The sequence below is a fragment of the Leptidea sinapis genome, chromosome 11 (genome assembly GCF_905404315.1).
Source record: "Leptidea sinapis chromosome 11, ilLepSina1.1, whole genome shotgun sequence".
Lineage (NCBI taxonomy): Eukaryota > Metazoa > Arthropoda > Insecta > Lepidoptera > Pieridae > Leptidea > Leptidea sinapis.
In genome coordinates this window covers 4,826,533-4,970,711 of record NC_066275.1, presented here as the reverse complement: position 1 = coordinate 4,970,711, position 144,179 = coordinate 4,826,533, and the positions used below count along the sequence as shown (strand labels likewise).

General features: G+C 33.6%; 9 long non-coding RNA genes and 1 pseudogene across 9 annotated transcripts; 4 read left to right on the top strand and 6 right to left on the bottom strand.

The window, feature by feature from the left end:
- Positions 1 to 27,061: 27,061 nt before the first annotated feature.
- On the top strand, positions 27,062 to 30,423 carry LOC126966780 (uncharacterized). The gene is made up of 3 exons (XR_007729801.1): positions 27,062 to 27,313; positions 28,084 to 29,367; positions 30,256 to 30,423. It is a non-coding gene; the product is annotated as an uncharacterized LOC126966780 (long non-coding RNA).
- A 2,740-nt stretch (positions 30,424 to 33,163) lies between these two features.
- On the top strand, positions 33,164 to 35,543 carry LOC126966800 (uncharacterized). Its single transcript, XR_007729820.1, has 2 exons — positions 33,164 to 33,210; positions 35,307 to 35,543. It is a non-coding gene; the product is annotated as an uncharacterized LOC126966800 (long non-coding RNA).
- Positions 35,544 to 46,383: 10,840 nt separating this feature from the next.
- LOC126966793 (uncharacterized) lies at positions 46,384 to 53,164 on the top strand. Its single transcript, XR_007729813.1, has 2 exons — positions 46,384 to 46,770; positions 51,643 to 53,164. It is a non-coding gene; the product is annotated as an uncharacterized LOC126966793 (long non-coding RNA).
- Positions 50,907 to 58,350, bottom strand: LOC126966776 (uncharacterized). Its single transcript, XR_007729797.1, has 4 exons — positions 58,205 to 58,350; positions 57,336 to 57,540; positions 53,549 to 53,743; positions 50,907 to 51,431 (listed from the first exon to the last, which is right to left on the bottom strand). It is a non-coding gene; the product is annotated as an uncharacterized LOC126966776 (long non-coding RNA).
- A 12,174-nt stretch (positions 58,351 to 70,524) lies between these two features.
- Positions 70,525 to 73,467, bottom strand: LOC126966782 (uncharacterized). The gene is made up of 3 exons (XR_007729803.1): positions 73,331 to 73,467; positions 71,426 to 71,549; positions 70,525 to 71,340 (listed from the first exon to the last, which is right to left on the bottom strand). It is a non-coding gene; the product is annotated as an uncharacterized LOC126966782 (long non-coding RNA).
- Positions 73,468 to 73,690: 223 nt separating this feature from the next.
- LOC126966797 (uncharacterized) lies at positions 73,691 to 77,011 on the bottom strand. Its single transcript, XR_007729817.1, has 2 exons — positions 76,829 to 77,011; positions 73,691 to 75,280 (listed from the first exon to the last, which is right to left on the bottom strand). It is a non-coding gene; the product is annotated as an uncharacterized LOC126966797 (long non-coding RNA).
- A 4,248-nt stretch (positions 77,012 to 81,259) lies between these two features.
- On the bottom strand, positions 81,260 to 143,220 carry LOC126966779 (uncharacterized). Its single transcript, XR_007729800.1, has 2 exons — positions 142,918 to 143,220; positions 81,260 to 82,003 (listed from the first exon to the last, which is right to left on the bottom strand). It is a non-coding gene; the product is annotated as an uncharacterized LOC126966779 (long non-coding RNA).
- On the top strand, positions 95,894 to 95,971 carry LOC126966988 (small nucleolar RNA U3; annotated as a pseudogene).
- Positions 106,479 to 118,100, bottom strand: LOC126966777 (uncharacterized). The gene is made up of 3 exons (XR_007729798.1): positions 117,060 to 118,100; positions 116,792 to 116,927; positions 106,479 to 107,517 (listed from the first exon to the last, which is right to left on the bottom strand). It is a non-coding gene; the product is annotated as an uncharacterized LOC126966777 (long non-coding RNA).
- Positions 137,309 to 142,290, bottom strand: LOC126966791 (uncharacterized). The gene is made up of 2 exons (XR_007729812.1): positions 141,308 to 142,290; positions 137,309 to 140,134 (listed from the first exon to the last, which is right to left on the bottom strand). It is a non-coding gene; the product is annotated as an uncharacterized LOC126966791 (long non-coding RNA).
- Positions 143,221 to 144,179: the final 959 nt, after the last annotated feature.

Below are 144,179 nucleotides of genomic sequence, written 5' to 3'. Positions count from 1 at the left end.
GAGTTCCCGGTAACAGGATCATCCAGCCACCACATGACGCATGGACCAGCCATCGTCTCACTCGATTATTGATACACTTCAAAGATTATTAAAGATAAAATTTATTTTCAGATGATCCAAGAATAGAGACAAGAGGTAATGGAAGTCAGGTGCTAATTTTAGATGGGAGAACGTTCACTGTGCACTTGAAAAAGAATGTGGGGGGAGTTAACAAACTAAGATGGTTCTGTTCGAAACATAACAGCGGGTGTAAGGCGTGTGTGTACACGATCGACGACGAGTTGGTAATGAAGCGCCCTGTAGTTCATAATCATTAGGATATGGATTGTGACAGCTAGTTAATATACATACGTGTAGATGTAGCCATTTTTGGGAAAGATCCACCCGCTGAGAAAGATGATATTGCACGACTAATACTTGGTAAAAATGGGTTCCTATTGTAATTAAAACATATGACCACAGCAGAAAAAAATAGACGAAAATTGTAACATAATGGCAACCAAGAGATGTAAAGAGGACACAGGGCAGACAAGTAATGAGATGGGAAGATGGTATAAAGAAAATAAGTGTTATTTGGACTAGAACAGCAAACGACAGGAAAATATGGAAGAAACTTGAAATTTGATTGTAAATAGCAGCAATAAAGGCTTAATAAATTATTGTAATTTCACAGATATAACATACTTTCGAACTAATTGTTTTAACAGAATAATTTAATCTTTGTTACTTTGTTAGCTATAATTGATACCACGATAGAGTCTCAAATAGAATATTTTACAATGGCTGTAATATACATAACAAATTAGTTTATAAGGTGCTGCATTCTAAATTATCACAAGAAATGACAGCGGTGGAATCGTAAACGAGATCTCAGTAAAAATAAATTTGTTCAATAAAAATAGCAATCAGCAGAAATTACCTTATTAATAATTCTGTTGTGCAGAGTTCAAAATATATCAGTAATTGTTATCCACAAATAGTTTGCAGTGACACTCAATTTAAACACAAAACAAAATCTGTAATGAAACTCCCGTGTAACGATACAGTTAGCAGAATAGTGATAGTACGTATCTGTAAATTAAAAAAAAAAAATATCTAAATTGATATTTTTATCAATTATTAAATTGATTTCAATGGCTTCGGCTCAACTGCTGCCTGCTTCTCATGGCAAAATTTTAAGCAATGACTCACTTGATTACTCTTTTTCTATATCAATTAATACGAACAATGGGTGTGAACCACTCAATATTGATTCAGGAGCTACAATCAACATATTGAGGAGACAATTTAGTGAGCTTATTGATTTAAAGTTGGATAGTATCAGATCTACACTCTCCCTTGAAATTTAGGAAAAGTAAAATCTGAAGTGAAAGCTGTAGTGGAAACAATTAAACGAGAGTTTACTGAAACTACAGACTCAAACTCGATCAGGCAATTAAGAGAATTACTGAACTCGAAGCACAGAAAGCCAATTTTCAATATGATATGGCTAAGTTGGAGTATCGTTTTTGTCAAACCCAAAAAACTTCATGGAGCTAGGTAACATAGAGGTTCAATGTATTCCAGAGCGCCGTAATGAGAATTTAACCATGTTGTTTAAGAAGACCCTGAAATATACTCGTAACATTTCCATCTGAGCGTCACCGTGATGCAATTATATCAGGCATCAAGAGATACAACAAAGGTGGATTACATTAATTCAGTTCACATCGGAATTAGTGGCGATAAAATACCTATATTAGTGAGTGAAAACCTTTCAAAGCAATATAAGGACTTGAAAGCAGCCGCACGACGCGAACGTATGGCTAAAGATAAGGGACTAGACATTTCGAACTTGAAAGCTCATTAGAGGATATATATCCGGTTCTCTCGTACTGTTATCCATATGGATAACAGTACGAGAGAACCGAGGACCTCGTGGAATTAACTTAAATATATACCTTGCATACTTACCTCCCGTTATCAATGTCACTGAATGTCGAACTTTTTATGATAATTGTTCGCTCTTAAATCTACATAATTTTAAAACTATTATTCTCGGTGATTTTAATTTGCCTGGTATTTCATGGTCGTGCGATAACATTTCCCTTACTCGTCTGTGCCCTAGTCGCTACTTATTGATCTGCTGGAGGTAGCCTGTCGCAATATAATTATGTTCGCAAATCTAAATAATCGTACTCTTGACCTTTTTATGACAGATCTGAAAGCCGTAACTTTATGTGAGAGTTCCCCATTATGTGTGCTCGACCGTCACTACCCAGCTATTGAGACCGATGTGTCTATTGAACAAAATATTAAAATTATACAAAACTAATCTATTATGGTGCCTAACTTTCGTAAATGTGACACAAATAATTGTATACTACATGCACCAAATGCACCATAATAAGAAACACAAAATATAAGCGAATTGGTCGGTTGAACAATCCTGTCCGCTTGTCAGAAAAAAAAAACAAAAAATCCGAGGGATCGACGGGTTTCAGTTATTACGCTCTAGGTCCAAGGTTCTGATTAAGGCTTGTTACAACTTAACTATAACCTTTCAAGTGTTGCAGAGTTGCTTAATAATTCAACCAAACTATCCTTTTCTTGTATTAAAAGTAATAGATTTTGACCGTCAATTCCCGAGACTATCAAATTTGGTGACAAATTTGCAAGTGGTACTGAAGCAGGTATTGTAAGAAGGTATTGGTGTAGTGCTAAGAGTCTACTTCGCGTATTGATGATTAGGTTTGGTCTTAAAAGGGAGCTGACTACAGGAAAGGCTATCTTACTTCAAGTTACTGAGCCTTGAGAGTCGAGCGTTAAGAAATGTATGATATGTTATTTAAAATAATTAAAACAGAGTTTGCTTCTATATTTACTTCTAAGACAGTCAAATCAGGTGGTCTCTTGTCATTTAATGATTGGGCAACAGCTGGCATTCATATGGCGAAGTAGATGGCAGGCGTCCCAGATGATGCAGTCCCACGAGATGGTCGGACCAAATTCGATCTTCTCTGCACATCAATATCAATAAACAATACAATAATTCAATATCAGCAGGAAGTTGCTACTGCTTTTGAGATTTTTTTTATCTGAGATTCCAGTTTCTATTACAAACATTCTTGTCTCCTCCACCAGTGTTGCTGAGTCACTTCTTCTGGAAAATGTTAGAGAATGTCAACAAAGTTTCAATTTTAGTTTCATTAGCCCTGGGGAAATAATTAAAACTTTTAAATCTCTAGACATGAAAAAAACTGCTGATATGTGGGGCATTTCTGTTAAAATAATAAGTTCAATAATTGATGTCATAGCACCATATATTGCAATAGTCTTTAATATTTATTAATTATGGTATATTGTTATGGGGCAGTGCTGCAGAAGAGGACTATTCGCGCGATTTATAACCTAGGTCCTAAAAAATCATTAAGAGAAAAATTTAAAGAAATAAACATTTTGACTGTTGCTTCTCAATACATTTTTGATAATGTTCTGTATGTTCATAAGCACATTGAGGAATTTTCTAGAAACTGTTACATTCATAATGTTAACACGAGGAACAAACATAAACTTGTTACGCCTACTACTCGGTTGGGTCGAGTTAGTAAGTCTTTTGTTGGGCGATGTATATACTTCTACAATATGATCCCAGAAAATGTACAAAACAAATGTGTTACGAAATTTAAAAGAATTGTTAAATAACGTTTGTGTGGGAAAGGTTACCACAGCATAAACGATTTTCTTATTGACACCAGGGACTGGGAATAAAGCGAATCATTGTAATCCATATTTTATATTTAAAAAAAAGCCCGCTAAGTTTCTTGCACCCATTCTTCTCAGGCCTGATGCAGACTCTTTTAAATGGGCGGTAGTTTTTGACGTTCAATAAGTGATTTTAAATCCTATTTTGAATAAAAATATTTGAATTTGAATAATTATTGTATTAATCATGGCGTGTTTCCTGACCTTCTGAAACATAGTAAAATTACATCAATATTTAAGTCGGGATGCTCTTCTGACCCGAATAGCTATCGTCCTGTGTCGGTTTTTTAAATAATTTTAAAAAATAATTTTAAATCAAATGCTTACTTACTTTAACTCTCACAAGTTACTTCATTTGAAACAATTTGGCTTATCTAGGGGATGTTCAACAACAGATGCAGGTGTTGAGCTTATCAAGACATTTTTGATGCCTGGGAGGAATCTCAGAATGCACTTGGCATCTTCTGTGATTTATTTATGGCTTTTGATTGTGTTTAACATTCAACTCTGGTCAGTAAGCTTGTCACTATGGCGTAATAGAAACCTCACTAGATCTTCTGATTTCATATTTAAACAATAGAATTCAGAAGTTCGACGTGAATGGCACTCGGACCGTTTCTCTTCCTTATCTATAAAAATGATCTTTCTTATCGAAAAAACATAAGGCAGTATTGTTTGCGGGCGACTAATTTTCAAAGTGAAAAGAAACCAAGCTATGTATGACGAATTGAACGATATTCTATCTGACATTGAGAACCTACTGGTTAAGCGCTTATAACCTATTCTGAAATAGCAAGAAACCTAAATATATAAAATTTACCGTACCAAATGTCAAATATGTTGATGCAAGTGTTTTGTTAAACAGAGAGGTTATAAAACCGGTGGAATCTGCTATATTTCTTGGCTGGATTACAAATTACAATGGGGCCCCAAAGATTGGCGAACAGACTTAGTTCTGCAGCATACGCAGTTAACTGACATAGATACGGCGCGACTTGTGCACTTTAGTTATTTCCATAGTATTATGTCCTATGGTATATTGCTATAGGGCAACACTGCCGATATAAATACAATATTTGTGCTGCAGAAGAGGGCTATTCGCGTTATTTATAACCTAGGTCCTCAAGAATCATTGAGAGCAAAATTCAAAGAAATTAACATCTTGACTGTTGCTTCCCAATATATTCTTGATAATGTAATGTATGTTCATAGGCACATAAGTGAATTTGCTAGAAACTGTCATAACCATAATGTTAACATCAGGAACAGACATAAGCTTATAATGCCTACTACTCGGCTAAGTCTAGTTAGTAAGCCTTTTGTGGGGCGATGTACATGCTTTTACAACAAGATCCCAGAAAATGTTTAAAACAAAAGTATTACGTTATTCAAAAGAATTGTTAAAAAACGTTTGTGTGATAAAGGTTACTATAACATAAATGACTTTCTTAATGATACCATAGATTGGGAATGGAGCGACCGCCCTCAGGCTATTAAATGATAAGTTTAATTTTACAATATTACTTAGTAAACATATTTTTTATAAAAAAAAATGTCCGCTGAGTTTGTTGCTTCTTCTTCAATTCTTCTCAAACCTGAGGCATTCATTTTGGAATGGGTGGTAGTTTGTTTGACTTTCAATGAGTGAGTTCACATCCATTTTTTGAATAAAAATATTTGAATTTAAATTTGATATTATTTAGTTTGAAATTTCACTTTTTCAATTTAAAGTTTCTAATTAAATAATTATTTTTGCGATTACTTATATTTTTATTTATTTCATAGATATTCATTCCATACTGTATATTAGTAAATGTATTAGTAGCAATTGTGCTTATGAATTATGTAAGTATTATTAGTCAAATATATTTATAAACCTAGAGCTAACTGTATCTAGTGTTTCTGGAAGGAACAGTCAGCTCTGGCAGCAATCATCTTTAGGATGCTGTTACTGCTTACATGTAGACGCTGCAACATGGAGACCGCGATGGCATGGAAACCATCCACAGATGCATCAGCAAACATTCCAGAAGCACTACAACGCCATGGTAGTCCCCAACAGCCTCCTAAACGCATTATCATATGTATCACGTAGAACGCTATAAGCCCCGCGCGAATACCACACCCACAAGCCGCTCCAGTAAAAAGACTGGCAGAATGCTTTGAATAATAACACTTTAACATTATTTGTGCTTCGTGCAAACCTGCGGGCGAGCATATTACTCCTCACTGACAGCGCTCTACGCTCTATGTCATAGTCGTCTCTTAAGTCATTCGAAATGATGTGACCTAAATATTTGAACTTATCAACAATCTTAAGCTTTTTATTTGCGAGAAATAGACGAGGATAATTTCGTAGGTACTGTTTTGGAGTTCGAAATATCATTACTTCACTCTTTGATGAGTTATATTTTAATCCGTGAGCCGCTGCATATGTCTCGCAAATGAAAATAAGCTTCCTAAGTCCTCCGATTGAGGGACTAAGTAGTACCATATCAGGCAGTACAATATTAAGGTTAGTACAACTGGTAACATCTATGTGGCATCCTACATGTGTGCTAGTAATAAATACTACACAACAAAAACAGCGCAAATAGTATGGGGGGAGAGTTTCTGCGCTGTTTCTTTTCATTCTGAATATAATTTCTGTCCTAAGCAGTTGTAATGTACTTTTTAACATCAAAAAGTAATTTGAAGGAAAATCATAGACATACGGTCGCTCATACACAAGAAATGTATCCATTTGAAAATATAATATTATCTTTGTCACCTGAAAATGTCATTATTTTCAGAACCGATGATTGTTTTTCAAAATGGCGCACGTGTGTTGACTCTGGGCGGATATTACTACACGGTACACTTTCAAAAATGTATCGCCGATGGACTTGTGAAGACACGATGGTTTTGTAGAGGACGAAAAAGAGGGTGTAAAGCATACATATACACTATCAATAATGAATTGATTCGTAGAAATGTTGTGCATAATCATTAAACGAATGTTAAATGATTTGATTATTTTAATGATTGAACTAATGTAGGTACTCATAAAATTTCCAAGCGGTGATGTCATCATGCGATACTGGCTGAAAGCGAGCAAATCGTGGTAATAATCGGGATAAGTTCGAGGTTCCTAGAATCAATAACTACTACGGAGATAGGACTTTGACAAAACGCCTACCTTATCTATTAAACAGCTTGCCTGAGGACATCCGACTAGAACCCAGTAAAAGAAAATTTAAAACTAAACTTAAGAAATATTTATTGTCAACACTGCCTTAAAATTAAAATTAGATTTTTTTATTATATTTTTTATCAATTAGTATCAAGTTAATTACACTTGTATAAAATCAATGTTCTAATAAGCATTAATGTATTAGAAAAGACTTGATCCTGCAGACAAACTGTCCAAACAGTTTTGCGGGACTATGTTAGCTTTTAAGATTCTTTCTGTAAATGATTAATAGTATATATAAATAAATAATAAATAAACAGAACGTCATAATACGAGATAGTACGTTTAAATGGGGATAGAAGGGCCTCGTAATGCAATCGCTCGTGGAGGTAGCGTCTAAGGGTGGCAGGATCTATGCGATGTGAAGGAATCACCTGGTTCGTGTCGCCTTAGTTCATTTTGTCATGTGCCACGAACATACTTGGACACTCATACACAAAGTAAAATAAAAAATAAAAACATTTTTTTTGTGCATGATGGCCGGCTGGCCCGTCTCACTCCCGGGTAGGTATCGAAATTGTAAGTACCCGCGGTTGCCACGATCGTGGGGCTATCCAGAAGGGACTCGCGAGCGAGCACGATAACGACTATATACCTCTTTATATAAAAGCATAAACTGAAATATTTTTATTAGATGACCTTATACTAGATATGTACAGTTTTAGGAAACGAAGATAACCCTAACGTCGTATGAAGAGGAAAGAGTTACGGGATATAAAGAGAGGCAACTTCTAGGTGAATAAAAATGAAAAGTCCCTATTTCTTTAATTGATTTTGCGAAGTGAGACTTCTGAACTTAATGATAACCCTGGCTACAAAAAAATAAGTATTATGTTCTGTATGTGTATGTTCTGATATGAAATTAAATGTTGGTATTTATTTCAAGTTGAGTTCGTCGCATCAAGGAGAGGCAAGAGGTTATTGAAATTTAAAGGCTACACGTACTACGCTAAACATATAGGCATCAAGACTCTATGGAGATGTTCAACACATCACTCTTACGGATGTAAAGCATTTGTATCAACATTAGGTGATGAAGTCTTGCAATTTTCAGAATTTCATCATCATGATTTGAAATATAGTATACTGCAATATCAAAAGTATAATAAATAAGATTAGGAAAATTGTAAGAAAAAAATACTTATGTAATGTTTGAAATAAAAATATGATATGTCTTGTTAACGATTTGTTTATTTTTAATTGTGTAATAAAACAAAAATATTTTACTTTTGTAGAAAAAACAATATACCAATGAAAATATTATTATACCGCATAATTTTGTTAAATAACGTTTTTATAAAACGCCAGATAAACTATTTTTTTATTTTAAAACTTGTATATAAATTAACAAGAAACTCATTGCCTCTCTTTTAAATCAAGATTTACATTTTTATCGTTTAACAAATCATTTCAACTACAATATAATAGGTATGTAAAGTGATGCAACAAACATACTCAAACGTCAAATAGTTAATGCCTTACACGAGTAAGTCAAAAAAGTAAATGAAAATTAATACAAAAGTTATTGAGTACAGTAGCTGCAATAACTAAAGGTATTCTGTGGAATTTTATAAGGGATTATATCTGTGGCCTGGTGCTAAAAGGGGCAAAGTACGTTTTTGTATGAAACGAGATTGTAATGCCAGTTTATTGTAAAAGTATGATATTTTTTTGTGCTAAAAGGGCGTTAGTGTATTAACAATCTTTCAAAAGTTACTATGTAAAAAAGGCCAATGTAGTGTACGCTTTCATACAGAAAAGAAAAAAAAATGATAAAAGGGCTGCAGTATACTTAAGCCGAAGCACCAATATAATCATTAACAATCTCGCGGCCAATATGACCAAACCTTTCCCGACAAAGGCGTAATGCAACTGGGATTCAAAATATTGTGAATGAAAGGCAATTACGAAGCCTGCCGCACACACTCATTCTCATGAAAATTCAATCAGACCAAATAGATGATATCATATGTGCCGAGATTCCCAATCACGAAGCCGATCCAGACCTAAATGATGTTGTGATTACAAATATGATACATGGACCATGTGGCGCTATCAATTCCCAATCACCTTACATGGTCGACTCCAAGTATTTCAAACGCTCCACGGAAATTAACTACGGAGACCGCCACGAGCCATGTATCGTCGTTTATCAAAAGGTGCTTCACTGAAGAGTGCAAAGAAATACATGGCCAATAAAGAATCATTCAAATACCTGGTTTTTTTTACCTACCTATATTTATTATCCTTATACAAATTTGAAATTAATAAATTCCAAAATCTGCTCATTTATTGCCTCTAAGGTGGAGCAAAGTTCGCCGGGTCAGCTAGTTATAAATATTACTCTATTTAATTAAGGGTAATTAAAGCTCAAATCTTTCAGTTCATACCCAAGCCTTCTTATCATCTAAATAATCCTTTAAATTGTAATACAATTTTTCTATAAGTTTATGTTTAATATAGGCTTTGAACTTGTTGAGGGACATCTCCGTTATGTTCTGAGGAAGCTTATTATAAATTCTAACGCAATTACCGATAAATGACTTTTCGAATTTACTTAGCTTAGAAGTGGGTATTAACAGTTTATTTTTGTTTCTAGTATAAATATTATGTTTCTCATATACCTTTTGAAATTTATTGCCATTTTTATGAACATATACAAAATTTTCATATTTATATTGGTTAGAAACAGTCATAATTTTAAAACTTCAAATTTAGATCTAAGCGACTCTCTTGACATACCATAAATTGCCCGAACAGCTCTTTTCTGCAGCACAAAAATAAAATAAATTTCAGCAGCATTACCCCATAATAATATACCATATGACATAATGCTGTGAAAGTAACTAAAATAAACCAATCTTTCAGTTTCAATGTCTGTTAAAGAACAAATCTTCACTACCGCGTATACAGCAGAAATAAGTCTACTCGATAAGTTTTCTATGTGAGGGCCCCATTGGAGTTTGGCATCTAGCGTTATTCCAAGAAAAACAGCGGTATCAACTATCAACTATATCTAATTTCTCGTTTTTAAGCTGTATATCGGTTGACACTTGTTTAACATAAGGTAAAGTAAATTTAATGAGCTTTTAGTGCTATATACAGTGAAGGGAGTTCCCCGGGTGTTGTGCTACATAGTAAAGATTAGTTGTTTCACTTGGGACCAAACGTGGAACATTTCAACAGAATTGGAACAGTTTTACAATAAGATTCATGGGAAGACGTTTATCTACACACTAAGCAATTTTGAGGTAAAAAATAAAACCAGCGCCTACCTTAAGCAACTATCAAATTCAGAAACGGAAAGTTTACTGTAACTAATGTAGTTAACTAATATTGTTTTCGTTAGTCGATGTCATTTGTCGAGGAATAACTGACCCCGAAGGTACAGTTTTAACTAGTTTCGGGGTCAGTCCACCCCTTTTAATATCACTGCAAAAATAGTTTTTGAATTTTAGTACAATTAACAATAAAACCATGTAAATAATAAACTAGTATTTTATAAACGACATAGTATATTTTGTAATTTAAGTTATTTGCAGTGATTGTAAAGAAATGAAAATAACGTATCATTATTATTATTAACATCAAGCCTTTCATACATACTTATTGTAGATACTTGATACTCTTGTCTTTAATACGCCTTGTTTCACCATTTTACAATTCATTCCAAGTAATATCAAAAGTAATATGGTACGAAAATATTAGTTATTAAATTGTGTGATATAAAACAGCTTGTGGAAATAAATATTTTAGTAATTAATTCCCTGTTATTTTTTCAGATGTGCCTCATCTCCAAATCAAAAATGGAGTCAGCTTCCTAGTGTTAAACGGGTACTACTTTACTGCTCATTACAAGAGGTGTGTCGGTGACGGGTTGGTCAAGACTCGCTGGTACTGCAGACATCATAGATACGGCTGTAAGGCGAGTCTGTACACGCTCAATGACAAAGTACTGAAGGAAAAACCTGTGACTCACAATCACTGTCATAATTGGAAATCAAAAGCGTTACTTTATTCCAGAAATGATATATAAGCTGTTTTTGACCACCCGTATAGCCCAGTGGTTAGTGATCCTGCCTACAAAGCTAGAGGTCCCGGGGTCGAATTCAGGTAGGCGCAAACATTTATATGACGAATATGAATGTTTGTTTCCGCGTCATGGATGTTTTATATTATATTTTTATGTATGTTTAAGTAGGTATATTGAATTAAATATATCATTGTCTTGTACCCATAGTACAGGCTATGTCTATGCAAGATAATTTGTGTAAAAGTGTGTCGATATCATATTACATTATTTCAGTTAAATAAAAGCCACGGTATTCTTAACGTTAAAGTTCGTGAAAATTAAAGCGTTTTTCCATTTCTCTCTTTGTGACGATTCTGAGATTTGGGTTCCATCAAGAATCCTGATCCACACTATATTATTATGGGTAGGGTTATGTCTTACTATTAGCAGAACGCATTGCTCATTTTGTCACTTTTTGCCAGAAAAAAAACTATGAAAATGTTTAATTTAAATGAGTACCAGCCAATTTATCGCCATTTAAAACTTTTCGTGATATCGCTAGACATGTCCAGCTTAATTAATTTGATATAAATGTATCATTCAAATTATAATTTTCTAGGTTAATTGCCGAATAATAAATATGTTCTTAGTGGTCGTAGTATGTTTAAGCTTTTTTCTTTAATTTACCTTTATTGATGAATATTTACTTTATTGTTAAAATAAATTGTTTTAATGCTTTGTAAAATGAATGGCATGTATTTATATAATTATATTGTGTTAAAATTCTTATAAATTAAATGTTTGAGTTTGAATTTATATTCTTGTAAATACTTCACAAATTGGATTTGGCTCATAGCAACACACAGACCAGAAAGCCATAGTAACTTTTAATTCACTGTTCTGTGTCAACAAACGCAGGGTGGGGAGGGGGGTGAATATTTTTTTGAAGTTCATTTCAGAATTTATTCTTATCGAGCGTTGTATGGATGTGACTATGTTAACGATACACGGTAAGTCTTACGTGGAAATGCCAACTGTAAGTCTTCTATTCCCAGTTTATCTCTCAGTTTTTAAATGGAAATCTCCTGCGTAAGATTATTGAAGAGTTATAAAATGAAATGTCTACGTATTTAGCCACATAACCTAAATTTTTTGATTCATAGATATAAATATCAACACTCTTACAGATATCAAGCCTCAAATTATTAGTGTCAATGGTGTTCGATATATATTTATTAGTGGATACTACTACACAGCTCATCTCAAAAGGCAACTGGGCGAAGACTTGGTCAAGACGCGGTGGTACTGCCGGGCTCGCAGGAAGGGCTGCAGGGCAGTCCTTTACACCCTCAACGATGAAGTAGTGTCATACAACAATGTAGACCACAATCACTAGATTAATATTACTGTAAAAAACATATCTTGGGCAATTCTAAATTGTTTTTTTATTACTAGAACTCTTATTACTACTTTAATAATCCTCCGTTGAAAATAATACTACCGTAAGAACTGAACTAGTAAGCTATCGCACGACAGGCCTATAAAATTCAAATATATTTATTCAAAGTAGGATTTAAAATCACTTATTGCACGTCTAAAACTACCACCTAGTCGAAATAGTATGCCTCTTACCTGAGAAGAACCGGCGCAAGAACCTGCTGAGTTTCTTGCGCTCGTTCTTCATGTTTTTTTTCATAAAAATATAGTAACAATGATTAAATCGTATCGTACATTAAATATTTATAATTATACAGTCTGTGGGTGTTCGCTCCATTCCCAGTCTGTGGTATCGTTAAGAAAAATATTTATGTTATAATAACCTTTTCCACACAAACGTTCTTTAACAATTCCTTTAAACATCGTAACATATTTGTTTTCTAAATTTTCTGGGATCATATTATTGTGAAAGCATATACATCGCATATGTAGGCATAACAAGTTTATGTTTGTTTCGTGTTAACATAATGATGGTCCCAGTTTCTAGCAAATTCCTCAATGTGCTTATGAACATATGAACATTATCAAGAATATATTTAGATGCAAAAGGCAAAAGGTTTATTTCTTTAAATTTTTCTCTTAATGATTCCTCAATCAAGTTATAAATAGCGCATATTCCAATACAATTTATGATGTGGAGTTTTGTAAATGTTGGCTCGTTGAGATATGTGAATTTATAGAACTGTAAAAAAATCTGTTTATCAGTAGCTATCATAATCACAAACCCATTCTCTAAAGAAAGGCACGGTTTATTAATTATAATTAGTGATTCAAATATTTCTGTTCCAGTGGAATTCGTACAATCGAGACGAGGGAATGTGTTGATGAAGCTAAAAGGGTACACATACTTTCGTAAACAAATAGGCTTCAGAACGAGATGGAAGTGTTCCACTCACCACTCGTATGGATGTAAGGCGTATGTTACAACTGTCGGTGGTGAAGTTGTAGATACATTCCATTATCATTGTCATAACTTGAAACAAATGAAATATTAATAAGTAAGGTAACATTAGGATGTTAGTAATGTTCCCTGTGTGATTGGACCTAAGAGGTCCCGTGTCAGGCTAAACTGTATGATTCGTTCTTGTTCATGTTTACAACGCTGTTATCTGATTATTATTATTGTACCTTGGTAGTTGAATGAAGTCCAGGCCACGGTACTTTCCGCTAACTGTGATTGGCTACTTGTCACTATTGGTTTTATAAATTCTTAACAAAGATATTCTGATGAGTTATCAGATGCATTACACAATACAAACGCTGTGTTAAACGTTATTGTGAAAAAAAAATTACGATGTCCATCGCCTTTACAAACTAATCAAGTTTAAAAACTAGTTGAAAAGACATAAAGCTCTTTAAAGTATGTAAGTAAAGCGATAACTCAATCGGAATAAATTGGGACTCGATACAAAAATCTAATATAAATATAATCTGTGCTTATAATTTTCCCAGAACCAAATTTCTAGACCGCATTACGAATTGAACGAATCTGTGTCAGATAAACTTATTTTTAACTTGTTGGCAAGGCTATATGACATGTTTAAATTTTAACCATAAAATAAAAAGTAGTCATAAAATCAACAACTGGATAAAAATAATTAAAATACGGGATATTTGTAAAAAATATATTTTGGCTATTTTTGTTGACCATGGCAGCACTTTCAATTGTATTCTTAATATGCCCTCCCAAATGGGCAAAACCAGTGAACGCATATAGCAACATGGAAGCAGTCTTGTCATACTTTCTACCGTTGATTATTTGCGCCAAAAATTCACAGAAAACTATCAATGCATAATAAAAAGAGTGTTTAATTGGTATTTAATTTAGGTCGATATTATTTATATTTTGTTGTTATCTTGTTTATTTTTTGCAAGATATAAACATACAAACCCTTGAAGAAATGATGCTGCGTGTTTTTCTAAGAAATTTAGTATGTCATTCAGCAAAATCGTATTGCCATCCAGCCAAATAAATAAAAATTGGTACAGCGCTTTTAGAAAGCATCGGTAATTTCTTATTGGATAAATAGAAATCTTCATTTTTAAACTGGAGTGATCACATTTGAGATATCTTGTTAGGTATCATTAGTTACCATTTCCATGTCTCTAATTGCACAACTTTTATCCATAATCTTAACCACTCCTGTCTTGTAGGAATCTTAATTTAAAATTACATGAAATAAAAAAGGTACTAGCACGTACACATTTTTTACTCTATCTATATAGAGTAGAAAGAGGCCAAAAAAAAGTGAACATTACCGAAAAACAAGAAAACACATCGGATTACGATACCACAAAAAGGAAATATTAAAACCAAATCTGTTACTAAATAAATATTTTAGTTCTGTAATAAAAAGTTTGTAAAATGTGCTACTACCTACAGAATGCATAATCCCTCAAATAAAATACATTTTATTGTATTTTTAAATAATTTAATTAATAATACTTACACGTAAAAAGTGATTCAATTCCCCTTGAGACGACGATCGGTATAAGTTCTGCACCACTTTATATAACATGAATGTATTTTAAATGTTTGTTTCATCTGTTTTGAAATCCCGTCCGTCCAGGATCCAATACAATATATATATATAATATATACTCACTCGCCTTACCGAACTGGTCCGGGGCCGGTACAGTTTGTAATAGTTTTAGTTGCGCCATTTTAAAACGTCAGAAATGCTTCCATGTTTTATATGCGTTCACTATGTCAAAACCTTTTTATTGATTTTTTTTATTCCGGATATGTATGTAAATATATTTTCGAAAAATTTAATGACTTGTCCATCCTCATGCTAGATTGCGGCCCTACTCGAATACTTTAACTCCAACCATCTTTTATCGAGAGGAGGAATATACATTTTCGTATCTAGACATTTTCGTCCAAGCTCATATAGCATAGCTCCAATCATCCTTGTTTGGAACGAATACTGTCATTTTAACTCAAGAAGTACGACGCACGACGAGCTCACCTCATAGTAGGCCTTAGTCAACTTTGATTAGAGGTAATTTATGAAGCCTCAGAAGTGCAGAAAATCATTTGAATTAAAAACGCAACCTCTCCTTCCAAAAACCGGTAAACATGAAACAATTAATAACAAACACTATTTCTTTATTCCAATTAGTGATACAAATATTTTTGTTTCAGTGCAATTTGTAAGATCAAGACGAGGAAATGTGTTATTGAAACTAGGAGGTTATACATACTTTCCTAAACGCAGAGGCTTAAAAACTCGATGGCAGTGTTCTACTCATCACTCACTGAGATGTAAAGCATACGTAATGACTGTCGGAGATGACGTTATAGATGCATGCCATGTTCATGATCATAGTTTAAGTAAAAATAAATAAAAAATAATTGCAGTATTGTAAATTTGAATTCGGATTGATATCTAAAATACTCTCGTTAGGCTGAACTGCTAATTTTCATTTCGGATAGTCGCTGTCCTGAATCTCACACAAGATACAACTTTTTCTTGTTCTGATATTATCAAGAAGTAGGCTATTGCAAAGACAAGCTCCTCCATAGTAACCCCACCGTCTATGCAAGTTTTTATAATATTGATATACTTCTACACAAATAATCTTGCCCCAAACTAGATGGAGCCTGTGCTATGGGTTTGCAAGACAACGATATATTTAATTCGGTATCCTTTTGCGGTTGACTTTAAGAAGGACCCAGTTATTCTTGACTCTGTTAAGGTTGCTAATTTTAACAGCGTTCCAAAAACTTCTATTTCAGAATGTATTGTAGATCCAGAAATAAAGAAAATGAATATTCATAAAGGTGCAGAGCCTGACAATGTGCCACCAAAACGTTGCAAATCCGTTATAGTAGTTCCACTAACGCTAATCTTTAACTGTTTAACTTTAATCATTTGCAATGGTAAGAGCAGTGCCCATATATAAGAAAGATGTTATTTCAGAAGTAAACAACTATCGACCAATCTCAATTTTGTCACGCCTGTCAACATTATTCGAGTAACTAGTGTATCCACATGTATATATAATCACGTCTACAAAAAGTTATCCGTACAGCAACATGGTTTTGGGAAGAGAATGTCAACCAATTTGTGACAACCAGTGAGACCAGATGGAGGGCGACAAGGTACAATTTACACCGATCTCAGTAATGCCATTGATAGAGTAAGCCATTTATTATTGCTAACGAAAGTCTTTGCAAACAAGGCTGCCTGATATTCGGAAAAATTATCATTGTATTGGCAGTGTTGTCAGCGGTATATTCATTTTGCATTTTTCTTGTAACTTGTAATTCTAGTAAGGCTTCATAAGATACGTAATAGCTTTAAGGGTAAATGTATATACTTTTATAATATAGTCCTAGCCACTGTTCAGGCATTATCTATAAATAAATTTAAATGTTTTATTAAAAAATGGCTGTTTCGTAAATCCTACTACTCTACAGCTAGAGCTAGCTATATAGGTATCGGGCAGCCTGGGCCTATATTGCGGTTATAGCGATAGAAATGACTGTACAATATTGTATATTTTTATTGAAAAGAGCGCAAAAAAAAAGAATGCTGGGAGAGTTTCTTGCGCCGCTTCTTCTCTCTCAGAGCGCTATTTGTTTCCGAAGCGGTAGTAGTATTTAGTATATTAGAATAGACATTAAAAAGAATTCTAAAGGAATTTGAGAAAATAAATTATTTTTATATATTTTATTAATTTTATGCCGATATATTGATCCAAGTCGCGGCGGGATTGTAGACCTGGAGTACTCGTTATAATAATTATTACAATGTTAAAGTTCCGCGATGATAGAAGTTTAAAAACATTTTTTGCATATTCTTGGTTTATTCTCAGGTATAACTTTACACACAACAACAAACAACACACACGGCCTTACAAATAAAAATGGCATAAAGTTATAACTAAGCAAAAACCAAGAATATGTAAAATGTTTACAAATAGACATTTTGCTTACGAATGGTTTGTTCGGACGTAAAACGTTTCTCGCGTTTATTTGCAAGGCAGCTTGTCATTCGGAAAACTTCAGAATTATCATTGGATTGACAGTGTTGTCAACGATATTGTAAACATTTTGCATTTTCTTTGTTTATTATCAGTTATAACTTTATACCAAGCTAATTTGTAAGGCTCACAGAGTGTAATGTATTTAATATTATTGTAGTATAACTGTGATTTTAAAAATATACTTTAACATACGAAAAAAAAATTTTTCCGAACATTACATCCCCATTTGTTTTGGAAAAACAATTCAACAAGAACAAATAGTCTTTGTAAAAAAGTTGTTCACACTGCGGTTTTAAAATTTCAGTTGCAGTTGAGTTCGTCACATCACGACGAGGAAACAAGTTACTGAAGATCAACGACTATACGTACTTCGCCAGCAATGTCGGCCATCGAGTCAGATGGAAGTGTTCGACGCATCATTCGCTGGGATGTAAAGCCTTTGTGACGACGGTCGGAGATAATATAGTGCACGCCTACGATATGCACAGCCATCCGATACGTTCCCGAAAAATTCATATAATTATAGGCAAATAAACAAATACCCAAACCGTCATAAACATATTATATTTGCCCTGTGGTTCCACAGGGCGTAGAAAGAATAGGGGAGTCCCAGGACTGGGCCAAGGAGTCGTAAGTGGCGACTAAGGGCTTCTAGACTTGGAAGAGTTTCGAGCGGAGTGCGATTATACTGTAACCCTAGACAACAGATGTATACAGGCCAGGTTTGGTAATTTAGTGTGCATGACATTCTACGTCTTACACTTTGTGTTAGAGTGCGTGCGTTGCTTACAATATAGGTTAACCATCAACCTCACGACGCACGTTTCGACGTTCTCACAGCTGTCACAGTGTATCTAAACTTATAAATAATGTAAGGCTACTTTCTGCCACATACAACAAAACTATAGAATGTGCTCGCGATGTTTCCAGAGTTCCGTCAAAAAAAACCATGTCAACAGGTGATCACTTAACATCATCCGGTGATTCTTTTTTCCCTCCTCTTTTATAAAAAAAATTGTGCAGTCAATAGATTTCAGTGACCCATGTAGTATTATTGATTTTCTGGCTGTAACCGAGAATGTTTTCTGATATTATTAAGTACCATTGGTGTTGATTGGTATAGATGTGCATTTATATATAATAAAACAATAAACGTATCAAACCAATGTATTATTTTAATAAGTGATTTATTTTTTTGATTCAATGTTATTCAATGTTATTATTTAAGAAATAAATAAATAATAATAATAATAAAGCCTTTTTTATTTCATATATTTTTATATTTTTCTTATTATCTAGATGTTAGTACGTGTTACTTATTTGTATGGGTTATTTATTTATTTTGATATGAACTCCTCTTCGATTGTTAGCCTCCTCCAACTTATTCCACGCGTCCTCTGCCTTTACCGATTATTTGCCAGTCGTTCCCGGCTATTTTCATTACTTCATCAGCCCACCTTCTTTTCGGTCTGCCTACTCATCGTTTTCCTTTAGGTCCCTTCCACTGCGTGATTCTGAGCGTCCACCTGCTGTCTTTATAGCGAGTTACGTGACCAGCCCATTGCCATTTCAATTTAAGGACTTTGCATTTAAAAAATGCTCATAATAAACTGCAGTTCCCGGCAAACACTTTTTTACGTATTTACCAACTATGATTCATTGTACCTTACCTAGGGCAACGGGTGTGAACATCTCTATAAAAGACATGCATATAAAAAATGATAGAGGTTTTCATTTGGGCGTGCATCACGAAAACACTCCTGAATAGATTTCAATTAAGTCTTTTAAGTTTTATTCCTTAGAAACTGGGCTCTCGCCTTAAACAATAATTGCAATATCTTCTTGGTTATAAAGTTTTGAGAAACAACGATTTTTAATAGCACTACGTGCTCAGTCATGTGTGTACAAGGACGATTCTTTTGTGATGTAAAAATTAACATTTTATTATTATATCATTCAATTCATTTAACTCTAATGATACCAGCGCAGTCGATGCGAACGTATTGGCTGCCTTGAACCAATAAGCGCGCATCTATGACTGTACACAGCCAATAGCAGCCGCGCTATGGATAACCGTCAATACCATAGATAGGGCCGTGACAGGAAAACATTTTTTCGCCAAGCCCGTATCGTGCGATAAGGAACTTCGTTCCAAATATATTCAATACCTGTTGTTATTGCAACACGTGTCTGTTGTTGACCAGTGGGAGACTCCTTTGCACGTGATGCCGGCTAGATTTTTACCACAACGGCGCCTTTTTCTGCCGTGAAACAGTAATGTATAAGCATAAATGTGTTTTCGCACTGTAAGGGCAGGGCGTATCAATTACCATTAGCTGAAGGTCGTTCTGATCATCTCGTCCCTTATTGTCGTAAAAAACCACATATTGCATCCTGACTAAGATTTCTCAACAAATCTTTTGAATATTTTTCTGTATCGAATTCAGTATAGTTTGATTTAAATATTTATACTTACATTATTGGTTTTTCTTCAGGAATCTCATACAAAGCAATACCAACACGGTCGGGGAAATATCTGCTTATGATCGATGGCTTCACCTTCTCGCAGATGAGGAACACTCTCAACTATTACTGTTCTAAAAAAGACTCAGGTTGTAAAGCAAGAGTAAAATTGACTTCTGACGGCAAAATATCACTCAATCAAATGTCGTGTCTGAGTACACACACTCATCCACCGCCCAAATACTATGTTAGCTCTAATGGGTCCTATCATAAACTGAAAAGCTAAGGATGAATTTGAAAAAATATGTAAAAAGCTTGTATACCAAAACATATTCTTTGTGCTCCGTGTAGGACAGATAGAGCGTATTTTTGTTAGCACATTCAATATAACGATAGATTTAACATATTGACACTTTCATTTTTATACTTTTTTTTAATCTACTTACGGCCTTACAAATAAAATTGGCATAAAGTTATAACTAAGCATAAACCAAGAATATGTAAAATGTTTACAAATAGACATTTTGCTTACGAATGGTTTGTTCGGACGTAAAACGTTTCTCGCGTTTATTTGCAAGGCAGCTTGTTATTCGGAAAACTTCAGAATTATCATTGTATTGACAGTGTTGTCAACGATATTGTAAACATTTTACATTTTCTTTGTTTATCATCAGTTATAACTTTATACCAAGTTTATTTGTAAGGACGTAAAAGTATATCTGATGTTAAGGTCTCGCGTCACTATGTACACTGTGTATGTAACATACATCCGTCATACCTCGAAAATACTATATACATTTCACCTCTCTGCTTCTTTTTAACTCAAATAATTAACATTCGAATCTTATCCTTGTTTTAAAATGTATTTAAATATGCTTGAAATTGTTTTTTTATGCTTCTTACTTACACATAAATGTTTAATGTAGGTTCGTAGCTGTGTATTTGATTGTCAGTAGCCTGTCATTATATTATTTTTGTCTCTATGAATCTGTAGTTAATGCCAAAAAGGCTAGATTTTAAATTATTCAGCCGTTTTCCATGCATATTTTAACTCAAACCATTTTTGTAAATGAATTTACTGTATTGTAGATATTTTCAAATATCGCTTTAAGTCTGCAGTTTCGATTGCGCTTTCGCAAACGAAAAGGTAAGAGGTAAAGAAATAGGTTAATATTAAAAAAATAATCATGACAACAATTAATTATCTTAATAATTATTATATTAATAATTATAAAATTAGTACTGCTATATATAAATGTAGTATTGCTGAATGTGCATCTATTATGATAACTATAGCATTAAATGTTTTTTGTGATATTTCGATTGTTGTTATTGTTTAAAACTGGTACAAAGTTATATTTTGTGCACAATTAACCATTCAAAATAATATTGTGATCAATAAGTTCATCAGTTGGTCAAATAAAATAATTTACTTAAAAGAGGATGCATTTAGGGAACGATAATATTATTTGAATTGGCAATCATAACTTATTAGTAATTTACTTCCAGGTCCCGTGTTCACGCGGTCGCAGCGTGGTGCTCTTATGATTGTTCTCCAAGGGTACAAGTTCTTGCGACAGTGCGGCACAGGGCAGAAGACAAGATGGTGGTGTGGAACCCACAACAACAGGGGATGTAGAGCAGTCATACACACGATAGGATCTGCTGTCGTCAAGTGCAAAAATACCCACAACCACCCCCCAACCGCCTCGTATTGACAAAAAGTTCCTTTCCTCGCGGAATTTTAAAAACATAGCATAAAAATAGATCTATTTGAGGATTCTCACCTTTTGTTGGGAACTCCCCAGTATGGTGATGGTTTGTAAAGTGGCTATGATCCAGTTCAGTGCAGCCCTGTTTCACTACGACCAATTTGATGTATTGTGATAGGCCACTGTTAACTATAGCACACTGATAAGATTCTCTTCATGAATCTTATTATTTCCTGTGCAGTGATATCTCAAGTGATTGAAAAATTAGACTTCCCAAAGAGATAGCATCTGTCTTGTTTACACATTAAAGGACCACATTCAGAGAGGATGTGTAACGGGGTTTCATCTACACTATTACAGAACCTACACGCTCTGCAATCTCTGAGGCCTAGGATGGAGAGGTGTTTGTTAAACCTGCAGTGCTCCCTTACTGTCCTGTTGGAATACGTAACTTTTCACTACTTCCCCAGTATAAGATTCTTCGAATCATCGACGATTGGTTCATCTTTGGTCGGCTTGATTCTTGTTGCGTTGTGGGGAGGAGTTGTGCAGATTTGGTTTGTGCAGAAACATTTCTTGACGTCTGGTATTGGGGATGTCCTTGTGGCTGGTTTCTTTTATTTTCCATATTGTAATCCACCACATCGTATAATATAATATAGTGAGCAAACCTTAACGAAGAGAAATAATTCTTTTTATTTGGAAGAGGACTTTGATCTCTTCATTGACATAAGCTGTAGAGATTGTGTGATATCACACAGTATTCAGATCGTATTACTAGGAATCTATTACTTGCTATAAATAGTATTGAAATATCTCTGAAAAATCAAATTAACAGCTTTTTACTATAGAAGTACGTGCCTAGGGTACCGTACATACTATTTTTATTTATTATGACCGTCCGCCGTTTGTTCCGGCCTATCTGCCAGTCATTTAGCTCATGTTAACGTAACTTATTCTGCTTTTTTTTTAATGAAAAAGGGGGAAAGTTATTGAAACTTCCTGTTTTCTGCCATTGAATGCTTCTGCGTTGATCCTTAATGTAGTCTTCCTCCACGGTGCGGTTTGCGGAAAGAGCTTCCTGCGCGATTCGTACACATTTAAGGCCGGCCACGCTCCTGTTATCCCTCTGGTGTCTGCCACACCACACACATCGGTATTGGGGGCGACAATCCTTTAACATCATGCATCCCATAACAAGAAAAAAATCTAATTCAATAGGTAGACTGCCACGTAAACTAAATCTTCGAGCTAAATTTAAGTAAGTTCATTAAATATTTCTGTAAGTGCATCAATATTATACTAAAATAGTTTACGTCACCAGTTTATATTCGTCTATTGTTGTCATGTTGCTGACCCGGCGAACGTTGTTTGTTATATAAATTACTTAAATGCCCGCTCATTGTATGAATTGTCATATGTCATATGAAATGTTATTAACTGAATTACTTATATTGGGAATATATCAGTATTTGGCATTCAAATAAATACAGGTTCCGCATGAGTAATCACCAACATATGACATACAAATACCTTCTCCGAAACGCGATGCATCTCATGGTATAAGTATTATTCCGATCGGTTCAGTAGTTTTCGCAGTATTACCGAAGGACAAAACCGGCTCTTCATTAATTAATATAGATAAACCACAATAAAAAGTACTCAGATGCCTAAAGTTATTACTTAAACATATTGTGTGTATGAAGAAAATAGAAAAATATCTACTGTAGATACGTATTAGATCTCTTAATAATATTATAGTATTTTAGTTATATTTTATGGAGAATAGTAGATTATTGAAAGGTAGTTTAAGAATAACAAAAAATTTGTCGTACTGTTTGATGAAGGTCTTCGCTTTACCAAATTACAAATAGTGGTATTATTGTATTAGATAAGGTCATGTAATTTCATAAAATACTAATAAAATGACATTTACTTTTAAAAACCGGTATTTTATTACAACAAATTTCGAAAATATTTTAATTCCTCAACTCTATTTGATCAGCAAAGGTATTATACTGAATACATATTTTAAATTATCGGAACGACATTAGTTGGGATAGATGATCTTAGAATAGTGGTGCGTTATTTCACCCAGAATGAGCTTAAAAAATTTTGATGTGAGGCTTTCACGGATTTTTAATAACACGTTAGTCATGCATAATATGCATGCACATATGCTGCATGCATTTTTAAGTAAGTTACGCAGCATGTTGGTGACCGGTGCGCTTCGCTTCAACGAAACAAATGCGTTTTATATTGTATACAAAATTCACATCAAAATTATAAATCTTTTTTGCTAGTTATGTTTGTAGAAGTTTAATCATTACAGCTATTACTTCGTTTTTGTTTGTTCTTGTAATGTAATAATATCACATTATATCTATCAAACCGTGCCTCAAAAATATATCTTAAAGTTACATTATCCATACAGAAATAAAATTCAATGTGGAAAATTTAATTAAATAACGTGACACGAAATTTTTAATGCAAAGATTGTACTAATTGTTAAGTATCATTAATTATAGAAAATGTAACTTAAATGTATGAAGTATAATAATTAAATGTATCTGCAATCTTTTGACGGTGGCAAACGCCTTTACCAAACAGATTTAAAAAAAATATAGAAGAGGCAGAGAGAGACATATTAGTAGATCAATGAACAGGCGTTATAGAATGAGAAGGATGCAAGAAATTTACTGCACCAACAAGAGCTATGGTTTATATATTGGATTTATTGGTATAGGATTTAACTTTGACACTTTATATTGACACACTTTTACACAAATCATCTTGCCCCAAAGTAGGCATAGCCTATATGGGTACAACACAGTGATATATTTAATACGATATACTTACTTAACCATGCATGAATACATATAAACATCCATGACTGGGAAACAAACATCCATATTCATCATATAAACGATTCGAACCCGGGACCCCTAGTTTAGTAGTCAGGGTCACTAACCATTCGGCTATTATGGGTCGTCAAACTAAAAGTTTAAACTGTGATATTATTTATTAGACTATGGATTTTGGGTCGTCAACAAGTTGTCGACAATCTCGAGTATAACGTAACTGTTACATTAACAACCTGTTTACTTGATTATTGTCTCGTGTTGATTATTTATTATTCACTACATTATTTGAAATCATTTGAGAATAATCCTTACGAGTATATGCATTTAGTACCTGAACGTTCCTGGAGAACATTCGAGTGATTAAACTGCACGTGTGTTTATTTTGGTAGTCTGTACTATTTGGGTTATGAATAATTGGTAAAAAGTTGTTGGAAACGTATAATAAATCATTTGCGAAATTATTATGGTGTTTTCCGACTCCTCCTTCCTAAGACGTAACAATACTATAATAGATCTGTTACAGCTTTGCATCTAATTATCAATCGATGTGTGTATCCTTAAAAAAACAATAATTTATAATAATTATATTGTTTAAAATATACCTATATGGTTATAAGATATCCCGTAGTTAGCATGCGTAAACTATATAAATTCATTTAAAAATTGTTTCCCTCAAGAACATGTCTCTATTTTTATATTTGGTATATAAATGGAAATTCAACGTAATTTGTACTATTGTAATCTTAACTTTAAAAGATTATATAACTCCCAAATATACAAAAATAAGTTTGTATTATAAAGGTAAATAATTGATAAAGTAAGTATTAATATCTCTGGCAACTAGTTAGCTGCTATCAAGACATTATATGGATTCAGATAACTAAGATTTCTGTAACCAGTTGTATTTTACAATTATATAGGATCTTGTTGGTATTATGGAAGTTGGTGTTAAGGAAAAAATCTATCAATCGACTAATGATATGACCGCATACTAATTATTTTTCAATTTTCAGAAGCGACCTTCATAATGTCCGGACACTGCCAGAGCAAAATAGTTCTAGAAGGATACACGTTCAGCATCCACTGCAGAAGAAGTGCTCAAAGAGTCCGTTGGCGCTGCTCCACGCATCAACATATCAACTGTAAAGCAGCTATATACACTGATAATAATAAAATCGTGAAATGCAATAATGCACATTGTCATCCACCCCCTCTCGTATACCATAAAGGAGATTGGCGAAAATATAAAGGCTATTATAGAGACAGTCTATGATTAAGTTAAAGTAAACACTACACAAGCAGAGAACAGTTTAAAAATCTCTTTTACCTGTTCTGTGATCACAAAAAAACCCAGTCTACACAATCTTAAATCTACTCTTTGGTCTATGTAGATGTTTGGTTTAGTTTTATGTCTATATTAACTTTAGTTTCACAGTCAAGGTTAAGAGAAATGACGATGTCTTCTTTCAAATTTTTATCAATCTAATTCGATTCAGTTTCGAGTCACTCACAATACCTTTAGTTTGTACCTGTGTTTTGTAATATGTCTTGAAGAGAGCGAGCGATTGTATAACACTACTAGCATCAAAGTGTTGACGCGTCCAGAAGATACCAGTTAACTTTATCAGGATCTATTGGAGGGCAAAGTTTTCATCATCAAGTTTAAGTTTTGAGTGATAGTTAGTAAGTAGTAAGTAAGAAACCTCTTAAGAATAGATTTATTAAATCGCAGTATTAGATCGCAGTACGCGATAACTATGACTGCTTAAAGCTATATTATGTATAACTAGCTGACCCGTCAAACATTTTTTTGCCATATAAATTGTATTGATCTTTTTCTTTCTAATTGATAAGAGATGGCGCTAGTTGTATTCTTTAGTAACAATCACACTTCTTTTAAATTTTGTATAATTCACACTATAGTTTTATAAATTATAGTCTATGTGTTATTCTGGTGTGTAAGCTATATTATTGTAAAGTTTCATCAAAATCTATTCAGTAGATTTTGCGTTAAAGAGGTTCAAACATACATCCAGACATACAAACTTTCACATTTATAATATTAGTAGGATTAGTAGGATAATGTTAATTGAGGTCTTTACAACGGGACTCTTAATACCACACTTCGTTTGTAGAATAGTGCCATTTTATGTTAACTAGCTAAAATATTGAATATGTATATTATACAGTGATCAGTGATGTTCAGAAAGTTGTTATATTTCAGTTTAGATTACTAAAATATTTATTGTAGTACACTTCATGATGTCTACTTTAATTTTAATCATAGAAAAGGTTTATATATAAATTTTAATGATAATTACTAATTATGTGTTAACTTAGATAATAATTAAGTATTACTTCATCTTTATTTAGTAAAATATTTGAATAGTAATTGCACTATGGTCGTAGGAAATAGATGTCATGATTTTTAACTCACTGTGTTTCCTTTATTTTCAGGTATTAGCTGGAAAACTGGAAATGGACTGAAACGATGTCCTTATTCAAAAAATTAAATTAAAAAGTAAAATACAGAGAGCTGTGTCTCACGAACTTTTTAAGTTTACACCAAAAAATATTATTAAATTTTTATCTTATAATAGAATCTGGAAAAAAGTTATTTACTATATGATGTATATTTTTTTAACATTAAAACTTGTCTGAGACGTTATAAACTTAAAAATTAAATAGCTCTCTCTCTCAGCGCGAGACTAGATCGCAAACTCATCCCATAATCCCACTTAGGGTAAGATGAAAGGACCGATCTGAAGCTAGCCGGAATCCCCACAACACTAACGTGAGCTTAGCCACTTTAATTATTAACTTGTTGTTATTAATTTATTTTACTTAACATTTTTAGGAAAACTCACATATTGGTTTTATTTTGACAATACATACAAAGTTAAAGATGGCTTTTACAATTGAGCTTTAAAAATAGAAATGAAAATGCCTTTGATCATTCATACGTCTTGATAGACTATGGCTGTGAAATTAATTAAAAATAAGTTATTTACTAAAGGAAAACCTACAGCTAATTATACATAATATGTTTTCCAGAATATAAAACAAACAGCTTATTAACGGCTATCACATAATAATATATAAACAGAGAGAAAAAGTAAAATACAGTAAATCACAGATACAAACACACAGATACAAACTATGAATTGAACACATTAACAAAACAAAGAGAAGAAGTAGTATATAAACCAAGTGAAATAATTTTATTTTAACATGAAAAATTCCTGGCTAAGCAATTGCTGAGCTATACGCACAGACATATTAAAAATATCAAATGACGAGTATTGAGCTCTTACAGTTGAAGTTGTTACTCGCTCGCCATATAAAGAACTTGCCTCAAGGGACTGTAGACTATTTTAGCGATTGCTTTCTTAAATTTTTAATAAAATTAAAAATAAAATAATTAAAATTTTTAACTTAAATTGAAAATAAATTTTAATATTATTAAAAATTTAAGAAAGCAATCGCTAAAATGGTCTACAGTCCCGTGAGGCAAGTGAGCGGTTATCTTAATGTATTATAACGTACCTTTGTAATATATTTCAGAACCAGCATTCATGAAATCCTCGTACGGGGGTCGTTTGTTGGTTGCGTCAGGATATAAATACAGTTTTCACAAGCGTTCCGGTGTGAAAATAAGGTGGCGCTGTGCGACACATCATCGGAGACAATGCAAAGCATATGCCCACTCGTCGTTGATAGGAGATGAGATACTAAAAGTGAGCAACACTCATGTGCATCCACCAAATATGTATTATACTGATGGATCGTGGACTGAGAGAAGAAAGAGAAGACCTTCGAAGTTGAAAGGAACTGCCTAGATAGAATTAAATACAGATGATTGAAGGCAAGAGTCACGGGTTTCAATATGTTCAACATCAATATAGCCAAGCATTTTAAATACCAGTCGAAGCCACGTAAACAACATGCCAAAAAACAAAGCTGATTCATACACTCGCATGTCTAAAAATGATGAACTTCATAACGTCATAATATATTTTATCTTCATTGGAAAAGTTTAGTTACTGTTTAGGCCAGCTTTGCTCCGCGACCCAAAATTACCCAAATACAGTAAATGATTTGAAGGCAGGAGCGTGGCTACTTTGGAAAGCACGTTTTCCTGGAGATGAGACGGTAGATGACGAAATCGGGACTTCGTCAAAAATACCTTAATAGCAATAAAGTACATGAAATATATATAAATAAAAGCATTGCTCTTTTCATAGTGGTTTCAATACTAATTGATGATTCAACAAAAAACAGACTATTTAAAAAATCAATAGAGTTTAAGATCTTTAACACACTACAAACATATTAATACAAAATTAAATTTCAAAAAATGTTAACCGCTCCTAGCATTTCAAGGAATAGTTTGGTCATCTAAAGACAATCGATGAAAGATTGGAAGATGGAGAAGGACAAAATATGAAAGGCCGAAAATGTACAATGAGATGAGACCTCGTAAGATACGCAAAGATCGCTGTAACTTGTGGGTAATCGCAATCCACTATAAGATATTAACTACCTGCAATAATTTAATATAGTGATCAAAAATGACATCACCATCATCATCAGCCGGAAGACGTCTGCTGGACAAAGGCCTCCCCCAAAGATTTTCACGACCATCGGTCCTGCGGTGCCGTATTTATCCAACGTATTTCGGCGACCTTGACCAGATCGTCAGTACTAGATGGTGTGGGGGGCCTACCAACACTGCGGCTTCCGGTACGTGGTTGCCCCTACGGGCATCTGTCCGCCAAACTATGTGCCCTGCCCACTGCCACTTCAGAATGACATGCAATCGTAATAATTTTGAACCATATCTTTGAGGTAAATAAAGCTATTTACTGTGAAATTGTGTTCCATTCTTAATTATTTTTTAACGCCACGCCACTCTCCTATTATTACTATTATTCATATCGATAAGAATATCAAGGGCATAATATATTTCGGCAGCAATGTGTGGCTTACACACTTATAATACTTATTTTTAATTGCTCTAAAATATTTTTCTTTTTTACCAATCTGTTGGTTCTACTTAATTGCAGCGACCACTACAAAGCTTCTACATAATCAAGTTAACTAATGACATTATTCATAAACGAGCTAATGATCTGCGTGTATTTCAAAATTGAGCTCATCAAATTAATTAGTAGGGCTTTTATAAATTTAAAAACTATAAAAATTGTGTCCCGGTCAGTCTGTCATAAAACTCATATTTTTCACAAACTGTCAGAAAACCTGCAGATTGCTTTGAAATAAGTTTTAAATTATTTTTTTTTATGAGAAGAAGGGACGATAATAGCAATACTGATTCATCTGATTGTAAGTGATACAACCTCAATCCGGTGCTTCTTACGAACCGTTAATTATCATCAGCTTGAGAGTTAAGCTATAAATTTATCGGATAATTTATAATTTGATCGGAATTAGTAGGGCGGAACCATCGGACGCGGCGAGATAGCAGACCATATGCGACGGTATGTCACATGGTCCATCCCACAAAATTCCGACGGCGGACCAATTAGTCTGATGGTCCAGTCCTACCAAATCCAATCATGTGTTAAGGCTATTCAGAAATGATCAATAACCCAATTATTTTACGAGCTACGGCGCTCCGTATGTCAATGATGCAGGCTCAAGCTCTTATGAAAAACTTTGTACAGTTTCTCCAAATTTAAATTCTTGTGTCTTTACGTTTATATGTTTTTCAAACAGAACCTGTTTTTATGAAGAGCCTCCGTGGTGCTGATATGATAGCCTACAAGGGATACAGTTTCTTGAAGCACAGAACGAGCGGCGCGAAGGTGAGGTGGTGGTGTCGGAGAGTTCAAGGTGGCTGCAAGGCGTGTATCTACACCTTCGACACCATCATTGTGAGGATTAATGATGACCACAATCATCAGCCTGAAGCGAAGTAATCATCAAGTGGCTTAAGGATTTTGTTGAAAAAAAAATATATATTATTAGAAACGTGTGTTCTTTACATATATGTAAACAATTTATCAGCATAAATATAGATATGATAGCAGTACCTACTTAACTATTGAAAATAGTTTTTTGTGGAAGCAAATATTATTTTCAATATAATTCCGTAACTTGGCATTTTTTAGTATTCGATACTTAAGAACTATAAAGCTACAAACGAAGTAAATTTACCCAAAATGGTATATTCAAACATTATACTCAAGAATTAACAAACTATAATAATAATATTAATGACACACTGTCACAACTAATGTTGCACCATTAGGGTGCAAGACAACCATATGTTTAATAAACATTTATTAACTTTCAAATCAACTATCAAGATGAGGAAAGTCGCATATTTGGGGCCCGTCCTTAGGCACGAGAGGTACAAACTCCTACAACTCATCATGATGGGAAAAGTTGCCGGAAGAAGAGACGTAGGTCGCAGAAAAGAGTCTTGGCTGCGCAACATCCGAGAGTGGACTGGCATCGCGAGTGCGGCAGAACTATTTCGCCTCGCGAAGGACAAACAATTGAAACTATAAATCTGACCGCCAACCTTCGCTAGTCGGAGAGGCACGCGAAGAAGAAACTTTCAAATTCGCGATATGAATGTTTGCACCTACTACTGAGATTCAAATCTAGGACCTCTAGCTCAGTAGTCAGGATAACACACCGCTATATGGGCTATATGACTCGTAGAATATAGACCAGTTTATTTCTAAACTGAAATGTATTAAAGCTCTTATGTATAGGGTCAACTATATTTTACTAATTAAATAATCTACATTCATTCTATAATGTTTATATTTAAATGTCTTCTGGTGAATAATTTATTGTATTAAAATATTTTGTATAAACTATATGTTCAGCATCCCAAAATAGTTATTTATAGTTTTTTGTCTTCAATGTTTATAAGAGTGGAGGCACAATCAAAAGCCTATAAGGCTTTTGATTGTGCCTCACCTTTTCATCACACGCATTATCTGAATTATAATTTTAAAAATATTAAGTTTACTAATAGATTCGTATGTAATTCAACACATTATTAACTTCTATACGTTTTCAGATCGGCCAACGTTTTTCACGTCGAAGATCGGCGCTCGGGTGATGAAACTGCGCGGCTATTGGTACACCAGACATTCCGTGTGCTCCTCCCGTGTGAAGTGGCTTTGTGCCGAGAGCCGTCACAGACAGTGCCACGCTATCGTCGTAACCATCGGCTGCATGACCGTGGGAAGACACAACAAACACACACACCCGCCCGACGCCACAGCTGACCTACAACTGATAGATAGTAACCGATAATTAACTATAACCTGTGACCATTTTAACGGATTTATTGTTATTTTGATTTTATATTTGTTTTTACAATGATATGGTTTTAGTTCCTTCAGTAGTTTGCTGAATTTGCCATTATATAAAAAATAAGAATCGACCGAAATGTAACGTTTATAGAAAGTTAAGACTACGTTAGTCGTTAACACAAGGGTGTCGTAAGAGGCGACTGAGGGCGACCAGTGGGAGGCTCCTTTGTACAGGATGCCGTCCAGATTATGGGTACCACAACGGCGCCTTTTTCTGCCGCGGAGCAGTAATGTGTAAGCATTATTGTGTCTCGGTCTGAAAGGCGTCTCAAGGTGACGAGCGCGATTGTGGAGCCGATCAGAATTTTTGGGTTTTTCAAGAATGCTGAGCGGCAGTGCATTGTACTATGGGCAGGGCGTATAGCTAAAGGTCCTGCTCGCCTCGTCGCTTATTGTCATACATATTATAATTATAATAATTGTCACGTACCTTGCGACGTGTCCTCTTTATAGTCATGTCATACCAGCCCGGAAACATTGTCGAACAATTTTAACATTTGGTGCTACATGGGTTAGTAACAAAGAACTGAACTATATTTCTGAAATATAAAATAACTGTGTTCTTAAATGTACAATAAATACTTAAGTATGTATTGTATAGGCTTTTCACAAGTCAAGCAAAGCCCGACGCCTGCGTGCTTGACGTCACAGATTTAAGTGTTCATATAACTTTTATGTATCTTAGATAATTGAAAATTGAACGTGTGAGTAATGTTATGTGTTTAATAAAAAAACATTCTGTCATGTAACAAGTAATAAAATAATATGCCCTTAAAATATAATGTGGATCAATCCGTTAGAAAGTTATAAGTTGTAACAACTCTGTAAATATATGACAAGATGTCAGGTTAACGTTAATAAATGTTTTCAATGTTATGTTAGTTTAATGTTATGTCCATATTATGTGTTGACGAATGCAGTTGGCACGTATATTACTACGTGTCAATACATTTCTCGTGTCTTGCTTATTCTTAAGTGCTAGTAGTGAGCATGTTTGTCCATCATTTATTATATTAAGACGAACTTCGGCTCACACAAACAAATTAGATCGCTCGGCTACTGTTCTATTAGTTGCAAGATATGACAATCACATACAAACTAACACGGGAAGTTAAACACTCCTTATGCCTTATATTATTATTATATTCGCAATGAAAATAAGTCTTGCTATTCATTTGATGAGGTCAGTTAATGATTACAACATAAAGTTGACAAAACGTTAAGATCGATTGTTATATATGTGGGTGAACACACATTTATAAAGGTGTATTATATTTTCAGAGTTCGTCATCAAAACAGTGAGGGGAAGGCCAGTGCTGCTGTACAACAACTATAGGTACGGGATGTTAAAACGCTCCAACGAGACCACGTGGTGGCGCTGCGTGCGACATTCTCTCGGGTGCCGGTCTAAAGTTATGATGTTTGACAATGACGCTGTGGTTACACATGAGCATAACCACCAAAGTTACTCTAAACAATATTACTAGTTCACTTACGGCCTTACAAACTTGCTGTAAAGATATTTCTGAGAATAAACCAAGGATGTGCAAAATGTTGACTATATCGCTGACAACACTATCAATAAAATTATAATTCCGAAATTTCCGCATGTCAAGCAGCCTTGCAAATAAAAGCGGGAAACGTTTTACGTCCGAATAAGCAAAAATGTCTATTTGTAAACATTTTGCATATTCTTGGTTTATTATGACGTATAACTTTATACCAAGTCTAAGTAAGATAGGAAGCAACCATCCCACATCTGTTTAATAGATGATAAGTTATTTTAATATCAAATTTAATAAATATAATTAAATCTAGTGAGTGGGTTACACACGGGTTATACACCACATAACATAACCTAATCATGTGAGCATACTTACTATTCGGGACCTCTTCGTGGGCGATCGAGTGGCATATTTAATGGCGTAGTAATACGACAAAATCTTGCCAATACGAAACCATTGTAGCTCTACAGTTATCAGACTAATATAATATACTTTAAAGGTATGCCAACTTAACTTAAAAAACCGAGTTGTGAAGCCCGTTAGATGCAAACAAGTGTTAAAAAGATTTGGACAGACCGTCCGCAGTCCGCACCACTTTTAAAAACTCGCCGACTCAATGTTTACAATGTAGTAGGTATATGTAACAACTTAAGGTTCTATTCTATTCTTTATATTGTGGCTTTTGTTCATTCATTACATATTTTTACCAAGTGCCTAGATAATATATGTCAAATTAAATTTAAATAGGAATATAATATTACAATATCTGTAGAATACTATATTTTAATGTATACATAAGTATGTTGAATATTATGTAATATATAAATATAATATATATTTAGGATTATAAATAAATAGAAGAGTTATTGTTATTGGACATAACTATTAAAATATGCAATTCTTGTTTATATTATTATTTTTTGTCTTTTGGTAATTAATTGTATTGGCCTTTTAGAGATATTTCAGTATCTATAATCCATCTCAAGTAAATATTTAGTTAATTACATAATGAAGATCCTTACTTTTAGAAGTACCTACTCCTTGAAATAAAACCTTTTTAATATTTCTAAACACGTTCAGTTACAAGATCTTATTTAGAACGACAGCGTAATAAACAGATAAATTTGAAGTGTCAACTTTTGGAAATCTATAATATTTTTTTTTAAATATCTAACTATAATGTATTTACTTTTGTATTTACACAATAGAGCCATTGTTAAAAAAGACTGAAGATTGAAAAAAGTGGCCGTTGAGTCTCTTGTATGTTCTACTTTTGATGATAGATTAAGTAATTTAGTAAAAATATTTATAGTGATGATTCAAAAGTGCTTTGTTTAAGCTTAATTGAATAAAGTTTATTTGATGTTGACAATAACAGTTAGTTGAACAGCAAGTCATGGTTTTTAATTTAATTAATTCACATTTCGACGAATCATGAAGTTCGGATTTTAATCTGAACAAGTCCTCCATACTCTCCCGCCACATGTGACGTAGAAGATCCAGTGACACCACTCTCACAACTCTACGGAACGTCAAACGCTTCATGTCGATTTTAGCAATTTATTTGTGGAATAATTGGAACAAGTTAACTATATATTACTGTAATTTATCATTTAAGCTGGTCTTATTTCGACCTATAGAGGTCTTGAGGTCTTTAAGTAGTGGATAAGCTTCTTAAAGAAAACTTTCAGATATGCTGTACACATTTTCTCTTAGTGAGTTCATGTTATCATTCCTTTTAGATCTTCTCTTGTATTTAATATATTAGTACTAAACAATGTATTGCGTTCATTGTTATCAAGTTTTTACTTCTGTGAGTGTGTGTAAATTATTGTAGAAATAAAAAAAAACTCGTGTCACATTGTACCTGTGAAAAGTAAGAAAAATGACATATTATATATCAGCTAATTGTTAATTTATTTCACAGATGCTGAAATTTATATGACTCGTCGAGGATATTGGGTTCTTATGTTAGGTGGCTACAAGTATACGATGAATAATTCGTTTGGCCAGAAGAGGACATGGCGATGCTCGAAGAATAGTTACAGAGGATGCAAGGCAACCGCTGTCACGTTCAGTAACGATGTGATAGCACAGAAAAATGAACACAACCACCCCCCGGGGGACCATCATTGTAAAGATTAATATAATATTTAATAATAAACTCCGTTGTTATTTCAAATGTTATAAACGACGCTCCTTAATGTTAACTCCGCTAAGTTTCACTAAATTAGTACGTCACGTGATCGAACGACTCTACAGGAGATTTTTGCAACTTTGATTCCTCTGGTGGTGCAAGAAAATGTAGGCGGCGGTGATCACTTAACACCATGTAACCCTCCGGTCGCGTCTTCTCCTTTTCCTTTTCCATAAAAAATAAATAAAATACTTTTACAGTATGAATGGAGCATAACTTAAAGAAAACGTATCGGAAATTTTAGTGATATCATCGTTATTGTTTCATCAAGGAAGTTTAATTGTCAATATCGTTATCAATGATAATTAATTTGTGGACGTTCATGACTGTGTAAAACAAGCGCTGCGGTGAGTGACCGCTGTGACGTCACTACACAACACTCACCCACAGGACGCGCAATATAATTATAATCCAAATCGAGCCGTCTGAAATATTTCAATAATACGGAAACGACAATGATCGTAACTTCAGATCTACTTGCTTTACACTGAGCTATGATGTGACAGGATCAGTGATATGCTCCGTTCCCACGTAAAACAGATTTAATTAAAATTGACAGGGATCTCTTCCATAAATGTTTAGTACGAAGCTGGGTGTTTGGCAAAATTGTATTACTTGTGTTTTTGTCCACTTTAATCAACGCTTTTGTTTGATCTCTCTTATTCTTGATAATAAGACCCTTTTCAGTTAAAACCCGGTCTTATTATATAGATTAGATGAAACTGGATTCTTTCTCTAGAAAGACGTAGACGTGACCAACGTTTTGTTGATACCTTAACTGAGCAGCAATGAGTCGTGAAGAACTACTTACAGATACTCAAAACTGTTGTTACTGCAACTGTTATTGTGGGAGGCTCCTTTGTACAGGATGACGGCTAGATTATGGATACTACAACGGCGCCTATTTCTGCCGTGAAGCAGTAATGTGTAAGCATTATTGTGTTTCTAGTAAAATTACTGAGCAATTGAGACTTAACATCTTATGTCTCAAGGTGACTAGTGATGTGCAATTGTGATGCCGCTCAGAATTTTTTGTTGTTTCAAGAATCCTGCATTGGCACTGCATTGTAATGGGCAAGCTGTCTCGATTACTGAACGTATTGCTTGTCTCTTCCCTTATTTTCATAAAATAAATAAGATCTAAAGATGCATATCTAACAGCAGTTTTAAATATAAAATCTCTACCTGTTTAAGATTATTTTGAATACAGATTTAAGGCCATCAGTGAGTCATTTCTAAATCCGTATAGTTTAGGGAACGTTTATCAACATTCATACAAATTAAAAAGTCATCAAAAAATTGATCGAGAAATAAATTCCAAAAATGTTAGATCTGTTATTGAAATAAGGAAGTGAATTATGATTGAAATATATTCGAAAGTTCAGTTGAGATTCCGTTCACAATATTCAAATAACATACTCGTATTAGACAGAAGATCATCAATAAAAAATTAAGCATGTGAAATTTGTGAGAAATTACTTATAGAGCTGTTTTATTGTGATTTAGAAATAGACTTTAGTTGTGAATAAAGATAAGGTTTATGTTGTATTGAATTAAATATGATTATAACCATTTTAATTACCAATTACAGCTATTTCTATTCGTCAGTAATTCACATAATATTGAGTTCTTTTAGCTCTTGTTCTTCTCCTTTTGATTTAAAACTCACCCTTTTCTTTCAGATCCAATAGAGATACACTACACAAATAGAGGCATAAAGTATATAGAAATTAATGATTATACATACAGTTACCATAGACAAAACTCTGCAGAAATAATTCGATGGAGGTGTCCTAAGCAGAAAAGGGGATGTACTGCAGCTGTTGTAACACTATATGATAAAGTAATTAAAATAAAGAACACACATAACCACCCTCCGTGTTGAGATCCGACGATCAATTAGCTTGGGAAGATAACAGTTTTCATTAGTTTCGATGGTTTTGTTTGAATATCGTGAGACCCTTATTTGTATTGTAATAATATCTTCATCATTGATGATGATCAAATATACAATAGAATAATAACCACCACACAAACGTATAGCCCCAAATATAATTTTGCGCTAGGATGCGCGAATATCTTGGATTTTAAAAATAATCCCAAATTCCTTCTCTGCACTCTTGAGAACCTCGAATATGATATCCATATTATTGAAATCATAGTTTTGCGTGGTCGCCATCTTGCATTTCCAAAATGATCCCAAATTCGTTCTCTGCACCCTCGAGAACCTCGGATATGATATCCATATTGTTGAAATCATAATTTTGAGCAGCGGGCATGTTGGATTTAAAAAATGATTCCAAATTGTTTCTCTGCACCCTCGAGAACCTCGGATACGATATCCATATTGTTGGAATCATAGTTTTGCGTGGTCGCCATCTTGGATTTCAAAAATGATTCCAAATTCGTTCTCTGCACCCTCGAGAGCCTCGGATACGATATCCATATTGTTGAAATCATAGTTTGCCGCGGCGGCCAAAATAATAGTTTTATAAATAATAGCTGGCAACGGCGCCTCTATCGTCCCGTTTTTTCGTTTCATCGAGTTTCCTATGACAACGATTCTAAAGAGGGTTCACTTCAAAATTGTTGTTTATTTATTAATAATATCCTAGTGATGCTTTTTTTGCACACCGTTAAGCGACGATGTGACGTCATCGACGCGGACGTCAGGTCCAGTGATAATATAACAGGGTACTAATGAATTGTGCGTTGATTCTTGACTGTGACGTCATGTGGTGCTATTTAACTATATTAGTGCACTAAACATAGTTTCAAGCTATGATCAATTAAATAGTGGTCGTTACCACAAACAATTGATATTCCATAGGAATAATGTAGTTAATCTTTACTTTAACTGTGTTACTAATAAACGCGAAGTTTAAAGTTATTTCAAATTTAAAACTATATGTTATCTTGCCTTTGTCATTACAGAATTACATAATAGGGAGTATAATTTTAAACTTGGAGTAACTTTTCATTGCGTTTATTATAAGACAGTAAGTGTTCAATACGCACTGCGTGATGAAGTATTTGTTAAGTACTATAGCTGTGGGGATCTTTCTTCCATTTATCACCAAATTTTGCAACAAAATCTAATATCCTACCATGGACACAATTTTTGCCTGCGAACACTAGACTAGACTAGACTATGCTACTAGACTTGAGTAACACGCTTGTGATTTCTCTGGTGTTGAAAGACAGCTTGGAAACGGTGATAGAGTTTTTATGGAAAAGGACAAGAGAAGATAAGCATTTACGTGCTTTTAGGTCAGTGTAGGCTTTTTTGGAGGTTCCTCTCATATCAATATAAATAATATATAAAAACATTCTTAACTTGTTTTTGTATAAGTTAATGTTTGCACATTCGAATTTACCTAAAAAGTTATGGAAGAATTAAAGATCTACAAACAATCACAATGAATATGGATTCTGCAAGAAATGCTTACTATTACTCTTGCCGGTAACTTAAGTCCAAATTTGTGAACTTGATGGTGGCCTGACACATAAATTATGGTCTTTTTTGTAAAGGCTTGTTGCATAGATTCTTGTTTGTATAGATAAATACATTCTAGAAGGATTTAAAGCCTATTCTGTTGAATTATAAATAAATCGTAGCAATTTATTATTTCTGAAAGGGATGATATCTTTCAATAGGTTGTTTTTGTGATGATTTGTAACAATATTATAAAAAATATAATAGAATAATAGAAAGATAATATATAATAAAAGATAGCCAGTTTTTTTTTAAATATGCTACAATTCATATTTTTTTGCCCTTGAATTTATTATGGTTGTACCTCGGAGTTTGTGTAAGTATATTTGATTTTAATTTAAGAACTATAAATATATTTTTTTTAACAGATGCTCGACAGAATTTGCCGAGTTTTAGAATCTCCAAGGCTAATGGCGTAGAGAAGATCGAAGTTAACAATTATAAATACAGTTTTCACAAGATGACTCCTAGTGGTAGGAAAAGGTGGAGATGTCCAAAACAGAGTAATGGATGCACTGCTTCCGTGATAACTTTCGAAGACATGGTATTGCATGGGAAGTACCAACACAATCATCCTATATAAAATATATTTTAATATGTCTGTTTGTGTTTGAATCTCGTTTAGAAGTCCACCCGAACAAACTTACTCATGAGCTTGAACTTGCCCCAAACCAGCAAAACGGCTTAAAAGTTCGCTCTCTTTGAGCTGGACAAATACGTCAAAGAATCCTAAATGTGAGAGTCCTTCTCGTTGAAAAAGGGCCTCTGCATATCTTATGGTAAAAGCTATAAGTCACATTATAACAAAAAATATTATTTAGTACCAGATGTCAAAACTGATCCATCACTTGCCGTTACGCACAGTCATTGTTCTGATGTGCATTTATCACAGGGAGCGTTCGAAAGAGCAGTTTGGACCTGATTCGCGCGAACCAATTTCAACTTAGCTCCACACGTTACAATCTCAATTATATTCCTCACAATCTGGATGGCTAGCGTTTCTCCGTAGTGCGACGTTCAGCTGGTGGTAATTGATACGCCCTGTCCATTACAATGCAGTGTCGCTCAGGATTCTTGTATAACCCAAAAATTCTCAGCGGCACTAAAATTGTACTCATCACCTTGAGATATAAGATATTAAGTCTCATTTGCCCAGTATTTCACTCCCTACGGCGCCCGTCAGACCAAAACACAATAATGCTTGCATATTACTGCTTCACAGCCGAAAAAGCCGCCGCTGTGGTACCCTTTTTACCAGAACAACCACAGTATTTTAAATTAACTTTCTTCTCGTGCTTGCCTTCTTTTCATTTGTACTCAGGTGATAGCTCATTGGAGTCATCCAACCGTCGACCTGTACTGTCTTGTTCGATGACTACTCGTCGATAGGTTACGAATGCACGCCGAGCTGTCACCATTGAACGTCACGCGGAACTCGACACCCGTGCATTGGCAATGCAAAACAACATGCGAACAGCTCGCGCCATGAGAAGGGATTCTCGCCTCCTCACGTCGCACGTACGACAGAAGCACATCTCACCTATAACTATGAATGTATTTACAAACCTACCTTGGCTGACACCGACTCCAAAAATAACAATAATTGTATAAACATTATATTGTCGTTATAATTTGATTGACTTTTAGATAGTCCAATATTTTTCATTTCATTTTACGTCGGAGAACTCTAAAAATAATTTGATTACTATGTTGTAGAAGAATACGCAATTATATTTTTTCTTTTTATTGCATATTTTACGTTTTGGAATAGTTTTTTAAAGAGAGACTGTTTTTTTGTTATTTGAAGTCGGTTAAAAATAGGGATGTCTTCAACGTGCGTTCTTTTAGGTCTTCTTTTGATTTATAACTTACCTTTTCCTTACAGATGTAATAGAGATATACTACACAAATAGAGGTGTAAAATATATAGAAATTCATGATTATAACTACAGTTATCATACACAAAACTCTTCAGGAATAATTCGATGGAGGTGTCCTAAACAGAAAAAGGGATGTACTGCAGCTGTTGTAACACTATATGATAAAGTAATTAAAATAAAGAACACACATAACCACCCTCCGTGTTGAGATCCGACGATAAATTAGCTTGGGAAGATAACAGTTTTCATTATTTTCGGTGGTTTTGTATGAATATCGTGAGACCCTTATTTGTATTGTAATAATATCTTCATCATTGATGATGATCTAGAAGACATAAAGCACGAATCAGCTGTCTACTTGACATAGACTTATATATAGACTTTATGCCTGGGTTTAACGTTGACAGTAACGCTGACTCTAACATAGGCTGCGGAATGCGTTAAAACATCGCATATCACATATTTAAAGTTAAAAAGTGAAATATCAGGTCAATATCGAATATTTATTTGAAACTTTTAACAAGTCGCTATTTAACATTAACAATAGTTTTAACCGGCGAAAATGGGACGGTTACGGTTAACACTTAAAGTAATGACGTCATCTAAGAATTGTAAAATGCAACACATTAACATGTTTGTTATTACTAAATTTAGTTTATGCAGCCCCGTCTTAATTTTGAATACTTTTTGACATCTAGCAAGGAAATTGTTAATTAATGAATAATTTCAAATTAATTAAAGTGGCGAACTTAAGTGACGTAATGTTCACCTGTTTCACTGAATCTAATGAAGTGTGTGTTGCTTGTTGACTGTGACGTCATGTGGTCCTATTTAATTGTATAGCGCACTAAAAATGGTCGTAAACTGCTCTCACTGTAACCAATTAAGTAATGGTCGTTACCACGAACAATTGACATATCACAGGTATAATGTTCTCTCATCTGAATAATGAAGTATTTGTTAAGTACTACGAACTGTGTTGTTGTGGGGATCTTTATTCCATGTATCACCAAATTGTAACACAGCGGCACAGTCTTGCGGAGAGAGAGAGAGAACTTTTAAAATCATAAAAAAATCATCGCTCTTAAATCTTTTCGACTTAATTCCATTTTCGTTGCGTCCGTAGAACTGTGATGTGTGATAAAAAACAATTGACAAATGATTTCCCGCCAATTGTTTTTATTATTACTAAAAAATATAACATTCGAAATTCAAATAGTACATTCTAGACATGGGTAATATTATTGTGATTTCTCTGGTGAGAGAAGATAAGCATTTATGGCCTTATAGGTCAGAATAGGCTTTTTTGAAGGTACCACTCGTATTGATATCAATACAATTTTCAAAATTTTATAATTAAATATAATATTCGTAGTAATAGTTTTAACCTCATGTAATCATATTAAGTATTGTTAATATAGTTAAGTAAAGGCATTGTCATGTTGTGAATAAAAGGTTAGATAATTTTATATATTTCATTCCAAATTTTAATATTATATAACTATATTCCCTTAGAATAAGAAGTAGTAAATTAGCAAACTATACATGTTTTGTCTTTCATGGAGTAATTCGAAATATATTAATTAAAATTTAAACATCAAGAAAGGCTATCAGATAAATAAAACACAAAATAATTTCATAAATTTATTCAGTGAACCAAAATTTATAATAATGATTATTTCTCAGAAAACAGCAGTGGCATGTTACATTTAACATTTAATTAATATTTACGAGATAACTTTATTATAAGATAAATAGTAGTATAGTTTTAGAATAAAGTTTTATAAATATATAATTGTTATAATCAATGAATGCTTATATTGATTACCATATTATTGTAAATAACTGTTTAATGCCTTAATTTATTCATCTTTGTACCAAACGACGCATATTAACAGAGAAGTAAGTACATAAAACGTGAATATTTTTAAAGTGTGTCTTTCCATTTGCCAAACCGTAAAATAAACATTGAACGTAAACATAAAAGCCTGACAAACATAAGATCAAGTCATATATATTGCTAAAAAACGAACAATTGATTCAACATTCGCAAACCGAGAAAGGACCAGTGCGATGTTTGTTGTGGAGGAGGCGAGGAGTAACATCCAACGAATTTATAATCTGTTAAATTGATTACCTTAAAACCACAAGGAGAACTTATAAAAACATCACGTGATGGATGTATTTGTCACAACAGAAATAAGGTATCAGCGAGTAGTACATTGAGCGACATTGCTTATTTTTTTAAATTAGAAGTTGAACAATTCATTTTAGAAAAGGGACTCACTATCACGGACGTTAGTAGTGTCCACTATACAGTAAAACATTATATTATATACTAACAGTAAATGATATCAGATCATTTAAATGCCATCTGGCGTTGTTTGATGAATGATGGTCCCCTGGAAATAACTAAATCCAAGTTTAATTAACTTCAAGAGTTAAAACTATTTATAGATTGTGACTACCATCAATTTTATGATTGTCTTAAATTTAATTATAATTAATACGGTAATTTTATACATAAACAATAATAATTACGTAATTTCAATATTCTTTTACATTATAACCTGTTATGTGCCCTTGACTTGACCTCTTAAAATCTGTTACGTGATTATTTTTCACTTTAATTGAAATATTGTTTTTTATTGAAATTTGGATTTCATCCCCACCATCTGGATGTGTGGCGGTCCTCCACAGTGCGGTTTTCAAGGAGCTTTCTCCCTCGTACTACAAAGCTATGGAATGAGCTTCCTTGTGCGGTGTTTCCGGGACAATACGATATGGGTACCTTCAAAAAAAGCGCGTACACCTTCCTTAAAGGCCGGCAACGCTCTTGTGATTCCTCTGGTGTTGCAAAAGAATGTGGGCGGTGGTGATCACTTAACACCAGGTGACCCGTACGCTCGTTTGACCTCCTATTCAATAATAAAAAAATAATAATAATAATATTTAAACTTTTATATTAACATGCTTAAAAGACAAATAAGTTTACGTATAGCAGCGATAGCTTTGAAAGAAAACACTTTAAAACATAAACCTTCATTTAATGTTTTTCAGGAAAACTTGTTTGTGAATATCTTTTAAGTTTACTTCTAAAACATTGCAGATTTTGGTTTGACAACCACAAAATAACATAAATATGTGTCAGATCTGTTATGACTTATAAAGCTATGAAATGCTCATTGGTTGACATTGTCTTTCGTTACACAAAAATGCGAATACAGGAATACTCCTGTAAATTATAAAAATAAATGAAAACAGTATGACTAAACTATATTAAAATACTGAATTACTATTTTAAAGAACAACTATTTATTTTTGATACAGACTGTAAGCCTTAAGCCACATTACAGCTATACTGCCGTGCTTTTTATCCATGAGATTTTGTGGGAAGCGCATACAAGCCAAAGCTGGTTCGTAAATTTAAACAAAATGGCTCGCTGAAAAAAATATCGCGCGACATTCGGAATACAACTGCGTGGGTATCGAGCGATTTGACGGTATTTTAGGGTTTCAGCAATATAATATACTGGAGCGTGGCTTAAGTCTTAAGCGAATATACTACATACTGCAGTAGTTCTAATAGGTTCTATATAAATTAGTAAGAAAGAAAGAAAAATAATTTAATCACTAAGGTCAAAATAACTGTAATATAAAATAATATTTTACAACCACTTGGGAAAAGTTGAGCTTTAATAAGCAGAAGTGGGAAGAAACCCGATGCTATTTTTTTCTTTTTAATCTATAAAAGGCATTTATTTTCTCAAAATTGATTCCTATAGAATTCATTTTGATGTCATTTCTAACGTTTTGACATACTTAGTCTAGTTAAAAAAAAAGAAAAAGAATGATTTATGCCAAAAAAGTCTCAAAAGAGAACGAGTGCAGTAGATGTATCAATTTGTATAATAAATAGTCGGTACAAATCATAACAGGTTTTGTAAATTATAAATTTCTGAATTATAACATTCGTACCTACATAATACTTATTTAGATTAGCCATTGATGTACAACTAACACTACACTCATAATCGCCTGTTAAAAGGTCGTCAAAACATTTCCGAGCGGCGTTGTATATATGTATACATTAACTTATAGTTTCAATATATACTTTTTAGTTCCAGTTTTATTTCATTTCTGATGATACATTACAATATAAAACTTAATATTGAAGATAATCTAACTTATTATCATAAATCTTAATGGTAATGGAATGTACATAAAAATACAAGATGTTACATATACATATTTTACTTTTGCTTTTCAAGCTAATAATCTTAGAACTGTATATACAAAAAAGTAAAAGTAAAACTAGTTCAAAGTTTTCACCAGAACAACCAACACCACGAAGTTGGTCTAAATTATGTTACATCGTTATTGTATAGGGCTTTAACAATTCAAAAAATTCTTGACTTAGATATTTATTTGTTAACAGTTTGTTATATTTAAGTGATCTAACCCTCACTCACCTCTGGGATCTTAATCCCTTACCCCTTTATTCATAATGGTCTGCTAACTTTAAACAGCCGCTTAGGAGTGTTTTTTCTCATTCTGACTTAGGTCAATAGAAGAAGACAGAGTGAGAATTAGCAATGCTTTAAGTTAGCAGACTATTATGAATAAGGGGCTTAATATTGATATCGTCAATCATGTACAAATTTAATTACAAAGCGGAGCCAAGCCCGAGAGTTGAACATTAACGGATCACGCGGCATGCGGATGTTTTAGTTGCTAAGAGTGTTAGGACGTGACGAATACCGCACCGTCCATCATTTTGATACAAATTAAAATCGTATATTAATTTCTTGTTAAATATTCATTATTTGTATTAAATTCTTGTTTAAAAGCTTTTTTTTCCAATAACAACCTAACTAAAATACTAACAATTAAAATATTATATTATTATGATGTCGCTTGAAAATACATTTACATTACGTGCACCGTTTAATTCATGAACATATGAATGTATATTGTCCTAAAAGCCAACTTTACTAAACTTATTTACTATCTTAATTTCATTATAATTATTATACAGTCCACAATAAACACACATATATATATACTGATAATGCAGTAATCATTTCATCAAATACAATTGAAGTATTCAATATTGTCTGATATATATAAATATATAACAATCAAGAAGCCATTATAAACTATTAACTCCATTACAAGTTTGGATTCCGATTCCGCAATTTATAGAAAAACTTATACATTAAATAGTACCTATAGATACATAGATACTATCTTTTTGGTTTCTAGTTTTTTAACAAAAATTGAGAACACGTGAGGACATATTTATATCATCAGCTTTCACACAAACTCAAACTTTTATTGTTATTATTATGTAAATAAACCATTAAATAAAATTTTAGTTTGGAGTCTCTTATATATACCTTATTATATCAAAATGAGTAATAATTTTTTTTCATTAAACCACAGTAATATTATTTATAGGGACAAAACTACTTATTTTATATTCTTAATGTATTACAATATATTTATTACAACTATTATTATCTATTTTTAGAATCCATTTTCGAATGCTACCTTACAAATGTGGAACGCATGAAATATGAATATCAACAAACATTAAGACAGAATTCTTCGAATTTGGTGAAATGGAAGCGGAAAAGAATATCTGAACTAACAGAAGATGAGCAAAAAGTGCGACGGGAGCAGTGGCGGAAAGAGAAACGTAATCAAAGAAAAAGGAAGGATAAAAAAACAAAAGTTTCTTTCCGTCGTCAAAAAGAAGAATTGAATTCTAACAAAAGAAAAGAGAAACTTCAGAAAATTAAAGCAGAAAATTAGCGTAATTAACTAACTAACTAACTAACTAATCAAACATTGCAATAGTGTAACTTATATTTAAAATTTATTAAAAATAGAATGTATAATAATTGTTCAGTAAATAAAATTAAGTAAGCCTCTAGGTTTCGATTACAATATTTTAACTGCCTGTAACGCACTTATGGTATTCCAGAAATACGTAGTCGATGGTGATCTAATCTGAATTTGATTCACTGTTCGTTTACGACGTAAAAGTTGGAAGCTGGGATACCCTTTTACTTTTTTTTTAAAAGCCAAGTTACTAAAGTTCAAACTTGTTTTCTTAACTTACCAAAAAATAACTAAAGTCATGTTTTTCTACTATACATATTATGTCCGTCGATTTATATTTACCTAACGCCTTCCTCCCAAATCGCACGCCATAAAATCAATACTGTTCTTAATCTATATGTGTGTAATATTCATTCTCAACATAAGACACTGACACGCGCTATGTCTCTAGAGACTGACCTAGGTTAGTTAACTTTGAGGGTAGGCAAAATTTCTGTTATTGGTATTTCAAGAGAGCGTGGCTCACGGAATAAAAACGCGAATATGGCGAAATATTTAATAAATACGAATTAAAAAGTAACAACGTCAATTTCTTCACAATTAGTTCGTCATATCTATGTTTATCTTTACGAGAGTTTCCTTGTACGTTCCTTCTTACCATCATCTCCCTTTCCTAACACCATCATGTTTATGAATATTGTTTATTTTGATAATAGCATCGTTCATAGTTGTGAGCTTAGCCTTACAGCCCTTGTCACATTTGTTACACACCCAATGGACTTCTTTCTTCTGGTTTATATGTCTCGATCGTTTCTTGAATCTGTACTCGCCCAGGATTATTATAGCGTTTCCTTGCCGAGACCAAGCATACCGCGGCACCGGAACACCTTTCAACAAAAATAATTGAATGAATATTGCAAATCAATTTAAAATGTTGTAAGAAGATGCAATAATCTTTTTATTTACAAGAATAACCAGCATAACTTGGTGTTACAAAGCAGTGCTGACTAAATATAACAAGGCACTTAAACATTGTCGTTTAGAAACTTTTTAAAAGTGTACATTCAAGATGTATAATAAAAACAATAATTAATTAAAGATTTATTGATTATTCAAGGACGACGATTATGTAAAGGTTTAGTATAAAACAGTATTCCTGCATTCGTATGGATTACAGCTTGACTTCTTTAACGACATTTCCAACTTAGTGTCTCTTTATCAACGAAGTGCAACGAAAACTTGTATTTACCGTCAACCATACTTGTAACACATACAAGATTTTTATTAGACATCGCATCTAACACTCTAAATATATCAGTTTCAAACTAGCGTTAATTTTTACATAAGAAGCCAACTGTTTCAATAGACTTATAGGCCAGTGCTGAAGCCTTTGAAAATGATAAAAAGTGAAAAAAATAATAGTAGGATGAAACCCTTTGAAAATGGAAGAGGTTATAACAAAAATTAAAGGAAAAATAAATTACGGGCTATCTGAGGTCTGAGGGAAATGAAAAAAAGGGGGGGGGGGGGGGTGTTTTATGAAAAAAAAAACGGCCATTTATTATTTATTTATCTCGATTTCCGGCAAAGCTGTAAGTCCTATGGAAAAGAATCAATTACATTTTTTTACACTACCGGAAAGTAGAGATTTTGGCGAACAGAAGACACCATTTTTTCGATTGAAAATAAGGGTTCTTTTCGATATGTGTGTCAAAATAAGGTGAAAAAATAAATATTTCAATTCTAATAAATTACAGTGTATTTGGGACATAAAAAGGTAAATTTTCACAAAATCACGTGAAAAAAATATTCATTTTGAAAAAGATAAAAATAAAAAACCAAAAAGTTGGTATTTTGAATTTTTCACATAAAGTTTGAGGTTATGGCAAAAAATTGTAAACATAAAAGTTCTTTTTATTACCTACAACTTTGACATTTGACTTTTTCCCATAGGACTTAGTTTTTTACGGAAATCGAGATAAACCGTTTTTGACCTTAAAACACCCCCCCCCCCCCCCTTTTCCACTTCCCGATCTCTGATTGCCCGTAATTTATTTTTCCTTTCAGTTTTGTTATATTCTCTTCCATTTCCAATGGGTTTCATTTACTGTATTTTTTTTTGGGTTCAAAAATTATCGACACTGGTCTATTAGTAGACTTTAACATTTGAATGCCGACAAAAATGTGATAATCAAATATCAAAAAGATACTAGTTAATATATTAACATATACAATGGAAATCTTTTAAAATAGTGAGGAGTGACGATTTAAGTTATTATTATATTTAAGTATATTAGAAATATTTAACTAGGTACCTACATAATTTGAATTAATTGCAGATAGAACAGCTACATAAAATCACGTTAAATGAAATTATTAATCAATTACAATAAAAAGAAGAAGAAAGTTTCCCTTTTTTTATTATTTTAGATCCAGAAAAACAGCTAAGCATAGCTTTTTTAGTATGATTTTTATTGGCGATTTATTCTACCAAATAATGCCACACGTAACTACTTATATTTTAATCTCTTCTCTACAACAGCTTATCTAAATTATAAAGTTGTATCGTTTATTTCTCGACAATGTAGAAGAGTCGTGGTTATGTACTCCAGACAGAGCAACAATGTTGTGACCGTTTGTCTTGGCGATAGCTCGGCAACCCTTGTGAAGATGCGTTGAACAAACCCAGCGGACGAATTCTTTACATACAGTTTGTTTACAGTACGAATAATTTCCAAAGAGTAGCAGTGGTTTTCCTTTTTGAGATTTCGTGAAGAACGCTTCTAAAAACAAATTTAAATATTAAAAATATGTAGCCGCGAATAACAACACCTAACTTTTTATTTTCTTAATAAAAACTCAAATTAATTTATTATTGACTGTACGCAGTAAGTTAAGCAAGAGCTCAAATGAGATATCTCCATCACTAGGAAAAAGCAAGCGATGGGAGGACAGCTGTAGAGGTATTCCACGCGGATATCAAATTAATGCGATTGGGACGGATATATTAATGTAATTAAAAGAAAACGCAAATAGAAATTATCTTTATTTGAAAACTTACTCGAAGTTACTTACAACAATAAGAGAGCACAAGAATACAGATCATTTAATACTGCCATGATACACTATTTAACTATATTTGTACTTACAATACGAAAAGGCAAGTAAACGGAGATCAATATCTTATATATCACAATGTAAGCACCAATGTTAGTAACTATACAATAAATGGTAATTCTGAAGTAATTCTAAACATTATGCGTAAAAACTTAAAGAATTATTAAAATATAAAGGTACAATGGTTTCTTTATCGTAAAAACACACATAAAAATGTAGACTTAGCCGAAAGAATTCAGTGAAGTACAAAATTGTGCTACAGAGACCCAGTTGATCATTAAATTAATTAACTTGTAAACGACAATGTATTAACTAACCTGGTTATGGCCAGTGTTACAATGTTTGACAGTTTTAAGTTTCTGCACTTATAATACAAAAAACTGAATAAATATGATCATAATAAAATCCTATGTCTGGTGGTAAACAATGTTTGAACCCAACTCTCTCAAAGTTCTATTAGTCCCGCAAAATTTTACTGAAACTAGAATAATTCTTATCTTTTAAACTCAAAACAAAAATAAGATTATACAAAAAACTCTGTCGGCGGGTGATTGTGATGGTTCTTGGCAAATATCAATTTATCTTGTTCAGTATAAATAGTTGCTTGGCAACCATGCTTATTGTGCGTGTAACAGGACCAAAAGCATCTGTCACCAGCGTTAATCCTTTTTGTAAACGTAAAGTCTCCTAATTTTATCAGACTCTCGCCATTCTGGGAAAACATGAACTTCACTGAAAAAGAGAACAGTATAAGTTTTCTGAGGATTTAAACTTTAAAAGCAATTGTTTAGATTTTTCATATTCTTCGTTCATGAGTTATTGCAGGGAAATTAAGTTTAGATGTTTTTATACATTTGAAAGTAACCGTCAAGATATATATAATAGACTCATTCTCTAAAATAATGCGTCTTGTTGTCTTAAAATTAAATGTAAAGAAAATAGAATTAGTAAAAAATTGTGACGACAGTTCTTGAAATAAAACAAGTAATGTGAAACCCAAACATATTGTTTATTTTAATTTAATATTCATATAAATTATTAAGCATTGCAGATAAATTTGTAAGCTTTACAGGCCCTTGCTACACTTATAACAACACGATAAATACAATTTAATAGCATCTTTGGAGATATTGCAGTACTTTGATTTTATTTCCACGTCCATAGTATCTCTATTCGCGTGCTCAAACAATATATGAATGGTGTGCAAGACTCCAAATAATTCATCTATTTTCACATAAAATTTCATCACTTCACTATCATTTTTTGGTTTTACAAGTCTTTCTCTTCCGTTAATTTCCAGAACTTCATAGTTTGCTAAATATTTGTAATCTTCGTATGTTTTAAGACGTCTATTTTTCACTTCTTTTATATCATTAATGAAATCCTCGTAACGTGCTTCATTAATGTAATATATACTATTGCTTTTCTTTCGTCCTATCAGTTTTGATAATTTTTCATTAAATTCTGTCTTCATCGGCTGAAGGTATTTCTTTGAGAACTCTAAATATTTGTTTCCTAAAAATATAAGCTAAATTAAATTATTTGTTACGAGTATTTACTTTACGTTCTTGAATTTTTTTTTGAAGAACAGAGCATATTATCTAATTAAATGACATGGTCCTTACTGTATTAATTACTAGTTAATTACGTCACTATTTAAGAATATTTTTGCTGTTGCTTCCTTGTTCTTAAATAAAACCGTGCACTAACCAGTACCTCATTTCAGATTTTAACTACTGGATTCAAACAAAAATGACGCGTGAGCAAATTTTGGCAAGAAAAAGATATAACGACAAAGTGAGGAGAGAAAGGATGAGGAACGACCCTGAACGATACGCTGAATACAAAGAACGAGAGAAAGCAAGATATCAGAGAAGAAAGGAAAACAAGAAAATACGTCCGATAAGTGAAATGAGTCCAACAGAACAGTCGAACCAAAGAAAGAGATGGCGACAAAATATGAAGCGCTTCCGAGAGAGACACACTAACTATCCTCAAGATGAATCATAAATTATAGCTTGGCTCATTTGATACATGTTAAAAGCGCGGATTTTTGCGTCATCTGGGGTGTTCTTATTATTCTTTGATCTGGTTAAAATAGAACTAAATAAGGTTGACGACCCACACATCACCGAGGTAACATCAGATTAATTCAAGTCACTGTTAGTATAAATTGTTATTCAGATTACTCATTATTTTAATATAAATATTAGTTACCGTATAAACTTTCCATATTTATCCTTATAAAATTATTTCCTTGATTCAAACGTATCTTGTTATATTGTATCAGTTGAGTGTGCATCGCGTCATTACATGTTCAAATAAGGAAATGTCAAGTTATTATGTTTTTGTCATCACGGTAAAAACGCATCAAATTCTACCCTTCGTTTCTCTGTGCATCAAATTTTCATTTTGAAACACACAAGGGCAGTGTCTGGACTGTGTGTCAGCCTATATTGTTTTTCGTCTTAATTAGACTGTGTTATTGCTATTGTTATACTTGATTCAACTGTGTATTGTAGATACAAATCTTTATTACAATATATAAGTATAAATATTATATATCTCTCATTTCTACTTAATATATTGGTAACAAAATATATATTAGTTATAAATATAAATAGCGTTACTAACCAATTGGCATAGAGACATGAAGTCCTCATTTGCATGGATTATAAACAATCACGTAATAATTATATGGTCCCTAGATCATTTATCTAAAGCAGGGGTGCTCAAACGGTCGATCGGGATCGACAGGTCGATTGCGAGTGCTTTTTGAGTCGATCTCGAGAAAAAAAACCGGTATTATAAACTAAAATCGATAATTACGTACCATCTTATGAAAAGTATGCTCAGGACATGAGTGTCGCGCTACGCGTTTGTTCTGTAAGAACCAATAAACTCGCAATTTGAATAATAATTATGAGTTTTTTCATTGACATTTAAGAGCAGACCTACACTTACCTTGACTAAAAAAATGTATATTTTGCGCAAAACTAATATCTTTGTCATCGTGACACTCTACCTAGACGACAATACTTCATCACACATACTTGAAGCCTCTCAGAGCCGATCGAACGTAGTCTACAAATTTAGAGGTAGATCGCCAGCAGTTCAAGCTTGAGCACCCCTGCTCTAAAGGATTACTTCAGTTGTTTCGTAATTGTAAGGTGCCATTATAGCTAATATACAAATGAAGCTGTGTCTTTTTTACTAGAACTATAAAAGGTAATAAGTAAGAACTTGAACTGAGCTGTTTAATTATTATCAATCCAATGGTAAGTGACTATATGTGCCAATACTAAAAGAACAAACGAGTAATTCATTAAGAACTACTTCTTTTAAAGCAAAAATGAAATAACAATATTTAGGGTTATATTTTTCAAACTACAAAGGAACCATATTTTTTAACTTATATTTTTTTTAAATGTTGTCAATAACTGGAATATGATCCATACTGTAGTTACAATTTTTACGACAAAGGTATTAGGCGACTAGCCCGAGTAATAATAATAATAAAACATTCATTTCGGATCAGATCCATATCTCTGTTAGTAAAGTTTTAATTAAAAAACAATGTTAGTAGGTACCTAATTCAAAATAATTTAATATTGGTGTGAAGCCACATTCACCTTTGTAAAAGAGGGGACTCCCTGGGTGTTGGTGCTGCCACGGACTCGAGCAAGCAGAGATGTGCTTCTTCACTTCCAGTATCTCAATCGTATGCGACGTATCTATAAACGTTGGACTTTACATTGCCCGTAAGAGAATGGTTTCAGGGTGTGATGTCACAGATCTAGGCGGCCAACTTACTTATCTGAAATTAACTAGGTCACCAAATTGTTGTTACAATATAACCATGGCTTCATGTGCTATCTTATAAGATATTATAATCAGCTGATTATAACCATCTGGTCGAATTCGTATTTGATAATTACATCTGTTGGATCTTTTCTTGTCGCTCTTCAGACTGAATACATAAATTTTTCAGTTTATAAATACGTGTAAGAGTTATATAACATCCTAAATGACAAAAAATTTGCAATAGGGATAATGTTGGACAAGTCAAAGGCATACGCATTTATACGACAAAGTTCAATATGACATATTACTAAATAAACTACGTCATAGGTGTACGAGTCACACCACACAAATGGTTTAAATCGTATTTAGAAAACCGCGAACAATACGTAGACGTTGAAAATTGTGAGCAAAAAAAGAACTAGTAAGCTACATCAGATCGAACAAATGCCATTAATGATTTTCTTAACGACTCAAATAAAAATAAATAAAAATATCGGTCTCCCTTCTACGACCTGCTGTTCAGACCAAATTGCCATCAGACCAATTGGTATCCATAATACTACTTTGTACTATCATATACTCCAAATGGAATATATCAAATATATATAAGCAATGTACAAAATAAAAAATACAAAATCATTTATTTCGCACTTTTCATGTACATATTAACATTTTATATATATAAGCAATGTATTTATGGTATTGCAATAGTAGAAAATTATATATGTCATATCTATAAAAGATAGCATGAATGCATCACATCGTTATTTTTAAAAGCAAATACTTTTGTTGTTTTGTTTTATTTTTGATCAGAACTGAAATGAGAAAGTATTTTGTAATCAGTAGGTACTTTTCTAAAGCAACGTTCCCTCCGAACGAAATAAATTTGAGAGCAATATAACGTTGAAATATTGAACATCGATTTGGATAGGAAAGGTCGGTAGCAAAGAGTGCGTATTTTATAATGTAACTAGCTGACCCGGCAAACGTTGTTTTGCCATATAAAGTATAATTCACGCGATAGTTTTATAAGTAATAAAATATTGCCTTTATTATAGCCTGTACATCATTTTGTTCTATTGTCAATAGTTTTTGCAGCGCACGCAAAAATAGGTTTTCGATTTTACACCTTGTGTTACAAAATAGCAATTTTATTACGGATCCCTAATTTTGAAAAAAAAAACATAGCCTATAGCCTTCCTCGATAAATGGACTACCCAACACTGAAAGAATCATTCAAATCGGACCAGTAGTACCAGAGATTAGCGCGTTCAAACAAACAAACAAACACTGCAGCTTTATAATATTAGTATAGATGATTTTCTTGAGCAACAGACTTTATGAACCTATTATGCTGATGAGGACTTGTATCTGTAGACTCATTTTAAAACCAACATACGTAAGAATGAGTTATAAATATTATAAAACTAAAAGCTTATATTCAAATATAAAATATTCCAGCCGTTGAACTCTTGTTGTGGAACAAATATTAAAAACTTCATTTATAATATTTTTAGTAACAGGTTTACTAAATTACACTTGATATAAACAGTGTTAGTACATTCAGCAGTTTATTTCGTTATCGTTCTATTATCCAGTGCAATAATAATGTCTATAATTTATGTTGACTTTCATTTCATCCCGTCTGTTTACTTACTCCACTGTGGGTATATATAATGGTTTCTCAACCGTATCATTATCGGGCAACACAAACATACTTACTAAATATTCGTAATAACAAATCAATAAATTGCTTTTTCTAGTTCTTGCCATTGTTCAACAGATATACAAAATATTTAAATAAAACACTTTTTAAAGGATAAAATTTTCGTGAACTTTTCAGGGGACTGCGGGTGACAGGAGGCGAGATATATTTGTCATAGTCTGTGGCAAAACTTAATAATGACAACATTATTAAGTTTTGCCACAGTAGACATATGTATCAGTACAGAAACTAAGCCTTGTTGATAAAATACTTACCTACATGTGCGTACACTCCATTGAAGCAATAGGGTTGTCAGGTTATTTTTCTAACCGACTTTAAAAAAGAAGTTTTGGAACGAAGTTCCTTATGGGGCGTTGCAGAGCGTAAAAAAGTAAAAAGCGTAAGATTTTTATGTATAGTGTATGTATGATAGCTATACAGTGTATAATGCAATATTAAAGTCTATTCAATTTTAAAACAACATTTTAATGAATGTTTTTCTTGGAAATATTTTTTTTAGAATGTTTTTTTTTTAATTTTCGTTGAAATATTTTTTTTGAAATATTGACGGGAAACTTTGAAATATGTGTTTTTAAACTTTTTCCGTTGAAGTTTCACTTCTACCACAGTCTTAAGAAATCCTGTCCTGCTGTCATCCCACGAACACGTCTAGTCAATAACGAATATGACATCTATTTTGAGATCCGAGATGGCGGGTGTGACTTTTACAATAAGATCAAACTGGGTATCATTTTTGAGATTTTCAGGAGTGTCGAGATTTTCGGGAGTGAACACCCAATTTTATTTCAGTCTTCGTTTCTTTTAAAGCCAGCATTATCGGGTTCAACATCCTCGAGAATCATGAATAAAACACCCATGATAAAAAAGTTGATTATTTCATGGAACTTGGATTTACATTTTGACAGCACTATTTATTTTAGCACCCTCGAAAACCATGAAAACGACACGCGTGACGATAAACTTGAAAATTTTGTGCAGTCAGCCATCTTGAATTTTCATTTTGGCAGCACTAGCTCGTATTGCTTTCAACACTCACGAAAACCATGACAAAACATATGTAGGTAAGTATTTTTGTCTAAAATAAATAATTATAAAAAATATCCTAGAAAACCATTAAACCACACTCATAAAAATGATAATAAATATTGCAGCCGCCATCTTAGTGTAAATAGTGAATCATGTTGACGAATTTATTATAATCGATCTCAAGGACTTATTATTCGATTACCTACTAATTATAATATAACAATAAATCATTCTTATATACTATACTACTTTATAGTTTAAAAAACGAATACTGGAGTTTTGATGGAGCCGAGTTCAAATAGCCGTATACCACGCAATACGCTGGCATTTTTAAAAAGATCGCGGAAACAAATAACAACGTGACACTCGACTCGTATTGACCGCGAAAACTGCTTAGGGGCCTCGTCGATGCGCATGTTTGTGTGTGCCATTTCGAACGTCTGTAGGGAGTTTCCGTACTGGTACATATGTCTACTGTGGTTTAGCCATTTATTGCATCGGAGGTGCTATTTGCTGTAGACAGATGGTTTTTGGCAAAACTTACTTAAATCTAATGTACAAACACAGTTACAATTACACGCTTTGTAATCCTTTGAAATGTGTAAGCTCTTGATAATCTAATAAAATACTTGATTTACAAATAGTTTTTTACAAAAGAAAGCCAAGTTCATTGACACTTTTTATTGCAACATCTGCATCATAATTTTTGAATTTGTAAACAACAACAATTAATATTTATCAATTACTTATTTAAGTATTAATGTAAACTTAAAAAAAAAATGTTTTTAAATTATAAATATAAATGCACTTAAACCACTAATATCTAACAGTTTTTTCTAGCTTACACACTTGTATATACTTACCGAACTTTAGGTTTCCCATGAGAGTGATTCACATTGACCTTCATTATGAAACCATCAGCATTCATATTGATCCTGGCCTTGCATCCGCTATGTTGCTTGGAGCAATACCAATTCCCGGAAGAGCGGTTTTGCGAGAAAGTATAACCTTGGAATACTAAAATATTTTTAGTACTTCTTGACGACGGGATCAATTCATAATGGAAATCTGGAACGATATTTTGTTCTTATTTCGTAGCAGTGATTTACTAAATCTGATGTAACAATCACTTAACGCACGGCAGAATGGGTCGGACATGCTCATTCCTGGGACGAAATGAATCGTAATATGAATGTAAAGACATGAGAGAAAAAGAGGAAGTTCAAAGTAAAGAGACATTCTAGTAGGAATTTGTTTTTAATGTGACCATCATTTGCGAGTATGTTTAAAATGTTATACCTATGTACCTATGGTATCTAAATTTTATCAGTGGGAAGCTCTTTTGCACAGGATGTCGTCTAGATTATGGGTACCACAACGGCGCCTTTTTCAGCCGTGAAGCAGTAATTTGTAAGCGTTATTGTGTTTCAGTCTGAAGGGCGTCGTAGTCAGTGAAATAACTGGGCAAATAATTCTTAACATCTTATGTCTCAGGTGACGATCGCAATTGAATTGCCGCTCATAATTTTTGGGTTTTCAAGAATCCTGAGCGGCACAGCATTGTTGTAATGAGAAGGGCGAATCAATTACCATCATCTGAAAGATCTTAGTTTTCCACATCACAAAAGAAACCACATTTTTTTAATTTCGGCATCTGTTTATTTTATATTGTTCGTTCTTGTCTCTCAGCGGGAGTGCAATGTTAAGACTTAAGACAATTTGATATATTCACCAGTTGAGATCTTCATATATTTCGGTGGTGGGTGATTATGTACTGTCGAACTTAGATGAGGATTCAGAAAGGACACTCTGGCTTTGCAACCCCTGGATTTACTGGAGCAGTACCACGACAATTTGTTAACTTTTGAATAAGTAAAACTGTCAATCATTAAAAGTACCGATCCATTGTGCAAAGTAATGTACGTGTACCCTGTAACAATAATAACGGTGATCCACATTAGAAGTCGACAATAATTATAAGAAGAACTTAACCACTTGCATATTGTATAATCTTATTATAATAGGTCAGTTGAATTATTATATGTAAAAGTGTACACCGTTTTGTAGGTTATACGGGACTAGTATTTCTTTAAATGTAAAATAATGACAAGTTTCATACGATGATTGATATTTAGGATGATTAGTATTATTTATATAAATGCAACATAAAAGTTTGGTCGCCCCTGATGCTGTCCGGAGGTCACTGCCCCTTTAAATACCCTTTAAGCCTTTTAGACCAGTGCAGAAGCCTTTAAAAATGATAAAAAGTGAAAAAAATAATAGTAGGATGAAACTTATTGGAAAGTGAAGAGATTATAACTAAAATGAAAGTAAGAATAAATTATGAGGTAGGGAGTTTTGAGGTTTTAGGGAAAAAAACGGTTTATCTCGATTTCCGGCAAAACTACAAGTCCTATGGCAAAAAGTTAAGTTGTAGGCAATAAAAAGATCTACAACTTTTGTTTTCACACTTTTTTCACAAACCTCAAAGTTTATGTGAAAAATTCCCGTCCTTTTCCAATGGGTTTCATCCTACTATTATTATTTTTTTGGTTTAAAAAATTATCGACCCTGGTCTATTTACGTTTAAGCCACTAACTAGTAGGTCTGTTGCAGGAAAACTCATGGTAGAGGTACAAACTTTTTAATAATAATATAATATTTACAATATTCAGTATATGTGCTAATAACAATATTTTTTCTGTAAACCAGCAACTTAGGCACCCTCTGTTCCGGGATCCTACAAGAATTACTTCTACTACAGCAACCCGCTTAAATAATATTTTTACAAACGTTATTATTACTAAAAAATTAATAATTAATAATCTTCTGTCCAACTATATGAAAGTAAATAAAATATTGGACAATGTCAGACCAAAAAAGGTGACGATTACACCAGTTACTGGTAGCCGTCTTGAAAGGTTTAGAAATAATTTGTTAAATACCATCCATTTATACACTGTGGTGAAAGTACAAATTTTCACTATAACTTACTCTTCAAATCCTTCTTTAAGGAATTTGACAGGGTTTATACTAACATAACGGTTACAGTAAACAACAAACTTTGTTTTAATGATTGGTCAACAATGGGTATCCACAAAAGTCGTAAACAGTTATATGACCTATAGAGAAACATTACAATAATAGTGAAGAATTCAGTAAAATAATACTCCAAGCTATTTAAGGTAGTCAAAAAGCGAAGACACGTTTCATTGCGAATAAAATTTTAAACAGTAATAATAAAGTAAAAGCAACATGGAATATAATTAATAATGAAACTGGTAGGTCAAGTTGCCGTAACATGCGTTTAAATTTTAATAATTACGTTTTAAATTCGGAAATGAATGTAAATGAATTTGCGACCAAACACTACTCTAACTCTTCACCAAAAGCAGCACAGGATATGCTTAAATTACACGTACCTTTCATTGATTTGAAATTTAAGTACCTTAAAGCGATATATAAAAATCTTCAAATCAAATAACCTACAAAATATAAAAACCTATGGGGCCATTAAACTAATATTGTAGAAAAAACATACTTGACATTATAGCACCTGAATTAGCAATAATATTTAACGAATGCATAGATGAAGGTGTGTTCCCTGATCTGATGAAATATAGCAAAGTTATACCTTCGTTTAAATCGGGCATTTCTTTTAACACTGCTATTTTAAGGATTACTTCAGTGCTGCCTGTTTTTAGTAAAATTTTTGAAAAACTTTTGCTTCAGCAGCTACAAATGTATCTTCGTGAATTATTGAACAATAATCAATTTAGTTTCACTAGGGGCTTATCAACAATTAATGCGGATCATTTACCACATCTTTGACACCTGGAAAGAGTTACAGTTACATGGGCATTTTTTTTATCCAAAGTATTTTACTGCGTCCACCATGAAACTTAACTCCTAAAATTAAAGCAATATGGAGTAAAAAATACAGCACTTAATTTGTTAAAATATTTAAGCAAAGAGTACAAATAGTCGACGTACGCGGCAAATGGTCATCGGGTAAACCTGTAGGAATAGGTGTTACGCAGGGTTCTATTTTCGGTCGTTTCTTGTTATTTATATACTGGGTGGCCGAGAATTTGACGTCCAAAGCTAAAATTTGAATTTGGCCTATGATCTGGGAAGATTTTAAAAATAGAAGCCATAGGCTCCCCATTTTGTTTTTTTTTTGATACCTTGAGCATTTTCATGAATTTAGCTGGAGCAACATCTTGAACTTATGACTCAATTCTAAACTAGTTCCGCATTGTCTAAACTATTCATAGTTTGTTATGTGGTTATTACAACTGTAGTTAATAAATATCAACAACAAAATTAACTAAAAGTGATCCAAAAAATTAGAAAAAAGTCCTAAACCACAATTAGGTGAAAAAAGCGGATAAAAGGGAAAAAATTATTATATCTTAAACTACGCAAAATCGTAGAACATACTTAGGGGTGATTCGGATACTCATCACCATGAGGCTTTCAAATTTTAGCTTTGGACGTCAACTTCTCGGCCGGCCTGTATATTAACGATTTCCCTTTTGAGGTAGATCACAGCAATGAGATAGGTTTGTTTGCTGATGATACTTCACTTATTTTTAAGGTGAAGCACGTGCAGATATTGATGACATGGTAAATAATACACTATCGAAGATAAGATGCGCGTTAGTTTGAGACGAATAATCTGCACTTAAATAGTAAAAAAACAAAGTGATTACGGTTCATTACACCACACAGCGCAAGTACAAACCAACGTACTTATGAATTACCAGAGATTGGAACTTGTTTACACTACGGTCTCCTTGGGTATCACGGTACATAATAAGTTAACACACACATACGCCGTTAGAAAGATTAGAGACTACACGAATGTTGCTACCGCCAGATGTTCACAGGATCATGACGTACGGTATTTTACTGTGATTTACTGTAATTGATATAGTGTTTGCTCTGCAAAAGAGATCTGTTCGTGCTATATATCAGCTTGGTTATAGACAGTCACTATGTATGAAAATTACAATATTTATGAAAATTTTATATACGTTCATAAAATTCGTCACCTTTTTGCTGTAAATAGTGATTTTCGTTAATATAACACTAGAAATAAGGGGTTGCATGCAACTCATTCTAGTAGGCTTCATAAGATTCATAATAGCTTTAAGGGTAAATGTATGCACTTTATAAATAAAGTGTTTAGATATTATCTATGGCTTTGTCGTAAATCCTACTACAGCTGAATATCTAAGTGATCGGACAGCCTTGGTCAGTGCCAGCCATAATCTAGTGATTATGATTATTTTATAGCAATAACAATGACTCTATAACAATGTATATTTTATTTAAAAGAGCGCAAAAAGAATGCTGAGAGAGTTTATACCGCCATTTCGTCTCTCTCAGAGCGCCATTTGAGTCCGAAACGGTTCTAGTATTAGAAATGACAAGCAATCAATTTTGAGAAAATAGATGCCTTTTATGCCTTTTGTTATTTTGACATTATTACATTGTGTGTACGATTCAATAATGCTGGAGTGGTAGCTTTATAAATTCACCAGTTGAAGTCTGCACATACTTCGGTGGTGGGTGGTTGTGCGTCGTCAGGCTTAGAGCGGCATTCTGCAGATGGACCTTCGCTTTGCAACCTCTTGACTTGCTCGAACAATACCACGACAACTTAGTTACTCTTGAATACGTGAAACTGTCCAACATTAGGAGAACCGATCCATTCCTCACAGTTATATATTTGTATTCTGTAAGAATATTTCCTAATTTTACTTTTACTGTTATGTGTTCTTATTGTGTTATGTGTTGGCATTGTGTGACTCCAAGTAGTATCTATAATTTGCGACTCTTTCTGACTGTTTGTAATGGTTTATTTTTTTAGAAGAGGTGGCAAACAGGCAAGAGGCTCACGTCATGGGGAGTGATGAGGTCGTCCATGGATTTCCGCAAAACTAGAGGTAAAGAGAGATGCTTTGCCGACCTTTAAGTTGGGAGTAAGCTCTTTTCTTGAAGATCCCTAACCTAAGTATCATTTTTTAATTTCATTTTTGTGGTGTACACATTTTTGCTTCTTTTGTAGAAGAATATTAAATATCTTTATAATAAAATCATTGATTTAGATTTATTACAATACATTTATTATAAACTGATAATAGTTGTTATATTTAATCTACCAAACTAAGTTTTTAGAATTACATATTATTCAAACGATCAAATTCTTAATACATTCGAGAAGATTTTAAGATATTATTATAAAAAGATTATTAAATTGGATATTTTTATAAAAAATGAACAAAACGAATCGCAAACAACTGATTCACAAATATTTAAATAAAGTGTGATTGTGTATTTGTAACTCTCAAAGCTCTAAGGCCTGTTAACATTTCTCCATAATATATTAATTCAGAGCTTTAACTATTAAATTAAAAGCGCATTTTCCGTCAAACAGAAATATATTTTAAACGATACACAAAGTAAAAATAAAAAATGAAATTCACACTATAAAAATTTACAAAAACAGTATGTGCGTGTAATATTTACGCGCGAATCAAGTAAAACTTTACTGACGTTTACGACACTTATATTTCGTAACGCTCTCGTCAAAGCCAAGCGTGCGTGAAGAAGTTTTGTTTCAAAAGAGATCCATTAATGTACATGTATGTATAAATCAGTCGACAATAGGTCGTCAAGCTTTAATATACGTTCCGTTCTTCAGTTGCATCAATATAGGCGGCTCATGGTTATGTGACAATTCGTAATCAGTTATCGTGTCGTTCTTTATCCTGACCTTCGCTTTACATTTCATCGACAGTTTCCTGGAACATATCCAGTAGTAGCCCATCTTGGCGAAAGTGTACCCATTGATTCGTAGAAGAGGGCCGCCTCTTTGCAATTGGATGAAATCGAAAGCCACTGCAAAATAGAACATATAATACTAATAGTGTATGTGTGTCAGAATTATGGAAAAATTCAGGTCCGTAACACCTGCCATCAACTTTGGCAGACCGGCGTGATTGCCTGATTATATTTAAAACTTCCTAAAACAATTAAAGACATTTTACCCCAAGAGGGTACCGGCTCTATGTAAGTCCTGAGCATTTTCGCTCGGGCCGCCCGTCGTATTCTGGGGAGGGCACAAAACCGCACATGTCCGAGGACAAACGAGGCAGTACCACCACGAAACCCCGGGGGAATCCACTCCAATTTATATGATATACTAAAATAAAACAACAAGTAGGGATAGCATAAACATATTATATTGACAATCAAAAAAAATATTGGGATAGAAAAATAATAATCTGTAACCTAAATAAAATATTGAATTAATATTAATCTATAACTTCACTTAATGTAAATAGAACTTGTTATTATTTAATATAGCAATATATTATTGTTCCAACGTAAGCTATACCTTACCTTCATCGTGCTGTTTACTGGATGAAACATATTTTTTATAAAATTTAATATGTCAATATTCAAATATATTGCATATGGGTTGCCTAGAAAATTTAAGTCCAGGATACGATTAATTATTATTTTTTTTTTAAATATTTCACCGGTTTGTTTAATGGACAAATTCTATACCAATCGAAATAATGCAGTCCATAGTATATGCAAAAATACCAAAGGAATCACAGGAGGGTTACCGGGCTTTTAAAAAGGTGTACGGGCTATCTTTTAAAGATATCCATGTCAAGGAAGAAAGTTCTTTGAAAACGGCAAGTTAAAGGAACGCCAGGCATCCTGAAGGTGGAGATGATATCTTTATTTGTGGCGAGTCGTGCGAAAGTGGAATTCGACGGCAGGAATCAGGTCAAGCAGCTCTTCGCAACACTCCCAGCAACGCCAAGTGATGTAGCCGTTCACAGAGCACTGGATCCCAGACAAATCGAGCAGCTATGCGTTGTACGCGGTCAATAGGTTCGAGCTGATACTGTGGTGCGTCAGACCAGAGACCAGATAACACTACAAGGAGTATGTGGTGTTCCTGTGCTTTTAGCTAGCGGTACCTACATGGTCGGTAGAGTCGTACTGTCGTCCTATGACGACATCTCCCACATCAAAAAACCCTTGTAATGCACTCTTTATTAATAAATCTTAGTACATTAACTTAAATATTTATTTTGTTCGAAAACTAAATTTTTCAAATAAACATTTTCAATTAAATAATTAATTATGCGATACTTCTGTGGACTAGTATTACTACACAAGTAAACTACGTACTTACTGGAACGAACAATGCATTTTATACCTTAAAAAATTAACAACATGCTATGCGGTACATTAGAAAGCAACATAGACCTGCCCTACGCACTTGCAGAATTATGTAAATTAAAATATGTTCCAATCACAATCATCATCATTCAGCCAATACAAAGCTTTATTTCGTCCGGACAGAGAGTTTTAATTTTGAAAATTTAAGGAAATATGTCATTTACTGCAATTCAAATGTGAACGAAACTGAATCCGAGTAATGTTGAATTTTTTTGCAATAAACAGTATTTTTCTCTACAATACTGTAGTATTTTATTAAACATATATTTTTTAATATTTTATTTATAATTGTTTTGTAATCCCATGTAAGTATTTTAAAATTTGTAACACATATTATTATATATCCCATATCACAACTGTAGGGAGTTGTGATATTATATAGTGATAAAAACTTACGACTTAAATCACATACCATACTTCAAGTCCACGCCTGTTCAACTACTGGCCTGAAAACATAAGACTGTCTCAATTGTCAAATAAAGAAACTTCATACAATGACGTTCTATACACGTTGACTTTGACTACAAATGACGTTCGATAGCTTAACGGCAAAATTGTAATTTAAGTCACTGTCCGAATTCAATATGTTATACATTGCTGCTTATTGACCAAGAATATTTTAAATAACTGGAGGGAATGCGGCAATGTATAAGTATGGCAGTCGAAGCTTAAGATGGTGTAATATAAACATGTCGTTATTTGTTTATATGTATAAAACGTCATTGGCTTCATGCAATATTTTTTATACTCTTAAGCAATTAGTATAGTAATAATATTAATAATAATAAAATTGATTTTTTTTTCTTTTAGGAGGAATTATCTAACGTTTGCAATGTTATGTATGTGTACCTATCAACTCTATTTTGTTAGAAATATATATAAATATTATAAAGTAATGAATAGCGTAATGACACTCAAATTAATTAAAACAAATACCCAATTTTAAATAAGAGGATTATTTTTCTCACAACAATTTTCCATTATCATTCAAATATCCCGTGATATAACTGGACTCTAATAAGTTTGGGACCTTTTTAAGTAATTGAATGATGTTTTATATTCGGGGACTGGTTTCATTGCTTGATATTGTTGACAAATGGCGTTTTGTTGGATATTTGTATATGCGCGGACGCTTATAACGGAGTATAACCAGCCACTATGCTTGGAATTCGTGGACTATGAGAAAGCAATTGATTCGATCGCGATCTGGGCTGTGCAGTCTCTTCAGAGGTGCCACATTGATTATCGATATATTGAACCGTTGGAGTGTTTGTATGGGAACGCCACCATGTCAGTCCGTCTCCAGGATCAGTTCTCGAAGCCTTTCCGACTGCAGCAGGGAGTCAGATAAGGGGATGTCATATCGGCAATGCTACTCACACTGTATTGGAAGATTATTTTAAGCTTCTTATTAATATTATGTAAGAGTAATAGAACATCAATATATTGTTATCAGTGTTCCCACGCTCTTTTTATTAATACTTCTGGACTGGAACGGACTGGGCATCAATATCAAGGGCGAATACATCACTCACCTTCGATTCGCAGACAATATACTAATCATGGCAGATACCATAGAAGACTTAAGCCATATTATTCTCGATGGCCTCAATACAGCTTCCCAAGGTGTAGGTCTCAAAATTAACATGGACAAGACGAAGATCATGTCAAATGTCCATGTCGCACCTACTCTCGTAACAATTGGGAACTGTACACTCGAAATTGTTGACGAGTTCGTCTACCTTGCACTCAAATCCAGTTAGGTAGGTCCAATTTCGAGAAAGAGGTCGTCGAATCCAACTCGGATGGGCAGCGTTCGGGAAGCTTCGTAAAATTTTCTGTTTCAAAATACCACAGTGAACAAACGGGTTTTGAACCAGTTCGTGTTGCCAGTGATGACATACGGAAGGCAGACGTTGTCCCTAACTATAGGCCTTATGAGGAAGCTAATTTTCGCTCAGAAGACAATGGAGAGGGCTATGCTCGATCGCTCCTGTGAGGTCGAATCAGAAATGAGAAGATCCATAGAGGAACCACAGTCACCGACATAGCCCAGCTGGTTGCGAAACTGAAGTGGCAATGGACAGGGCACATAGCTCGATGGACAGATGGCCGTTGGGGCAGTTAAGTCTTGGAGCGGCGACCACCTACCGGAAGACTTAGTCTTGGAAGGCCCCCGACAAGATGGACCGACGATCTGGTCAAGATCGCCTGAGTAGGTCGGTTGAGGGCAGCGCAGGACCAATCGTCATGGCGATCTTTGGGTGAGGCTTTTGTCCAGCAGTGGACGTCTTCCGGCTGACATGGATGGAATGAACAGTTGTTAATTGTTATAATAAGGGTGATAAAAGTATTTCAAAGATATTACTGAATATTTTTCTATGTTTTATATTTCTGAGGCCCAGCTGTTTATTATATTAAGCCGTTTATAAGATCCGCAACATATTATGTTCAAATCTAGGTGATCACCGCCTCCCTGTCTCCTTGCAGCAGAGCGGTTTCGTCTGCAAAGCCAGTTCTTGTTAGTCTAAAAAGAACAGTCGAACGAAAGTGTATATATCTCAGTTAAACATTTAAACTCACTTTCATATATGTACCATCCGATAATTTTCGCAATATTGGAGGTGGGTGGTTATGTTCTAAATAATAATTCGTCATCATCCCGTCCTTAACCCTGACTTTTGCTTGACACTTCTTTGCCTTTTTCCTCGAACAAGTCCAGTAGTATCCTACAGGGTTCTTGGCAAAGGTGTGATTTTGAAATTTTATCAGAGTAGTTCCGTTTTGTGTAATAATTGTTTCAAAACCAAGATCTGAAATCAAAGACATTGACATATTTAATAACGCTCTTTATAACCTGTAAGTACTTATTGTTTATATAGTTGATATTTATGTTTATAATGGGCGTAATTATTTTTATGAGTGCGTATTCGATTTTGCGTAGGTATAAAATTGAATGAGTCGCTCACACTGTCCATGTTTACAAGCAAGCGGCAGAGGAAAGTAATACGTGCTGTCGGCAAATAGTGATGTGTGGCGCGAGAGGATTTATAGTGTTTTTAAAATAATAAATGGGCTTATAATTGACTGAAAAAAAACTGAAGCATTTAGCAATACCTGTAATACATCAAATAAATATATTAGTTATGGTCCAATGCAAATACTGGTATAAAATTGTGTACTTGAATCAAATTTCTATTTTTTTTAATTGCTTTTAAATATAAAATGGCAATATTTTCGTTATTAGGCTCTCTGTGGTGCACTTTCAGAACATATATTCCGCTTGAGAAACAATAAAATATTATAGCTCATTACAATTAATTATATTTGCACTGAAAGATAACGCTGACGTTAATTTTCGTGAAACGCTACGAAGGAATGCATCTTAGTAAATTTTCATGACAAATTATATTTTTACTCTGTGAAGCACAATATCAAGGCTTAAACATAGTATTTTCTTTGATTAACGCGAGTGCTACACATTTTCACACGTTTTCAGGGGGACTTTTTCTTTTTGGTTCCCTGAAAATGTGCCTTAAAAAGGTCACGAAAGGTCGGGTTAAATAACTTTTGTTAAAGTTACTAAAACGTAACTTTTACGCAAAAATAAATGTAAAAATACAGTTACAATTACACGAGTTTTAATCCTGTTTTATGTGAAAACTTAACTTTTTAAAATCGTTATAATCATCGAATAGTCTGCTCACACCATTCCGATGTAGTTCTGGAAAAAACTCAAAAACATGAACTTTTCTCTCTCTTAAAAAATATTCCATGGTATTCCAATATGGATCTCGAATTAATGAGAATACTCCAGCAAATTATGCATAGTAAAAAAGACTGTTGATTTGCAAAAGATTTATTGTTCCTTAGGTTTCCAACAATCAAATAAGTTAAGAATAATGCTGTTGGATTTTTCCAACAGCTATTTGAACTATGAAATACCTTATATATACCACTGATCAGATGTGAGACTAAAAACTACTAAAATTAAAAATAACTGCAAGCTATTTTTGTAATGAAACAAATTTATGGCTAAGAATGTCACACACATAGTTTCATAATTCATAAGAACAAGGAACATAATATGTAAGCAAAACAGCAAGGTACGACCTTATTGGCCCGCTCGAATTCCGTTTGTAATATACATAGACACTTTACAATCACAGCAAGCCGCGGGCAATAAGCGAGCATATCGCTCTTTTCACCCGATAGTTTTCGTCTTACCATAAACTATTGACGAGCAGTTTGTGCTCACTTGTTACGAGGAATGTACATTTGCAGCAATACAAATATATCGCCAACTACGTTGCTGCCGCTTATTCTTTCAGAATCTAATGATCGATTCACACGCGATTTACGGCTACTTAAAGTTATAATACAATGCTCCCTTTCCAACCAGGTTGCGGTGTTTCGTGAAACAGTATCTTTCCAGGGAACTGCGATCTTAAATACGAACAGAATGGTGAAAGACCGCCTTATTATTTATTTTTTACATTTTTATGTAAGTTCCATCATTAAGTTTTACATATTTTGGAGCTGCATGAGTGTGCTGCAATTCGAAAGCCATTAACACGTCATCTTTTATTCTAACTTTAGCCTTGCACTTCCATTGCAACCGACTGGAACACCGCCAGAAATATCCTGAATTAGCTTTGGCAAACATGTATCCATCAATAAGTATAAGACGGTAACCTTGTGTCGTTTTAACGTAGTCCCATTTGACACCTGCACAAAAAAATATTATAGTCAGTTAACTAGGTTAATACCTATACAAATTATAGACGCAAAAACCTTTTTTTCGAATCACATTTCAGTACAATTTTTACAAGAATATTGTCGAATTTCAACTGAAGAGTTTCTTTCTGATAGGTTCAACATGAGGGTAAGTAGCTACGTCGCTCTTGTCGGTTCCGTTCATTATCTGTAAATAGAAACCTCTTACATATAAAATAATTTACTTTAAATTTATATTGACCTATATATACAATCTTACGGATATTTACATACCTACGTATACCGAACCATATTAGTACTTGGTTACGTTGTTACGCGTTACCACGGTGTTGGGCGTGGTCAACAAATATCAAACACACAGCATGATAATATGCTAGTGTTCACGTACAAGACGCAGGTGCGGCGCGAGGCGGTACACACAGACGTGTGTGTTCACGTGAAGCTAGCGGCGGAGCGCGCGAGTTACTCCCTACCGTGAGTTCAACCAGTTTGAAACGATAGCACGTGTTCAAGTATGAATTTTCAAAATAAAAGATCATCGTCGTCTAGCGTTCACGTCTCACAACACGTTCCTCTGTCGACCACGAGCTCGCCGCGTCACCGCGCTGTGAGGTCACTTTTTCGCATACGCCGAAGCCACATCAGAGCATTCACGTTGTTGATCGTTTCAATTTAAATTAAAATATTTTTATTTAAAATTGGAATTGACATCACTTATTGAAAGTCAAAAACTACCACCCATTACAAAAAGAATGCCACAGACCTGAGAAGATTGGGCGCAACAAACTCAACGTCCGCGTCAACTCCTGGCAAAGAATTCTGGGTGCAGCCTCTGTTGGTGGACCGACGTTTAAAAGGAGCAATCACCATGCAGCGTTACCTCAATACGGCAGGCAATTTTATAATTACTACCGAGTGAGTGTGTCCACATTCAATTATATTTTACATCACATAAAAGATAATATTTCGCGACAAGACACAAAATTTAGACAAAGTATCCCGTCAGAAGAAATGCTTGCTCACATTAAGGTAAGTAAAACTCAGTTCTTAATTAAACAATATTTATTATCGTTTACTTATAGGTACTTATGAAGGTAGATCAACACTGCCATAACCTACTATTATTGTTAACACAAGCCATGCTGAGTGCCAAGCTGGCAACGGCGCAGTGGTCCTATTCTTTTGCTTTTGCGTGAGTTATTGAGTTTTTGTTTGGTTGAAAACTCAATTTGACTTCAAATCGAATTAAATTAGCCATGTGAGATTTGATGTAACATCTTCCAAATAAACAGAAAAGGTAAATTTTAAGCATAAACTTAGTGCTAAACTTAAATCTATATTCGTTCAATGAATTTTTCAATTCTATGGGCTTAAATCATTTATACATCTAGATAGACTATCGACAGCTGTGCAAACGTCGTAAAAAGTTGAGTTCAGAATTTACGTCTGAGATGATCAATTCACGTACAATAACACAAAGTCCGAGTGTCATACAAATCGCGAGTGTAAGACGTAGCTTGTCACGTAAACTAATATTCCTCGCCCATTTTTATCGATTGTCTTACAGCAAGAGACTCTATCTAGACGTATAAATTATCTGAGGCAATCGGTTATGATTTGATTGAACTTACAACTTAACATAGATCCCATTTTGTAATTGCATGTATTTAGGAGGGTCATGATTATGTTTCAAGTAATAACTACATACAATGTCGGACTTAATTTGTAATTTAGCTTTACAGTTGCTATTGGTTCGTTTTGAACATCCCCACCAGTATGAACTCTTGCTCAGTTTGCCAAACGTATATCCGTTGACTCTCGCAAGGATTGATCCTTTGTTCGTTTTAATGTAATCAAAAACTGTTTCTGAAAACAAATATTATTATCAGGATAAACGTGGATCAGCATCTATATATTTAAACCTTTAACTTTTTATATTAACGACCTGGATATTTATAAAGCCCACATTCTAGCTGCTGTCATCTCTGGTCTGGCGCACTCCAGTATCAGCCTGATCCATTTGACCGCGTGCAACGAAAAGCTGCTCGAATCATCGTGGATCCAGTGCTCTGTGAACGAATCAATTGCGTAGAGATATCGCTTCATTGTGTTATTTACCGCATTTAATGGGAAGGCTCCGGATACCTGTTTAACCTGACCTCTGCCGCCCAATCCCTTGACCTTTGTACGACTTACGATCACAAATTATGATTTCGTCCCACCATCTAGCTGTGTAGGTGTGTTCCTCCACAGTGCGGTTCTCGAAGAACTTTCTTCCACTTCCAACCAAGATGTGAGCTTCCTTGTGCGGTGTTTCAAAAACGATACGACATGGGTACCTTCAAAAAAAAACGCGTACACCTTTCTACATGGCTGCCGCTCCTGTGACTCCTCGGGTGTTGCAAGAAGATTTGTGCGGCGGATTTGATCAAGTAACAAATAAGGAACAGGTACGCTAGGTTGTCCTCCACAATCCTTTATCAATATAAATCAAAGACGCATCAAATAAGTATACATAACGTGCCATCATCGCAATTAAATAAGCAGGCCTCTAGCTCGGCGTCAGTGCCAAAGTGTGTCCAGCTCCTTTTCTACAAGAGGCATTTCAAGAACATCACCAACTGCAGTTGTGCAACAGTTAATAAAGAGAATTCCGTGAAAATGATTGAAATATACTTGTTATTAACGTAATAAAAAAGCTGAGACTGTAGAAAGATAATAGGATTTATGGGTTTTATGTTTATTAGAAAAGAATTGTAAATAAATCATTAATATTTTATGATTCATTAAATACATCCATAAACATTTACATAAAAAAGATGTGTGTTATTTCAAAACAACATAACCGCTTTATACTAATTGTATAATATTAATTGTAGTGAGATTGTGTGGCACCCAAATATCGAGATTTTATCCTCAAATTAGTCAAAACAATTCCCAGTTTTTGATCATGTCGTTACTACTCATGCATCTCTCATCTCTAAACTCCAACTCAAAACACTTAAACCAAATTTGTGCTTCTCTTATTGTCAATTTATTTATCGCAGTTTGAGTTGCATTTCATTTTTGTAATATTTTTTGAAACGAATCAAAACCACTACATATGCGAACTCTCCTCGACTTATTATGAACTAACACTAATAAGAGAAGACCATGTTTTTAATTTATGTCTGTTTGTCCGGTGTTACGACAGTTTACCTGCGGATAACGTGTTTGGCTCGACACAAGTATTGGTTAACACATGGAATCTTTAAATCTTCAGCGCAAACAAAACAATAACACAAATAATTCTTACAATTACAACAACATCTTACAATAAAACACCCCAAAAAGTACAAAATTCAAATGAAAATAATGATGTACCTACGACTTCCAAATTTGATAGTTCTATAAAACTTAAAGAGCTGCAACAAAAGACAAGAATATCTAAATTATAATATAATAAGTCTATATAATATATATAATAAGTCTTTTTTAAACTAATAAATAATAAATTATACTTTGTTTAAGACCGTTCCCATACAAAGAAAGTAAGTTATTAAGATGTTATTTATGGGTTCATTAGTACAATACAGATGGACAGCTGCTATTCAAATTTGGCGTTTGGTTCATTGGTTTTCAACCTTCGACAAATCGCAAAGACACGTCTCAATTAAACAATGTTTTTTTTTAATTTGTTTATTTAAATTAAAATCAATTTTCCGTCTCATTATTTTGTAGGCATAACATTGATTTTTATTCTTAGACTAAAATATATAGAATTTCTATTACCGGTACTAAATACTAACACACTTTGATTATATTGTAAATTAAACAATATTAATATAAATAATAAGGTATAATTACTTACTAATTCTTATATAGGAGCCATCTTTTAACATCATGTATCTGGGTGGATCGTGGTTATGTACCAGGTGACAGTCCGACAGGGTGTCACTTTTAATTCGTATCTTTGCTTCACAGTTATATTGGGTTCTACTGCTGCACTTCCAGTAGTATGATATCTTGTTGATTTTTCCAAAAGTGTAACCATTAACTCGAGCAAGAAGAACCCCGTTACTTTTTTGTATATAGTCAAATTGTATATCTGTTAACAAAAAAATAGCAATTTTAAACATCAAGGTTATAAACTACACTAATCAACAATAATAAATTTAAAACGTACCAACTTTCATAAATTAGCTTATAATAATTCAAACAAAATACAAACTGCAGTAAAATTATACTTTATTAGGTAACTAATTAAATTCACAATTCCTATCTTGATTTAACTTAACAAGTTAAATTATTTACACTTTACTGTCACAATTTATATTTATTTACTGGTAGGTACGTACTGATTTAGGTAAAGAAGACAACCCTAACGTCGTCAGAAGAGGTAAAGGTCACGCGATAGAAAGAGATGCAACTTCTAGGTGAATAAAAATGTTGGTTAGTAGCGCTGTGTGATCTGAATTACACCTATGGCCGCAAGAGTTCCTATTTCTTTAATTGATTTCTAGTCTTCTGTACTTGTACTATTACATATTCTTTGGTTATATTACTAATCGTGGCTGTATAAATGACAGATAAAAGCAGAGGAGTAGAAAAAATATATTAAATATGTTTGACACATGAATATTACTTGGTTGCAAAAAATAAAGAACTATAATTCGACTAAGTTCGAAAGCGAACAGTTGCATAAAACGTAATAGATTTCGGGTCTCTCCTTTTTTACAAGATTATAGCCGTCATCTGTCAATCTATCAAAAACTGCGCGTTTTATACAATCGAGTGAATCGACGCGTTCTTAGAGTTTCGCTAGGCTGACAAAAGCCGTCAAACATAGTCGACACAAATATTAAACAATGAAATAATATACAACTAAAATTAAAATTAGTACTATTTTTATATTTTCAATTCATATTTGGTATGTGTTTATTATGTAAGACATTTAGATAATATTCCGCCAATTCAGATGCATATTTTGTGTGGTCTCAATAATGAAATGGGGTTAAAAATCAAACATAATAGCATCTTGCAATGAACATCACTGCCATTATTCGTGCGCGTATTGTATAAACAATACTAATATAATTTATACGTCTGTGAACACCTCGAAAAAATAGCGGCGAACCAAAGTTAAGCTCTATTTTCATCAACGCACGCATACTAAAACAAAGTGTCTAATAAATCGCGAGTGTAAGACGTAGCTGTCTCACGCATACTAAAGTAATTCACCTGAGCGATTCTCAAGCGTTTCCTTATTAACTAAATTTTTGTTTAAATTAAAGAGCACTCGGATGATTAAATCCAATTGGGCTAGGTTTGATTGCAATCAACTTAACACTTTATTGTTTATATAATATAAATACATATAATATTATAATAGCTAATATAAGTGCAGACGTATGCAGCACGCTACAGCTTTAGAGCGTCTGAATTAAGTACTTACCTCAGGATTTAGTTACAACCAGAAACATTTAAGTTACCTACTTAATACTTGATTATACAATAAAAAATAAAACCCGTAATAGACATCAAGACAAGTGTATTAAAATCATATTATATCAAATAAAGCATATTTATATTTTGATATACGTTCCATTCGACAACTTCACTAAATTGGGTGGGTCGTGATTATGCTCTAAGTTATAGTCACACAGTAAACCATCTTTAATTTTCAACTTGGCTTTACAATTATTGAGTCTTCGTGAACAAGTCCAAGTATTTGAAACTTTATTCAATTTCGCAAATGTATATCCGCTAATCCGAACAAGTAACGACCCGTTGCCAGTTTGTATGTATTCTAAGGAAACATCTGTAAATTACAATAAGAACATCTTAAAAAATAACTGTACATATATTATTGGAAAAAGTAGCAGCACATGTTACTAATCGACATGAAATAGGAATTACAAACGCTTCATTAAAATGCAAATTTAATAATCACTTATCATACTTTTATTAAAAATTATTGGAAATTAATAACAGTTTATTTAATTAACACTTTAAAAGCTAAAACATAACACGTATTTTACATGAAATTCAACTATGCTGCTAAACACGCCAGGCGTGTTGTAAAGCGTCTACAGACGTCTAAACGTTATTGACGTAGAACAGCTTGAATAAACCTTTCAAGATCCACGAGTGAAAGTGAAGACAAAAGACTTTATTGTATGTCAAAACGAAGTACATAACATACTAGAAAACAAAGCGATGGCCAAAATTATGATAAGCTAAATGTAATTTGAAATAAGTTTGTTATTAAACAATATTCCGTTTGGTGTTCCATGAAATAATCTATGACTGATAAATTGGTAAAAGGTTATCTTTCAGAAGGTTATTCAAATTAACAGACACTATACTAATATTATCTTCTTACGTATATAACCAGTTGGCTTTCACGCAGTGAGCTATCACAAATGTTTAATTACCTGTTCGAAGCTGATTATCTGTTCTTTTTTTATGGAATAGGAGGACAAACGAGCGTACGGGTCACCTGTTGTTAAGTGATCACCGCCGCCGGCAATCTCTTGCAATATCAGAGGAATCACAGAAGTGTTGCCTGCCTTTAACGAAGGTGTACACGCTTTTTTGAAGGTACCCATATCGTATCGTCCCGGAAACACCGCACAAGGAAGTTCATTCCACAGCTTTGTAGTACGTGGAAGAAAGCTCCTTGAAAACCGCACTGTGGAGGACCGCCACACATTCAGATGGTGGGGATGATATCCTAACTTGTGACGTGTCGTGCGAAGGTGGAATTAAGCGGCAGGAATCAGGTTAAACAGCTCTACGGAACACTCCCCGTGATAAATGCGGTAGAAGACACACAATGAAGCGACATCTCTACGCAACGCCAACTGATCCAGCCGTTCACAGAGCATAATCTTATTAGATCTTCATTGATAGTATATTTTCTCAAATGGTAAATAAATCTTGACGTTCAAAAAGTGGTTTAAAATGCTATTTGAATAAAATTATGCTGGTTCTCGGTCTTTCGTCCGTTCGGGAATTTGAAACTATACGTCCAACCTAAGAAGCTTTCTAGTTTTTTGATCTTTTATTCTTTCTTTTCTTTCTTTAGCATATGTGTAAAGCTTTCATTTTATTGCTGATCACAAATTTCATAAGTAAGGCTAAGTATGTGATCTGAACTTAACTCCACCACATTTATAAATAAATATACTGTATAATACATCATATATCACTGATATTACATACCTTATACCTTAACATAGGCGCCACTTTTTAACTGAATAAATCTGTTTGGCTCATGATTGTGTTCTGAGCTACAGTAGCGCAACACATCGTTTTTTATTCTAAGTTTAGCTTCACATTTGTATCTCCTTCTCTGTGAACATACCCAAGAATATGAAGACTTGTTCCATTTTGAAAACGTGTACCCGTCAACTCTAACAAGCCAGTTTCCAAATCTATTCTGGATGTAATCGTAAGTAATTCCTGTAATTACAATAATTGTCAATATTATTTTCTATTGCTTATACCTACTTCTGTTTTTCTGTCTAACGCTAGCAAGTACACGAAGGTACTACTCACCCACTTAAAACCGACGTGAAGATGCGGCATCGTCTCTGTACATATTCTATTTTTACTATGGGAAAGGAGAATAAACGAGCGTACGGGTCACCTGGTGTTAAGTGATCACCGTCATCACTCATCTGTTGCAACACCAGAGGATTTACAGAAGCGTTGCCGGCCTTTAAGGAAGGTGTACGCGCTTTTTTTGAAGGTCCCGGAAACACCGCACAAGGATCTCTACATTTCAGAAGTACATCTTTCAGTTAGATGTGGGCTATCTCCGTATCTGCGCGGTCGTATACGTTTACGGTTTTTGTTGTCCAAATTGGAAGAAGGAAGGAAGTCCGTACAAACACGTACTAAATTTTCAGGTGCGGATGGATAAATCGCTGTCGAAGCGAAGTAATATTTTTGATTTCATCTGCTTTAACAACAAGATCCCAGAAAACGTTCAAAACAAAAGCATTACGTTATTCAAAAGAATTGTTAAAAAACGTTTGTGTGGTAAAGGTTACTATAACATAAATGACTTTCTTCATGATACCACAGATTGGGAATGGAGCGACCGCCCTCAGGCTATTAAATAATAAGTTTAATTGTACAATGTTACTTTGGTACTTTCTAAATGTTACTTTAATTGTAAAACATATTTTTGATGAAATAAAAGCCCGCTGAGTTTGTTGCGCCCAGTCTTCTCAGGCCTGAGGCATTCATTTTGGAATGGGTGGTAGCGAACGCAAGCTAAGTCAGGAATTTGTAGCGAAGCGAATAGGAACCTGTTCGCGACGTACGACGTTTTGTGTGAAATGCATGTAAACGTATTTACCTTTATTATAATTAATAACACCGAAGTCTCATCCAATCGTAGGTAGGTATATAGTATCATACTGCCTTGCCTTACCTATGGTTGTCAGACCTGGGCCCTTACCCAAAAACAACTAAGTAAGTTAAAAGTTTGCCAAAATTCAATAGAACGAAGTGTAGTCGGGGTAAAGCGCCAAGACAAAGTGCGATTGAATCATATCAAAGGAAAAACTAAGATCAAAAGCATAGAGAAAACAATACGCACTTTGAAATGGAGATGGGTAAGCCACTTTATGAGGGATGAAACACCAAAATGGTGCCCCAGAGGAGATAAGAGGAATAGAGGAAGACAGTTCATACGATGGGAGAATGAACTGAAACAGATAGGAGGACCACTCTGGACTAGAATTACAAGGAACCGGAAAGAATGGAAGACCTTGGAGGAGGCCTTTGTGGAAGGACAAACAGTTAACAGAAAAAGGACACAGACTGTTTAAAAGTTACTGCAAATAATTAAGTTAATAATATAGTTATGTAAGATAAGTTAATTAATTAAAATGTTTTATAGTATGTGTATTAGCTAGTAAGTAAATTTTTGTTTTGTTAACTGTAATAAAGGCTTTATTATTATTATTATATATAGTATCAAGAATAATAATGTGTTGAATACAAAGAGTTACAGTTTATTAATCTAAACTTTATTGTCTGAATGTTAAGTTGATTATATTTTAATATAGCTTCCGTCTGCTCTCCTCAACAGCTGCGGCGGGTCATGATTATGTTCAACAGACACTATCTCTAGACCACATTCGTTGTGCATTATGAGTCTTGCGTCACACTTGCACGTGTATTTCCTAGAGCAATAAAGGTACTGTTTTGTCGCTGCTTTCCTTCCCTTGAATGAATACAAATAGTCCTGGTATTTTATGACCGAACCTCTCGCCCCTACATTGATGACTTCATAAAAGGAATCTGCAAGTAAGCATTAATGGTTCTAAAGTTATTTTTCGTGATTTATGTAAACTGTGAATTTTCATGTGTCTTATGACAAGGGTGACAACAATAATAGTAACGTACCTTCACTTGCGACATAACGTAACGTAACGTAACGGGAACCCTATTACTAAGACTCGGCTGTTCATCCGTCTTTCTACAAATTAAACTCGCCGCTTTTTTAATTAAACAAGTGAGCTACCGAGTAGACGACCTGTCTACATCTTTGACAACACTGTGTCACTGTATTGACAGTGACACAGTGTTGTCAAAGATGTACATGATGACTGTGACATTGTATTGACAATGATACTTCTGAAGTTTGTCGAACGTCAGGCAGCCTTGCATAATTAACGCGGGAAACCTTACACGTCCAAATAAAACCAATCATAAGCAAAATGTCTATTTATAAATATTTGGCATAAAGTTTATTCTCAGGTATAACATTATACCAAGTTTATATGTCAGGCTGATTGTATTCTAATTATTATCAGTCAATTTCAAATTGCCATTTTCTAACTGTAGGGTGAAGGTATGAAATTATATACGACTTGACAGGTAGGTAATTTATCTTATTTAAAAGAAATAATAACGTACATATTTTCAATCAAATCAAAATAAATATAGTACAGCTTTATTAATTATTGTCTTATTATGTTTACTACAAGATCTTCCATAAATCAGTTATAGTAAAACTAATAAAATATTTTTATTTCAATGGCACACTTAACCTCAAGTGTGCCTTATTTTATAAAATAATTCAAACATTAACTCTTCACTTCAAACCTTATACACCTACCTACCACCTAGATTATGGTTGCCGCGGGCGGTGGACACTTACCGTATGACAAGGACTTTTCCCTTAACCTCATATCTCATTAGAAAAATATAAGAGAGAATCCGTTCATAAAGTACGGAGGAAAGTGTTCAGAAATGGAAACAATTAGTTTTAATTACGAAAGACCATACACATTAGGGTTGCCATGACAGTTTGAACCCTTCATGTGAAACCGAGTTTCACATAACACGTCAAAACTATACGTTACGGTTTGCGTGAACAGTTTTGCAACAAACTCTTAGTTTTAAAGATAGTTGAATCTACTTGCATGAATAGGACAGGTATTTAAAGTACTTTGCACGGTTTACCAATTTGTGGTCCTGGATGTTTAATATAAACCTCGAAAACACTTGTCGGTTATGCAGGCAAGGTTAAAAGCATCATGCGAACGGCGAACCATAACACGTTTGTGTTATATGAAACTCGGTTACACCTTCATTTATAAATGCAAGGTTAAAGCCACCGTGCGAATCCTAACGCGTATGGTTTTCGTTATTTACCATACCAAAATTAATATTAAATTTTATAATATCCACTGGGAGTTTTTATTAAATGAGGTGCACTATGGTTATGTTCTGTTGAAATAACCAACAAAACATCTTTGTTCATCACCAATCTCGCCGCGCATCCATTGGACGTCTTCCTAGAACAATACAGATACTGCCTCGTAGGACCCTTTCTGCCTTGGAATGAATATAAATAGTCTTGGTACTTGAGAACCTGACCTCTTCCTCCCAATATATTTATGACTTCGTAACCTGTCTCTGTTGAAGAAATATCAGATGCTTTACATCAAATTGTGTTTTTTATCATAATCGGTAATCTTTTGTCATATTCTTAAACAGACAGATTTAGAATTATCTAATATAGTTAGGACCGGTAATTTGTTCTATTTTCATAATAAGTAACAACATATACCTATGTGTTTTAATAAAATTTGGGTTTGATTTATAAATCATAACATATTTATTTATTCATAAATAACCATAAGTTAAACTGATTTTGAATACAAACCTTTACAGTACTGGAACGTTTTTATTTAGTTGAAAGCGACAGTCATGACCATGACATCAGGACATAAGGTTAAACATCTCATCTCATCTATTGTTCACCGAGTACCAATAAAAATGAGCGTTACATACTTGAACGTGTTGGCCTAGTCGATTTTAATACCCAAAACAATATTTATAATATGTGATCAACATGCCCAAAAATAAGTTTTCACTTCAATAAGAGAATTTGTTTATAATGGAAATGCAAATCGAAGACGCCAGGCAAATATAGGAAAATGTTCTTGTACAGTATATATTATATAAGAGTTTTATTTTATTTGTTTTCGTAGTTTCAAGAAGTAATATGGTGTTAGTTACACTCCGCGTAACTGGCTGCCAGTCATGAGGTCACTTGAGTAAACAAAGGCGCTGATACAATAATATCTGTATATCACTTTCGTTTATCAGCGCACAGCCGACACACGACCTTTCTTGTGTGTAAAACACACTTGCCTACGCTTCCATACGGTCGCTTACAACTGGTTGGACTGGAAAAGCTCTTTGCACCTATTAAAGTAATTAATGAGGTTATATAAATAATTAATATGTTCTGCAATGGAAAAAAAAACAAATTTGTAGCTGTTTAATTTACTTATAAAAAAAACAAATTCGAAACTCGATTGCAGGGTCACCTAAAAATTATAATGACAATAATTTATTTATTTAAGGACATCCAGTTACAGTTATACTAAAAGTAATCTTAAAACAAGTAAATGTCTAAATAAAATTGTAAGTGCACTGAATATAGGTGCCACAACATGCAAACCAAGTAACAAAATATATCAGTCAAAACTATTATAGCTACTACTTAAATACTATTTAAAATTATTCAAAAAATTCCGAACAGCAGACTTAAATGCAATGGGTGACGTGTTAAATATGTCTACAGATACATCGAGAGAGTTATTTATATGTTTGGCTTAGTCTAGATATAGGAGAGTGTATTTTCAGATTAGTACGAGCTAACGGCAAACGCAAAGAATATAATGTAAACCAACTGAAATACGTTAGTATATATTTATAGTATATTGGTTTACACAATAATGAAATGAATTAATTTATATTCTGACATAGTTCCCATCAGCCGCCTTACATAACTTTGGTGGCCCGTGATTGTGCTCATCAGAAATAACATGTAAATGACCGATTGCATTCATTACTAATCTGGCTCCACATTTGTTCGAGAACTTTTTAGAACAGTAGTAATATTGCTTCGCCTTGTCCTTCCTGCCGTGAATTGAGAATATATAACCTGCGTACTTTAGTAGAGGGCGCTTCACTCCGAAGATACTCACTAATTCGTATGACGAATCTGTAAAGTAAAAATATACAAATTATAAATGCTGTATGTTATTGTATAAAATAAATTATCAAAGGAAAAATAAAATCAAAAAAGGAAAGTAAGTAAGTAAGTAAGATCTTTATTTGTTGACTAGGGTAATACATTATTTAAATATATTTTATCTCTCCAAGTCGTGCCCGTTATTGAGTATACAAATAAGAGCGACCATATCATTATTAAGAAAAATTATTATAAATGTCATAGTTAAATTAAAAATTACGTTCAAAATACGCAGTTACTAATTAATTTGTCAATGTTACTACAAGGCTTCAAAGTCATTTTCTATTAAAAATTCACTGATCTTATAATAACATTTATGCGCTAAATATATTTTAAGTTTATGTTTAAATTCCCTTTTAGGCCAGTTTCTCACATGCTCTGGTAATTTATTATAAATTTGTTGTGCCATGCAGATTATACTTGAGTGTTTTAAAGTGGTGTTTGATTTCTCCAGCTATGGCTGGAGCCAGCCTAGAGCATAAGCGATTTTCAAAACGTAAATTTCTCGTTTGGCCTTCGGATCTCGTTTTGTAAAGATGGGGGTTGTCTTTTACGAAGACAGCTACTTCTAGAATATATAGTGGACGCAACTTTCTGTCCTTTTTAATTTAAACATAGCTCTTATACAGCTTTTTTGTGAAAGAAGTACTGCACGGCCTCCGCTACTGTTGCCCCAAAATATAATACCGAAGTGAAGATTCAACTAACCCGTAATATGCAGACAGTAGGGCCTTTATATGGGTAATCTTGGATAGATGAAATAGTGCGTATGCCTGCGAGTTCACCCTTTTTACAATTGGAAAGTAAAATAAACAAAAACTGAAAATGTTGGGTAATCACGTGTTACTTTGATCATGCGCGTATTCCACAACTATTACAGATATAAAAAACTTTGAACTGATATCGAAAGTACGGCATCTAATCACTAAAATGACATCAATATATTTTATCAGTCGCTGTCATAATTTTAATAAGACCTTTTCAAAAAAAAAATATATCTATTTAACCTTCACACAGTTTTGGACAATATCGCCGAAAGAATTACTTTCATCACCTCGAAATTTCATTTAACTTATTCTAACTATACAATATTACTGTAAAAAAAGATTAATTTAAACACCCTTTTCTTGTGAAACCAACAGATCTTATGACGAATTAATAAAACTATATAAAATTCTTATGTTGCGGTGTTTGTAGTTAAACTCCTTCGAAACGGCTTGACCGATTCTCATCAAATGTTGAGTGCATATTGGGTAGGTCTGAGAATCGGACAACATCTATTTTGCATCCCCCTAAATGTTAAGGGTGGTCCACGCCAAATATTTTTTTTTTAATTTTTTTGACATTTATTTTTAAATCTATTTGATTATGAGTCAGCATTAAAAAATACATACAACTTCAAATTTTCACCCATCTACGATCAACAGTTACTTTTGTATCGCGATTTTAATATCGGCAATACAACGTTTGCTGAGTCAGCTAGTTAAACTATAAAACCCGCGCCGGATTCCCCACGTGCATGTGGTATATTAAGATGTCACAAAAACACCGTGATACAGAATAACGTTGTCCTCCTAAGACAACCCACGTTAGACAATCGCTTACCGACATTAAGGGCTCTTTGAAAGATGGCCCCGCGCTTGCTTAATCCGGCACTGTAAATATTACTTACGTAGCTAAAATGAGTTTTTTATGAGTTCCTATGTAACAATAACACATATATTTGAGATCACACCTCATTACACCATGATGCCAGAAAATGTAAATAACAAATGTATTACGAAATTCAAAAGAATTGTCAAAAACGTTTGTGTGGTAACATTAATGATTTTCTTAATGATACCACAAACTGGGGATGGAGGCCTCAGGCTATTTAAATATAAATTTTTGCTGTACGATATTACACATAATATATTGTAACGTATTTTACTGAATTTCTTGCGCTAGTTCTTCTCAGGTCTGAAGCATACTTTTTCGAATGGGTGGTAGATATTTTACGTTCAATCACCATCATCAGCCGGAACATCCACTGCTGGACAAAGTCCTACCTCAAATATCTCCACGACGATCGGTCCTGCGCTGCCCTCATCCAACGTATCCCGGCGATCTTGATTTTTTGCCACATATAAATTATTTTTAGAGTGAACATTGCAATATTACTTTATTTTCCTAAAAGAAACGTAGCCTTAGTTACTCCTTACTACATCAGCAACTTACCAATAAAAGTCCCGTCAAAATCGGTCCAGCCATTTCAGAGATTAGCCGGAGCAAAAAGACTAAAAAAAAATTTTGGTGTATGTACCTTTTATTATATATACGTTTAGTTAGTTATAGTTATATATACGTTTCTATTAGAAAAATATATTCATATTTCATATACATGTAGCAAAAATCGGTTATTACAATGTTACAAATAGACACTCCTATTTTATTTATATGTATAGATTATAGTGATATTTGTCAGAGTCACACATTTTACTATTGACCATCACCAAGGCAGAGTTAAGCTTCAGTGAGAACAAGTGCCATGAAACACACTACACATGCCACATTCATCATTTTACAAAAAGTTAATAAAAGAAAGAAAACTCAAGAGCTCTTCAATGGATGCATTAATAATTGTAATATTATCACACACACTGTAAATAAATAAATGTATTTTATTATTCATTCTCATCATCTCATTCATTTATTATTAACATTTTTTCTTTTTCTTCTTTATATAGACAATCAAATTATCATTTATCAAAAGCACTTTATTGTTGTAGATTAAACAACCATGTTCAATAGAAATTGTTTTATTAAGCTTGACATTAAATTTTATATAACTTATAAATAATTTTACCGACATTTATCAATTTATTTTATAATTTACAAACATGTACAAGTCTAGTGAATACAGAAGAGATTCTAGTCTATTCACATTAAGAAGTTTAAAACAAATAAAAAAATTGCTTTTATTTGTCTACTCAAATATAACATAAAACTTATTATTGTATGAGAAAATAATTTTATTTGAATATACCTACGGTTCTTAAGTAAAATTTAGTAAAACCGACAAACTAATTTTGTTATTTATAATATATTATTATAATTTATTTAAATTACATAATAAATATTACTAAAAAAAGGGAAAGGTAGTGTAGCACTGGCCGAGGAATTAGCAATTTACAAATAAAATTGTGAGTAGAAGGAGAAATTAAATGACGGTTTATTATAACGAAAATTCAACATTATCTTATCGTAAAATATATATGCTATATATATATTTATATATATATATATATATGCTATATATATATATATATATATATAATATGCTATATATTATTAATACCTTAATAAATACTACAATAATAAAACAATTCCATAAAGATATAAAGTTTACAAAGCAAAAGCTAAAAATTACAATTTACTATAATAATATACTCTACTCTCACAAATACTAGGCTTTACAATGATCCTATGGGTATGTACTCTGTTTTTTTTTATAAACGCGATATAAAGTTACTCCAGTTTAACATTACTTCTGCCTACCATGTACCTAATTCTGTAGTGACAAAGGTAACTTTACTTCGCGTTCGTGTTATTAATATAACACAGTTTATAAATAATAATGTATATGCCGTACGCGTATTAAATTTTAATTAATTTCCCTTCAGCCGTTCTAAAATACAATGGAGGCTCGTGATTATGGCAAGGGTCGTAGAAGACGATCTTTCTCATCTTGTTGAAGCGAAGCCTGGCCTTGCACTTGAGCGACGGCTTCTTGACACAGTTCCAGTACCTGTCATCGGTCGTGGTCTGAACGAAGCTGTACTGGTGTACAATCATCATAACAGTCGTTCGGTTTCCATTCATGCACGATACTATCTCGTATTTGATTCCTGAAATATCATTGAGTGTTAACTGTCATTACATTACAAATGTTTCATCTGATTGTATCAAACAATCACGTAATAAATATACGGTTCATTACACCAAACATAGCGGAGATACAAACCAACGTACTTATAAATGACCAGAGATTGGAACTTGTGTACACTACGGTCTTCTTGGGTATCACGTTAAATAAAAAGCTTCAGTGGGGTCCACATATTACCCATCTAGCAGATAGACTCAGCTCTGGGGCATATGCAGTTAGAAAGATTAGAGAGTACACGAATGTTGCGACCGCTAGATTAGTGTACTTTAGTTATTTTCACAGCATCATGACGTACGGTATATTACTATGGGGTCATGCTGCTGACATTGATATAGTGTTTGCACTGCAAAAGAGAGCTGTTCGTGCTATATATCAGTTTGGTTATAGACAGTTTCTCAAAGAAAATTTAAAGAAATAAATATTATGACTGTTCATTGTCAGTACATTTATGAAAATTTAATATATGTTCACAAAAATCGTCACCTTTTTGCTCTTAATAGTGATTGTCATTATTATAACACTAGAAATAAGGAATTGCTTGTAACTAATTCTAGTAGGCTTCATAAGATACATAATAGCTTTAAGGGTAAATGTATACACTTCTACAATAAAGTCCCAGCCACTGTTCAGGCATTATCTATAAATAAATTTAAATGTTTTATAAAAAAATTGCTGTGTCGTAAATCCTATTACTCCACTGCTGAATATCTAAATGATCGGACAGCCTGGGACTAGATTGTGATTATTTTATAGCGATAGAAATGACTGTACAATATTGTATATTTTTATTGAAAAGAGCGCAAAAAAAAGAATGCTGGGAGAGTTTCTTGCGCCGCTTTTCTCTCTCAGAGCGCCATTTGTTTCCGAAGCGGTAGTAGTATCTAGTAGTATAAGAAATGACATCAAAAAGAATTCTAAAGGAATCAATTTTGAGAAAATAAATGCCTTTATGCCTTGTCATACCTGACACTAAACCAAGAACATGTAAAATATTTATTATATCACTGACAACACTGTCAATACAATGATAATTCTGACGTTTTCCCAATGTCAATCACCTTGGTTTATTCTCAGATTATTCATATGGTTGTCAGAATATGTATTAACAATAAATATATATTATATCAATAAAGGTTTTAATAATTTGTTTCGGTATTTAGAACTGATTTTGCTTTGAAAATTTATATAGTTATTTAGGTGTCATTCCAGAAAGGCCAACAAATAACATATTATTATTTATTTTGCGATTTAAGATAAAAAATATTTTGTTGGGTACATGTTTAGTTACTTGCAACAATGCAATGCTAATGGATATCAAACTAAGGTCTGTTTTAACTACAAAGTTCGTAGTGAATGTCTACCATATAACTGCGGTAGAACGCTCCGTAAACGTAATCCAACGTTGCGGCCTTTTTACATTAAAATAGTTTTAAATAATAAAATAGATAATGAAATAGGTATTGACGAAGTAATACAAGTACTTATTGAATACTTTTTATTATATTTCTATTATATACATAAATGAATACACCAGACATACTGGTGTAGTATGATAGGATCGTTTATCTCCTACCGGCACCGAAAACACGGGCCCGCCGTTTTATAAAAACCAATGCACACCACAATCACCTGGGTCACGGCGTCAAATAGCAGACATCTATCAAAAGCTCAGTCTATTAAACATTTCTTATAATATACCATACCATGACACTATACTTTTATCAATATAATAAATTGCATGAATCCATGATCTAAATATCAAATGCTAGCTATATTATATACATTGCGATCAAAAGATAAGAAGGAACATCTAACAAAAATAGCTATCCTATATCTTCTTATATATAAAATTCTTGTGTCCCGGTGTTTGTTACCAAACTTCTCCGAAACGGCTAAACCAATTTGTTTGAAAAATTGTATGTATATCGGGTAAGTCTTGGAATCGGCCAACATCTATTTTTCATATCCCTAAATGATAAGGATCGCCCTTAATTTTTTTTATTTTATTATGATTCATTTTTGTATCGCGATTTAATAATAATTCTATTCCATCCACAGAAACGCAATTGAGTTGCAAGATGGCAATCGAATATAATGATTATTGTAGTACGATAAATTTTATGTACGATATATTTGGTAATATTTAGTTATTTTTTTTTATTAGTTTATATGGCAGTACAACGTTTGCTGGGTGAGCTAGTCATATAATAATATTTATGGCAGAATATACACAGAGTACATTGTGATGATTTTGAATGTTTACACATATACCCTTATATCATTATTATGAATGGCACTAATATTTAAGCGGGACCTTTAATAGCAAAAATAATAAAAAAAAAATAGAATTCTAAATATTACAACAATATTTGTACATCTATGAAACTGTCTAGCTAAGTTGACGTTTCAAAATAAATGTTTTTTTAATAGAATTTGATGTAAAGCCTACAGAGCACTAACGATAAACATTAACTAGACCAATGGGATTTAATTATTCTCTGTCATGATCTTATCTTATTCTTCGGCCAAAATTGTAATTCTTGGGATGCGATTAAAATTTAAATTAAATTTTATGAGTCAACTTTACACACATCAACGGCAGTTTGATACGTCATTATCAAATATTTCCCTGTTTCCATCATGTAATACCTAGTTTTTGCCTTTCTCTTCAGTAACAAGCTCAGTCATCAGATCACTTCTGTGAAGCATTTTACTTGTAATATAAACCGTTCGACAGCTTTCGTAAAACTGGTGGAGTGTGTGAATGATCAGTACACATGGCAGTAATGACTCCATCTGTACTCATTCTCAAGCGCGCTTTACAATCGCTAGCCAATCTTTTGGAGCAATAAAGGTATCTTGTTTTGCCTGTCTGACCTTGAATATAGAATAACTGGCGTTGGTACAGGATAAAGGTTTTACCTCCAATAAACTGAAGTTCTTGATAGACATCTAGAATTTAAGAAGATTTTTGAGTAAGGATGAGTAATATCGAGACTTAATATAACTACATAGAATTTGAATCCTCTAAAAGATTCTGAAACAGTGAGCTTACTGCTAACATTAAAACAGCCAGTCCTAGTAGTAACCTAATATCATCCATTACTGATTATATACAAATAAACTAAGTATTCATGAAATAATTATTTATTATTTTAGTAGTAATTTACATTTTCTATAATGCAATTATTAAAGTTCACTTGAATATTATGTTCTTTTGCAGCGTTTAAAATATCCGGCGGTGTGCTGTCAAAACTTGAATCGCTCATTTTTTCAAGAAAAATGGCGGGGTTTCGAATAAACTACTTTTTTTTACGGCGCGCCACATTCTGGCAGTGTGGAACGCGCTGTACCGAAAATGTTCTTTTTTTGAAATTTATACAGATACCACGCATCGAGCAATAATAATGTGGTTGTTTGTTGAAACTCTTTGCACATGAATGGATCGAAAAAAAAAACCAAGGTGTGTTGTTGTGAAATTCAGTACAACATTACAACACTCGTTTGGATGATGTAATGGTTATTACGACATTGGGTGTTTTAATGTTGGTAATAAGCTAACTGTTTCAGAATCTTTAACAGAGGATTTAAAGCATGGGTGTAGATAAACTATTATACAGAATGCAGAAAATAAAGACGGAATGTCTGAATCATCTGTGTGAATCAAATATTAATTTATTTAAACCATACATTACGAGTACTTATTTATAAATATAATTAGGGACAAGTCTGCAATTTATATCCACTTATAATTCCTCAATCCAAGTAATAACTACTATGCAACAATCGAATTCCAAATGATTTGATATTTATAATTATAAAAAATTGCAATTATTATTAAGATTAAGGATACACAAACACATACAAATATCTGAGGTGGTACTAAGTTTCACTAATAAATCTACCTAAAACATACCTAAAAGTACGCCTAATTAAATTGAAACACGAATAAAATGTTCATTGGTGGGAGCGAGCAGGAGAGATTTGCAATACTCCTCATAAATATCCATAATTGTAATAAAAACACGGGACATGAATCAATTTCAATGAAGGATTTTCGATTAATGTTAATCATGGTTGATTGCTGTTTAATAGATTTTACTTATGATTTAATAAATCAATACAGCTCATGTAGATAACATTTTTTTAATATAATAGTTAAATTATTCTTTTAAAATTATTTGCTGAAATACATTATCAATAAATCGATATTAAATTGAAAATCACACAAAAATGTGATGACAATCATAATTTGAGTAGTATAAATGAGCGCGAATTCGAAGTAAAGATCAAGAAGACAAAAATGTTACGTTATCATAATTTTATCCAAACTTTGTAGTATCCAAGAAAACTCTAGCTTGTGGATTATAACTTCGCTTTAATGTTTTCTTCGTAGGTCTTACATACGTGTCGGGAAATGTGCGATTACTCCGCCCAGCTGTATTACATCCTTTGGCTTCACTCGTACAGTATATTGTGCACTTATTAACCCAACCTGACATACAGTCCGTTGGATAACTTTCGTAAGGCTGGCGGCGGATGAGTGTGATTTGTCAGCGCCACCGTTATCTCACCATCTTTGTTCAACTTCAAACGAGCAGGACATTCGCTGGACAATCTTCTCGAACAAAACAAGTACTGTTTCTTGTCTTTTGGTCCTTGAAACGAGAACACATAACCTTGATACTTTATCAATGTTTTCCCTCCAACAAAGCTGATTGCTTCATAGCAGTTGTCTAGAAACAAAAGGTAGGCTAGGTAAATAATCCAAAGAAAGCGAAAATTCATTCCATTAATGAACCAAATTAACAAAACATGCTTATAGTTTAATACAGGATACGAAGTAAAACACTACTTTAGGATATTTATTTATTCGCTTCTCTTGCTATTAATTTTACAAAATTTCTTATTCCTCATTAGATCAGATTAATAAAAACGGTATTTTTTCAACTAGTATCATCTTAGATTTTGTTTTTTTTTTTGTTTCTCACAACTGTCGCGAACATTATACATACATCTGGATAAAATATCGTCTACACGTAAATAATACGGTGTCTACCCCTTCCTACTAATAAATAAAAGGGCAAATACAATTGATAAATCAGATTTTGGAGGATTGGTCTGGAAATGGTCCTGAGAAGAGACATATTTCATGCATGTGAGTCTAAACTCGAGTACCCCGCGCTCCTTGCTTCGCGCACCCTCTCGCTGCTCTGTGTAATGGCCAAGTCGAGTCACTAGTTTTATTTATTACAGATATGGTAGAGGCGTTGACTCTCAACTATTTTAAATTCACATACAATCCATTCGACAACATTCTCAATAACGGCGGAGGATGATTGTGCGCACTTATTTTAAACACAATATCGCCTTCGTCGTTCAATCTCAGTCTTGCCCCACATTCTCCGGATATCTTCTTCGAACAATATAAATATCTGCGTTTCGGTCCTTGGAAAGAGAAGATATATTTCTGATATTTTATCATCGTCTTGCCCCCAATCATATTTATCGTTTCATACGTACTTTCTACAAACAATGTTAAAATTTGTATATTACGTCACATCAATAAAAAAACAAATTTTATTTGTAGTTTTTAACCAGTGGGAGACTTGTTAGTACAGGATGCAGGCGGCACATTTTACTGCCGTGAGGCGTCACTTAGCATCAATTATTCTGTTTTGATACAACACACCACACAATCAACACATAATACAGTTTATGTTCAGTTTTTTAAGGAATAGTTATAAGTTACCTTGTTTTGTTATGTATCAGTCGCGCGCAAAAGAAAAAAAAACTACGAATAAGTCTGGGCAAAAGTCTCTTCTTGCTCCTGCAACCAAATTATACGTTGATACAGAGCCAGAGAAAGAAGGAGAGGAGGAGATGTAGGTTTTTATGTACGGAAAGATATCGCGACTAGAGTACGACAACAACACCATCTTCACTAGAAAAACTATCGTTAGAAGTTAAACTGCCTGGTACGAGCACAAACAGCGCTGGCCACAGCCTACAGACCTGAAAACATTTCAGTACTGGAGACGCTCGATGTACTTGGCGAGTCCCTAAACTCCATGTCTCGTTGTTATTTCTCGTGTGTTCTTGGTGATCTTAACATTGATGTCACTATTGAAGACTCCCCAAAAGCAAAACAACTTAAAAACTTCTGTTTTCACCACTGTCTTGCACAACTAGTCAATGAGCAAACAAGAATCACCGATATCTCCCAAACTATTCTTGATCTGGCCAAAGCAGATAAACTTTTAAAATGCAAAAATGTTAAGGTAATTCATAACCACTGTTTAAGCGACCGTGCATTGATCCTAGTTGACTTTGATATAAGGAAACCTAAAGAAACAAACACGTTTGATTCACAAGATCATGACACACCATAGATCTTGACGCTTTCACACAGGATCTCAATTTCATAAATTTCAAGGGATGTGCCCTTGGGGACTCCATTAATACTCTTAATGGTGTAGATGAAATGATTTTTATTTTCAACAGTACCGTTACTAGTTTATTTGACCTTCACGATTCGAGTCATAAATCAATTATGAAAAATAAATCTAAACCTTGAATAACGAACATGATACAATTTATGATGCCGTTACAAGACGAAGCTTTAGCAAACGCACTGAAAAATAAAAGAGAGGGCTCTAAAAGCTATTATCGGAATGTTAAATACTTGCTAACTGCAAGCAGAGAACGAGAAAAAAGGGCGTATTTTAATCAATATATTAACAATAACCTAAGAGAACCTGTATTGACAATAACCTGAGTTATTGAACTGTATTTTTTAAATTAAACAACTTCAAATTAGAAACTATTTTAAAGAAGATTTGCGTTTACTTCTGTGCGAGACTGGGTCACACACTTACAAGGGCAAAAAGAATACTTGTTTTAATTATTACATTTTTAAAAAAAGATAGCTTAATGTGTAATGGCCAAGTCGAGTCACTAGTTTTATTTATTACAGATATGGTAGAGGCGTTGACTCTCAACTATTTTAAATTCACATACAATCCATTCGACAACATTCTCAATAACGGCGGAGGATGATTGTGCGCACTTATTTTAAACACAATATCGCCTTCGTCGTTCAATCTCAGTCTTGCCCCACATTCTCCGGATATCTTCTTCGAACAATATAAATATCTGCGTTTCGGTCCATGGAAAGAGAAGATATATTTCTGATATTTTATCAGCGTCTTGCCCCCAATCATATTTATCGTTTCATACGTACTTTCTACAAACAATGTCACAATTTGTAAATTACGTCACATCAATAATAAATACATTTTATTTGTAGTTTTTAACCAGTGGGACTTATACTTTAAACTTGTTAGTACAGGATGCAGGCGGCAGCTTTAACTGTCGTGAGGCGTAACTGAGCATCAAATATACTTTTTTCATTTGAAGAGCGCCTTAGCTAGTGAAATTACTGGGCTAATGAGAGCCAACATCTTATTACTCAAAATAACGAGTGCAATGCCACTTTGAAGTTTAGGTTTATCAAAATTATTATTTTTTAATCGTGAGTATAAATATTTCATTTAAATTACTGAATCTATCATCAAGACTGAAAACAAAATTCTATGAACGATGAGGGACTCGAACCCGCGACCTCAAAGAGCGCTTGCACGCGGGTTTGAGTTCCGTTATTTCTGTAATTGATCCCAGAAGTGAGGATTATCAGTTTAAAACATACAAATTGTCTATCATCAAGACTCAACGGCCACTCTTTTAACGGCTGTTCCCAAAATACTATCTACAGACAGAAATAAATTACTACCGTCTACTATCAGTAATCTGAAGCTGTCCCAATATACCCGATAAGTCATTCTTATCGCCCTATATTGGGACGCGTGAATTGCAATTTCCATACCAAATTCTATCGCTGGTAAACTATACGTCGTCCCATTGACAGACAGCGTATACGGATGAATTTGAGTTACTGTCGATAAGTTTATTGGGACAGAAAAGTCAACGATAGTTGCGTTTTTTATCTCAAGTAAGAGATAGACTGAATTGGGAACGGCCGTAAATGAAATAGAGTATTTTACAATAACAAGTTAGTTTATAAGTTGCTGATCCAAGATATGAGTGACTAATAAAGAATTCACTGTATGAATATAAACTAAATCATCAGGTTAACATTAAGATCGTCTTGTATAATATTTTTCAGAACGTCACAGAATAATAAATATAGGAGATCGACTCAAACCGGGTTAGCTGAGGTAGAGTGCAAATAAATTTATCTCATTTTAGGCACGGCTGTTCTTGTCTAACAATACTTTAACAAATCAGTCTCAACCTTTTTGCACATTCAATGCAAAAATAACATCGCCAGTATCATTCAATCTCCATTCTGCTCTACATTCTCGAGAGCGTCTCCTTGGCCTGGCCAATTCTTCAAGTGGGCGGTTAACTTCGAGTACTACTAGATAAATATTATTGAATAATTTATACAAATAAAATAATTTATACATCTAGATAGAGTATCTTGCTGTTAGTCAACCGATAAAAACAGGCCAGGTTTAATACTACAGTATTGTGTGCGGGACGAACTGTGTTAGTGTGATCATAGATAATAGAGGTTAATTCTAATATAAATTTATTTTGACGTTTTCACAGGACAGCTTATCTGATCTAAGGTTATCAACTAATACTGGCCATAAATATTGCTATAATAACAAGAAAAGCGATGACAATTTTTTTCTTCTATTTGTTTGTGTAGTACTTGCATTGTATAAAACAGTACATAAATTCTCTTATTAGTAGGTATATTTTTATATTTTTTTAAAAAGAAACACTTGCGACGGACACATACATCCAACACACCACACAATCAACACATAATACAGTTTATGTTCAGTTTTTAAGGAATACTTATAAGTTACCTTGTTTAATTAATGTATCAGTCGCGCGCAAAAGAAAAAAAACTACGAATTGGATTATTAAACGCTACAGATCCTTAAACACTGGCAAATATTAATTCTTTGCTATTTTTCTCAATCACTCATCTGACAATTTAGCGATTAACGAAACATGGCTCAAGTCTGGGCAAAAATCTCTTCTTACTCCTGCTATACCAAATTATACGTTGATACAGAGCCAGAGAAAGAAGGAGAGGAGGAGGTGTAGGTTTGCATGTACGGAAAGATATCGCGACTAGAGTACCCCACCATCTTCACATAGAAAAACTATCGTTCGAAATTAAACTGCCTGGTACGAGTATAAACATAGCCCTGGCCACTGCCTACAGAACTGAAAACATTTCAGTACTGGATTTATCGTGTGTTCTTGGTGATCTTAATATTGATGTCACTATTGAAGACTCCCCAAAAGCAAAACAACTTAAAAACTTTTGTTTTCACCACAGTCTTGCACAACTAGTCAATGAGCAAACAAGAATCACCGATATCTCCCAAACTATTCTTGATCTGGCCATAGCAGATAAACTTTTAAAATGCAAAAATGTTAAGGTAATTCATAACCACTGTTTAAGCGACCGTGCATTGATCCTAGTTGACTTTGATTTAAGAAAACCTAAAGTAAACAAACACGTTCGATTCACAAGATCATTACACAACATAGATCTTGCGCTTTCACACAGGATCTCAATGACATCCGTTGGGACGCCATTAATACTCTTAATGATGTTGATGAAATGATAGATATTTTCAACAGTAACGTTACTAGTTTATATGACCTTCACGCTTCGATTCATAAATCAATTATGAAAAATAAATCTAAACCTTGAATAACGAACATGATACAATTTATGATAACGTTACGTGACGAAGCTTTAGCAAACGCACTGAAAAATAAAAGAGAGGGCTCTAAAAGCTATTATCGGAATGTTAAAAACTTTTTACCTGCAAGCATAGAACGAGAAAAAAGGGCGTATTTTAATCAATATATTAACAATAACGAAGACCTTACTTCATAGGATCATTTCTATAGTAAGCTCTTAACGAGAACCTTCACACTATGTAAGGAGTAGATATGGTGAAACTCACACGATCAAGATTACGTAAGATAACTCATGTAATAACGGGTCACGCCCCCTTTAACAGAAGAGACGGCCACACGCCTCATACTGAAGTAAGCAACAAGCCTCATACCGTAGTGTGGCCACATACCGGGCCAAACACCTGGGGTTACCGAGGACTCTCCCCGAAGTCATGGGTGACATCAGAGGTTTGAGTAACTTCCTTGGGATAGCAAGACTAGCAACCCAACCCTAGGACGCAAAATAGGCGCATAGCAGACGTCGAGTTGCGGAAAGTAGCCCGTGAATACCTATACCTATTAACAATAACTTAAGCAAACCTGTATTCACAATAACCTAAATTATTGAACTGTATTTTTTAAATTAAAGACCTTATATCAAATTAGAAACTACTTTAAAGAAGATTTGCGTTTACTTCTGTGCGAGACTGTGGTACTATCGCAGTTTAATTACTGTAGCTCCGTCTATGGCCCAGGATGACCGCTAGCGCAGAAATAGCAATACAGAGAGCGGAAAACTCATGTGTACGCTTTTGTTTCAACATACATAGGAAAGCATATATAACTCCTTACTTGAATAGCAAGGGCATCCTGAACATGAGTGCAAGAAGACAACTTCACTATGCTTGTTTAACACAAAAGGTTATTTAGATATAGAACAAAAAGCCTGAATATTTGTTTGAAAAGCTCCGTTGGGTTAAAGACTTCACCGTACAACGCAGCTTGCGTGCAGACATACAACTTGGCCTGATAATTCCTAAGCACAAAACAGCTCGGTTTAGGGGATCTTTCAGATTCTCTGCAGCAAAAATATGGAAGCCTTACTCCCTCCTCTAAAGAAACAAATGAGTTCGGGTGCTTTAAAAAAATACCGTTTTGCTCTGCTAAAAAAGCAACTTGATGCGGAGAAATTGAAAAATCCTTTTCTTTAAAGGATTTTTTTTCTGTATGCGGACATAAACACACGCCCACACTGCGTAGCCAAATTATTCGTTTTATTTTTTGTAATGTTTTGTATGGCAATAAAGAATTTAGTTATTTATAACTTAATATTTGCATTTTAAGCATCATGCATTGTCTTTTGTCATTGTCGCGCCAATCCATGCTACGTATTCTTCTGATATTAAAATAGCTTGGGGTGATAAAGAGAAGTGAACTCTTGACACTCTACATGCGCTTGGTATGAGTCCAATGTTTATGTACTATTGGCTATTGGCCTATTGATAGCTACAATAAAACCTTCTCTGATTCTGGTAGACAATAATCTGGCCGTTAACATTTTTTCGATAGGATTTTGACATCGGTCACGTCATTGTCATAAGCTGAGATAGAGAGTTCGTCAAAAGCTGCCAGTCTGAAAGCAACTGTTTGTATAATGTACTTAGATAATTGATGTCTAGATAAAGCCTCAAAGCTGCAATGTTACCGATGAACAGGACAATTTTATTACTTTAGTGTGCGTGACAAACTACGTCTTACACTCGCGATTTGTATGTGATTTTGTGTTAGTGTTCAATTTTTTTTTGGCGTTTTCGCTCTCACAGACTATCTGGACGTATAAAAGATCTAAGATCCTCTATTAGGCTCTGTATATCTTTCCACTGGCTGTACGTATCAAGCGTGGTGCAGGGTGGTTGTGTTCACCGTCAATACCAACAATAGTCCCATCCGGCTTAGTCGTCAGCTTCACTTTACAATACGCCGCCTTCTTCGAACAATACCACCGAACTCCTTTATAGACATTGGAGTATGTGTAACCTTGGTACACTCCCACAGAACCACCCTGGCTTCGTTCACTTGGGATCAATTCGAGTTTGTCTGTAAAGTTTTTATTAGTATATTTGAAATCCAACCATGATATTAGGTATTATATATATTATATGTATTATTATATATATATACATTCTCAAACTATCACACATAGCATCGTTAAAAAGAAAGGTAGACCGCTGCAAAACTGTAAGACGACGTAAGGCAAAGAGCAATTAATAAACCTTCTCCATGAAACATTACAAAAATAATTGTTACAAGAAAGATACAGAATAAATATTGATAATACATATAATATATGTACATAGTAATAATAATACTATATGTTTAACTCCTTAATAATTGAGTGCATTTTGTAGAAAACATAATGTAGGAATCAGACTTTATGTCATCAAATATCTCTTGGTTGAAGTATTTTATTAACATTAAATATTTTACACAAATCACATTCAGACAATTAATTATTTGTTACTTGAATCGGCATTGATGAAACTTAAGATATTTCTAATTTTCCTTATCGGGTCAACATTTTCAGTTTCATCTTCAGACTTATCTATAAAACGTTCGGGCTTAAGACGTTTATATTGACGGTAGTATGAAAGAAAACCGCCCGGAAGCGCTGAAATAAAAAATACACTACACTCAATATATTATTATTGTAATTTATGTTTCAGAGCAAACTCCAAGATTTATTTTTTGTAAGATATTGGCATCAAATATATACAATTGTTACATCGTAAGGTCTCATGTACTTCATTATAAACTCAATAATTATATATACGCGTTATTCTTTTATTAAATCAATTTACAAGCTTATTTCACATGAATAGCAAAATGATAGTTATTATTATAAATTAGATATTTAGTGTGTCAGTATCACCAAACGAGTTAGGATATCCGCTTATAGATAGAGCCGTCAAAGTTCCTCAGCAATGTTGGTGGCGGGTGGTCATGTTCTCCGATGCTCGCGACGGTGTTCTCCAATATGATAACCCTTGCATTGCAGCCGGCGCCACGTTTGGAGCAGTACCATCTTATCTTGCTGTGCATCTTGAAGAAGGTGTGTCCCATGTAGACGAGCATTTGGCCTTTTCCACTTTTACTTGGCATAAATTCTATGTGTGATGAATATGAACCTAAAAATAATTGGGTAAACTTTATTTCGAGAATTATTTCTATTTGATACCTGGTCTTTCCCACGTATCTTTAAAAATACCCTCTAGCTCTCAAATAGCATCTAGGAAGCGACAAAGAAGAGAAACATCGATAGTTATGTCAGGCTCAGGTAAATGCTTTAAATAAAACTCTCAATATAAAGTTGTTTCCTCTTCTAAACTAACTTTAAAACCACAATGTGCACAGCAAAAGTGTTAATATGACGAGTCTTCAAAAGCCATTATATTATAGACTACATAAGACAATACAATAGACAAGTTTTCGGGAGACAAAAGAGTAAAAATTATCATGCAGATAAATAAAATATTGTAATTTGCGGTAAATTACAATTTACAATATGCCCTGATAGTATTGTCACATTGTCTAGTCACAGAATAAAGAGTACCTACTACAGAAATTTCACCTTTTAGAGATATGTACTTTAGCTGGCCGCTAATAGGATGTATAACGTACTCAGTTTGCAGCTACATCTTATAAATTGTTAAATTGGTTTACGCACATTACGTATACTTGTTTACCGCTATTAAGCTACTTCAGTATTTATTGACAAGGTAAAAACTACTTCACGACTGGCACGATAACAAATTTAGAAACAATTATTTCTTCAAATCAATAATTACATTTTCTTTACCTCCATAAATATGTATGTAGAAACGTTTTATTATCTAAAAACATCTCCATTTTTGAGAAGACTTTTAACTCGAATCACGAATAAAATCGGCACGTGCGTTACGGTGATCGATTGACAATCGACTGAATGACTGCCTAGAGGGTTCCAAAAAGGGAGGTATGTTTAGGTTTCATAACTGAACAAATAATTTTATTGGGCGTTGTCATTTTCATTCACCTTAATATCATATTTCAGAATATTAATTATCTCAAAAAGAATACAAATTCACTTACTGAGATACTTAAACACATGATACACTTATTCAGCGTGAAATCTTAGTGTACACGTTACATAATTTTAGTCGTAATATTTATAATTACCTAGTTACATTAATATAAAAATTGAAATACCTACACTATTTTATTATTTGTTATAATAACAGCTGTGAGAGCATTTGTTAATAAGGTCTCGTTCATAGTCATAGCCGAAGCGGCGTAACACATAAGTTTTAAATATATCTAAATTATAAAATATTCTTTAATATCTCTTGGTTGTTTTACAATAGTCTTGTTCCATATTTTGTTCTAGGTTTTATTACGTAAATATTGAGGCTTGTCTTCTTAGAAGTTTTTTGCACAGAACAGGTAAAAAAATTGTTCTGTGGTTTTTTGCATGTTTATTCTTTTTTTGAATGTTATTTGTATGTAAATCCCTAGATAAAATATTTCTTATGATTCTCATAAAAAAAATCTTGTATTATATTTACAATCGTGGTCAACTAATTAGGGACATTCAAGATAGTGAAGAGAAATAACCGGTTATGCACATATAAATATAAAACCCTATTGATTTCTCAGTAAGTATTATTTTCATAGTTTGGTCTAATTATTTTGCAATAAATGACTGTAAATAAAAGATTAAATAAATAGAAAAAAGGTGTTTAATATCAAAGGTTAACCATGTATACAATTTAAGGTATAATTCTGTAGCTGGACATTTCATTAAGGAAAGTAAAGTAAAATGAAAAATAGAGTTAAACTAAACTAGTAATCTGTAGTATTTTAATTTCTTTAACAACTCTATTTTATTACGTGTAAGATCAGTACCCAGTAACAAAACCTTTGTTAGTAATTACCGCTTGACATGTTTCGACAGGAATGTTTTCCCATGCCTCACAAAAAGCTTCATTAAGTTCATCTAAAGTTGTGGTACGGTAAGTGGCAACTTTTTCTTGATTTCGTGCCAAAGGTGGTCGATTCGGTTGAGGTCCGGGCTATTTGCTGGCCAATCTAGCACTGATACCGACTGACTGTTAAGAAACGACTTGACTGAACGGGCGGTATGTTTCGGGTCGTTATCATGTTGAAACGTCCATATAAAAGGGAGATGTTCCTCAGCGTAGGAATGCATAGTTTCCTCTTATATTGCCTTGTATTGATGTTGGTCTAAATTACCCTGAACTTTCCTCACAGGTCACACTTCATGTCCAGAATATGAACCCCACATTTTAATGTTTCCACCGCCATGTTTCACCCGCTTTTCTGTGAATCTTGGATTCATTTCCGCTTTTACATGACGCCGTACGTATTGCCTTCCATCTGAAGAAATCAAATTAACCTTGGTCTCGTCAGAGAATAATACATGTTGCCATTGGGCGTAGGTCCAATGTCCATATTTACGTGCAAACGTCAAACGTGCATTTCTATGTTCTTTCGTCAACAACGCTACTTTGTGAGCCACTCTTCCGAACAACCCTGCTTATACTAGACGTTCTCTAACGGTCCTCGCTGATACAACGGCTCTTTCGTCCGCCTCAAACACTTCATGATGAATTAAAACAGAGCCTAGAAACGGATCTTTCTTAGCTAACCTGGTTATCATTCTATCTTCTTGCGGAGTTGTTTATCTCGATTTTTTTTTCTGGGCACATTTAAAGCTGTGTTGTTGCGCTTGAAATGTTGCACTGCATTGCATAACATATTTTTTGAACAATTTACATATTCTGCTATCATTCGGTATGACCAACCACGCTCCACAAACTTCATGATGATTTTTCGTAGTGTTGCATCGCAACTTTTATTTTTGCACATTTTTCTTCAAAATAGTAATATGCCGATGATATGAACCTTTCTAAAGAAATCCATAGTGTTGACGATGTAGCATTATTTCAAAGTGATATAACGCGTGTCCAGATGTAAAAAATAACCAAAATATACCAAAAGAAATAATCCTCTATCGGCAACTTATGTCATAAATGATAAACAATTGGTGAAGGTCACTGAGGTGAGAGACTTGGGGATAACGCTAGACATGAAACTCACCTTCATACCACATTATAACAATATAATTAGTAAGGGTTCTAGAATTTTAGGGTTCAAAAGACGAGCAACTAAATGTTTTAAGAAATCAAAACCTAAAATTTTGTTATTTCGTTCCTTGATCCGCAGTACACTTGAATTCGGTAGCGTTATCTGGAACCCTCGGTATTCTGTCCACAGGGATCGCATTGAACGAATTTATCGCTCTTTTACCAAGCATGTATGTTTTATGAATAGAAATATAAGCACCACAAGCAATTATCAACTATTAAAACAGATTAGTCTTTTAAAATGGATAAGCTCTCCGATAGAGGTCATACGACCTTGAGCTTGACCTCTCTATTTTATATAAAGTTTTAAACAACATGCTAGATACAAACAATATCCTGAGAAAAATAACATTAAACATACCAAGATTAGGGACAAGAAGCAAACACAAACTTTTCTATCTACCCACCGTAAGAACTAACGTTGGCAGTTGGTATTGCACCTATAGTATAATGATCCTTTAATTATTATCATATATTTTTTTTATTTTCTGCATAAGTATCTGTGCCATTTACTGTATAAGTGCCCAATAGAAATAATTCTCATTAATATTATGTGCTGACATTGACCTGTATTTGACTCATACACTGGAACTATTCTTGTGCAAGATTTAAGTCTAAGAGTGTATTGTGTATGTGTTGTTTGAGGACCTTTAAATAAATAAATAAAATAAAAATGCAATGACTCACCCCAGCTCAAAAGCCGCAAGTGTCTTAAAAAGAAGTTTACCAATAAAAATGTAATGGTAAATGTTCGGTGGTCTCAGCATGGTGTTATTCACTATAGCATTATTTGATCTGGTCAAGCAATAACGGCAGATGTCTTTTGTGCCGACCTCCGAACAATGATAGCAAAACTAGCAGTGAAACAGTCCGGCTCATGAAACGATCTTCACCATTATTGCTCCATGATGAGCGAGACCTCATACAGCACGAGAAACCGTTTTAACTCTATAGAAACTGCAATTAGAAACCATTCGTCAACCTCGGTATTCGCTCGACCTTCTTCCAACGGACTACCATTTTTTTTGCAGATTTGGACAAATTTCTACGTAATAAAAAGTTTTCTTCCCAGGAGGCAGTGCAAAATGCTTTCATATAGTTTGTCGAATCTTGATAATGACACTTCTGGGATTTATTACACAAATAAAATTTGAATGAAATGAATAAAGTGAGAGTTATCACTTTATAACATAACAAATTGTTTAGATTAACAAATTGTTTAGTTTATTTATATTCACAGTCACCTTAGGCAAAGAAAACAAAGATGTTTGGTTCTACTGCGAACGTCTGGATTCGCAAAAAGACATTTTTCAACTGCGGCGCCAAAATTTTTCAACAACCACCCTCCGGAGGCATCAATGTAATTCTGTGTGCCCAAAACCCTTCTCGAAAAAAAAATTAATGTTGGATATGAAGAAATATTTGCTAGTATGCTCTTTTGAAAACTTTAAATGTCTTTATGACAAGATTTAATACCAACACACTGGAACTATTCTTGCACAAGTATAGTTCCAGTGTTTGAGTCAAATACGACCTGAATTTGACTCATACAATGACAGCACATAACATAAATGAGAATTATTTCTTTTGGGCACTTATACAGTAAGCACAAAGACTTATACAGAAAATAAAAAAAATATATGATAACCTCATCATAAAATATTGCAACTATATTATCGACACAACTGTTCTCTCTCTACATTGAGTTTTTCCTACCAATTAATACTTTGAATATAATTATTGATTTCAAGATAATTCGCTTAGTAAAAATTTAATCTAGTTCTTGGTTTTTCTAAGCTTACACGACACTTTTGAAATAAATATTTCTAAACAAGGATGAAATGAATCTTTTTTGTAAAGGCTAACATTGGATTCTAGAGTTGCTATTGCAATGTTTGAAAGATCCAGGTCCAACATTCTATTATCAGTATTAACAATGTTAATGTATTGATAGAGACAACATAATGACATAAAGTCCACTAAACTATGACTGAGACTATAAGGGTGATTGGAAGGTACTACTACAAAAAATTCGGTACATCGACACTATAGGACCACGATATGAAACTTATGTTAAATCACCAATTATTATGACATCATAAAGGAAATCAATAGCATTACTGGTATGATTAAAGAAGCACTCCACTTCGTCTATCTTGAGGGGAGGAGGAAGATATACAACGCAAATCCCAAGCCTGTGCGACTGACCGTTCATGTGTAAGTTTAAAGATATCCATAATTCTTCATTCTTGGTTTCCCAGTTAATCAGACGTCTAGTGTCAAATATTTTCTTGATTGCAATTAATACTCCACCACCTTAAGATTTTTCGCTTCGCTTATCGTAAACGATCCACTTTTCATCGCATGTCACATTTCGATCCAATATTCCTTCATTTCTGTATCGATTCAACAAGGCAACACATGTTTCAACAGGCGTTTCTTTCTGCAGATCAGTCAAATCATGAGGCACCCATTTTTCATATTTTTTTATTTCTATTGATTTGACGCAAATGAGTTAATATTGTTGGTAAGGTTACATTAAGCAGTGCCGCTAATTCCAGGGTAGTTTGGTTTTAAAAATATTTGTATATGGTCATCATTGAATATTTTCTGTGTTGATAGTTATCTAGTTTCATCATGTTAACAATTAGACGCTTTTGCAACCAAGTAATATTCATGTGTCAAACATAATATGGATAGTCATAATTTTATAACTTTTTTGGGTATTATTTTAAAATGATTATTTTTTATTTACGTATCCTAATAAAAGCATTTGTAAATAGTGTTAAAATGTTCACAATAACAGGAGCGTGAACAATTAAATTACGTAAGAAATTAAATATACGTTAGAAGTGAATGCTATGGAGATCGCGACATACCCACAAGGAAGCGCGCGCCAAACTTCCTTATTCTCAACATAGATACTCTCTAATATTATAATTCTAAGACTGACTTTCCCTTACATGTTCTGAGAGTGGGAATGGCAATTTTATGTTTGTTTTATAATAGATATGGAGTTCACATAGGACATAATATTTTAAGAGATAATATATTCTGATGGCACTGTAAGTATATTCAGATTCTGTCGTGAAGCTCGACTAACATGACCATATATAGAATATCGTATTATTATTTCATATATTATTTTGTTTTGTCCTATAAAACGTCAGTCGGGCTTCTTCGCGTTAGCCCGCGTGTTACAGCACTAATGCTGTTATGTACATAATTTATACGTCTAGATAGAGCTACTAGACAACGGATCAAAACAGTAGGTCAACTCTAATTCAACGAAAAACGAAGTTTCGATTGAAGTTTCGGGTGTTCCTACTACGGTTCCATTCGTTTCGAAGTTTCGTCCCGAACGTCATTGTTTGACATTTCGAATTGCTAAACCTACTCTAATTTATTTACGTTGCGAACGTGTTTGAATGTGACAGCTGTTTGTTCGGAATTTTAACCTCAACTTGACGAAACCAAGGATGTTACCTTTTGATTTACGTTTGTGTGGTTTTTGTTGCAAATTTGCTTTTAATGGCTTCGAGAATTCTTTTAATCGAGGTTGCTCTACGTGAAGAACATTTAGAACGTAGAGAGAACCGACGCCGCCTGCGCAAACAATTTCTTCTTCTTCTTCGCGTGCCTCTCCGACTAGCGAAGGTTGGCAGTCAGCTTTGTAATTTTAACTTTTTGTCCTTCGCGAGGCGAAATAGTTCTGCCGCACCCGCGATGACAGTCCACTCTCGGATGTTGCAAACAATTTAATATTAGTGAAATTCCCAACTTAGAGTGTGTAGGAAACTGAAATAAACTATAGTCTTCTGTGTTTTATATACAAGGGATGGTCAATACCATCCCTTGTATATAAAATCAAATATCAATATATTCCCGAGTTGCCTCCGTCTGAACTCAAAACTGAAAGAAGCAGGCGGGTTCCCTCTTAATCAGCTGCTTCTTGACCTCAAGCTCTACAGGTGTTGTTTTTGTTTAGTTTACCAGTGAGAGGCTCCTTTGCACAGGATGCCGGTTAGATTATGGGTACCACAACGGCATCTATTTCTGCCGTGAAGCAGTAATGGGTTAGCGTTATTGTGTTTCGGTCTGAAGGGCGTCCTAGCTAGTGAAATTACTGGGCAAACTAAACTTAACATCTTATGTCTCAAGGAGACGAGCGCAATTGAGTTGCCGATCAGAATTTTTGGGATTTTCAATTACAATCAGATGAACGTCCTGCTCGTCTCGTCCATTATTGTCATAAAAAAGGTAGGTCGAAGGGCATGAGTTGCATTAGTACAACTGTAAGAAAGGATAAAGGTAGAACTTTATCTTACTTACTCTTTTCTAATATTCCTATTTTTAGTGATATCTATACATATATAAGTACTTACTTATAAATAAAATTAGAGTGTAATAATTCTAATATTGAAAAAACCGTTTTTTACTACATGTAGGTATATGAATATATATACGATACATACACCAAGAAACGGTCTAACTCTAAATATAATTTCTATGGCAAACCAACGTTTGCCGGGTCAGCTAGTTTATAATAAGTTTCATTTTTTTTTATTAATAAAGAACAAAATTTATTTTTTATTATAATTTATTGTAACATAAAAACTTACTTACAGCTAACTAAGAGTAGGTACTGAGACATATAATTTAAAAGGTATAGCTTCATCAACCTATGTGCAGCTGCATTTGAAAAGATGTAGTTTTAAAAGGATGGTTATATGAACAGGCAATATTTTTAGTGAAAAAAAACAAGTATAGAACTGATATTTACTTAAAACTATCGGATAGAACGAGTAGTGAGGTGTGTTAAAAAGACCTTTAGAATGTAATTTAAAAAATTATATTAACATAATTAAGAACTCTTTTTAGAAAACTTTTTAAAGAATTCAAACAAAAAACCTTAAGTACTAATTTGACATGTTTACATTGGGTCTGTAATACAAATACCTTTGGTTGTCATTAGTGACTTCCCCATCGTTGGCACGAAATAGTACTCTTCAAATTAGTCGGATACAAATAATATTCATTTCAATCGTTCACCATTCGTTCACGAATATTGTCTATGGTTCCGAACCTCGTCGATCTGTCCGAAAACAAAATAGAGTAGGGTCACTATCGAAACTTCGTTTAAATTTCGTTCGTTTAAGAAGTTTCGTTTCGGAGAAAGGGCGTAAACCCCCAGGTCAGGTTTATTACTTTAGTGCGTGATAAGCTACGTCTTACACTCACGATTTGTATGTCACTTCGTGTTAGTGTGCGTGCATTGCTCAAAATAGAAGTAAACAGTCAACCTCAATTTTTTTCGATGTTTTCACCCATCTAGACGTATAAATGGTGTAAGATGAAGGCACACCGGCCTTAACGGTTAAATATAGTAAATAATGAAGTTCAACAGCGGATCAAAGCCCCCTCATGGTTGACACACAAGTTGGGTGGCGGATGATTATGACTCCCAACTTCAAGGAAGTCGCTGTCCACGACCACCACTCGTGCCTTGCAGGACGGTTTCTTCGAACAATACCATCGATTCTTGCTGGTCATCGTCACAAACGTATACTGCTTGTAGTACAATATGTACTTTCCGTATTTCGACGGGAAGAATCGAGCCTCTGTAAGGAATAAATTATATTTGATTTCATACTTGATAAATAATTATGTTACAATATAGAATAAAAGGAGATATAGTTTTAATTATGTATTAATTAAATATTAATAAAATAATAAATTGAATTCGGACTCAACAGGGTTAAAACCAAGATGATGATAGTAGACCGCGTAAATAACAAAAGTAGAATTTCAAAATATTGCCCACTGTGAGGTGGTGCCAACCTACACCTATCTTGGTTCTACTATCTCCAATAACGGGAGTTGCGAGCTGGAATTCCGAAGGCGATGTGCTATAACCAGATCTGCGGTAGAGAAGCTCAAAAGAAGAAGATCTGGAAGGACAGAAGACAAAACCACGAGGGGAAAAGAGCGAGAGGCCGCTCACTCACGCGATGGACTGACAAAACAAAAACAAAACAGTGACCCAGACACAGTAGTGGAGTGTTCCGCAATGCTGTAAACCGTCAAAAGTGGAGGAGCATCGCGAGGCAGTTATAGGTAAGTTATATAAGGCAAGTAAATGTTAAATACACTTTTTCACTCACACCTATAATAATAATAGTTATTTATGCAACTGTTGTGTAATAAGTGGTATTAAAACACGAGTGTGGGTGATAATAGTATCACATGAGTGAGAATACCTAATTATCAACAGTTGCATACAAGACTTTATCTACACCCATGATATGAATCCTCTATACAAGATTCTGAAACAGCTTTCTGCTAACATTATAAAAAGCCAGTCCTCGTAACCATAATATCATCCAACGGGGTGTTATTATGAAAACGGAAGATATAATGTTGTACTGAATTTCATGACAACACTCGATTGGATGATGTAATGGTTATTAGGACATTGGGTGTTTTAATATTGGCAATAAGCTAACTGTTACAATCTTTAATAGAGGATTTAAAAAATCGGTGTAGATAAACTACAAAATCGAAAACATCCAAAAGCCCGTTAGACACTAAATATAAAACTTATAGGAGTTATCCTGAATTATCGTTTTGTTCGTGAGAATCTATAAAGAATCCACACACAGATCTAATTTTTATATATAATTTATTTGTATGTTTACTTTGTAAAATATATGGGTAAGAGCGAAGAGTATTCGAGTTCGAAATGGATGATCATTATTTAAACAATTAATTGCTTTCATAATATATAATATATTTTAAAGAAAAATTAAATAAATTATTGAATGTTTAATATGAAGTTTTGCAGTTCACCTGATTTTTTAATATTACAGAATTTAAATCAAAGAAAACTTAGTATCTACTATACATATGTTTGTAATAATTCAAACGGTCACGACATGAAAAGCCTATATAAAAAATCTTGTTAGGTTGACAGGTCCACCTTGACTTATTCGAAGCAACCATTAACTAAGCAGTTATTTTTATGGCTGTTAGAGTTTATCACCTTGAGATATAAGATGTTAAATCTTATTTGCCCAGTAATTTCACTAGCTACGGCGATCTTCAGACCTTAACACAATAATGCTTCACGGCAAAAAATAGACGCTACAGTAAATAGATACCTATAGCTAAAAATATTGAAGACAAAACATGTAAAGCTAAGAATTGTTACTCAGAACAGTATCTATCGGCTTATCAACTTAATTGTGTATTGTGACTTTGGTGGTGTTTGTTTGTTTTAAAATTATTACAATTTGCTTTTATTTAATAATGCATACTGCCAATTTCAAAATTCTGCTTCAGCGTTTAATTATATCATATTATCTAGTTTTGAAATAGAAATATTTTTTTCATATTACTTCATAAAGGTAACTAAATATTTGTTTAAATTTTGAAAATAATAATAATAAGAATTTTCGTTTTGTGTCCTATAGAATCCTGTTAATTGCCTGGCCAATGCGGCACATGTGTGTGATCTCCAATTTCATAAATTTCATTAGAAGCAAGTACCACTTTCGCCTTACAACCCCTGCCTTTCTTTGAACAGTACCACCTGTTCTTAGTTCGCATGGTCACGTACGTATTGCCCTTGTAAACGAGAATCTTCCCATTGTTACGATTTGATGGGATGAACACTGCGTCTGCTGGAAAACAAAAGTTAAGTCTTTCAATCTCCCTTTCCAATGAGTTTGACAGTTACGGGACTCATGCTTCTTAGAAAACAAAAGGCTAAACCTGTTTTTTCTATGACAATAAGGGACGAGAGAGAGAGCAGGACGTTCAGCTGATGGTAATTGGTACGCCCTGCTCATTATTATGCAGTGCCGCTCAGGATTGTTGAAAAACCCAAAAATTCTGAACGGCACTACAATGGCACCTTGAGATATAAGATGTTAAGTCACATTTGCCCAGTAATTTCACTAGCTACGGCGCCCTTCTAATTTTTACACGTTACTGCTTCACAGTAGAAATAAGTGGCGTTGCGGTACCCATAATCTAGACCGCATCCTGTGCAAGGGATCTTCCCGCTGGTAAAACCAGTAGCAACAGAAAAACCAAAAGTTATGTGAAATAAATTATTTATGATTGAAAACCCATCGAGTACCATTTACATCAACTATAAGGCGGACTATCGAAGAAGTGAAAAGATAAACGGTTTGATTTGATTTATTTCAGGCTATTATTTGGTACCCCAAGCCACTTTAAATTTGCTCATGAGTCTGTCAGTTGAAGACACTTTGAGAATTCGTTGACGCAAAAACACACAAAATCCCCAATAGTCGTTGTACTGGTTAAAAAATACCCGAGTGCAAAGTATGAGATTGTTTACTTATTCGATCGCGTAAAAGTACAGTACGTATTGCGTCGAAAGAGCGCCATCTAGTGAAAGTAGAGGAAAACATCATAACGCTCTTTAATGATATCTTCAATAATATAGTGTATAAGATCAGCAACGCTCTTGTGATACCTCTGGTGTTACTAGAGAGTATGGGCTGCGGTGGTCGCTTACCTACGATGTCATGGTGACTGTTTGTCTCCTTTTCCATAAAAATAAATGAATTGAATTGGTGATGCGTCTCCTGCCTCTCCTACCGTCTAACGGGAGGTGTGTCGGAGTAGTAATTAAAAGACAGGAGGCAGAGGGTTACTGCAAATGGTTACACTTCATATACCTTTTTCCCTACTTGAGGCGTTTCTCAAGGCTCACATCTTGGTCCCGTACTTTTTAACGCTTTTATTAATGATATATTGGATCAAATAACATCTAGCAAATGTTAGATGTTCGCTGACGACTTAAAAATTTATAAAGAAATTAAGTCTCAAAATGACACAAGACTTCTTTAAACTGACCTGGATAATATTTGCAACTGGTGTAATATAAATAAAATAATACTTAATCCGAAATAATGATAACAAGATCACTAGAAATAGAAGTGAGACTGCATCATCTTACGTCGTTAATAATGTTCCCTTTTGGAACAGGCATAATTAGTTCGTGATCTTGGTATACTTATAGACAAAACACTAAATTTTATTCATCATATTGAAAACATCATCCTTAAATCTCAATTGTGTGTCTGTACAATGCTTTGGTACGAAGTGCACTCGAATACGTTACTCCGGTTTGGAATTCCCAATATAATGTCGATACTGAAACATCAGAGCGTATTCAACGTAATTTCACTCGCTTTCTAGCTTTTAAAGACATAAATTCAAATTCAAATATTTTTATTCAAAATAGGATTTATAATCACTTATTGAACGTCAAAATCTACCACCCATTCAAAAGAGACTGCCTGACCTGAGAAGAATGGGCGCAAGAAACTCAGCGGGCTTTTTTTATATATAAAATATGGATTACAATGTAATATCGTACAATAAACATTAATAATTGAAGAGCCTGAGGGTGTTCGCTTTAATCCCAGTCCGTGGTGTCATTAAGAAAATCGTTTATGCTATAATAACCTTTGCCACACAAAAGTTTTTTAACAATTCTTTTAAATTTCGTAACACATTTGTTTTGTACATTTTCTGGGATCATATTGTAGAAGCATATACATCGCCCAACAAAAGACTTACTAACTCGACCCAACCGAGTAGTAGGCGTAACAAGTTTATGTTTGTTCCTCGTGTTAACATTGTGAATGTCACAGTTTTTAGAAAATTCCTCAATGTGCTTATGAACATATAAAACATTATCAAAAATGTAATGAGAAGCAACAGCCAAAATGTTTATTTCTTTAAATTTTTCTCTTAATGATTCTTTAGGACCTAGGTTATAAATCGCGCGAATAGCCCTCTTCTGCAGCACAAAGATAGTATTAATATCGGCCGCACTGCCCCATAACAATATACCATAGGACATAATACTATGAAAATAACTAAAGTATACTAATCTCGCCGTATCTATGTCAGTTAACCGTCTGATTTTCTTAACCGCATATGCTGCAGAACTAAGCCTATTCGCCTATTTCGCGCAAGAGTAATGCCAAGAAATATAGCAGATTCCACTGGTTTTACCACCTCTCCATTTAATAAAATATTCGCATCTACATTTTTGACATTTGGCGCGGTGAATTTAATATATTTGGTTTTATGATTATTTAACAATAAGTTTTTGGCGCTAAACCAGTACACGATGTCAGATAGAGCATTGTTTACATCGTCATATAAAACTTGGCTTCGTTTCACTTTGAATATAAGTGAAGTGTCATCCGCAAAAAATACCACCTTGTGTTTTTTTTTCTATAAGGTTAGGTAGATCATTTATATAAATTAGTAAGAGGAAGGGTCCAAGAATAGACCCTTGTGGTACCCCCATACCGAGAGGAGTCCCAGGAGATCTCCTGCCATTCACCTCGACCCTCTGAATCCTATTATTTAAATATGAGATCAGAAGATCGAGTGCAGATCCTCTTATACCATAGTGGCATAGCTTCCTGACCAGCGTTGAATGTTGAACACAATCAAAAGCCTTCGATAAATCACAGAAGATACCAAGTGCATTCTGTGATTCCTCCCAGGCCTCAAAAATATTTCTGATGAGTTCAACACCTGCAGCCGTAGTCGAGCGTCCCCTAGTAAAGCCAAATTGTTTTATATGAAGTAACTTATAAGTGTTAAAGTGAGTAAGCATTTGGCTTAAAATAATTTTTTCAAAAATTTTACTAAGGGTCGGCAACACCGAATCAGGGCGATAGTTATTCGGGTCAGAAGTGAGTCCTGATTTAAATATTGGTGTAATTTTACTATACTTCAGAAGGTCAGGAAACACGCCATGTTTAATACAGCTATTAAAAACTAGTGCTAGATATGGTGCTATGACGTCAATAACAGAACTTATTATTTTTACAGATATGCCCCATATATCAGCAGTTTTTTTCATTTCTAAGGATCTGAAATTTTTCATTATTTCAGCTGGGCTAACAACACTGAATTTGAAATTTTGTTTACATTCCTTAACATTTTCCAAAAGAAGTCACTCGGCAACACTGGTGGAGGAGACAAGGGTGCTTGAGATGGAAACTGGAATGTCAGAAAAAAATTCTCAAAAGCAGAAGCTACTTCCTGCTCAGAGTGGATTTTTGTATTGTTTATTATTAGATTATATTCAAACTTGCAGTCTTTCGCTCTTCCAGATTCCTAGATAATAACTTTCCAAGTCATTTTTATTTTATTTGAAGCATTTTTAATTATTTCTCTAATATGCGTTGACTTAGCTATAGTACATACTTTCTTAAATAATTTTGAATAATTTTTCACATATACAAGGAAAGATGCATCATGATTACATGATGATCTCTCACTATATAGTTCATATAACCGTTGTCTGCTCCTATGAATACCAGCTGTTGCCCAGTTGTTAAATGACAAGAGACCACCCGAGTTGACTATCTTTGAAGTAAAATATAGAAGCAAACTCTGTTTTAATTATTTTAAATAACTTACCATACATCTCATTTGGAGTACTGTTATAATTCAAATACAAGTTTGAGAGTTTTTCTGAAACATTGCCTCTATATATCTCCATGCGCCTATTGTTTACCGGAACAAACATAAACTTTTTAGTTGAAGTACATTTGTTCCCTTCAATATTAAAAGAGGCTAATTGACCAAAGTGGTCTGAGCTCAGTTTACTAATTATTGATTGAGAAATAGGTTTATGATTAGTAAAAATATTATCAATACAGCTTTTAGAGGTGCTGGTTACTCTAGTAGGTTCTAAGAAAATATTTGATAAATTATATGATTTAAACAAAGATTTGAATCTAATACTTGTGGTGGATTTTTCTAATAAGTTAATATTAAAGTCACCACAAATCATAATATATTTCTTAGATTCTGATAATTTTGATAGAACCTCCTCCAATACACTCTCAAATAACTCATATAATGCATCGGGGGGTCTGTATATACTTACAACAATGGCACACTCAAGCTCTGCACAGGCTATTTCAATGGTACGTTCAACAGAGAGGCCCACAATATCTTTACGGTCTTTGAATTTAAATGATTTACTTATAAGTATAAGAGAGCCGGCACGTGTTGCCTTTTCTCTGCTAAACACACTTGCCACCCGATGACCACTGGAGTTAAAAATGAGCTCATATTTTCTAAGCCAGTGTTCAGTAAGACATAAGATATCAATATTTTCATGGTTCATTAGTAACTCCAGTTCCAGTTCTTTACCTAACAATCCTTGCATATTTTGGTGCAGGGCAGTAACCTGCGCCTGTCGTACGGACTATAAAATAAGACCATTGACCATTTAAATAGGACGAATAACCGATGTGTAAACTTTATATAAAATTATACAAGGTAGAATCATATCCTCAGAATGTCTTAATAATGTAAACCTTACAGTCCCTAGAAACAGACCAAGATTCCCTATCAAAAATATTTTCAGCCCAACAATCAGCAGAACTAATATAGGTAAACACGCCCCCTGAAACATAATTATGAGCATTTTAAAGGTAATATAGATATTTTTCATATGGTTAATATCAATAAATTCAAAACCGACTGCATTGAAATATTAAGATCTTAGTTATGTAAGTTAAATTAGAAGTTAATTATTGTATCGTTGTATAGTAAAATTTATAATTCTCTTGTTTATAATAGAAATGTAATTAAGTCATTTTTCATTACCATTTTTGTTAAACTCGTCATTTCTTTAATTTATTATGTTTAATTGTTTAACTTTGTTGTGTTTATCGCACTATTGTAAATGTTTTTTAGACCAGCTGTAAAGAGATGTCGTATTGTACTATCCCTTGTGTACTTGCTTAAATTTTAATTGTATAATGATGTGCTGATCGTGTTACTATCTAAATATATAAATAAATAATAGTAAAATAACATTCTGCTACTGTTTTGTCTTATTCCATAAAAATAGCTAGTAAAGGATAACGCTCTATTGAATAATCAACAACCGTTTCACCTTCAGTGTGTTAGGTGTCGTACATGTAAAGCCCACCACCAGTCGACAGCTGGAGGTGTGTCAAACTGTCTTGCCACAATGCTACAAGGGACCGCAACTGTTAGAACAGTATTATCGAAAGGGACATCTATGGAGGTGGCACGAGAAAATGCTGTCAGAAACACTGTTACACTGGCATAATTATTATAGACAAGAAAAAGGAGAGATACAAATTTTATTTTTACCAAAATTAATCTACGATGCGGAATTCGATCCCGCGCTCTCTGCTTCCTTGGTATGTTTGTTCAGCTCGGGTTGTGGCTCCATCTACAGGATCTACTTTATAGTTGATAGCTTGTTCAACCCCAATTATAACATATTAGAGCAATGACTTGAGATGTCGTTCTTTCAAATCTAAACACTTTGATATTTTTTTAAAATAACGAACTGTTTAAACAGGGGAGAGTCAGTCGGAGGGCTGCAGGCATGAAAGAATTAAGTCACCTTGTTGCTAGGATTTTATTACTTACATTATCCTACATTAAAAAAATATTTAAAAATTACTAATTATTTGATATAAATACTGAATTGGTAGAGTTTATCTGAGTAATACATATCGGGTCATACTTATCTGAACAACTTTTATAATACAAACTATCTGACCCGACACACGTTGTTCTGTCAATAGAAAACAAATGATATACCTAACTATTCGGGAATAATAATATAGTCTAATGCCATCGGAAATTAATAATTTCATAACATGTGGTGATTGTATTAAAAAAATCTACGTGTTTAAAAACCGACTTCAGAAACTAAAAGCCAATCTTATTCCTATAATATTAATAAAATACTATTATTTGTATGTGCTATCTAGATAGATATATTGATAGATTTTAAGACGGTGCCAAATCCCAAACAAAATAAAACTTAATATAACTTACTGTTGTAATTATTAACGACGTCTGCTCGCTTGGTTTGTTGTTCTAGAATCTAGACGAAGCTATTCCGCTCAAAGTTACACGTGGCGAGTGTAGGTTCCTCTTATTACATATTTTGGCTTGGCACCGACTTCAAACCTATCAATAGATTTCTTTATTATATTCTTTTAAACTTTTTCGTTTTTTAAGTCCGTTTTTTAAACGTAGTTTTTTTTTATTTTTTGCTTATTAGTGTGTGTAAAAGGCTGTACTGTAAACTGCAGTAGGTTTTTTCTCGATTAAATCAGGTAAACTATAATATTTCGTTGCTTTTTGTCATATAAGTATTAAATAGTATTTTTTTTAAGTAGCTATTGGTAGGCCTTCGAAAGGTGCCGCGCGCCTTAAACAATATAGATTCCATTAAACGGGAACGGAAATATAAATCGACTCCGAATAAATGATGTTCGAAACTATTTCACGTTCTTGTAAGAAAATGAAATATCGTGAAGAACGTTTGTCAGCTATGAATAGCAGGTAGCCTAACACCCACATATCAGGACACGGGTTAATAAAAATAGTATATCATCAACCTAAATGAAAACTAAAAAAGCTGCACTTGAAATAAAATTACATCTTCCACGTAATCAATAACATCATCCACGTAAACATGGATGTTCATAAAAGTATTACGTCAAACTATGTGAAATTCTTATGAGACCAAATGGCATATTATTCCACATCAAACTAAAGAATCACGTAAATTGGATTATAAATCTCAGCGTAATCAGTGTACATACATAAAAAAAATCCAATCGAATTGAGAACCTCATCCTTTTCGAAGTCAACAACAAACAATTTTTTCAAGACAGGTTCGATTCTAATATAATATGTTAAGTGAGTCCACACTCCACATCATCTAATAAGAACCATAGAACCATAATTCCATCGAGCTGACGGTGATACTTCGGTCGTTCATGGTGGTGCTCGCCAATAACTCTAACAATCCGACCAGACCTGTCCAACTTTATCTTCGCTCTGCATCCCTTGCCCTTCTTAGAACAGTACCAATGACATTCGTTAATCTGAGAGTAAGTGTAACCGTCGTACATCAGCAAGTTCTTCTTCAAACCAGATGGAATCAGCCGATAACCTACAACATATAAATAAATGATAAAAATAATTTGTCATTATTCTACTAATTCAGATGCAAAACACCTGTAAATTCGTGTATCGAGTGCCTATATTAAACTTCGTGTTTGAATAGTTGATAAGTTAAACATACTTTATCTTCCATGGTGCAATCCGGCATACTCGCTTTCGTTGGACAAGTATCGAGACGAGGCGGCCAGTCTATAGAGCGCCTTATCGTGCCATTAGACCGCATGGAAGGTCACCTATGATACGACGATGGACCGAACAGATCAAGTCTGCTGTGGGCGACCCCGTGCTGGAGTGCACTCGAACGACCTCTAACAGACAGAGATGAAGAAGAGACAGAGAAGAAGAAAACATATAATTATAAACGTTGATGTGTAGCCTTTAAATGTAACTTTATTTGTAACATTACTTTAAATTATCTTATATGTATGTAACTTATAAAATTTGACACCGGTTAGTCCTCTGTCAGTCAGAGTTAAGCCTCTCCATAAGTGATATACACTTATTACAAAATATGTTCGTTGAGTCCGTCATTCAATAAACAGATTCACTTCACAGTTTATGATAGATACCGTCCGCCATCACAACATACCGCGGTGGCTTGTGTGTATGTTGCAAGAAGGATTTCTGCAGATCTATATTCCCATTTCTAACATGCACCTTAGCTTTACAATCCCCAGATTGTTTCTTCGAGCAATAGTAGTGTTGTGATTTTCGGTTCAACGAAAATGTGAACCCGCCAGCCATTAGTAGAGTTTTATTATTTCCTATTGGTATAATCTTAAAGTCGATATCTGTAAATTAATAACCAAATATTGAAGGTTTCCGAAGCGATTCTCAATATGAAAATGATCAACTCGTTACTGAAATAAAAATGAGAAGAAAGCAGCTTTGGATGATAGATTGGTAGCACCTCGCTTCAAATGAGAGTTGGTCATTATTTAGTTAATATAACATTAACAACGCATTTTATAGACTGTTATATGATCCATAAAGCATCTTTTAAGTGTTATATGTTATGCAGAAAAAAAAATTAGCAACGGCCGCACAAAACATAGCATTCAAGAATATTTTGATGGAATGATGATAAAAGTTCATGATAGTTGCTTCTAGTTCAGCAATATAATAGAATATTTAATGTGATCTTTTTATGAAAGCAATCAGATTAGAATCGATAATGAAAATATGTAAAGTGAAGGTACATCTAAACTAATATTATAAATAGGAAACATTTGTGTTTTTGTATGTACCTATGTTTAAAATGTTTTCACACAAAAACTACTGGACCTATTTCAAAAATCTTTCACCATTAGAAAGCTACATTATAACGGACATAGCTTTATTACATTTTAAAAAACAGGGGTCCCTAATAATAATGCAATAATAGAACCCAAGGTGTGAAAAAATTTGTCATCAAAAATCTGTCATCGCGTGCGCTGCGGAAACTATTGATGATAGAACAAAAAAATATTCTACAATATTCGAGAAATATCCATATCTACAAAAAAGTCCGCGATACGATATGTTCAACTGACTTTTTTGAAAATTTTTATAAAAATACAATTAAAACCATAAATCTAAATGTGTGAAAAATAATAAAATTTATTTACTATAAGTAAATATGTAAAACCCATGCAGTTTATAATCGTCAGCATGATGTATGAGATGTTCATGAAATTCCAAAAATTTAAGTATGCATTTAAAGAAATAAATGAAAAATGAAATGAAAGTGGAGCAAATGAGTGAAGAAATAATGAGGCATCAAATATATAAGGCAAGTGTGTGTGGGCAAGTCGGTCGCGGGAGCCTTCGTAGAACATTCGTCGACCAAATTGGGGACGTTTTGAGAAAAGGAGAGGTCCGAAGCACCCGAAACCGGCGAGCATGTATGAAAAGAGTAATGAAGGTAGAGGAAGCGCGTGAGGTTTGTAAGGATAGAAGCAAATGGCATTCTATTGTCTCTGCCTACCCCGACGGGAACAAGGCGTGAGTGTGTATGTATGTATTAAAGAAACAGTACCTACATAATATAAGAATTCTTGTCTGCTTGGCGATATAAGGCTTCAGAGGTTTGAATACAGTTTTCTTTGATGTATTGTGTTCACAAATAAAGTTGATGAAAATAATACGCTAAATATTTGGCTAAGTTGCGGATAGCCCTCTAAATAAAAATAATTATTGTTATAAAATATATTCTCTATAACATTAAAAGCTGGTGACAATTTAAACAAGAAAATTAAATTATAAATACATAAAATAAATATTATCATAATATACATGTACCTATATATAATGAATAAATTAAATATGTATCTATAATGTGTAATTATAATGATGACAAACCTAATTGATTTAAGTTGAAGAGATCATAGTAATGGAGGTGTCGGTAACATTAGATTTGTGTGCCAACAAAGTAATGCAGTTTTAAAATTAAAGTTGTCGATGTAATGTTCACTTTGTCAATATAATCCTGAAGTATTACTAAATTTTAGTGTTTAAATAAAGAATAAAAAGAAACAAATAAGTTGTGTTATAATAAACGTTAATTGAGAAGTATTTAATCAACACATGGACTTGGTAAAAACGACACCCTAAGTTAAAAATCAAAAGGGACTGAATCTTTTCTTATACGCACGATGTCTGTGAGAATACAGCGTACTTTTCAAACTATTAAACGGTGGGACTGGAAACGTATAACCTAAGCTTGTATATTCATCAAAAATTTCATTATAAATCTTTGTAATTGGTGTTCTTTCGGTCATAGCTCTATCGATGCACAGTTGTATTCTTCTTTTGATCTCGTTTTCTTCTTCATTCGCTTCACAATTATGTTTCTTCTCGTTAACAATATCATCACCTTTAGTAACTAAGACAGCATTGCAAACATTTCGTTTAACACATTCCCATACCCTCGTCTGCACTATTGGATTGACACGTTTTAAAGTATATCTATAACCATTTCGTAATAAAATATCTCTGCCTCTTTTTGATCTCAAGACTTCTAAGGGTGGGTCTGAGTTGTTAAATAAACTGGATATTAATAAGACCTCTGGTCCTGAAACTGTCAGACACGTTAGAAATAAAACAGCTAGTAATTGTTATAGACAAATAAACAAAATAGAATTCTTGCAAACATGAAATCTATTGAAACACCAAAATTCGACACAATTAAAACACATGTTACATTAGATTGTTTATTGAAATTAAAAACGTGCGTCGGGCTGTGTGAAATATGGGGTTCCGTTATAGTTTGTTATATTATACACAGGGCTTGTTGTTTTATATTATGGTTAATGAGTTGCGTTCACTACTGGCTACATAAATTACTTGTTAACTAGTGAAGCCGACTGAACTGTGAAAAAATCAACCATTTAGCTGGCAGGAGAACGACGATTGACTCTAACAAGAACTAACACTGAAGAAGTCTATATATATATACTTAGACTGTTACAATTAAAAATAAACAAAATATTAGTAGTATGTAGTAGAAACAATGTAGGTATGGAGCCAAATGCAATTTTTAAAATTATCCATATGCTTCGTATTAGTAAAATGTTTGTGTACCGGGCTATTAATAGGTACAATGAGACCTCTTCTGTTTGTGACAGAAAAAGATCTGGCCGTCCACGTAGTGTTCGTACGAAAAAGGTTGTCATATCAGTAAGGGAAAGAATTCAAAGAAATCCTGTCCGAAAGCAAAAGATTTTATCTCGGGAGATGAAGATAGCACCTAGAACCATGTCGCGTATTTTGAAAGATGACTTAGGACTTGCAGCCTATAAGAGACGTACTGGTCATTTCTTAACTAATAATTTAAAAAAGAATTGGGTGGTAAAATCGAAAACTACTATTAAAGCGGTACGCAAAGGGAGGTCACAGAAAAATTTTTGTTTACGGATGAGAAATTTTTTACAATTGAGAAAAATTTTAACAAACAATTTTGGTTTGGTAGGGTATTAGCTAGTAAAGAGTGACTGAGCCATACTTTTGTAAAAAAGCCGTCAAAACATCGGCACAAATGTATTCTTGAGAAGTTAGTGAAGCCCCTTAATACTATGTTCAATAACCAAGAATGGTCCTTCCAGCAAGACTCGGCGCCGGGTCATAAAGCTCGGTGTACGCAGTCTCGGTTGGAAACGAACGTTTCGGACTTCATCAGAGCTGAAGACTTGCCGACGTCTAGTCCCGATCTTAATCAGCTGAATTATGATTTATGGTCAGTTTTAAAGAGTACGGCTTGCCATGATAATTTGGAGAATTTTTGAAAAAAGAAAAGGTTGCACGTTAACTATTAAACCATTAAAATAAAATCATTAGATGGGCATTGTTTCATTGTCACTTGTGTCTTCTTGGTGGAATTATTCTAGAATCTAGTACAAAAATCCATTTGGCAAACACACAAGCAGAGAATAGTTTCGATTAAAACGAGATCTACGACAAACATACAAAAACATGGACAAGGAATACACAAAATAAAAGGGCCTTCTCCTCTGGTACTGATCTCGTCTGACATAAAATGATAAACCCCTAAATCACACAAATTGTGTTAGTAAGTAAGTTTAAATTGAATAAGAGTCATATGAAAAACAGAATAGTACTTTAAAGTATATGATTGACCGATATTATATGATCCGTTAAGTTCAGATTCAATAAAATACTTTAGTGAAAAAATTAAATTACATCTTAGCCATTTATCGAAGCAAACAGTCACTCGTATAAGATATAGTAAAAATAAAAATAAGATCACAATGATTGTGCAAATACTATGATATGAGATCATGACAAGCTGGAATCTCCGCAATATACCAACAACCGACACCCTTTCTAAGCATTCCTAGTGACTCATCCAAGTCAAAATTATCCTATGTAGCTGCTACACCATCGGAACAAACTCGAACCATTCTCAAATAGTTCTCAGTTTCAATATAGCAGTGCTACGTTGCTACGCATACGCTGCACGAATTGAAATTGTTTGAACACACTCTCATGACGCGGACGTCAGACGCACATATTGTGATACTGTATACTTATGTTAAGAAACTAAGGCTGACATCAGCTATAATCCGTACTTAGGCTTTGCTCACACTTTACTTACGTAAAACTTGGCCGAGTGTAAGCTTAACATAATCTTTAATTACATTGTCATTTCACAGCTGATATTGTGCCGAGCTTAATCTATGACATCCTAATGCGAAAGTCAAGTTAGGGCTTTATCACACTCAACTAAGTTATACGTAAGTAAAGTCTGTGTAAAATCTAAGTACGCTCTACAGATTTCAGCCTTGAACGCAAGCCGTAGGAATTAAATCCTGTTTACACTCCGGAAATTTCCCACAACTTAGGTCAACTTTTCACAAGACTTTTCAATGTTTTCAATAAGCATGATAACAACTAGTTTTTATCATTGGACATGTGCATCAAAAACTATATCAATATCTATTCATAGAAATATTACTATCCTACCCATTTATATCATTTTTTAAATGAAATTAAGAATTATTAATAAGATTACTTTAGTATTCAGTTAACAAAACTTTTGAAATTTTATATCCGTACAATCCTTCCCTGGTTCATGTATATTTTCTTAGGGGCATGTGAATGAGAATCCGCCACGTTGATAATTTTGCCTTCAGGGTCAAGGGTTAGTTTGGCTTTACAATTAGGGTGGTGTGTTGAACAAATCCAGCGGTAGAGACTCCCTTTGGCATACGTGTATCCGTTTACCAATAACAAACTTCTGCCTCTCTGCGAGACCACAACATCATACTGTATTCCTGGAAGAAAAATTAGGTTTTGTTTAATTCAGTCTACAGAGGTACGCATTATTTACATATTATTATCTTGTAATTGAGTACAAAAGGAATTAACTTCGTGTGTTTTAAGTATTTAATTATGTAGGTCGGTTCCTTAGACTTCATCTAATTTAATCAGGATAGATAACACGAGTTCAAGGGCGTTAAAAGGGAGATTATTGCTCCCACCTATAAAATTATACTTTCAAATATTGACACTAAGAACAGTTTGCCGATACTTGATATAAAAATGATTAAATATTTTAGAAACCCTAAATTACCAAGGTTGCTAAATTAATGAGAAATTTCAGATCTTTACCAATGTTTCAACTGTTAATACTACGTCGGCCTTACGCATTCGTGTCTCGACATGACACCGGCCCGTCATCAGTTAATTAAGCGACAGTTGCCAATACGAGATATCCAATAATATTTATCAACTGTCGACGAACAAACTTTCGACACTATTGACAGCAGCTTTTGAAATAAAGATTTAATTAAAATATCAAAATTATTTTAAATATTCCATAAATTTGCTGTTAATACTTCAATATAGATACAGTTTAACAATATATTAAGCTATTACTATAATTATAATAATATATACATGGTCATATCTAGGCGATATATCCACAATTGACGTAGTAGCACTAATAATGATAGTAAGACACACAAGTTCATACTACAATTATGTATGTAAACTAAAATAGGATAAATTTCTTACGCTCGAATATTATTGCATACGTAAATAAAACGCCATTGACGAAAATTCATAATTCAAAAAGTGCATTTCTATGAATGTGACATAATATGGAGTATGGACCGACAACCATATTACCTGCTGGCAAGTTATTTATATACATATATTATATAAACTATGTGACAATCAATTTGTAAAATAGAAAATTGAATTTTTTTGCTAAACAGCTAATTATAGTATCATTCGGGAAAAACTGCAAATTTCTTGCTCGGGGTGTTTAAGGCCCTCGGCTGCGCCTCGCTCCTACAAACTACGCCCGCCTCGGGGATCAACGAAGGTAGTATTAAGTAACAGCCCATTTAGAGCCTGCAAGGCTTTATTTAATAATGAATTTTACTATTAAAATATTTTTTAGCTGACAGAGTTAATAATTTATCATTCTACCCTCTTAATTTAATAAAAGTACCGTCCGGGGACTTATACAATGTAGGTCGAATATGATGATGCCGTTCTCGCACAGCCAATATTCCGCCATTCCTATCAAGTTTTATGCTAGCCCTACATCCAGACGCTTTTTTGGAGCAATAAAAAACGTTCTTCGCCCGGTTGTTCTGAGAAAAAGTATAACCATCGAACAAAAGAAGTCTTCTGTTATTTCCCATTTCAATTATATTGTAGCCAAATTCTGTAATTAAAACAGTTTTCTTAGATTTACATTACAGACATAACATATATAATATCGAGTAAAACAGGGTAAAATTAAATTGGGTTTCATTGCACTAGTCGGGACAGTGAAGTCTTACATAATTTATACGTCTAGATAGTCTCTTGCTGTTAGACAACCGATAAAAACAACACTGGTTTAGTGTGCGTGTGAAGCTACGTCTTACACCCGCAATTTTTATGACGCTTTGTGTTAGTGTGCGCGCATTGCTCGAAATAGAGGTTAACTCAAAACTCAATTTTTTCGACGTTTTCTCAGCTGTCATAGTCTATATAGACGTATTATTGATCTAAGAGTGAGATCATATTATATATTTACACATGTAGATATGGTAATATAAAAATGTATATAAAAACTAAAATTGATATAATATTTTTATATTATATTCAGGTTCACTTAATTGTAACCTACGTTACTTTACAAAGGCCCAATGTCAAAAATATGTAATATTATTTCATTAAGTCACATCTGCTCGCTTAAATGGCAATGCTCGTGGCGGCATCCTGGGACGGGTCGTTACCTTCCCTGAGATATGTGTGTAGAAAGCGATGGCTAGTCTATATGCGTCATGCTCGTGAACGGGCGCTGCTTGGTTCTGTCTTCAGGGCTTTTGTTTTTTATTTAGATAATATAATTATAAGTTCTTAGTTTAAATGTATTATTGTTCGCATAATACATTAACTTTTCTTCAGTGTATTTATAATTGATGCATCTAATGCATTCGTTACTCCTTTGAGTATTTTTATGATTACCAAATCACTTTTTTTAACTAACGAATGAACTTTTTTTACTTAAAAACGTTTGAGTAATTTTTGTTTATCATTTAACATACACTGTCTAACATATAAAGTAAAATGCTGAAAACTTAAGCACCGACTCAGTTTTGTAAGAATTAATTTATAACTGCTGGAAATGATGTGTAAACTCAATTTTAAAATCATTCCGATTCTGTTCATAATCTTGCTTGATTGTGCCTACAGGTGCCCATACATTTTTAGGACACTATAAAACTACTTATAGTATCAAACATAATAGATTTAGTTCATTCGACAACACATCAATCCTGGCAAGTTTCTTTTTTAAATTTTCAAAAATATTGAACATCAAAAGCCAAGGAGGCTTTATCAAACAAAATGATATACATGACATGTCATCTACCAGAAGGCACTGTATTATAGGTACACTTCAAACAGCATAGATACACACAAGTTGTTAATTACAGGAACAAACTACGAGTGTCCTTTTAAATTTACTAAAATTCTTAATCTTAATATGCATTTATTGGGATTGAGCAGGTTATCAACTGTAAAGTAGATTCTGTAGATGGAGCCACAACCTGAGAGTTGAACAAAGCATACAAGATTTACCAAGAATTTAGCAGCAACAGCGCTCGGAAGGAACCCGAGAGATCGAGGGACTGAGTCCCACATCGTTCGTAAATTTTGGTACAAATTTAATTTAATAAATCCCAGAAATGTGTGGAGATATCACTTTTAAAAAAAATAAGAAATTAATTTTACATACTTGAAAGTTAACATTGACCAATATTCCATATTCATTTAAATATTGAAGAAAAGAACAAAATTTTACAGATTATGAACAAAAGAATGGAATATTTTATTCCAAAATGTTCATATAAAAATGTATCTAGGTGGTAAATGATTGTGGTGAAGGTCAGCTGACATGACTCTCCCTTCCTCGTCTAACTTAACTATGCCCTTGCAGCCCTTCTTCTTGCTAGAGCAATAGTACAGGTATTTGGATTCACTATTCTTTGCGAATGTATAACCATCGAGCTGTAAAGCTTTTGTACCATTCATTAACGTGATAAACGATATACCTGAAACAGTATGTAATATAATATGATATGATATACCTGAAACAGTATGTAATATGATATGATATGATATACCTGAAACAGACATAAATAAACAAGGTAAAAACAATAACCATTTAATAAGTTTACATTATTTACTTGACCATCAGTGCACGAATGCTTATAAAGCGATTCATTACAATATGTTAAATATCAAATTCCTTCGATCATAATATTTAATTAGTGTGACTGGTCGAACCGTACTTTAAAAAAAAAACGATTGTTACAAATTCACTATAATTAGATATATTTCGGATTATGACTTTGACTTCACTTAAACTACAACTCTTAGTACTATAAAACATCATCAAAATGCTTAAAACAATAATTAGAATTTGAGTATTGGTTGAGACCAAAAATATAGTTAGTTACTGGTAACGTATAATCTTTTTTTTTTATGAAAATAAGGGACAAGTCGAGCAGGACGTTCAGCTGATGGTAATAGATACGCCCTGCCCATTACAATGCAGTGCCGCTTAGGATTCTTGAAACCCCCAAAAATTCTGAGCGGCACTACAACTGCGCCTATCACCTTGAGACAAGATTTTAAGTCTCATTTGCTCAGTAATTTCACTAGCTACGGCGCCCTTCAGGCCGAAACACAATAATGTTTACACATTACTATATTACCCATAATCTAGCCGGCATCCTGTGCAAAGGAGCCTCCCACTGGCAACATTTCGCTTTGAAAATAATAGCGAGCTCTTGGTTTTCAGGCATCTCGTTAGAAACGTGAACATAACACGGCGTACGGTCGCCGCGCCCTCAACTCAGTCGGACAGTTTCTCGACAACACAACCATGTATGACTCAATAAGACCGATTATCTATATCTCATCGCTTCGGCAGTCAGTTTTCACATGAGAACAAGTCAGTGATACGTTAATCCAGTGGGAGGCTCCGCTGCACAAGATGCCGGCTAGATTATGGGTACGCAGTAATGTGTAAACATTATTGTGTTTCGGCCTGAAGGGCGCCGTAGCTGTTGAAATTACTGGCCAAATGAGACTTAACATCTTATATCTCGAGGTGACGTGCGCAATTGTATTATTGGCACTTCATTGTAATGGGCAGGGTGTATGTATCAATTACCATCAGTTGAACGTCCTGCTCGTCTCGTCCCTTACTGTCGAAACCCATGTCCCAAATTACGCGACTTGTGTACAACGCTGGGTGGTAGTCCCACGCGAGGTATTACCTGTAACTAATTTTAGTATAATAATTTTTTTGTTGCGGCCAACTGAGAGCTGACAACTATAGTTATTTCAATTCTTTACATAATTTTCTTTAAAATGAAGCTCAATTTATAAAAGAAAAACGTATGGGTGCAATTAACATCAGAATATTAATTATACTTAAATTAATTACAGGTAGATACTTGCCGCCAAATTTTTATAGGCAACCTACAGCTAATACATTGGTTACTCTCTAAATGTTCATTTAAAATTAGTTTCATCATAAAAACACGTTTAGGACATGCTTTCGAAATATAGGACGTACAGTCAATAAAAGTTTATTATTTTATACATACTTATTTCGCAACTTTTTATTATTTGTCATTCTTTTCAATTAAAATGAAAAACAGTGGCATCGCCAAATTATAATAATAAAATGTAACGGTTTTATTAATGATAATTTATTATAAATAAATCAAGTATAACTCAGTTTGAGCTCTGAATACAAACATAACTCTGACGACTAGTATTACAATATTTATTTATTTACACTTACCAACTGGATGTGTACACTATTTCACTATTTTATTATTAATTATTATTAACTACAATTACTTTATTTAAACATAATCGACATTACTAAGCACAGATACACTTAATTAATAATAACTTATTTATGTCTACCGTCCAATATTATATATAATTATTTTGTATAAAAGCTGAAATTGAAAAACAACAATATGTCAATATAGTCAATTTTTTTTTTATTCAGTATTGAAAGGGAGAATTTAATCCGGAATTAATAAGTATATTTGATAATTATAAATAAAATAATAAATTTTATTAGTCTAGAACCAATCTTTTTCTGAGCAGATGAATCTATAGAGCTTTATATTTTTTTATACATATGAATGAAGAAAAATATTTTAATTATTAGGATCAAGATGAGATAACAGAATAAAATTGGTTACAATTTGAACATTAACAAAAGTTCCAATCAACCCTTAACTTTAAGTTTAACGTAAAAACCATCCCGAGTTCTTATATAGCTTGGTGCTGTATGATTATGACTTACATCAGCAGATATCATTCTTCCTGTATCATCTAATTTAATTTTTCCTTTACATCCCTTATTTTTCGTAGAGCAGTAATACATGTGTTTAGATAAACTATTTTTTGCGAATGTGAAACCCTCGAAGAGAAGAAGTTGTGTACCATTTAAGAGCGTGATAAATGTTGGACCTGCAAATAGACTTATTGCTTGAAAACACAATGAATAATCTTATAAAAATAATAGAAGAATTACTAATCAAAGATCGCCTTATGAATAATGTAGGATCTACAAATATAAAACTCTACAGTAGAACCATTGCTCAAAAGTGTAATAAAAATATCATCATATAACTAAGTCAGTACTATATTATGTGTTGTAAACTAATTACAAGAATTATATTCAGTTTCAGGATCACGCCAACGACCTTCATCGTTGGGTCGGAGCTAGCCATCTCGAGTCACGCGCGCACTCCATCCCAAACAATGACTCCCGGCTGTCGCCCGCACACCGACCTGCGGACTTCTCTTGTTACACCGATAAAAGTATAACCAGTAGTTTAGAAGCAGTTGCAAATTTAAAGTTCAAATAAAATCTTGAATTCAATAATTTTTATTACAAGGTATTTCACGTTTTACAAAATCTTTAAACGTTCGGATCGGAGATTACAAATCAGTCCTTAGCGTATTTTTTTTTTAATCTCCCAGCTCATTGCAGCGTGTAAGGCCCTCAAAGTTGCTAAAGGCTTAAATAGTGATCGTATTAAAATAGTTTTAGATAATGTTTTGAAAATAGTGACAAAAATATGAAATAAAATAATTATTATATATCTATTACATTATAATAATCCAAACGATGACGATTCTTTGACAATAGGCTATTTGACTAGTTTCTGAAACCATCTCATACTATTAAATCGTGTTTCAGAAATCTCTAAGAATATTTTATTTTTATTTGAAGTTTTTAATGAAATAATAATTGTTTCAAAATAGACCAAACTCAAATAATAATGTTGCCAAAACACTTGCTCCAAAAATATGGCGCCGTGTCAATCTTGTGACGTCACACGTTTGTAAACAAACTGGTGTGTATGGCGAATAGTGTATTTTATTGTTTAACTTCGTTATTTAATAGTTCGTAGTTGTAATTTACTTCTTAATATGAGTTACAAATGGTGTGCAGTATCATTGTACACAAATACAATAAAGATGCCGGAAAAACTATTTATAACTGTTCAAAAAATTGTGAAGTTCGCAAGAAGAGGTTACAAATACTTGTATCTATACTCTTGCACGCCGAGATCCAGGGGAAGTAAAGGATAATACAGTTATTTTCTTTTGTCAGGATCACTTTGATGTAAGTTAACATTTTATTACTAATGATTATTTATACTAAATTTACTTTATATTAAATCAGCACCTCGCTGAATGCCCCGCATCTAGCGGGATGAGAGCAGCGAGCACAGGACGCACTTCCTACCTGGCTGAAGGACTGGAGACTCAAGGTCAACGAGACGAAGACTCAGGCGATTTCCATCGGGCGGGCGCGCCTATTGCCGCCTCCGGTGGCATCGCGCCATAGCATCGACGACCGCCGGACGTAAGAGGACTACCTCGCCGTTGGCTGATGAGCGCTCGCCGGTACACTACCGGCGGGCCCGACCTCGCTGAGCGGCGGGCGCAAACCAATCACGGACCTACCACTCTGCTGCACTCCGCAGATAGCTCGCGACACTACGCGGGCACGATCGCATTGCAGCAGGATACCACCGGATTCGACACCATGGACCAACCGGTCCCACCCAGAGCCCCGCCTGTATTTGCAGGCGGCGATGACATCACTGAAAGGAGTCATCGCCCCGAACAGTTACCCCGTGGCCCGTGAGGGCCTACGCGGAAGACCGAGGAAGTTTATTAAATCAGTTCTACCATTACTGAAGTTTTCCTAAAAGTGTACATTTGGGACTTCTGCCGGATATATTAAAGTGAAGTAAGTGAACCATGAAGTGAAATGGAATGACTATAGTACAAAGTGATAATTAATTGATTTACAAACCGTAAGTAATATTAATTATATAGTGAACTTTAAAAGGTCTTACAAAATTTTATGTTAGATTTGTGTCATAGTGTGTAAATAAGACTTAGTAAGATTATTGGATTCCAAACACTTGGAAAATATTAAGAAATTATTCATGTAGAAAAGACTTGTAATTTCTTATTGTCAAATTTAAAACACTTAGTCAGATTTTAATACTTTACTATCTAACATTATACAGTGAAGAACTTATGAACAAATTTGAAGTGATTATTAACTGTTGATTTTATAACATTTTAATTGAACTTTAAAATTAAATTTTCAATATGTCTGTTGTTCAAGGGTTAATTAAATGACAATTAGAAATATCTGCAAATATTTCTCGATACTTATCAAATTATAAAAAGTCTTAATCAAAAATTACAAAATCATATGTAGACACAAGATTAGAGTTGCTAGAATCTGAGTTCAATACCTTTAAAAGTAACCATAATGAAATAGTAAAATTAATTACATCTGAAGAGAAAAAAAGCTTATGAATGTGCTAAAGGAGACATTTATTATTCGTGCGAAGAGAACTTTCTAGAATCAAAAACATTAATGAAAGAATTCTTAAATGAACATAGCCAACAATCTTATCAAGTAGCAGAGCAGAAGGAAGTAGTGGCACCAGCTACCAAAACTCCGCTAATAAATTGCCAGCATTTGATATCCGAACTTTCTCTAGTGATTATCACGAGTGGACAAGTTTTTACGACTTATTCAACTCATTAATTAATACTTATAAGAACTTAAGAAAAATTCATAAATTTCACTATCTAAAAAGTAATTTTAAATTTGCGAGGAGAAGAAGAAAATTTATTAAGTCAATATCCATTTATTGAGGCATACTACGACAAAGCGCTAGAAGTGTTAAGTGGGAGATATAATAAAAGATTAATCGTAACAAGTCATATCACAAGATTATTAAACACGACTAACGAATGTTTAAGCGCACTTACAAATATTGGAGTGTCCACCGAGAACTGGGATCCACTAGTAACTTATCTGATAGTCAATAAATTTGACAGTGATACTCATAAATTATGGGAGCAAAAATTAGGAGGAGGTCGTCAGATACCTACTATTATAGAGCTTACAGAATTCATGGAGATGAGATTTAGGTCTTTAGAGGAGCTTAGTCTGAATGTCACTAATGTCAAGGAGAATGCGGTACGTTCTCGTGCACAGGTGAAATCATTCAAGGCGAGTACAGAAGTTGTATGTATGCATTGTGGCCAAGATCATTATATACATCACTGTAAGGACTTTGGAAAACTCTCTATTGAGCAAAGAAGAGAAGTAGCAAAAGATAAGAAACTTTGCTTCAATTGCCTGATTCCAAAGCATAGTGCCAGGTTCTGTAGACAACAAACCTTGTGTCATATTTGCCGCCATCACACTCTGCTTCATGTAGCTAACTCTCCACAAGGTAAAACTTAAAATTCACATGTCACATAATTTGAAAAGACTACAGAAGAAGCGACATATGAGGAATCACAATTGGGAGTACACAAAGAGATGTAAATGGAAACCAAGTCTTGTTACCTACAGCGATTGTAGACATTAAAGCTAAGGATGGAATGAACATTCATTGCGTGCTCTGATAGACCAAGGGTGTCAAGCATCATGCATTACTGCAGCAGCGGCACAGCGTTTGGGATTACAAAGAACGTATATATATTGTATATCAACGGTGGAATTCAACATGTATGAGTGAATGCACACATTTTAAAACGACTGACTTAATTAAAAGCGTAACCTCTAAAAGACCCTAGTATTTATAAACCCAAAAATTTTGACTTATTATTGGGCGCTGAAGTCTATGCACAAATGCTGTTAGAGGGATTACAAGTTTATATCAGGAAATATTGGTGGTAATCACACAAACAGCAATACTATTGTTGTCATGCACAGCCACCTTGAGACAGATGATCTATTACAACGATCCTGGGAATCTGAAGAGTTATACACTGATACACGTACCCCAACTGCAAAAGAAGTACAATGTGAGATGATTTTTAGTGAAACAAATTCTCGCAATTCTGACTGGCGTAACATTGCGGCACTACCATTTTCTTCTGAAGTTGATATACCGCTCGGAGAATCAAGGCAGCTTGCAGTTAAGAGGTTACTTCAAATGGAGAGAACATTTCAACGAGAAAGAGTCCTTAAACAGCGCTATTTAGACTTTATGGAAGAATATGAAAATTTAAATCACATGGAGGAAATAACAAGAGAGGAGTTGCACAAAGAGGGTTCATGTTACTTGCTGCGCCATGGTGTGTTACGAGAGCAAAGCACAACGACGAAGTTGCGTGTTGTGTTCGATGGGTCAGCGACACCAAGTACAGGTATTTCTCTTAATCAAAAGTTATTAATTGGTCCATCTCTTCAACGTGACATACGCGAAATTTTCTTGCGCTGGAGTGGTCAAAAAATTTGTTTAGTAGGAGATATTCAACGTATGTATAGACATATTCTTGTAAGAAAAGAAGATAGAGATGTACAGAGAATTGTCTGGAGAAAGAGAGCAGATGATCTAATCAAAGATTATCGATTAAATACAGTTACGTATGGTACATCATGTGCACCATACCTAGCAATTAAGACTCTTAGACAGTTAGCTCATGGTGAACGAGATACTTATCCGAGAGCAGCACATGTGTTAGAGAGTGATTTCTTCACAGACGATTTGTTATCAGGATGTGAGACGGAAAATGAAGTCATTTCATTAACCAAAGAACTGTCGCAACTATAACTTAGTGGAGGTTTCGTTTTAGATAAGTGGAATTCTTATTCTGTTAATGTTCTCAAAAGCATTCCTAGTGAGAGTCCTCCTCAAGAGTCATACTTTATTAATATGAATAATTCTGTTAAGGCGTTAAGGATTAAATGAAAGCCGAGAGAAGATTGCTTTCTACTGAATATTGATTTTCCAGAGAATAAGTAAAATATAACCAAGCTATATTTATTATCAGAAAATGCAAAAATATATGACCCTTTAGGATGGTTCTCACCAGTTCTTATAATAGCGAAGGTTTTATTACAAAAATTGTGGCTCTCTGGTCTTGGTTGGGACGACGATCTACCCGAAAGTATAACTAATGAGTGGTTAGCATTGGCTTATGAAACTAATATCGATAAACGGGTTAATGTAAATACTGTTATTCATTCAGATTCAGAATATTTAATAAGAGATTTTTCGAGTTTAGATTGAAAAGAGTAATTGCCTACTGTTGTAGATTTGTAATGGCCATCACGCATAAAAGGAGTCAGACAGTAAATTTTGAGCTTCCTAATTATTTAAGCACAGAATGAATGATTTAATATGGAGTCATCTTAATTGTAAAACCAAAATCTTTATTTGGAATATTCGAATTAAAATAAATCAAATTAATAATTCTCAATATTAGTCACAAAGCATTAATTTAACACGTTACGATCTAATTTGTTAATTTCGAAATAATTTAACATAATGATAATAAAATAAATGTTATTATAAATAATTCAGTAATTAATACAAGTATATTATGTAGGTGTCAGTAAAAACTTTTACACAATAGCCATACTTAGCGTTTTCATGTAACACGGTGGTTAACATAATAGCCATACTGAGTCTTCATGTAACACGGTGGTGGATGGTTATGATCTCCAACGAAATGCAACATATCTCCGTTAATATCTAACTTGATTCTTCCCTTGCAGCCTTTGCTCTTACTCGAGCAATAATATAATTGGTTGGAATTCTTCGCAAACGTATATCCTCGATACAGAAGAAGTTGAGAGCCCGACGTTAACGTAATAAACGAATGTGTATCTGTAATACAAACTAAATCACTTAGTTGAATCAAGCGTACAACTTGTTCCTGCCAATAAACAAATATACAATTACTAGCAGTTGCCCGCGACTTCGTCAAACGCGGGACACGTTATACGTCCGAATAAACCAATCATAAGCAGAATGTCTATTTGTAAGCATTTTGCATCTTCTTGGTTTATTCTCATTATTTAATTTATTCATTCAGAAATCAAATTTAAGGAATAGTTTCAAATGAATAACTAATTAGAATTTTTACAATTCTTTCTAACTTTCTCAGGAGGTAAAAAAATAAATTTTAGTTAATTTTAGGTAACTATTGTTGGTAAATTAATTACACTTGTAAACTATCTATCAAATTATTTTTATGTAGGTTGATAAATCATAAGTTCTGTCACAAATTAAATTTCTGAACCTGACCATAATATTTGACAAGCAACATGTCGATCCATCTTCTATGTTGATCGATACCTTAGACAAAGAGTGAATCCTATCTTTGTGAGTGACGATTACCGCTACTTCCGCGAAAACTTTCTTTACTTCGATTATCCTTTGTGATAGTGACATTTCAAGTTGTGTGTTCTTTTTTACACGCATTTTATTAGCTTTACCTGACTTTTTTTGTTTTCCAGTGAATTTGAGATTAGTTTAGACTGTCAATTCCGTCCATATCTTAGTATATATATTTCCCTTGTGCGTCTGTTGTAACTGAACTCCTCATAAACGGCTTGAACTATTTTAATGAAACTTTCTGTGTGTCTTCAGGTGGATTCGATAATGGTTTAGATTCATAATTGAACTACTTCCTAAACGGCTGCACCCATTTTGATGATTTTTTGTGTGTTCCAGTGAATTTGAGATTGATTTCGATTCTGAATTCCGTCCATATAATATAATTCTCCTTCTCATGTGTATGTTAGTGAACTCCTAACCACTAGACCGATTTTCAAATTTAAGATGTGTGTACAGGACAACGTGTGTCGGGTCCACTAGTAAATAATAAAAATGTAACTTTTAAGTAACTACCTCTTGAAAAGTACCTCTTAAAAAGGATTTTAGTCTGCTGAATTTTTAAGGTATGAATGGAAGGAGGTATGAATGATTTAATATGGAATCATCTTAATTGTAAAACCAAAAACTTTATTTGGAATATTCTAATAAAAATTAATCAAATCAATCTTCGCAAAATTAGTCACAAATCATTACTTTAATACGTTAAGATCTAATTTGGTAATTTCGCAATAATTAAACAAAATGAGAATACAATAATTGTTATTATAAATATTTCAGTAATTAATACAATTATATTATGCAGGTGTCAGTCAATCAAACTTTTACATAATAGCCATACTTAGTCTTCATGTAACACGGTGGTGGGTGATTATGATCTCCAATGAAAGGCAACATATCTCCGTTAATATCTAACTTGATTCTTCCCTTGCAGCCTTTGCTCTTACTCGAGCAATAATATAATTGGTTGGAATTCTTCGCAAACGTATATCCTCGATACAGAAGAAGTTGAGAGCCCGACGTTAACGTAATAAAAGAATGTGTATCTGTAATACAAACTAAATCACTTAGTTGAATCAAGCGTACAACTTGTTCCTGCCAATAAACAAATATACAATTACTAGCAGCCGCGCGCGACTTCGTCCGCGTATAATTTCTGATTTCCTATCTAGTTCCTTCGTCGATTATTTTCCTGCTGAAGGGTAATCAAACTAATCGACAAAAGTTCTACCGCTAGTAAAAACCGCACTTCATAGTTCATACCTAAAGAGACAGCAATTTTAATTTTTTTTTGGAATAAAGAGCTTACAGTTCTATATTTTCCAAACTTCTCCGTAAACAAAATTTCAATTTACATATTGTTATAAGCCTCCACCTAGGTACAGCTGGTCGTGAAAGAAACAATTACTGAGATGTACAGCGGCTGTTTTCAAAGTTTGATTCTAGCTTTATTATTATAATACTAGCTGACCCGGCAAACGCTGTTTTGCCATACAAATTGTATTGATCTTTTCCTTGCTAGTTGATAAGAGATGGCGCTAGTTGTATTCATTAGCAACAATCACACTTATATTTTGTATAATTCACACTATAGTTTTATAAATTATAGCGTATTTGTTAATCTGGTTAGTAAGCTATACCTATTATTGTAAAGTTTCATGAAAATCTATTCAGTAGATTTTGCGTTAAGAAGTTCAAACATACATCCAGACATACAAACTTTCACATTTATAATATTAGTAGGAAGATTATCGAGTAGCATGATTTCTTAACCAGAAATTGTTGCTATGTTAAAATTGCAATTGGTAATTCGATGGTATGGAAAAAAAGAATTGACAGCCCTCATTTTTAAAACTTCCCTGTAATCAACATTTCTTGTTCTTCGATCGGGTTGAAGAAAAACCTGGTAAACTGACTCTGGAGCACGCCACATACAACTGGCCATGCAAGAAACAATTATTTCTGAGATCTATACCGGCTAGTTCAAAATTTTTGGCCCTGTGCTTTATTCATTGTCATCGCGTAGCAGTTTAACCGGAAATTGCAGACGTTTCAATTCAAATTGGTAATCCGATGGTATCACGGGAATCCTTGGGATAAAGATTAATATAAACTAGTGACTCGTGCCCGTGTATGCGAGCCTGATAAATAAGACTCACTTTCAATGTAACTCTTCGGAAAATGTTCAAACCTGAATAGCTTTTGATCCTGGTCACTTAGAATACCAAACTTTAACGGCCTTACAAATTTACTTGGTATAAAGTTATACACAAGAATAAACCTAGAATATTATGCAAAATGTTGGCATGATGCGCTGACAACACTGTCAATACAACAATACAGTGATAGTTCTGAAATTTTCCGAATGTCAAGTAGTCGTAGTAGTAGGAAACGTTATACGTCCGAATAAACCAATCATAAGCAGAATAAATATATATTTGTAAGCATTTTGCATCTTCTTGGTTTATTCTCAGTTATTACTTTATACCAAGTTTATTTGTAAGGCAGTAAGATTTTCAGCTTTTCTCATCGAGACCTTTTCAATGATATTATATGACGGTCTGCACCTATTGTGGTTGCTGGCGAATAAAACTTCCAACCCTTTCTTTGTGCTTTATATATATAAATAGATAGGAGTAAATAAAAACACAAATTTATTACTAACACGTGTTCTGTACACATATTTGGACATATTATTTTATCATTATCAGTCTGATAGCGGAACGGCAAAAGTGACATTAAAGACAATGTAAGCACACTTTTCTCCTTAGTCGTGTGGCAAATGTTTAACATTACTGCTTATTGGCCAATAATATGTTAAACAATTAGAGTAAATGCGGCAATGTATAGATATAGCAGTCGAAACTTATTAAGGCGTAGTTTGTGGCCTGTTTCGGCTGTTTTTTTATTCGTCGTGATTTGTCTATATGTATAAATCGTTAATTCCTATTAAACAAGATAATTGCTTGTATCTCTGAGCTGCGCTAATTCAATTCTTATCCCAAACCTGACGCAGGTCAATCACAGCAGCGACATACAACCATGGTAATCTTTCCACAAATGTCTGGATTCCGCCAATCACCAAGATCGGTCGACTGAAATAGTCTTCTCTTTACTTCTGCGCGTACCTTGCTGACGGCTTAGGCCATCAAAAATCATTCTAAATTTTGAATTAATTATATATAAAGGTCTTAACAAGTACTCTCCAGACTGGTTCGCTATTTAACATTACAAATTTGATACAAAACACTTTTCATCCAAAAAACGGTTGTTCAATGACGCTTCCTATTCGAATCCTGTACTATGTAGTTTTACTTCAGTTCAAACGCAATGGACGTGGTTACAACTATACTTTACAAAAATATTCATCGGATACTCTAACGTATTTCGGTGGTGGATGTTTGTGGTCAACATCGGTAGGAAATATTACTCCGTTAGCGTCCAACTTCAGACGAGCTTTACATCCTTTCATCTTCTGAGAGCAATAGTATAAGTTCTTCGCCCAGCTGTTTTGTGAAAAGGTGTAGCCTTCATACAAAAGTAGTGTCGCTCCGGATAGTAACTTAATAAATGAGTAACTCAACTCACCTGCAAGAATGACAAACTTAGTAAAAACGATACTATAACATTTATTTTTTATTTTTTGGAGACAGCATAATCTGGCTCTCCTTTAACGGAATGTGAAAAAACCGCTGCCCATGGACATCTGCGACAACAGAGTCAAAGAGATTCATTCCCGGCCTTTAAAGTGAAATTTTGCTCTAAGCTTGAAGGTACCTCATATCACTTCGGGAATACTCCAAGCAGCAGATTACACAAAATGTCAGTGAGAGACGAAAAGTTTCTTTCTAAATGCGCGGTAATTATAAAACGAGAGACATCCTTCGAATATTTCCCGTGATATGAATTCGTCATTGATTCTAGCCTATGTGCATCGAATGAAGTCAAATTGAAGAAGTTGGGACTGGGGAGCCCCTGCAAAGATGTCATATTGCCTTGGAATGAAATATATTCCCGCCATACTGAGTACGAGGGGTTACAACAAAAGGAGCACGTACATAATAAGACTAAGTTGACCTTTTACATCAATTATAATAATATATTATCTTTAAATATTTCAAATATAAACACAGTATCCTGATTGCAAGTGGTATTGATATTTCAAAGACCAACTTTTTTAACTGTATGTGAAGTGAAACAAAAAAAAGTGCCAATTTGACGGTCATCTGGTAGGCAATGACAATTTTGGCTTTAAAGAAAGTGGCAGTCATAAGCAGAGTTAGACAATATTTCAAATCAGCCTACATTCTTGCGCTTTAAAAAGCAGAGGTCCGGCCACAAATGGACTATTGCTCTCAACACTGGTTTGGTGCTCCGCAGTATTCAGTTTTTAATTCACTATTTGACCGGGAATAGCGCAGAACACCTCAAATTGTCACCTGTTACGCTGTTTCCTGATTGCTGCCACTCAATTCCACCTTCGACACGCTTGGACATAATCCTTATGATGTGCATATGTGGCATTCGTCCAAAGTGCAATTGTCAATGAACTTTCTGCCACTCACAACCAAACTAGGGAATGCACTTCCTTGCGCGGTGTTTAAAGGACGACAATACTTGGGTACCTTGTTGTTCAAATTTGATTTCTCAGGTAAGGCAAGAGAATGTGGTTGTAGTAAGCGTACGATCTTTTGTCCTCCTGTCTCATTAAAAAAGGGAATTCCTTTTTATTTAGGTAATTATACAAATATGTTTGCTTTTCTTTCAGAACTCATTTCTTGACAGGTAAGTATAACGCCATCAAATATGAAACGAAATAATTGATGAATTCTGAATGACATCAGTTATTTATTTTATTAATATGAAACCTTTCTTTGCTTTCCATGTTTTCCACGTTTTTCCTCAATTACCCCATTATTCCTCAACTTTTCGATAACTGTTCGTATAGGTCTCTCATTAATTCCTAACGTATTTCTAAAAAATAATTTGCAGACCCTAATTTTCTTCTATTTTATGGTAAAGTAATAAGCATGGTTTGAGTTGCGATTGCTGTCTAGCTTTTTATATTGATATCGAGGTTTAATTACAACCATACTGTTATCTATAAAATACCGTTGTTTAATCAATGACGCCATATTCCAATAATTTCGGAATATGGTTTGTCGTGCTTCTTCTTTTATGTTTTCGGTACATTGCCATCGACATTTCGTGCCACATGGAGGTTTCAATTGCCTCCTTGGAACAACTCGACTACTGCGAGACACAGAAGTATATTCTGCGCCTGAATTTCGTAGCTGCTTTGCTTTGGACTTTAAATTATTACCACTCCCGATTCGTATTCGTTTCTTCGAATGTTTAATTTCAGTTCGACCGGAAACAACTAATTAAATCTGTGAAGTAAACTGTTCAATACTCGTAACTGGTGTAGGTTCAAAGTCGGAGTTAAAGAAATCATCCCTTCGTAACACGACAACTTTCCCTACAAATAAAGTTAAAATTAAAAATGTTTCTTTAATATTTGCATGTCAATTTCAGCATGGAACTATCTAATTTTGAAAATTATCGCTAATATATTTGTTCTAGCTAAACTCCGAATGGACTGGATGTATTTTATCGCGGATTTTCTTTCTGCTACTTAGTTCTCATTTTAAAGACATACTCGATTACTTTTATTGTAGAAAAAGTGTGAACATTATCATATTCAATGGTTCAATTGCAACGTAAACATATTTAACTCGTACGAGTTGTAGGCGGGTGCTAGATAATAATAATAATAATATAATTATTCAAATCTAAACAATTTGTTATTTTTTTATCATGAAGCCTCAACCTGAGAATTGAACAAGACATATCAAGATTTATGAACGTAACGTCACTCGCACGGTTGGCTCAGTGGAAGAGCACTCGCAAGGCACGCGAGAGGTCACGGGTTCGAGTCACACATCGTTCATAAATTCGTTTTCAATTTTAATTTGTGTAATATAATTAGTATTAAAGCTCTGTCTCTTTAAAAAACCATATTCATAAACATAATCAAATACTTATAATAAAACTATACATTAATTTGATTTGATGCCATTTTATTGTTCCCCGACACTCCAGAATATTAGGTATGTATTTGGTTATGGAACTATAACCACAAACTAACACTTCATTGGGTGTAGTTTAGGCAACATATGGATTATGTTAAAATGGTATGTAATATAAAGTCACCCTGAAATGACACTTTATTGAAGTACCTACTAAGGATATTTATTGTGTCTGTGAGCACTAATGTGCTGGAACACAGATTAGAATGAGATTAGAATGGGATTTAATTAAATAATATTCTGTCAGATAGAACGCAAGAGATCTCGGGTACAAGTCCCACATCATTCATAATTCTTGGTTACAAATTTAATTTGTATAATTAATTACAGAAGTCAGGGTCACCACTTTAAACATAACAAATTGTTTAAGTAAATTAAATTATTTCATGTTGATATATATTGATTTCAACCTGTTTTTCTATAGGATAGTGGACATGCTCCTAACTATATTATAAATCATCCTGTAAATAATTTTTGTATATTTTATATATAAATACTTGAATTAGCAGGTTAGTAACAATGTATTTCGCTAAACATATGTACTTATTGTAAATTACATGTACCCTCAAATTTTAATGTAGAGCCCATTCAATGACTCTTTATATCTTGGTGGTGGATGTGAATGGAGTATGCCATTCGAGAACACAATATTTCTTTGTTGGTCAAATTTCATTCTACTCTTGCATCCTTTTTTTCTTGATGAACAATAATAAAGATTGCTGGTCATGCCGATCCTTGAAAATGTGTATCCCTCACTTAAAAGTAATGTTGTTCCTGTCATTAGCTTAATAAAAGAGAATGAAGCCACACCTGTAATTAATATTTTGCATTTTTATATATACTTTTGAGTTCTATTTTTGTACTTTGGGGTATAAATAAAATGCAGTAGAATCTATTATAAGAAATTTATTAAGTTTCAAGTTTCATCAAAAAACAGATTTTAATATAAGTGACAATTGACTCAAAAAACTTAAATCATAATTGTGACAATAATACATAACATATGTATAATAATTATAGGGAGTATATTATAAATATAAAATGGATGTGCATAATGTGATGACTACTGTGGGCTTATTTTGGGTAAAATCACCCCGGGATCAAGCCCTATTGAGCCCAGTGCACCTTCAAATATAATTTTGCATAAGTTTGTCATCATATAAACAATAAGAGGATCAAATAAACATACCTTATAATTATGAGAATGTTTGTTTCTAACCATTGTATCACCAAAACTTTCAGATAATATCTTTTTATGGCCTTCATTGATGTACCATTTTTGTATATTTTACTACTTATAATTAAAAAGAACTCCCACATAACTTTTTAAACAATGAAAAGCAGATTATATAATTAATATTATTATTCAACCCACTGGATCTTAGTTACTTTGTCGTAATAAATATAAATATTGATTTTTTATATCATGTTAGTTGTGGAGGTCGTATACCTAAGGACAATGTAGGATGAATATAGAAGTAACTTTCAGCCCAGATAGGATAGTCATAAATTTAATAAACTGCACAGCTGCATGTGTGCGTGGCTAAAGAAAGGACTTGGCTCCAAGATTAGAAGGAGAATATTGATGGATGTTCTTCTCCTTTAAGACATCACTATAAGTTCATTGTTAACTGCAAACTGTTTGCTAATAAACATGAATCTGTGCTAACAAGCACAGCACAAAAATAATACTGTCTGTTTTTGTGAGTGCAAGGGCTAGTCAAACTATTGCATCTGTCAACATATTATCATTTATGGCAGAGACAATCAAAAAGAAATATATTAATGTATATAAAACATAATAATTATTAATTACTTTCTGTTATTATTATATATTCTCATACAATTCTGTAATGGCAATTGAAAACATTAATTATTTAAACTACTTTATCTTATTAAATATGATAAATAGCAGCATGTTAGATATATAAAATTTCATGTTCAAACTTTATATCACAAATGTTTATATTATTTTATAACACATGTTTAATATAAGTGATAAAACATTACATATAAGTAGTATATCGGTACTCTTTTTAAAATTATAAGATAATTTAGAGTTTCGACATTGAAGGTGTAAATTTTCGAACGAAATTATTTTTTAAGATATAATCAACATACAAGAATGTTTTGTTTATTTACAACTTTTTCAACTTAATTTCTAGGTACTTACCTGAGGCTCTACTCGAGGAATGCAATAAAACACTATCACTCAAAATAATTGATGAAATTTACACTATCACAATCAATGTAAATATTGTTACACATATACATATTCCCACAAAATACACTATACATTAATTTTAGGTTATATCTTATGTTTCAACCAAAAAACAACACAAAAAGTCATTGCTAAAAAAAATACGACACCACATATAAAACATATAAATTTGAACGAAACAATTATCAAATACACCGTACCATATTTTGTACTATTTTGTTTTTCAACATAAATAACAAACAGATTATACATACATGCATGTATGTATGTATAAATTGTAATAACATTTGACACTTGACAGTTATTTTGACATTTTCACGCTTACAGTTGCCACTTACGCGGTTCTTTTCGATAAGTATAAAACAAACAACAATATGATAATGTGATTCAACCTATTTCAAAAACAAAACATAAGAAATATTTAATATTTTTTGTCGGTTATTATAACTGGGGTTCACTGAGACATTACCAGCTGTGCTAGTAACACATTGCGTCTTGCGCACTTTAAAACCGACGTGGCGGTACAATCGACTTTATCCAGGGGCGTAGCTAACGCCATATGTGCCGTATCAATTATACGGGTGCCCCGACGTGCTTACATTAATTGCTGCATTGAAAAATTTAGTATATTTACACATATTTAGACAAATTGTTAGTTAGTGTACTTCAAATTCAATAAAAATCATATTTTTTTTTTTACAAAAAACAACCGCCTTCAAAAACACACACACAAGGAGGTATTCCAAAACAATAGATATAATGTGCACTAAAAAGTATAAAAATAATTGCGTATTATTATACAATCAAATTTATTAATCTTATTCTAGTTACGAATATTTTAATTTTTGGAGTCGGTGTCATCCAAGATAGGTTTGTTACTACATACATAGTTAAAGGTGCGATGTGCTTGAGTTGTGAGGAGGTGAGAGGCGAGAGCGGGTTGCAGCGCAAGGACACCGATTCCAAAAATAGCAATAATCGTAACTATAATAAGATTAATTAATTAGATTATATAAAAATACGCAATTATTTTTATACTTTTTAGTGCACATTATATCTATTGTATTGGAATAGTGTTTTTGAAGACGGTTGTTTTTTTGTAAATTTCTATCGTATCCCTTGTAGTAGTTTAAACTAATTTGACTTTGCTTAGGTTATTGCTTATATTAAAATTTGGTTTAGGTTTAATAACTTTATTCTCATTAAGAACTATT